Raw genomic sequence first — 144,179 nt, 5'->3', positions numbered from 1 at the left:
CGGCAGCCTATAACTCCGAAAGGAAGCATTTGTGCACCCAAGTTTGTCTATACTTTTCGTCTTATCTTGGTGTCAGGAATCACCTTCCAAACGTTGTCGGTGTTGGTTTGAAACACCCTGTATATGTGGTCTACGTATAATGAGTTATTAATGCTTTCACATTCTGAAACAGGATTTTCGGTTCGCCTTTAGTATGTAAAAAGTCCACCCCCCTCTGAAAATATCTTGCCGTCCCCAAGAGCAATTGCTGGGTACAGCCCTGTCGAAAGTTTTATGATGAAAATAAGCAAACGCGCTAAATGATGTACATAATTTTTAAATTTCGAGTATATTAATCAGCGTCTATCCTGTGTTCCGCCATTAGCCAAATTCTCGTGTAAAATTTGCTAAAATGCCGTCCATCTTAAGGATTTCTTTTTTATCCTTAATCGAATAATAATAATAATCGAACAAGGCGTTCAGTAACAATCGTATTCTATTCAGTCACTTATCTGGAGTGACTATGTAACGGACAACTTCTTGCAAGTGTGCAACTTTGTATGAACTTAATTTCTTCTACAAGTTCTGACTCCTAAATGAAAAAAAAACAAAACTTTGTTCAATAGAATATCTCAAAGATTATTTATAACAATAAGGAAAGTAAGTACACATTCTCTGTTTAATTATAAATGCTATGTTAATAACCAAAATTTTAAGAAAACGATCAATATTACAAATTTAGATATGTAATTATGTTTATGCATTATTAATCATATATCGTCATGGGCAGGACATTTACATTTTTGATGCTTGAAAGTTGTATATTTCTAAGAGTATAAGATAAATTCTGAAAATATACTATATATGAGCAGCACAGACTTAGGAGTATATGTAGCTGATGTTTTCAGTATTTTTTTCTATTTAGAGTAAAAAATATTAATTCCTAAACATCTGTCACGGGCGGTGAAAAAAAAGAGAGAGAAGTGACTTTCGACATACTATGTGATTTTTACAAAACACTATGAATTCTTAGCTCAAAATGTTTTTATTTAAAGGGAAATGTATAAATGATGAAATTTTGCAACAAAGTTCACACAAGAGACATTTTCGAAGTATTTATGTTAATAAAGAAACTAAATCTTATTGTGTCACCGGCAGGACACGTGATTGCCACGGGCGGTACGAGCTATGAATCAACACACAAAATCTCTATGATTTCTAAAAATAAACAAAATTGAAAATAAGACAATTTGTGCTATTCTATTGTACCATTGCACACAAATAATTCTAACTTACTTTACTGGAGGCTCGCTTTTATCACGCAAAAGTAATATTATGTAGTACACTTATTTCTCACCACCTACTATTTAGGAAATATTTTTGCTTGCACATTTACATCCACCTTGTAGGGAAATCCCTACAAAACACTGCATCTTATAGTATATAAAATATGTGCTGGTATCAAACAGATTATTTGATTGAAATGCACGTAAGACACATCTTCAACAGTCCTGAGAACTTCACCGCAATTGCTGACGGTCTTCATACAAATTGCCTTGAATTAGAAGTCTGCACGGGCCTAACTTTGTAAATATACTGTACAACGATATACATTGCACCATTCTCTCTGGAGAACTTTTAAAAACACAGCTGCAAAATTAAAACTTTTTGCTTGAATTATTAAGTTTCTGTAATTCGGGCTTATTTGATTATCACACGATCTCGTGCTTAAATGTTAAAACATCTTTCGGACTCGTGTCGGGCCCCACGTTGTAAATTCACGTTGTAAAAATTCCAGCCCAATCAGACTTCTACCTTGAATTCTTCGTCCACTTTCACTGGGGTTTGTGCGATGACTGCATGCCTGTACCTAGGTATATTCTCTTTTTTATCCTGCTAGAGAAAAATTTCACTAACAAAAATATTCAACAATTGGCCTAACACAAGCCTTGTTACAATCCAAATCTAAGTCGTCGCTGATTGTAGCATCATAGCTTTGGGAATCATCATTTCCAGAATCTAAAACATCTCTTAGGAATTTGAAGACTTTACGAGGATGAAACTCTGATTTAAAAGTTCGACCAAGGATCAAATTTTCGCTGTCAAATCACAGAAAAAAAGGTATTTTGATTGGACATTCAATTGCCAGATCACTTTTCCATCTTTTATTCAAAACTTTTTTGTTTTCTTTAATTTCTGCTGATGATAAAACGAATATATTTTGAAATGAAGAGCTTGAAGCTGCTACGAAATCACCAGCACATTCTACAATTATGTACTTTCCTTTGTTTCACAAAGTTCCATACTGCCCTTTTTTGTACGTACTCCAATCTCATCCACTGCTCCCTGAAGCCAACAAAAAGATGACGCAAATGATATTTATATGACACTTGTTTCCTGTTAAAACATCATACGGACAGTAATAGATCTGTTTAAGTAAGCTTAGAAATGTAATTTTAGTACACAGAGAATCATTTTCTATCCCGAATAACAAATGTACACAAACTTTCCAACACGTGACATGCCCACTGTCATGAGCAGAATAAATTTGGGAATAAATCGATATATATATATATATATATATATATATATATATATATATATATATGTATATGTATGTATGGATAGGGGCGGATCCAGGATATGTTCAAGGGAGGGGCTAAACCATATTTGGCCGTTTTATCCAGTGTAAAGCAGGATCGAAGTCCATTTTATCCAGTGTATACCTGAGCGTCAAGGGGAGAAGGGGGAAATATATATATATATATATATATATATATATATATATATATATATATATATATATATATATATATGTATGTATATATATATATACCGGCATTAATTCCAAATTTTGTAGATGTGAAATGCACGTGCAAATTGAAATTCTACTGTGTACGAAACACTCACAACCTTAGTAATTCAGTAGTTGACGTTCGTATCTTTAATGATATTATAAACAATATTTAGCCTGTATAAACTTTTTCAACTGCATGTCGCAGGAAAAAGAAGCATCTTGAACAGCTCAAAGTTCCTACAGTCAAACATGCACAACGTACAGTAAAATGTTGCCGATAACAAGAATAAAAAATTTCTTTAACCTGACATGTTGCAAATTCACAATATAGACTTAAAAGTTTACGTTAATTCTAAGCATAAATAAGTTTTTCTTTGTGAGGAAGTAAATTTGGTTTTATTTACTTCATATAAGGTAGGTGTGCGCAATTTCGCCATGTTTGCAATTCTGCCAGGTACCTGTATTTTCGAACATGTTGGCTTGCGTTGGTTGATGGGGCTAGTGTATAGGTAGATAGTCCATGGTGAACGTGTTTTGTCCCATTTCGGTGGATAGGAGCTAGGCGCAAAAGACAGGCAGTCAGTGTGTGTAATAGACATAGTGCTATTATAAGATCGAGAGCAACGAAGTATGGTCCATTGTTCCAGAAGGAAGGTTCGAAGCTTGGTTGTAAGTATTGCATTGTGAAGACGAATGCTTTTTGTCTACAATGATATGTGTAATGCTGTGTGGTATACATTGGGAGTCATATTGTCACTCCATTTGTGTAGTCTTTGGAAGTACTTGCAAATTCGCCATGCAGAACAAAGAGTGGCGAAATTGGAATCTATGCTATGTGCATGGAGTAATGGAGCAACGGTAGTGATATCTCCTATCTTTCGGTTTTGATATCTCCTTTTCTTCGATTTAGTTGCAGATAATGGCAGACAGACGAAATAAAGGAAAGTATTACAAGTGATCATCAATGGATTTAAAGAACGCTGTAATCAGCGTTAAACATCAACTACCTATCAACGCTGCAAGTAAACAATTCAGCATATCACGTCAAACATTAGGTGCCTATGTACCTGTACATTCACGAAAGGCACAACGTAAACTTCCTGGTAGAAAACCTGTCTTAAATGTACCAGAGGAAAAGGTCATAGTCCAGAGGATTGTAAGGCTAGTGAACGTAGGATTTCTTCTCACATCTCGACTGTTGAAAAAATATGTCTGCAAGTTTTGTACACAAAACAAAGTGTTACATCCTTTCAACAATATACAAGGTGCAGCAAATCGAACATAACTTCGTGGATTTTTGTTACGACACCCTAAAGTAGCAAAAAGAGAAGCTCAACATTTAAATGAAGCCAGAGCACAGAAGTAGATAAATATTTGATAATGATTATGTGTTATGTTTGTCATGATGTTCATGGGCTGAAAATATGTACTACAGTATTTATGTTGTCGAGAGGTTTGACTTGTCGCCTTTATTTACAGTAGGAGTGGCAAAATTATAGACAGGGTGTATGCAATTTCGGCATTGCACACTTTTTTCTTTTGTATTTGGAAGTACGTACCATACTATTAGTGTACGGATGTTATTTTTGCCTCACAGAGAACTTAAGCCGTATACCATCCATTTCCAGTACGGACGTACTCGCCATGCCTATCAGGAATTTGTAACAGTCGTTCAAAGCTTAGCGTGGCGAAATTGCGCACACCTACCTTATATGTAAAAATTCATTGGTTTCTACAGTTTTCAAAAATTTGGATTCAGGCTCACTTTCGGGTGGAATGGCCCTTATATGTTATTAGTTTAAGGTTGATACAAATACTGAACGAAAATGTACTAATTTAGAGTTTTCATTAACTAAATAGTGAAAACAAATAGATGTGTTAAACGGGAAACATTATACAGAAGGAAGGTAAAGATAGATTGCTTTGTACTAGTTTTTATAATTATTATTAGAATATATATTATAATATTCGGTTACTGGTTTTAATATTTGAAATCACTATAACTGAAATATAGTTTACAAGGAGTGTTTGTAATAATTTACGGTGCTGGTGTAGTTTCGGAGCACCACATTTTAATAGATTTACAAGTAAAATTGAATGCTTTGCATGAAAACACATAGTTTTAAGAGCCATTTTTCTGCAGTCGACAGAATTAAATACAAAGTAATACAGTTGAATTTTAAGTGTGTGATTACTAGTGTAAAATCGTTACAAGTACTGTACGACGGATAAAATAAGTAAGTGCATGTGAAAAATGACTCTATTAGATGCTATTTTCCACCACAATTGTGTTTCTGCAGATTGTACGGAAGCAGTATTTTATATTTACAAGTGGAGCGTTATTATTATGAATTTATGACAAGTGCTAATGAAACTGGTATCATTGCCAAAACCCAATTTTTTTCACTATTCTCGCCCATATGTGTATGCCTATACTACGTTCATCGCTAACAAGAATTCTCCCTTCGGATGGAATTCCGCGCTGTATCGCGGGCCAACCAGCTTGGCCCTGCCCTGATTCGATTGCATAGAGTTCGTGCTTTCAGTGGCCACTAGCACATGTTGATTTGTATTTTACACTGTTTTTTTTATACCATACATTTGGAAGCCGTATTTATACACAAATTGATAAAGAATTGTAAGTTTTCAACAAATACTTCTTCTAGCATCCTTGACGCCTACTGCAAATCTTTTAGAGAACAATAAGAAGGAAATTAGTGAAAGAATTATATTTTCTCAACAATTATTTGGAATGGAGCGCCAAAAGTAAACCTGCACGTAATTTACTTAGGCTGCAATTTATTCATCGCATATATACTTCTGTTACAGTAAATCAACTTTCTATATCCTAAACAATCATTTTCGGAGCCTGGATTTGTATTTCTCTGTGCAGATTCACTTTAGGAGGGCTTCAGTGTACGTACACAATAAGTCCTATTATGTAAAAGATACTCACCAACTTGTGGTAGATGGCCACTGAAAAGCACGAATACTATCTAACTGAGTCAGGGCAGAAGCGTAACAGTTGGTCACGAGCGGGGTCCGTCCATATGGAAAAGATGCCCGGCGAAGGTAGATTTACACATATACGCGGATAGTGCAAAATATTTTATACGACATAAAAATATATACCCTACGTCTTGGTATGTATTAATACAAGCTAGTTGTAGGTAATAACCCGTCCATTTGTGTTCAAAATAACATAACTCATTACTTGTAAATTTCACAAATATGAGAATCCCTTAACTCTCGGTCACTTCTATGGTTGCGTGTCATAACTTAGCACACTGACTTGGGATATTTCACTTCATTTCTCTTTGTATGTTGTAGTTAATGTCTGCCATATGAGCGAATCTTTATTTACAGATTAAACTTTCATTAATGTATTTCTACGTAGACACGCATCTCACACGTAAGAATGCAATATGTTTCGATTATTCACACGCTGATCTATTAAACTTCGATTGCAAATTTGTTCTTTACATTTTACAAACATTTCGTACAGTAAATCTGCCCTATTACTTAATCTCAATTACTATTTTACGTGGAGTTTTGGTACTTATGCTTATGTCAAATACCGAAATGTTTTAATCTTTTAAGTTGGTCCTTTTTCAAATCTTTGAGGAATCGTTGTTATAAACATTGTCTTCTTATTACAATGATGTTTGAACGTTCTAACATACATGAGGATTTACTATGGTTTGCTTTCAGTCCTTACGTTTAGACTGTGTGTGAAGAGGTCTATATTATTGTGTTGAAGTTCACGTCCAATGTAAAAATTGGTTCGCGGGACGGGTAAAATAACAACGGGCGTCTATATTTATATGAAGTTTAATTTGTGATGGTCTTCTAATAGCTTATTTTTATTTAAATTGACAATGCATCCTTTGTACTCTTGCACACACCCTTTGTACATAACGAAAATGTATTCGCTCTAATTTTATGCTGATTTTTTTCTATTGTTTACAATGAGAATTCGCGAGTCAAATATTCTCCAAGGTTAAATCTATGGGTATCCCGTTTTCGGTGATTATTCCTCAATGGTATCCCCAATCGGGACATGCTACCCTCTACAACACTCAGCGCGCGCTCTCGAATCACTAATGGTTCAAGCATCTTGGAGGAGTATCCGGATAAACGAACACTTAAGTAAAGAGGAACTTCACTCGTTACGCTCGCTTTGCTTTGAAAAATTGTGTTTACAGTACAAAACAAAAATAACTTCGCTGTATTTCTAATGCTAAAAATTCTATTTTCCAATATCTACAGTGAGAATTCACGCGTCAAATATTTCTCGAAGATAAAGGCAATGGGTATCCCGTTTTTCGGTGATTATTCTTCAATAGTATGTCCAATTGGGGCATGCGACCTTTACGACAGTCAGCGCACGCTCTCGAGTCACCATATAAAATTTGGTTAAGAACGGTTCAGGCATGTTGGAGGATTCCTTTAATCACTTCCGAGGCTACTGTGGGTAAAGGAGATATCCTTTAACCACCTACCATGAGACTGCTATGAGCAAAGGATGAATCCTTTAATCACCTCCCGAGGCTACTATGAGTAAAGGAGATATCGTTTAACCACCTACCATGAGACTGCTATAAGCGAAGGAGGACTCCTTTAATCACCTTCTCCCGAGGCTGCTATGGGTAAAAGAGATATCCTTCAACCACCTACCATGAGACTGCTATGAGCGAAGGAGGATTCCTTTAATCACCTTCCCCCGAGGCTGCTATAGGTAAAGGAGATATCCTTCAACCACCTACCATGAGACTGCTATGAGCGAAGGAGGATTCCTTTAATCACCTTCTCCCGAGGCTGCTATGAGTAAAGGAGATATCGTTTAACCATCTACCATGAGACTGCTATGAGCGAAGGAGGATTCCTTTAATCACCTTCCCCCGAGGCTGCTATAGGTAAAGGAGATATCCTTTAACCACCCACCATTAGGCTGCTATGAGCGAAGGAGGATTCCTTTAATCACATTCTCCCGAGGCTGCTATGAGTAAAAGAGATATCCTTCAACCACCTACCATAAGGCTGCTATGAGCGAAGGAGTTATCCTCGATGGCCATTACGAGCTAAAGACAATTGAACGTTTATTCCGAGACCACTTTCATGTGCCGAGGCTCTTTATTGAACTCTGAAAACATTTAAAGACTTACAAGAACTCCGTAAAAGCTTTTACAAGACTTTATAATAAACAGTGAAGGGTTTGTGTGGCATGCACGACTATTTAAGACCCAAGCGAACAGAACATTGAAATATTTTCAATGTTTTTAGATCATGAGAATCGGAGCCTTAAAGATTAAAATAGACTAAAGACGGTTCAACTGTAGTTCAATTTCATCTATGGATAAGAATACAAGTTTTTCAAAGAAAAGCAGATTTGTAGCTTTTCAAAACAGATTGAACATGTCACAAGTTGACATGACGCTGTAGTCAACTTGTGTTCCCTGGCTAACGTAATAATCCCTCCAAATTAATTGGCAAATGTTATTATTGTAGAAAGATGTTAAATAGAATAACTAACTCTATGGCCTGTGTAACCCGGATGTTCAATGCCGCGTTCACAAAAGCTCTCCACTGACTTCTATCCTTAGCTAACTGCATCCAGTTTCTACTTTCTATTCCAATCTCTGCGAGATCCATCTTAATATTGTCCTCCCATCTGCGCGTAGATCTTCCGAATGGTCGTTTTCCGATTGGTCTTCCAGTCAAGACTTTGAAAGCATTTCTACTTTCTTCCATTCTAGCTACATGACCTGCCCACGTAAGCCTCTTTCAATAGAATTATCGTTATTATTCTATTAGCCTTACCATTATTATTTCAAGCAAGAAAAGATACGAAGTTAACACTCAACTGTCCCCTACCCTGCAGTTTTGAAAAAAAAAAAACTATGGAAATCAAGTAACACAGCTTAGAAGAAAGGCTAGCACCACATATTATTCTGCAAAAGTTTTATTGTTGCCATTGCAAGTTTTAAAATTACTCACACTTTGTGCAAAACTAGCAGGATGTTACTTGAGTACATGAGTTAAAGATAAATTCAGAGAAAGTTCAAGGGGACTTTCTTTCCATATAAATATACATTTTGAATTTATTGTATGATAAAGCAATGGTATTTACGCTTACAGTACTCATACGTTCATATTTTATCCGATAGTTTCATTGCAACTCTACCAAAGGATTATATTTAGATAGTGATTCCAATAGAACGATGTATTTTAATCAAATTTTGCTCAAGTCAATCTCGCAATGCAGTTCTCTAATCCCGTAATCATTTTAAAAAATGAAGGAAATCTACTCCTAATTCCATGCTCCTCCACCAGAATAGTTCACGTTCTTCGTGAACAAATGAATTCTCTACAGGGTTAAACTGGAGACATGTATCAAACGATAAACCTATATGTAGAATATACAAACACAATCATTATAAAATTTCTTGAGCTTTATACAACATGCTTTAACCTTTACTTCATTGAAACTTATATTTACACGATATGAAGTTAAACTAATGACAATAATTAATCGTAATCATTGGCATCGTCATTTCTACCCTGTCAAGGTTTCTCCTATTTTAAACTACTTAACGGAATCGAATAACAGGTGCGGCAAAATGCTCTTATTGCTTCAGTAATAGTGAACTACTCTTGTATTCAATAAAGACTATTTAATATATCGGACTTTACCAACAAGGAACGTATGCTAACCATGAAAGCTAGGTATTTATGAAAATTGGTATTCTGACTAATTGTGAATCACTAATCACTGTGGTGATAGTCAGGGACGTACGCAGGCGGTGGGTCCTGGGGGTCTGGACCCCTGAAATTTCAACTTTTGTGTAAATTTAGCCTAATTTTAAGGCCAGTTTTAGGAATTTTAATATAAAATACCCTTATATTAAGTTTGGACCCTCCCCGAAATAAATTTCTGCATACGCTACTGGTGTAGTCACTCGGTGCAGAAATGCCTTGTTTACCCGCTACGTATAATACATATACCAAGCAGTGACCGGGTGAGGCTGTACCGAGTTGTACCTCAAAAATACCGGGAAAAGGCAGAAAATGAAAAATGTATGCAGGTAACCTGATACCTACGGGAGGGGGACACATGGCCAAGAACACGACAGTAGTGTCACACAAGCAGTGTTGCCATCCCAACACAAACTTATAGTTTTTTTTTTTTAATAGAACATATACATTTTATGGCATTAAAACAATTGTCATAAAACCTGAAAGAAAATAAACAAAAGGTTGGTTATCAGTATTTCCAAATAAGGTAGATATGATGCTGTAAATGAGAAATTATGGCGTCCACACGGAGAAACGAACAAATGTACAGCAAGAACAAGACTGCAGAAGGAAAAATGTACAGGAGGGGAAACTACAGCACACACAGTATCTAGTGACTAGCGGGCTTCTATAGAGGGAGTTTGGCTACGGGTATGTAATTTGAAGTACGCACCAACCACCTCTGAAAAAATTGTTGCGGAAGTACCGCAGGATTCTGAAACATGTATATTTGGATAGGGCGCATACCAATTCCTAAGTGAAGTCTTGACCGACCACGGTAGGCCCCATAGTATTGAGCTATGGACCTTGGAAGTTCATTTTTCCTGTTTCCGGCAGCCTATAACTCCGAAATAACGTATTTCTGCACCCAGGTTGGTCTATACCTTATGCCTTATCTTGGTGTCAGAAATCACCTCCCAAACGTTATCAGTGTTGTTTTGAAACACCCTGTATTAGTGGAGATTTTTTTCTCCCCCACCCAAGGCAATATCCGAAATGATGCTGCTAAGTTTTAATTAATTTAGTTGTTGGGCACTAAATATTTCATTAATAATTTTACTATATAACGTAGTATATGACATCTTTTCAAGTCATTTGTATGGTTAAGTTGAATTTATGAAAGCTTCTATCTGTGAAGGTTCTAATTGTTTGCACTCTCAGTATAATAGCTCGATAGTTCGACTCAACGAGCGACCATCAGTTAACGCACTCATTTTTATTTGGAAACATTAATTAAATTTTATACAGTATGCTTGTATAAACGAGGAAGGAATGAATGAAAAAAATAGAATTGATTAGTTAAAGTATTTGCATTTTATCCCTGTTCTGCACCGAGGTTACATAAGAGGTAAACCTACAGCTTGACGTAGGATCCGAACCATAATTGTTCCCTCTGGAAACCGAACTCGGGACTCCAGCATCACAGGGAGCGGTGCCGGGTTCGATTCCCAGTGTGGCCACTCGGTCGAAAAAGTGTAACAGCTTTTTCAGGCCAGCCACCTTGAATGAGGTTTTCCTGTGTTTTCCTCATTCACATCAGGCAAATGCCGGGTTGGTAGCTAATTTATAGGTTTCAGGCCGCTTCCTTCCTTCCCGAATCCTTTCTTTCTTCCCTTTCCCCGGATAGTGTGCTCGCCGAGGGACGTCATCCCTCAAACGTGACGGGCTAAATAGTCATAAGATGCCGAGAACCCAGAAATCTAAATCCTAAATCCCCTAAATCCCTAAATTCAGCATCATAGGCACATACGCTAGGCATATAGCATTGTTATGTAAATACAGTATAATGTTCTTCGTTAATCATAATTGCTCTTTGACAATACCTTTAATAATTTAGCAAAATATTGAATCCCAAGATGTTCAACTTCGTTAACCAGTGATTTCAGGGTGTGGCGTTAGCGCAAATTCTTATGTTTGGGATTTATTCGATCGTGTTAACCAGGGTTAATGTTTGCAGTACTACTTTCATCCTCTGTTTGTTCAAATTTCCCTTTCCATCCCGATGTGGGGAACGAATTTTCCAAAATTATCCCTGTCTCTAACGCTTGTAAATTGATATATTTCTGAACAAAACCGTTTCGGATCTATATCACTGTAATATTTATTCATAGTTTAGTAAGTACTATCAATTTTGAAATGTTCTGTACTTCATATACTCCTGTATATAAAGGAAAACTGTAGCTTTCAGCTATACTTCGTCCCATACTCCGTATTTGGTCCAGTACATTTCCGTATGCAGTATCACACTTCATATTTCAGCCATTGCTTCAATTCTTCGCACGACAAGAATACGCTTCTGATATTCTTCTTTGCTTAAAAAAAAATTAAATCTCTTTTAAGAAGGACGCCTTTTTGTTTCTTTACAGGGCGGCTATTTGAAGCGATCGCAACGCTTTTTTATTGCTCATGCGTATGCTTGGAATACGCTGACCATGTATTTAAATGTGGATGGCTAATCACAAACGCGAAAGCAACAAAAACGCGGAGAAAACATCAGCTCGTGCGTATTTGATGCGTTTCGGAACAATAGACTGCCTGTTGTTTAAAAGATGTCAAAAGGAAGGGGAAAAAGGAAAGACGTGTTGCCAGGCTAGGGGATTTTTAGCAAAAATCAGCTGCTTTGAAGATGCTTTGTAGAGAGTACTGGAACTCTGCTATTATAGATCTGGACTTTGCAAAAAAGACCTGGAAACCCTGACTGGCTCACGGTATGGTTTATAACTCTGACAAAAGTAAAGTTACCAAATAGCCACCTTGGTCGCGTACGCTCTAGGGGGTAACGCTTCGAAAACGCATTCTCAAATAGCCTCAGACTAATATACTTGTCAAGCGAGTGTTTCTTCCAGCTAGAGTTGGCTCTTGGTGTCCCGACAAAACGTACCAGCGACAAAACGTACCACTTGAATTTTTGCGACAAAACGTACCACTTTTGACGACCTGTCTTAAATGGCAACCTATCATGGATTAGTAAAAGCATTTCTGATATTTATTCCACGACAAGACGTACCACTTATATAAATTACAACCTGTCATGGACTAATTAAAACATTTCGGATATTTAATCCGCGACAAAACGTACTACTTCATGTTAAGAAACTGCTTCCTCATGAACAGGTAAAACAACGGCAGTATAAGCTTGAGAAGAACATACAGGTAATAATGTATCGAGTTGTCAAAGTGCAGAAACTCATTGGTAAAAGAGGGCTCATTTACAGAGGAAATGTAGCAGCCTATAAACTGAAAGACACAGCTAAAGATCATGGAAACTTTTTGGGTATTATTCCTTTCTTAAGCAAATTTGATCTTCCGCTTAAAAGTAATTTAGATAAGGTCACCGAGAAGAGTCGTATACTAGAAAGTAAGCAGGATAGTGGTCACATAACTTTTACTAAACACGGTGAATTATGTTTTGAATGCTATCAGCACACTTATCAGAGAAGATATTTCGAAAGAAGTCTCTCAAACTTCAATATTTTCTGTTCTATTAGACACTACTCAAGATATAGTAGTTTCAGGCCATTGCTCTGTTGTTTTATGGTATGTTGTTAAAATGGTTGTTAAACAAAGTATTGTTGTCATTAAAATGCATATCTACCACAGGACAGTCTCTTTGCGGTTTACTACTGGAAATTCTGCAGAAGTTGAACCTTGATATTAAGAAGTGTATTGGAAATTCAACCCATGGCTCAAATAGAGATGAAAGGGCTCGAAAAAAAACGGCTTAAAAAAACTCGTTTTTTTCTGCTTCGCTTTTTTGCTTGGGAAATTTTGGGCTTTTTTCAAAATGTTGTTTTAAATTGATAAAGCAGACTTTGTTTCGCTTCTCTACAGCACAAAACTCATTTAATTAGTGGTTGATGTAGGTTATAATTAGAGCAACCCACATTATGCTTTATTTTCTTCCAGATCATGCTTTATTATGCTTTATTGTTAAATTCAGTCATTGTTTCACATTAATCGTGTATAATATATAATATTTACTATACAATAAAAAGTCTAAATGTCTTGATCTATTTATTAATATTTAATGCAACCAGTTCCTTTCATATTTAATTAACTTTCTACTTAATGCACTGTAAAGAGATATGCTTTACTCGAATCAGTTTTTTAATCACGTGTGTGCGGCTTAGAGGTGCATATATACATAAAGGGAAAGTAAAACATGCCACCAAAGTACAGAAAGTGCTCAAGTTCAAGAGATACACAAGAAGTGGAGTTTGGAGTTTTTGTGCACTTTTTGTACATTTCAAATCACCATACATAACTGCGCAATTACACTTAGAAGAAAACTATTATTTATTCAAGTTTTCTCTTCTTTTCCTTTTTCTTTTCTGTACTTCAAAGGATTATACCGGAAAGTTTACACAAATAAAAATAAGTTTTTCATTATTGCATTGTTATACTGTATTCTCAATGATTTTGCATTGTAAATATTGGTTTAAAAAATATTAAACAGAATTTTCCAATAATTGTGATATATACTGTATTTAAAATTATGCTTTATGCTTTATTTTATAAAATTATGCTTTATTATGTGATTAGAATATAAAGCTGCTTCTATCCAATGACCAGGTACTGCAGTGAAGCATTCAACACAATATTGGACATGGTAGTTTTGAGTATTTCTTCAAGATTCAAGAAGCAATGTACTTTATGGATTATTTGGACCCTAGCCACTTCAACCAAGTAACAGAACTTCCAGACGTGCCTTTCGATAAACTTGAATATTTTCTGAAAAACTTCAGTTAAGAAGTTTCCAAGGATACTATAAATGTATTATCTTGGACTTTTGAAGGACGTGGATATCCTTGAAAGTCAGTCTTGATGACGAGCACAACCAAGGAAAAATGACTGTGCTGATGGTGCAAGTGATTCAGAATTAGGAGAAAATACATTTGTTTACAAGGAAAGCGAATGCAAAACGTGTTGCAAAATTGTCCAATGTGCTGCTTTTTAATTTTGCAGAATTGTAATTTGTGCAGTAATACTTATCCAGGTTTCCAGCATACAAATTTTTATTGACTTTGCCCGTAAATCAGGTAACATGTGAAAGAAATTTTTCAAAATTGAAATAAACTGAAATACATTAAAAATAGGCTAACGAGTACCATGTCTCAGGAGCATTTGAAAACATTTTGTTGATGTCTATTGAAAAAGATTTATTAAAAAAATATTTCGAATGCAAAAGTGATAGATACAGTAGCATCAAAAACTAGTACACTAAGACATCTGCTAATTTTGTAATATAGTATACGTTCTCCTTGAACTTCATATAATATTTTGAACAATTCAGAATAATATACTGGTGAAAGCATATCAGGTTTTAATTGTCAATTGTTAATACTATTGACTTATTGTAGAAAGAAAATTATGCAATTGATTTGTGACATTGAGATGCTGGTGGCCCTTGTGGGAGAAAGCGCCCTCGCCCCTCTAATAATTCCTATCCGTCCCTGGTCCAAAACCTGGATAAAGTGTAGTGGAAATCAGCAAATATTCAAATATTGCATATGCAAGATTCTTGCTGGTCTTGGTCTGGTGAGAATCTTGCAGATACATATGGTCTTGGTGTTGCGAGAATCTTGCAGGCATGGTCTTAGTCTTGGTCTTGCATCTGTACTTTTCTCAGCACCAATCTGTTCAACTTTTAACCTTATTTTGGCCGATATATATATATATATATATATATATATATATATATATATATATATATATATATATATATATATATATACTAATACACTGTCCTATCAAGTGGTACGTTTTGTCGCCTGACATTATTTGATGGCTGATTGAAAGACTCTTCGCAAGTAGCCCTCCAGGCAAGTGGTACGTTTTGTCGCTTGTCATTATTTAAAGTGTTTTTAGAAAACCCTTCACAAGCAGCCCTCAGGGTAAGTGGTACGTTTTGTCGGTGGTACGTTTTGTCGCTAGTATGTTTTTCGCGTATTCTTGGCTCTTACCTCTTTTTCGAGCTTGTATCTCAGATCTTATCTCGTCTTGCCCCAGGCGGTAAGACTGACACATTCCCATTTCAAGGGGACACCATGACGAACACATGATTGTCAGCAAGATCAAAATATGAAGCTTTCTTATAAAATACCCACCAAAGTGAATACTTTTTATAAACTTTACTTTTCGCATTTTCCCTTTAGACTTTATTCAGGTTTACAACTGACAATGTAATACTGAGCGCGAGAGATAGCATGTGCTATGAGAAGCGGGAGGTAGGAAGAACACTATCCGCTGCGTAGGTGACAGTGGAGAGAGAGGGAAGATTTTCTGGTTGTGTTTCTAACCCATGCCGATACTAACCTTCGACATAAGTAAAAACAATGGATAATAACTACTTAACGTAACTCATATATTATGATAGGCTTACCTGTAGCTTAAAATATTTATAAAGGCTCAATACCGTCCATACAATCCATCTCATTATCATCGTCACTGTTACTTTTATTTTCCTCGGCTAACTTTATGTAATGTTTTCAGTAAGAACGTCTAACTGAGGTTCTATTTGCAAATATTGTTCTTCATATCTTCATACTTTATCACTCCTTGCCTTTCCACTCTTCCGCCGTTATCATTGTAAATTTCTCTTCGGTAAGTTTCATCGCATCGTTAACGGAAAAAGTGGTATTGCTTGCTGCTACATATTCTTTGACTGCAGCCCACATCAACCCTATCGGGTTTAGATCAGGATGATACGGGGGGCAAACGAAGAACTGAATGTCCATATTCAGCAAGGAGCGAATCTACTTTAAATGTCCTAAAACGAGCTTTATTGGATTTGACTGAGTTATAAAGTTTTGGTTTGTACATATTTTCTTTAAAAGGAATATTGTGTCTTACAAGCCAATCGATCATTACATCTTTACGAGATGGTGATGTCGGTGAAGGATCTAAACAGACATTGTGATATGGTGCATTGTCTACCACAAGAACTGAATTACTTGGCAAGTTAGAAATTAGCCGCGACTTCAACCACTTTTCATAGTTTTCTTAATTCATGTCGTCGTGATAATCGCCAGATTTCATTCCAGATTTCAACATGACTAATGCGTTTGGAATAAAATAGTTTTCTCCGCCAGCATGCATGATTATTACGCGTTTTCCTTTAGAAATTGATGTGAGTAAACCTGTATTCTTCTTATTGCTCCACGCGCATTGTTTTGTGTGCGATGAATGCAAGTACGTCTCATCTATGTAAATTATGGGGCGGTTCTGCCTTCTGTAAGCTCGCAAATAAGCCAACCTCTTTGACTGAAATTCCTGTTTTTCAATAAGTAGTCGCCTAATGTTTTTAGCCTTAATCCATCTAAATCATAAGGAACGGATTATTTTCGTAAAGACCAAGTGCTTCCATTAAAAAATTAATCTTTTCTCGAAGTACTAGCAATAGTGATTTTACAGAAGGTCGGTGACCGTGAACAATATGAAATTCATTTATTATTCGACGAGTAACGCATTTGTCAAAAGCATCCACTGAGACTTATTCTTGGCTGTACTCGCTTCTTATTCGGAGTAGAAAAGCTCGTTCCCATGATTTTTTTCAGCTCACTCAAAACACGTTTTAGTGTACTTATTGAAACACCGGTTGCTTCAGATATCCGCTTTTGCACTTGTTTTACATTAATTGGATTTCCACTGTCAATCTCTCTCTTCATAAAATCTCTCAAAATCTCTCTGCTTTGGCTGTGGAAGAATCACTTTCTATCTTCCAAGTTTTTCGCTCTTGTTACCTTCCATTATGATAAAAAAGAGAGAGAGAGAGAACAAACCAGCACACAAAACAGACTAAACTGGCACAGAACTATACATAAAGAACCACACTTCACTGAACACAAGAACACTGTGTCCAGTTCTGCTTCATTCATGTGTCTCAAGACAGGCGGCGGTAATTTTGTCACCGGTAATTTCGTCGCCAAAATATTACCATATAAGTAAATTCGTCACCGAAAATTTTGTCACGATAATTTCGTCACCAATGTCTTTTAGAACACAATACAAGGACAATGAATGAATCGAAAAAGTTTTTTGAAATTGCTTTCTTTAATCTTCAACTGAAGCAAAACTTGCAGCACAATTGAATTATTATTATTATTATTATTATTATTATTATTATTATTATTATTATTATTATTATTATTATTATTATTATTATTATTATTATTATTATTATTATTATTATTATTATTATTATTAAATAAAGAGTTACATTGAGATAAGAGAAAATGTTTCCAATAATCCTACACAGAAATATTATCATATAGGAAATTTTGTCACGGTTATTTTTTCTCCTTTCTTGAATTAAACAGAGGCAAAGCAAATGACCAAAACAGTTTACGTTATTTTAATCAAACTTGGAAAACAATTCAGTTGGTGTTGAACTCTGCAAAATTGAAGTTTCGGGTACTCAACGCAGGAGCAAGCACCAGTAGAAGAAAATAGTGCCAGCTTCAGCAAATGTTAAAAGCACAGGCAACATGGAGAACTAATGGGTTTATATACGTATCACTATTTACAAATATAAAGTTTCGCCAATATCAAAATTTCAGAACAGAAAATAGCAAACAAATATGGGAAGATATGCCAACCCGTTCATTTTCCCGCAAACTAGACGAAAATTTGCATCGTTCTCGTACCGTTGTCTGAGCCCAAACTTTTGGATCTTCCGCCACGTTAACTGAGTCATGCGAATAGAGTAATTTTTTTAGGAGCTATTGAAAGAAGAATATTATATTTCAATTCTGAGTAAACATTGGCAAGTTGTTGGATATAGGCCCTATGTGTAGAAAACATTTATATAAAGGAAGAAAAACGTATAAATATTTCTGGAAGTTTCCTTTAAATATAGCCTTATGGAGCTATTGAGAAGTGAAACATGGATGGTGGACGAAACTTTTCAATGGTTCCTAAAAGAAATCACGTAGGCTATATGTTATTTGAGGTGAGACTTACTTTACTAGGTGTACGAAAGACACAAAATTCATATGAAAAAACTGTTTCGTGCAGTGGTGCATCAGTGCAGTGAATTTAGTGAATATTCGGACCCTGTAACTGTGGTTATGGATTTTGAGTTAGCGGAAATGCAGGCTGTATAAGGAACTTTTGGAAACTCAACTCGTGTACAACATTGCTTTTTTTCACCTGCCTCAATCAACGTAGAGTCCAAGGTCCAAGAGCTTGGATTCACAGAACAGTACAAAAGCAATGAAAATTTTCGTCAATTTTGCGAGAAAATGAACGGATTTTCTTTTCTTCCCGTAGCAGATGTGCATCAGAAATGCAAGAGGCTTCGGAGGAAGAGCTGGAACTTCTGGATTGTTTTGATAGTACTTAATTCAACAAGTTGAAGCAACGGTTTTAACTGTGCTACATCAAGATGCTGTGGGTCAACCACCAAAAAAGAAAACTAGAAGAGTGTTTCAAATTTTGCAGAAACGGTTCCAGTCGTTGTATATACATAACGTATAACACTGGAACTAAATGTTTGAAAAAAAGTTTTGCTTATTGTTTTCTATATTATTATGAATAGTAGGAAATGAACATGCAAAACACTTATTGCATTATAACAAGTTATATTTCGTTTTCTATTTTGTTCTGAAATTTTGATATTGGCAAAACTTAATATTTGTAAATAGTGATATAAAATCCATTAGCGGCCCATTTTGCCTGTGCTTTAACATTTGCTGAAGCTGACATTTGTTCTTTTACTGCTGTTTATTCTTGCGTTGAGTATCCGAAACTTCGATTTTCCAAAGCGAACACCAACTGAATTGTTTTCCAAGGTTGATTAAGATATGGTTAGCTATTTTGGTCGTTTACCTCGTCTCTATTTATTTCAATGACAAAATTTCCTACATCCTAATATTTTGGTGACAAAATTACTATGTCAAAATTTCTGGTGACGAAATAACATACATGTTAATATTTTGGTAACAAAATTACCGGTGACGAAATAACTGTGGCGAAAATTTCAGTGGCGAAATTTTCGGTGACGAAATTACCTAAGTTCGTCTCAAGACACCCCCATGTGTGTGAGAGAGGGTACCAATACGACCACTTTTTTTTTTTACCAGCGAAAACGACAAACTTGCCTGTATGAGAAGGGAAGTTGTTGACAGGTCTGTAACCACGATTTCCCTAAGGCTAGGACATGAGTCCCCAGAATGAATGGATTGCAAATATAGAGGGTGTTATGTGATGTAATTTTTACTTACTTTATGATCATCATGCATTTAAAAAGACACCAATAAACGAGTAAGGAAACTTTTAACGCACCGACTGCACTTTTACATCTTATTAAATAAATAGGCCACTTTATTGTCCAGATTTTTCTAAATCAAGATAAGAAAAGGAAGGCTGCAGATTGATTCAAAGTGTCTTTGTCATCCCTTCCCAGAAATGCTTCAAATCGCCAAATTCTAGTTCACCGTTGTGGCAGTTAGCAACACTGTTCCTTCCAAGTGTTTTGGTTGGGGATTTCAAGGTCATAGCTCATACTATCCCTCACGCCCTGTAATTATTTCTACATTGGCGTGGTTAAAAGCTGTGAATACTTATGAGTCACCTTCAGGGGCGCCCGAAGAAAATTTTCTTGAGGGGGGACATCTCCATGGTTGCTATATTACGCCTGGTATTTCTGGTATTTAATATACGTGGTTTACTATATTTCGTGAACCAGGGAAGGGCCCGGGCCCCACCTTGTCCTCCCCTTCGGGTGCCCATGGTCTCCTTGTTATACATAATTGTATGTGTACCGAATATACAATAGTTGCGGAGGAGTTGAATCTCCTTGTCAAATACTCATAGATGTATGAAAATTAGCTGGATAGTTTTCATTGTAATGATTTATTTCGTCTAGTTATTACCACAGTCAATGTTATTATCGGTAGAAAAGAAATACTCAATAGCACGATGAAAGTTCGGAAAGTTCTTTGTTCGTATGATACCTGCTGTGTCATACGTACTTACCGAGGAACGATTCTGTTTTATAATTATTCTCCTTCTTCCAGTTCACGCGGTCAAAAATTCACGTGTTTCTAGTACTTCCTGCGTGCATTTTGCGTTACCCCACCGCTATGATTATAATCGAGACAGTCTGGGTAGTAATACTGTTTTCAAACTATTGAATGTATTCAGACAGCTTCTTTCTAAGTGGACATTGGAAACTAGCCAAAAGATCGGAGACATAGGACGCACTGTTGAAATTAACGGTAGTGTTTCTTGCAAGCGAAAATATAATAGAGGCTGCATAACACAGAGATATTGACAGGGACACACGACAAATTTTCATGGTATTAGTTCAAAAAAGAGATGCTGTAACTTTATAGAATATAACACTGTTCAACAAATTTTGATCGAAAGTATGTAAATTCTTTGAAATTGCGATTTTTACATTCATTTAAGCATAATCTGAAAGGAAATGATAATAGAACAATTTTCTTAGCTCAGGTTGTGAAAAAACGCCCTTGTACAACAGTAGATGTATATATACAAATGTATTAATATTTATAGAACATTTAAGCAAAATCCTTGTAAAAACCTACATTTCACTTTTTTTTATCTATTTCACTGTGATGTGATAAACTGGGGAGTTAAGAAGTACCCTAACCTATAGCTTTCTATACCCTTGTACTTCCTTTTTCAAAATTGCGCAAATACCAGTTTCACAGCGATACAGAAAATAAAGTAACCGTGGTCAAGTTAAACATTAACAATTCCGTAATAAAAATCAGTATTAACATCAAAACATGAAAAATATGTACAAATACCTTTTTGTGCAAGAACTACACTGCAATGTAGACAAAATTTTCAAGTGATCCCTTGTACAGGATTATGTTTATTTTATTTTGAGCGTCTTCGCTTGGCTTGCCTTTTGTAGGTTACATCTGGAGCATCCCTTGCAATAGTCCAACAGTAGTCGGCCAATATGTTAGAACTCCACTTTCCCTCATATTTCTTCTCCATGGCTGCAATATCTTGATGGATACGCTCACCATGTTCGTCACTTACTGCTCCACAATCTTCGGGAAAGAAGTCTAGATGTGAATGAAGAAAGTGTAGTTTCAGAGACATATTGCAACCAAGATTTTCGTAGCACAATAACAACTTTGCTACCAGTTGTTTGTAATTTGTTGCTCGGTGTCTTCCCAAGAACTGTAAACAAACACTCTTCAAGCTTTCCCACGCAGCTTTCTCCTCACCTTGGAGAATTTCGTCGAACTTGTGATCTTTGAATAGTTGCCTAATCTGTGGCCCTATGAAAACACCCTCTTTAACTTTGGCATCACTTACTCGAGAGAATTGTCCTCTTAGGTACTTATAGGCCTCATCCTCTTGGTTCATGATCTTAACAAAACTTTTCATAGGACCTAATTTAATATAAAGAGGGGGAAGCAAAATTCGGTTACGATCTACCACTGGTTCATGCTGCACATTTTTCACTCCCGGCTGAAGAGTTTCTCTGGTACTCCAATCACTTTTGCGGTAATGAGATCCACGATCTCTACTGTCCCATTCACATATAAAGCAACAATACTTTGTATACCCTAACTGCATACCTAGCAACAGTGCTATTACTTTAAGGTCACCACAAATGAGCCACTGAAAATCGTAATATTTAATGGCTTGAAGTAAACGTTTCAAGTTTTCATAAGATTCCTTCATATGAACTGCGTAACCTACAGGAATTGAAGGAAGCTCATTTCCAATATGTAAAAGCACTGCCTTTAAACTCACCTTGGACGAATCTATAAAGAGCCTCCACTCCGTAGGTTTGTAATTAATTTTAAGTGCCCTCATGAGACCATTTACATCTGTACATGCCACAAGTGTGTCTTCCATAGTAAAAAATGAAGTGAACATCTTCTCCCTATTCCGATACACTGAAATATTTACTTTTTCCTGCAATAAATTCCATTGCTTTAAGCGTGACGCTAAAATTTCGGCTTTGCTTTTCGAGAGGTCCAAGTCTCTGATTAGATCACTTAGTTCCTCTTGAGTAAGTCTATGTGGTTCACATGGAGGTTCTTCTACAACAAACGTAGGGTCCTTCGAAGTACTTGATTCAGGAGCTTCAACTTCTTGATCATCATCAGAAAAAAGATCGTATTCTTTAGGTGGGTCAGAAACAGGTAGTCCTTCTCCATGTGGAACAGGGCGCATTGCAGAAGGAATGTTACGATAGATCAAGGCCCGCTTCTTCTTCGTGGAAATTCCCTTCTTGACGGAAGGAATCATACAAAAATAACAGGCTCTAATGTGGTCGCTTGGCTCCCTCCAAATCATGGGCACTGCAAAAGGCATTGAGCGCCCCTTCCCGTTAGTCCAATTTCTTAGTTTGCTGGCACAAGTGTTACACACAATGTGGGGTGCCCAAGATTTATCTTGGTCTCCAATTTTACAACCAAAGTAATATTGATAGGCTTTTCTTATTAGTGGTGTTATAGTCTGCTTTTGTGAGGAAAATGTCACTTCCCCACACACGTAGCAGAAGCTATCCGCACTGTTTACACAATTTCGCGGCAATTTTGTTTATTGAAATCCTCAAAATGTTACTTGAAATAGTTCCAACAACTATTTAAAAATATACATTCGAAATACCAATATTTTTGTGTACTTGTAGTTGTATTTTTATGTCCTGCACTACACAAACGTCACACCCAAAACGCTTATAACTGCACTAAACCTGTCTTTTCTAACAATAGCAGAACACTACTGAGATAAGGAACACAATGAAACCAAGCGTTCATATAGTTTCTCCAGTGTTGCCGGATCAGTGTAACATTTTACCCCAAACGAAGCGAATATATTTATTTTTAAATCGTTATTATTAGACATGCCCGTAAAACGAAAAGTAGAGCTAATATTCGAAAATAACTTTCAAATTTGTGATCACCACTACAAAATCAATAAGAATTAGCTGATAATACCAGGAACTATAAAACAAAAATGATTGCTGGCGAGGTTATAACAGCTTGGCATATTAGGATACATGCATGATATTGTTAACCACAGTTTATATTTTGTCAACAATAATAACACGACAATATACACAAGGAATATAGAAGGATATTGGTCTCGAGTAAAGCGTGACATGCCTTTAGCGAATTTGTAAAATGAGATTAACTTGCCCAAAAAGAAAGCTACTAGCCCACATCCCACAACGGAAATAATTTACTTACCTTCGGTAGTGATATTAAAAACTCACCCGCACCGATGAACCACTCACCCCGGGCGAGTGGTTATTTGCATCATTGCAATAAACACATGGTCAATTTATTGTCTCCTCCTCTGAAGTAGATGAATAAATTCAAGTATTTGAAAAAGAAATTATAGCACATGCAATTGCCGTATTGCCACAATCACGTCGTCAAACGGTGAGTGGGCTCTTATCAAAGTAGGAAGATGAATACCAGATTTGCTTTAGGGTATATATATATAAGCATTTTGTTTCCCAACACCCCGAATTGCAGTTTGTAAGTGCGTTGTTAAATTCCACGTGGGCTTGTAATATCTGAAAATCCATTACACATATGTAGTAATGCCTTTTGCCGGTATGCCATCTCTTTTTCAATCACATAATCCATACTACTTTCCACTTAAAATACTTTTTCTCAGGCTCACATCTGCTTTCCTTTGGTTCAAGGATGCAAATCATTGCACATAACGCTCATAACGCCGTTTTTTCTTTCTTAGAAGGCTGTGGATTTTTTTAAAGTCATATGATTGTATTGGAGTGGAGATGAGTAGTTATATGTCAATGTATACACTTGTATTTCCTTATACGGAATACCTACCCCATTTTTTTATGGCATGGTCATAAAAGAAGAAGGTGTCGGAAAAGTGGTACAATACAAAGGGTAAAGACATAATAGGTGTTATCATGAACTTTTATTACAACGCAAGTATTTATGAATGGTGTAGTGGAGATTGGAGTAGAAATGACATCTGTTTGCGAGAACATGCATTTTCCTTTGTCGGTATTGTATGCAGGAATGTGCTTAGATATATTTCGTATGGAGAATATTAGAAACGAGGAGGTATACAAAAGGAAAGAAAAGGTGACAGAGACCTTTTAATGTAGCAGAAACGTAATCAAATGTATTTCTTATGAAGGATAATTCTTATGGATAATAAAAATTATCTGATACTCCATAATTTTTTAATACTCATCTAACTTTATATCAATAATTATAATCGGAAATAAAAAATTTTCCACGATACAAATCTAGCAACATCCGAAATGCCAAATTCGCAATTGCTCTGGTGCTTGAGCACTTTCAGAATTTTTGTGGGATTGCTAATCACACTCACAAAAACAGAAAAGGAAATAAAAAAAGAAAAAGACAAACAAACTAACTAACCCTATGGCCTATGGAACCCGGAGGTTCAATGCCGCGTTCACAAAAGCTCTCCACTGACTTCTATCCTTAGCTAACTGGATCTAGTTTCTACTTTGTATTCCAATATCTGCGAGATCCATCTTAATATTGTCCTCCTATCTGCGCCTAGGCCTTCCTAATGGTGGTTTTCCGATTAGTCTTCCAGTCAAGACTTTGAAAGCGTTTCTACTTTCTTCCATTCTAGCTACATGACCCGCCCACCTAAGCCTCCTAGACTTGACGACTCTAACAATGTTGGGTAACCCATATAAATTATGTAGTTCCTCGTTATGAAGTTTCCGCCATTCTCCATTCTCGTTCCTCTTGGGACCGAAAAGACACAAAAAGAAAAGAAAGAAAAAAAGAAAGAAGAATGAAATTATTAATATTTCATAGCATTTCTTAAATGGCAAAAGAGCCCGATATTTTCATAGAGCGAAGAGGGGGGATTTAAAGTTTGGGCAGACTTGACAGGTTTAAAAAACTGTAAAATCTCACAATTGTGAGTTGAGAATTTTTCACGTGACAAATTTAACGAAGATTCTCGGTATTATTTTCAACTAAAGTTTTTCACACTTCTTATATGACAATCAGTAGCGTAGGAAGGGGGGAAGAGGGTCCTGCCCCCCCAAATAGGTCCGACAATGTACTTTGGTACACCGTACTTTGATGTTTGTAATTTTTTATATATTTTTATGTTTATATATTTTTGTTTGTAATTTTTCTATATGTACTCCCATGTTCAAAAAAAATTGCGCGTATACTGTAACTCACGATTTTTCGCAATTATTTCATTTTCCATATGTTTATGGGTAAAATTTAGTTATTAGTAAGTGGAGATAATAGAAAGCAATCCATCTAAGGAGATATTTCCAAAAAATATAATAAAATAATAAAAATATAAGCAAAAAACAAAATTATGTTCGGTTTTGTGTATACTGGCAATAATGTTTTCGAGGGAATTTTTGGAGCAGCACAGCACGATTGTAGAGGGAATTACAGAATTGGTAACAGAACAGGGGGACAGTTGAATCAAGGAACAGGATAGTGGAGTAAAATATTGCATTTATTGGCTTAAATCTAGGGTGTAAATTGTCTGCCAAATATAAATTAGCTTCTGTAAGCAAGATGTTATACGGAAATATATAAACAAAGAGAAAAACTGTTGTCTTAAGTTTGGAAGTGACATGCTCTATAGCCATGAGCATTTATTTCTTAAGAAAAAGATAGGCAACAAAAGAAAATCTGTGTGGTCAAGTGGGTAGAGTGACGGACTAGTAATTCTTATACTGTTTTGACACCAGATCGAATCCCATCCGGTCCTGTTCAATTTTTTTTCTTTACAAAACATTGTAGAAAGTGTATAATTTTTATGTTAATAAAACTGAAACAATACAATTAGGAAATAATTTTTTGTTTCCTCTGATGACGTATTTATTTAGAATTAGTGTACTATTAGTAATACCGATTGCTTTCAGTTTATGGTGTTGTATAGCTTCCTTTATCATCCTCTTTTCTTGAAAAAAAGATTGTCTCCAATAAAGTATGAAAAATATATATAGTCAGAAACAGACATCTTAGTATCAAACGTGATTTATCGTGATGAAATAAAGAAGTTTCCCGTTATTAAATAAGAAAACTATAGAAAATCATTGAATTTGGTCTTAAGGTTTTTATTATGCTATATATATTCTTTATAAGACTATACTTTATAAGGCAAGATGAGCGATCATACCCTCAAATTTAGCTAGTGAGTGAAAGATGTTTTCGGCACAAACATTTTACAGGTTTAGGTGCATGAAACACCAATACGCCATGGTCTTGACCTTCGTTTATTTCACATTATTATCCGACATATCATAGCAGGTAAAAAGCAGCATCAATCGGCAAGAAGAACTGCAAGTTGTGGTCTTAGTCTGTTTTTGATGCTCCGGACTCGATCGCCTAGCATGCTCGTCTATACCTTGACTCATACGTCTATCATTCAGTGCAGGCACATATCCAGGTTTTCTTTTCGGAGGGGACCCGACACGAATCCTCGTAAGCACGTAATAATAATGTTTCAAAAATATCAATAATAATAATAATAATAATAATAATAATAATAATAATAATAATAATAATAATAATAATAATGCAACAGTTCTGTATTTCTCTTAAACGTTTCTTACTTGGCATTTATGAACTGGTCAAACTTAATTCTAACTCACACGAAATCAAAAAATATTTTCTAGAGACATGTAAGGAAAACTGTCTGCTACGTATATCACATAACAAAAATAGCAAATGGCAATGAATGTATCGTTCTAATACAGTAATGTTATAAACAGACCGGAAACGAAATTGTAATCAGATTTAAAAGTGTTCTTTAATTCCACCTGGTATCAATGGCATTACGGTATATTCTTACAAGTAACACTTCCCAAGTGTAACACTCCGATTTTGATAAAATTTGACAGGCAGATACTACACATAAAATAAACGAATACATGTTTTTTTTATTTTCTGCGGAAAAACTGTTTTACGGGGGCAAAAGCACTCACCCAAGATTTTGAAAGTTGACGCCCGAAAGACAAAAACAAGTGGACCAAAGTGTACGAAATTGTGCACAGATATGTCAGACGTAAAATGAAGGAATACGTGTTTTGTATTTTCCTGGAAAAAACGGTTAGGTGGGACGCAGACCCCTCCAAACCTTTGATCATGAAATATCAAAAGTGCTAGTAACAATATGTCTGATGTGTGTAAAGGACGAAGAATTCCGATGACACTTTGTGTATGGACAATACGCAAAAACTAAACGAATGCCTGTTTTAGGGGACAAAATCCCCCATCCAAAATGATGAAAGTTGACGCCCGAAAGGCAAGAAGTGAACCGAAATGAATGAAATTGTGCACAGATATTGTAGACGAAAAATGAGGGAATATGGGTTCCGTATTTTCCTGAAAAAAAGAAAAACGTTTCGGTGGGACACAGACCCCTCCAAATTTTGATCGTGAAATATCAAAAGTGCTAATAACAGTATGTCAGAAGTGCTACAGGACATGAAGTATTGGAACGACACATTGTGTAGGGACAATACGCAAAAAAAAAATACGGGTTTATTTTCTGCGAAAAATTGGTTTTAGGGGGCAGAATTCCCCACCCAAAATTTTGAAATCGTGCACAGATATTCTAGACGTAAATTGAGGTAATTGTGTTTCGTATTTTCCTGGAAAAAAGCGATTGAGTTGGGCACGGGCCTTCTAAGCTGTTGATTAGGAAATATCAAAAGTGCAAATAAGTATGTATACGTCAGAAGTTCCTAAAGAGTATGGAGAATTGCAACGAAACTTCGTATAGGGACAATTTGCAAAACAATAAATGAAATGCATTTTAATTTGTATGAAGAAACAGTGTTGGGGCCTAGAGCCCCTCCAAAAAAAAAAAAGTTAATATTACCGTAAAATGCAGGAAGGATTGGACCGAAGCAAATGAAATTGTGTGTAGATATTGCATAGACTGTATGTAAAATAAGGACTTTCGTGTTTTAAAAATGTCCCTATCAATTTTGGCACATCAACAGCAAACAGGAAATTAATCGGCACGTGTTTTTGTTTATGCGGAAAAACATTGTAAGGGTTAAAGTTGCCTCGTGAAATACTACAAAATACGCTATACTGTTTGTGCTTGTTGTTGATCTGCCAAATTTAAAGAAATCTGATGGAGACACTTGTGAAACACGAGAGGTTTTATTTTTCATATCCAATATCTACAGACAATTTCATTCGCTTCGGTCCCATCCTTCCGACACTCAACGCCTCGGTCCACTCAAAAGGTTTTTTTCTCTTTTCAGGAAAATACGAAGCACGTATTTCCTCATCTTACCTCTACAATATTTGTGAACAATTTCATTCAGTTCAGTACATTTTTTCTTGCCTTTCTTGCGTCAAATTTCAAAATTCATGGGGGGGACCTTTTGTCCTCTAAAACCGTTTTTTTCGCAGGAAATAAAAAAGCCGAATTTGTTTATTTTTTGCTTATTGTCCTAACACAAAGTTTTGTTCCAATTCTTCATGTAAATTTAGGCACTTCTGACATACTGTTACTGGCACTTTTGATATTTCATGATCAAAGGTTTGGAGGGATCTGTGCCCCACCTAACCGTTATTTCCAGGAAAATACAAAACACGTATTCCCTAATTTTATGTCCGCAATATCTGTTCACAATTTCGTTCACTTTGATTCACTTGTTTTTGCCTTTCGAGCGTCAACTTTCAAATTTTGGGTGAGGGCTTTTGCCCCCTAAAACCGTTTTTCAGCAAAAAAAATAAAAAAGCACTTATTTGTTTATTTTATGTATAGTATCTACCTGCCAAATTTTATCAAAATCGGAGTGTTACACTTGGGAAGTGTTACTTGTTAGAATTATAACAACAACGCATTGGACACTGACTCAAACTAATCTGACATAAAAAAACCCTCAAAAGGGAAAAAGTAGGTTTATTAAACAGTGCTTGAGGTTTGGTAAGGGACAGCTTCCAGGACCTCATGCTGGATACGTCACTGAGTCAATGCATTATATTTGTTTCTTGCAAAGATGATAATTAGATGCGTAATGTGTAAAATTATATCATAGTTTGACTTCTTATAGGTCTTTCCTTAACACATCCATATTATCCGGCGTTCTGCCTGCCTGTTTTATGTCGGATAAGCGAAACTCTACTGTATTTTCAGATAGCATATACACAGGAGCTAGAGGTCTGCAAGGGCTGGAATTTTTAGAACGGACCCGGCCCGTCCCCTTTAATTTATAATCTATAGGCATTAGCGGATTAAGGGCGGAGCCAATGGAGCTCAGGGCCCCCAGCTCAGGGGGCTCTTTAAAATCCCTCTGTTTAATACTTACGCTCGCGGTATCGCTAGATTTAAGTTTTTGCATCAGCAGCATTTACCTGTTAATAATGAATGCAATTATTTAATTGTTAATAATGAATTTAACTAAACTAATTATTGTAAACTTGGAGCACATTCAAATATTACATCATAGTTCTCGCTAGTTCCATAAGTAATTTCAGAGACCACGGTGTTTCAGTGGTAGAGCGTTCACCTTTGGTGCATGGAGTCCTTGGTTCGATCTATGCTCGCGCCAAGTGAACCTTGTGCTGGACAAACACTGTGTGCGTGGGTTTTCTCGAGGTTCTCCCGTTTTATCCCACTTTTTTCATTCCACCATTTCATTCATTTCTTATCATCACTGTCTCCTTTAGCCCATCCGGCATAATCGTGGGACGTAAAACTTAAAAATTTCATTTCAAATCATTTCAATCAAAAAACAGTTGCAGGAAGTATGTAATTTCGAATAAAACAAACTACTATATACAATTCTGAGTATATTATTCTTTTATGAAATTCTCGCGAACCTTATTTCTAAATTGAAGGGTAAGAAGACTAAATTCATTCTCTTATTATTATAGATCCATTTCAATTGAAGCAGTTGGAATAGTTGGAAAGAAATTAAAAAAAAAACATACCCTATATTCCAGTGTGCCACAATCGGTATAACGCGCCACACTGGTGTGTCCAGCAAAGTGAACAGTGTGACACAAACTTTTTCCTATTATTTGCAAGAATATTTGTCGAGTTCCTGTTATTTATTATTATTATTATTATTATTATTATTATTATTATTATTATTATTATTATTATTATTATTATTATTATTATTATTATTATTATTATTATTAACGATTTTTCCATGGATCAGCTGTCTGTATACGGTTAAGCAACCACAAGTATCACATTGAAGGAATGAGTGTAATTATTTACTTTAATGGTAATACAAAAGTCTATTTGCTTGTATATTCTACCGGTAATAACTGCATCCGTCTAGAAAGCTAGGACTAACAACAAAGGGATACCAAGTTGTGACCACACACCGCCCCAAATCGTGGGTGCCACAAGTTCTCTTCTACGCCTTAGAACAATAAGGGCTGTAGCGTTCAGGGAGAGAGAGAAACAACTTAATTCCATTGCAGTTATATGCTTATTAAATGTTAACTTATATTTATAAATTATGTAAGTGATCGTATCGTTTTCTGTTTATTATTATTATTATTATTATTATTATTATTATTATTATTATTATTATTATTATTATTATTATTATTATTATTATTATTATACATTTCTTAATACTTTGATTGCCATGTGTATGGAATTCCATACACACGGCTGTCCTGTACAGTAGAGCGTGATTATTTTCCATACGCAAACAATGTAGATATTCCAAGTTTGTTGTGTTCGTTCTATAGGTGTGTATGTAATTAGATACATATGGCGTAGAAATCAAAATTTAATGTCCATGCCACGTATATGCAAAACCATACACAAAGAAATTTATGAACAAAGACATTGAGTTTGAGTTTGTCTCGTTCAGCAACGAAGCTATATGAGACGTCGGCCTACTGATTAACGTGGACTCCGAACCACCTGAGCTCTCGCCGGGAATCGAAGGCGGGTCTTCCACGCCAAAGGCGCGTACGCTAACCACTAAGGAGCTTATGAACAGAGACATTTATGAGCTAAAACAAAGGCGAAAACAAAGATGTGTGATGTGATTTTGAGTTTATCGTCCCTTTCAGCAGCGAGGCTATATGAGACGTGAACCTACTGATTAACGTGAAATCCGAACCACATGAGCTCCCGCCGGACGAAAACTAAGACCTTTGGAATTGACAATTGTTTGGACATTCCAGTCGAACCTACCTAATATTAACAACGTTTCTACGATAATTTCGTAACATTGTATTATTTCTTTTGTTGATTAGCTTGGTTAGGCTTATTTAAACACTTTCTTCTTTGCACCGACGTGTCACATCTCTTGGATGAAGATACACTAGCTCTCACTGGAAATCTAATCCAGAACTAATGCACTTGAACCATTTGACCACAACAAGGCACATTTAAAAAGAAGTTTCGATTTTGTTCGGAAAATTGTGATTAGGTAACATTTAAAAATATATTTAAGAAAGGGTACGGAGTAAACGCACTGTACTTTCTCGCTCGGATTTTTTACACTGACTTATGTTAGGCTGCAACTGTTATTGAAACATTTATTTGGGAAATTGCGAATAAAATAATGTTTTTGAAAACTTTGCTGGAAGAAACTTCAGGCCCAAAAGTAAAGTACCCATTGGTCATATTTCCGTTAGAAATAACTTGATCCATATATTAGAATTATAAAGGATATAATTGTATGTGAACTATAAGCAAAAGCGTCTGAGTAATTTCTGAGAAAATTATGAAAAAAGTCACCCCCAAGAATAAATTATCCCTTGTGGATCTTTTCAGTACAAACGAGCTATGCTATATTGTTAGTGTTTTCATAAAACATTTATTTATGAAATACAAACACAATCGCCTGAGTCGTTCTTGAGAAAATCGCAGGGTAAAACTTATTGTCAAAAGTAATATACCATTTCTAGATTTTCCGGATGAGGGAATTATACCATATAGCTAGGTTATTTATGTAACACGTATTTATAAAATATGAACAACAAACATCTCCTGAGTTGTTTTTAGGAAGGTCATCGGGAAAAGCTTACCCCCAAAGGTAAACTCTTCTATCTGTAATTTTGACAGTACATCGAGTAATTTTTAAGCAAATCGTCGGGAAAAATTTCACTGTCAAAGTAAACTATCTCTTTTGGATTTTTCTTTTCGGAACAAGCGAGTTATACCATATTGTAAGATTATTACAGAACATATTTTTACTGAAATTAGAACAAATTTGTCTGTTATTACTGAGACAATTGTCCAAAAAAAATCAACCCTTGAGAAAACCACTTCTTCTGTATGTTATCGGAATAAACTATTTATGCTCTATGTTAGTTTATTAATGAAATATTTCTTTACGAAATATGAACAAACTTGCCTGAGGCGTTAATGGGAAAACCATCGGGGGAAAGCTCATCCTAAGATTAAGCTACTCCTTCGAACGAGCTGTCATATTGTTAGGTAATTAATGATACGTTTATTTATGAAATGTGGTTGAGAAAATTGTGCAAAAAGAACGCATACCATACAGTAAAATACACCATATATATTTTTTCAGAAAAAAATATTCATATGTGGTGGAGATTTGTTAATAAAATATATATTTATCAAAAGTAAATAAAATCCTCACAGCTTTTTTTTTATTTGAGAAAATTGAATTATTTTAAATTTTAATCCTTCAGTAAATTATCCTTGCTTTTAGGTGTCGAAGGACATAAAATTCGAAAGATATTATGTTATAACGTTATGTCTAGAATTCGGTGCAGATACGTTGAACAGTATGGCCTCTATTTGAGTGCGTGTAAAAGCGTGACGAACCGAGAGACAAATAGATGGACAGACATCCAAAAATCATATTTTTCGATATGTAGGAGCCGTGTAACTTGAATTTATTGAAATCTGGTATTCGGTTTTTATAACTATCACCACACTTTCTTCTTTCGTCGCTCGAATGTGAAAACGAATAGGCCTATACCGACACGTAATGTGATAATTTGTAATCCCAAAAATTTAATTTGTTATGTTTAATGTGTGATTACTCTAGAAAAAAAAAGCTTATGCATGTTACATCATTTTATTATCAGTTTTTCACGCTACTGTATAATTCGGTACGATTATAGTTAATATTCATGGCATCTTTTGGAAGCATTCGCGTTCCTCACAAAGAGAGCTGTAAAATTTAGTTTTGTTTAAAGAAAGCACTCTTGATTTTTTTTCCACACAGACTTGCATTTATTGCACTTGTGGATATGAAACAAAAGGAGAGAGAGAGTCAATACTTTAAAAAGAAACACACACACAGAAACACTAGAACAGTTTTTTTTTCTTCATGACAACGAGCTATCGCTGTGACTGTGTTCCTCACGCTGTGTGTAAAGCTGCAGGTTGCTCTTGTTTTGTTTTTTCCTGTTCCTGACTCACAGACACTCGCAGTGAGTTGAAGCTGTGTAAAAACGGAGAGGGAACGGTTAAGCATACCATACCATAAACTAAAAATAATCGCTATTAGTAATAAATAGTAAGCTAATTCTGAATAAATACGTCATCAGAAAAACAAAAAGTTATTTCATTATTATATTATTTCGTTTCTTATTAACATAAAAATTATACACTTTCTACAATGTTTTGTAAAGAAAAAAAATTGAACAGGACCGGATGGGATTCGATCTGGTGTCAAAACAGTATAAGAATTACTAGTCCGTCACTCTACCCACTTGACCACACAGATTTTCTTTTGCTGTCTGTCTTTTTCTTAAGAAATAAATGCTCATGGCTATAGAGCATGTCACTTCCAAACTTAAGACAACAGTTTTTCTCTTTGTTTATATATTTCCGTATAACATCTTGCTTACAGAAGCTAATTTATATTTGGCAGACAATTTACACCCTAGATTTAAGCCAATAAATGCAATATTTTGCTCCAATTTCTAGTTCCTTGGTTCAGCTCTTCTCCTACTAATCTTGTTATTCCCTCTGCAATCGTGCTGTGCTACTCCAAAAATTCCCTCGAAAACATTATTGCCAGTATACACAAAACCGAACATAATTTTGTTTTTTGCTTATATTTTTATTATTTTATTATATTTTTTGGAAATATCTCCTTAGATGGATTGCTTTCTATTATCTCCACGTACTAATAACTGAATTTTACCAATAAACATATGGAAAATGGAATAATTGCGAAAAATTGTGAGTTACAGTATACGCGCAATATTTTTTGCGCATGGAAGTACCTATAACAGCACTTGCCCCCCCCCAAACACACATCCTGGCTACGCTACTGATCACAATAATTGACATTCAGAATGTTTTGACGAGAACTTAGATCGGGAGCTAGAAACTTAAACCCTAGAATCACCCGCTTATGGAGCCATACTCTAATTCAGTTACATATTTTCCACTGTGAAAATAGAGATGATTAATAGGAAAGCAAACAAAAAAATCCATTTTCATTCAAAAATGCCTAAAAACAGTATTTTCAGGAGGATAATTTTTTTAAAAATTTTCCAAGGTAGGACCCTCGAATCGGTTGCTAAGTCTGAGCGGTATTGTATATACCAAGATCTCCTGATCATAAACTGAGAGAGTACTCCTAAAATTTTCAAAACGTGGCACCTTTGAGGAACATTCTTTCAAATGCTTATATTAATTTTTTGGCTACAAATATTCTCCAAAATCAAAATATAAACTCTTTATTAACATCAAGTAAATTTCAAAGTATTTTGATATCTTTTTTTTTTTTGGCATGAAAAGGATTATCATTATAATGTCAGAAGATGATAAGATTAAGAGCTAAGTGAATATTAAAAAGTTCTGGAACATGAGATAAATTAGTTATTATATCAAAATAGCTTAGCTAAGTTAACAACACTTTAGAAACCGAATATTCTGCTATTAAAATATCAATTGAGGCTTGCCTGAGTAAGTTTATTTCATTACAAATTATCTTATATACAGTTTATAAAGGTTATATACAGAGCATTCCTAAACAGATTTAAAATTAGAATAAAAATTGTTACAAAATTCAGCATTTTTTTTTGCATGTATTGTCATGGACAAAACAGAAAAATTTATTTCAATACAGAGAGAAGATAATAATATTTACTTTTAAGCAATTTTGTTCTAAACTGTCCTCGCAATCCCTTAATATTTCAGTAATTTACAGTGCATGTCGTGATTTTTCTGCAATATGTGCATCTCTATTGAAGGGACATGTTTGCTTTAGTCTCTTTCATCATTTTCACGCTTGCGCTTAATTCGTCTATAATAGTACATCAGGAAGTTGATACTATACCCAATGAGCACTGAAAAATAATAGTAATTGACATTTTTACACTTATCACTGCATTACTGTTACGAGTATTTATGTTACTATTACGAGTATATATGTCATTCTTAGGAGTATGTGTCACTGTTACGAATTTGTGTGTCAATGTTAGGAGTTCTATGTATTACTGATATGAGTACATGTGTCACTGTTAGGAGTATGTGTCACTATTAGAATTGTGTATGTGACTGTTCGGAATGTGTGTGTCAGTTTTAAAAGTATATGTATCACTGTTAGGAGTATGTCACTGTTACAAGTATGTGTGTCACTGTTACAAGTATGTGTGTCACTGTTACAAATATGTGTGTCACTGTTAGGACAATGTGTCACTGTTAAAAGTATGTGTCACTGAGAAGTATACAGGGTGGCCCATTTTAATGTTTCCACAGAAATATCTCGAAAACGGTTGAACATAAATGAATCAAACAAAAACTAAAATAGCAAATACCATGGGGCAAATTGAATAGTGATGTCGTGGTGCCACCTAGGGCCGCCTTTCAAGGGGGCTCAGGGCTCAACTTTCAAATTTTAAATAGAAAGAAGGGGCGAGTGATACTTCATTCGATAGATCTTTACAAATTAAAAAGCGTTGTGACAAAAGATTTTTCATATCGGTCACCGTATTTAAGATGGGCGCCAAAACATGTTGCCTGTACCAGACAAAACGTCCAGTACCACTAATATGAAAACGGTTGAACATGAATGAACCAAACAAAAACTCAATTAGGAAATGTCATGGGGCACACCGAATGATGTTGTCGCGGTGCCTCTCAGGGCTGCCCTTCATGGGGCCCAGAGTCCAACTTTAAATTTTAAATAGAAACATCGGACGAGTGACCTTGTTCAATAGATTTTTAAAAACTAAAAAGTGTTGTGCCAAAAGATTTTTCATATCGGTCACCGTATTCAAGATGGCCGCCAAGACATGTCTGTATCAGATAAAACGTTCAGTACCAATAATATGAAAACAGTTGAAGATAAATGAACAGAATAAAACTCGTATAGGAAATCACAGAGATTATTTATCATTCCACGGCTCGAGAATAATGCAATAGAGAAAGATTATTAAAGTATAAGTGACATAATGCTAAAGAGAAAATGCAATTCTTAGAAAATGATCTTTCCGATCTCTCTCCGTAAGTGGGTGAAGCGGGAATGAATGGGAAAATATCATATGGGAACCCCACTTTTACTTGCAGTAGGTATGGTTTATCTGAAACACTTATGCGTACAAGTGACTGGTACTGTAATGAATAAAAATAAGGTAAAGTTCAACACCCATTTGCATTGCGAAGTGTGATTGGATAGAAAAAAAAAAGAGCAACTGAAATGAGAAGCAAAGGTTTCAATAATACAGTTTTTGGGAACTTGCAAACATTTTACCCGCCCCTGATAAACGCAATGTGTGAGAGATGTTTGGGAGGCATCTGCATCAGTACGTACCGTTTCGTTACTGAGGATCACAACTGAGGTTACCGCTGAAAATTATTCTGAATGTAACTGTGGACAACATTTCAGTAAAGCTCATATTCTATCACAAGAAGACATAGAAGAGAAATAATCGAACAAATATCGTGCAGGTGACTGTTGAACAAAACCAACGTTTGTACATTGTTTGACAAATTTGTTTCGCATTTCAGTTGATTCATTTTTGCATCAAATCATTGCCTCGAATCAAAATGGAAGGTACCATTTAACAAGAATTTTACACACTTTATCTCATTACAGAGACATCTATTTCTTATTTTTTTAAAAAAATCAGATAACTTTGTTTCGTAGATACAATTTTCAGAAACTAAGGTTCTCATTTGCAATTTCACCGTTCCTTCCCGCTTCACCCAGTTACGGAGGGAAGTTGGAACGATAATTTTCTAGGAATTAGATTTCCTCCTTTGTATTATGGCACTTTCACTCTAAACATCTTTTCCTCTGTTGCAATAGTCGTGGAACGATAAATACCCTCTGTAATTTCCTATTCGAATATTTGTTTTGGTGTTTTCATATTAGTGGTACTGGACGTTTTATCTGATACAGGTACCATGTCTTGTGGTAATATTAAAAACGGTGACTCATATTAACAATCTTTTCCTCAACGCTTTTTAGGTTTTAAAGATCTATCAAACGAGGTATCACTCGCCCCATGTTTCCATTTAAAATTTTAAAGTTGGGCTCTGGGCCCCCATGAAGGGCGGTACTGGGTGGCACCGCGACATCACCATTCGATTTGCTACATGGTATTTCCTATTTTAGTTTTTGTTTGATTCATTTATGTTCAACCGTTTTCGAGATATTCCCGTGAAAATATTAAAATGGGCCACCCTGTATATACCACTCTGCGGAGTATGTGTGTTACTTTTAGAAGTATATATATATCACTGTTAGGAATATATGTGTCACTATTAGGAGTGTGTGTGTCACTGGTATATGTTTTGTGTCAGTGTTAGAACTATATGTGTCAGTGCTAGAAAATGTCAAACAACAAATGAAATAATCTGCTACTAAGATTTTTACATATAGTACAAAAATAAATATGAACAGCATATTCCATCAAAATGAAAATTATGAACAGCATATAAATGGAAAACAAAGAGATACTTTTAATGCCATAAAAATATTTTATTTTCTCAAAAACTACGCATGAGAATTTGACTTCAAGCATGTCATTGTGTTCAGCTTGAATGTAATCTGCTAATTAACGTACGAAGGGCAGTCAAGAAGTTCGAAATTCTGTTGTAGCTCTTTATTACCGCAATATAAGTACACTCATGTCCAAAATGATTGTCGCATATCTATAACTGTTTTCTTGTAAGAATATAGTTTGATCATGATTTTTCAGGGCACTTTTAATACTGTTGCAACGTGTATAATCAGGAAATGTATATTTGTGGTAAATTTAATAGGAAAAGAATTATAAATACGCAAATTAGAATGAGTAAAACAAAATGTTGCTAAATGGATAAGAAAGTTTTATTTTCGTTTTATTGTTCTTATTTACTACTCTTTTAACATGAAATTTTCCAGATACATGTCTTTGCCATTTATACACATAATAACATTATAAGAAATACCGGGCGAATTCATTATCAAATTATATCCCTACAATAACATATTTATAGACATGCGACAATAATTTTGGACATGAGTGTACATATCTACGTAATGGCCAACAAAGTTGGCACCTTCGGAACACACACAGACTTGTTCCACCGTTCCTGCAATTGGTAGAAACACGGACAAAAGTCTTCTTCTGATATCTTCCGAAGTTCAGACGTCGCGTTGGTTTTAATCTGTTCTGCGTTGGTAGGGGCCGCGGTGGCTCAGTGGTAGAGCGTTCACCTCTGGTGCTTGGGATCCCGTGTTCGATCCCAGCCCCCGCCAAGTGAACTTTGTGGTGGACAAACACCGTGTGCGTGGGTTTTCTCGGGGTTCTCCCGTTTCCTCCCACTTTCTTCATTCCACCATTTCATTCATTACTCATCATCACCGTCTCCTTTAGCCTAAGCTGCATAACCGTGGGACGTAAAACTCAAAGATTTCATTTCATTTTTCCTCTGGGTTGGTGAAACGGAAAAGGTACATCTTTAGCTTTGGGGAAAGCCAAACATCCGATGGTGCTAAACCAGGGATGCAAATAAGCACTCGCCTACTCGCCCGGAGCCAGTGGTTCAACGGTACGAGGAAGTATTTAATATCATATCGAAGGTAAGTAAATGATTTTTATCATGGGATGTGGGCCAGTAGCTCTTTTCTTGGGCTAGTAAAATGTTGTTGTTTATTTGCATCCCTCTGCTAAACTGTTTTTTTAAGACTATCAAAGTCTCTGAAGCAGCTTTTCCCCAATTTGCACATGAACTTGCTGTTTCCGTGGTTGCTCGATCTGTGAAATTATGGCAACTGATCACCACAAATTCCTTGGTTCAGCTTCGCACGGCTCCTACCATGCCTGTTTTGACGTGTTAGTACTTGTCAAATTTATAATTAGGCAACTAAGGCTCCCCGTACGTTATTTTACATGTATTATAATTAAACTGACGTTAAATAATGAATCATAATTTTGGGCTATATTTAATTAACCATACTGTCTATTGTCGGCTTTCCAATGTCAGGGACATACACAGGGGCTATGTCGCCTTGAAATCCGAACTTTTCTGTAAATTTAGGGCAATTTTTGAAGTGCTTTTACAAATTTTAATATAATTTGTCCTTATATTGAATTTGAAGCTTCCTACAGCTTTAGACTTCTCACGAAATAAATTCTTAGGTACGTTCTAACTAGTGTCATAGCAAGAAGTGTGGATGAAGGTATACTTCAAGATCTGTTTAATAATAATAGGCACAGTGGTTTTCGTACAGCATGCTTTAAGTTTAAGAAAATACTTTTTTTTTTCAATTTTCTCAAAAACTACACATGAAAATTTTCATTACATATATCATTTTGTTGAGATCAATGACATCTATCGATTGGTGTGTATATTGTTTCCCGTGAAACGATAACTTATAATGCAGACTTGATAGTTATCCAACATACGACAATAAAGGAAATTATATTTTAAACCCATTTTGGGATTCCTAGTAGCAAGAAAGCTTTCTCCCAGTTGGCACGTGCTTGGCTTTTGGCTTACGTTTGCACTTGAAATACATGCTTTCATACAATTTGCCTTTTGTTGTACTTGCAAGCGATGCTTTAGACCCTTCTCAGAGCGTCATAGCATCACTGGACGTTCATTGGTTATTGACTTGACTTCACCTATAAAACGCTTGCGTCAAGCTTGAATAGAACACTGAATGCAAGCTTGCCCCCATGTAACTTCGTTACTAGAATCCAGCTTGTGCCATGCTTGCACGTTTTCCAATCAAGCTGAATGTAAGCTTGGCCGACTTGCAATTCAAGCTCACAACAAGCGGTTTTCAATTTGTTTCTGCTACTAGGAATATTTTCCCAAAATGGTTCACGTACTTTTTTCCCGCAGAAATACTGTAATTGTAAACTGTAATACTGTAATTATTTCACCCCTATTAATCCTAATTTCTTTACTGGCTTACCACTTCAATTGGTTCATTTTTTTCATTCTCTTCAATATACAAATTTGAAGAATTCAAGTATAATATTTCAAAAATCTCTTAACAAGTCTTTTCAACTACATCAAACGAAATACCTCTCAGGCAAGTGATAACTGATACGCGTACTGTAGGTCAGTGATCCCTACAAAATACACTATTGTAGTAGTAAGAGCGTGAGTACGTTCTTTCTATTCAGCTCAAACTGGCAATCTATTCACGGATCGTTCCTTGGCCCTTCGTGTTTTCGTCTTGTTTCAAACAGAAAACGTGTTCACAGCTGTGAAATGGAGCTGTTGTAAACAACTTTTCCTTGCAACATAATTAAGACGAAAAACACCTTACGGGAATTGAGACGAGATTAAAGAAATATGAGAGGCTATATTAAAGACAAAACGAGATTCCCTACAACATCTACAAAACGAGACGAGAAAGCCGTACTTTTGGTCTCATGAGGAAATTCATGACACTTTCATAAGTATTTCCTTTTACTGGATCAGATTCTGATACAGTAAAAACTAGTTAATCCGCACGCAAGATACTCCAAATGCCTTGCTACTCCGAACGGCCTTCAGTTGTCGTCTGCACATACGTACTGTACTTTTAGATTTTCATGTCACAATAATACAAATGTAAACAAATATAAACAAAGCTGTCGAGATTAGTCCGTTCAGTCCATTTTCAGGGGTGTACAGTATGTAGAACAATAAGCACTGTAGTTGCGTGCAGTCGGGCGTGCGTTGACAAGATATCGTCAAAAAGGGAACATGTTACTCTAACTTCAAAAGACAAATGAAAGATTATCAAGCGACTGGACAATGGAGAAAGTTCAGGAAAACTTGCTTCAGAATACGGTGTTGTTGGAAAATCGACAGTGTTTGACATTAAAAATAAGAGAGATAAGATAATCTCTCACTGTTCTTGTACGGAATGTGGCCTGGGAAAGCGACAAACTTTGAGAACAGCTGAAAATGTGGATGTTGAAGAAGCACTTTACACATGAATAGTGCAGCAGAGAACCAAAAATAACATGTTAAGTGGCGACATTATCGCAGAGTCTATACAGCTTTTTACAAAGAAATGATGGGAAGTGATAATTACTGTCAGTAAATTTGTGTACGTATTTTAAGCTTGTTTCGGGCGATTTTTTAGCATTCCTTGGTAATCCTATCTTTTTGATCATCCAAACAGCTCGAGCAAACAAATATTCGGATTAAAGAGGTTAAACTGTATTTCATTTCCAGTTTTGAATATTTCCCATCACTTTTCGGCCGGCTTAATTCGAGCACATGTTTACTGACCAATGGACTACAATACACCCTAGTAGCAAGAAAGCTTTCGGTTGGCGAGTGCTCGGCTTTTGGCTTTCTATGCTTGCACATGAGAGACATGCTTTCATACAATCTGCCTTTTGTTGTACTTGTAAGCGATGCTTTAGACCCTTCGCAGAGGGTCATAGCATCACTGGCCGATTATTGGCTATTGACTTGACTTAACTTGTAAGACACTTGCATCAAACTTGAATGGAACGCTGAATGCAAGGTTGCCTACATGTAACTTTGTTAATGGAATCTAGCTTCCGGCATGCTTGCAAGTTTTCCAATCAAGCTGAATGCAAGCTTGACCGAATTGTAATTCAAGCTTACAGCAAGCGGTTTGCAAGTTGTTTCTGCTATTAGGGCAGATTCCTTGTTTATTGATTATCGAACATTCCTATCAATGTTTGCCACGATTATTGTTCCCATCTAATCTATAGCGCATGCTTTCGCAGGACCATACTTATTCCTTAATTCAGGTAATGAATATCTTTCTACTCCAAATAACTTTACTCCTTACAATGGACAATTCTCGTCGAATTTTCTTGTATCAAATGTACGAATTATTCATTTCTTTCGGGGCTACCTTTGTACCGTCCCCGCTTCCAATCAATTTGTATAATAATGAAATCTCATCTGACATTTCATTCTCGATTTATAGTCATTTTGTTCCCTTGCGACAAATTATAATCAATAATTATTGATGACCTCTATTTCCGGAACGACTGACTTCCGGACACTTGTTGTTATTCTTAAATTGTTACTTTTGTCACCTTCAATCATCACTCTAAGTTTGTCCCAAGGTCAGGGAAACGCCCTATACACAAAATTTATGCACTTATGGTCCAGCATAACTTTTGGATACTTGAAGCAATTTTAACCAAACTTGATACTTCTATGACTTAATATCTAAACGAAACTACTGTGAGAGTAAGACTCCGTAGTGCTCCTTGCAGGAGTGAGTAGACAAGCGTACAAATAATCAAAAACGACCCATATTAGTGTAGAATCCATAGTTTTCGGGGGGTCGCTGAGATAAGTAGTCACACTCTTATCGTTAATATCGAGTGCAGTCCCATCGTCCTAAGGGTGAGAAGGAATCAAAAATAAATATCAAAAATGTCAAAGATTTCTGTGAAGTCCACAATTTTGAAAGTCGTAAAGCTGATACGTGACATCTCGAAGACATTTAAGCTCAAGTTTCGACAAGAATAGGCACGTCAGATGGCTTGATAATGAACAGAGCAATGTCGAAGGGGTGTACATCGACATCTATCTACACACACACACACACACACATATATATATATATATATATATATATATATATATATATATATATATATATATATATATATATATATATATATATATATATATAGGGTGTTTCAAAACAACACCGACAACGTTAGGGAGGTGGTTCCTGCCACCAAGATAAGACAAAAAAGTATAGACCAACCTGGGTGCACAAATGCTTCCTTTCGAAGTTATAGGCTCCGAAAACAGAAAAAAAAACTTTAAAGTTGCGGCACTGAATTTGGATTTAAACGGCATCGGAAGTGTCACTGTTCATCTCAGCGATAGCGAAAACTAAGTATTATATACTAATATCGATCATTTTTAAATATCTACCCCCTCTCCTTCCAAAAGTCGTACCGCTAAAGTGAAATGATAAAAGCACTCCCAGGCCTGAACCTAATCTACATTCAAACCTTGATCGAGCTCGGTCGGGTGGTTCAAGAGTTATATATTCTCCTCCCCTACGTTGAACCGTCATAGTAAAATGATAACAACCATTCCAGGCCCTGACGAAGTGACTATCATAGTTATTTTCATTCATTTATATATATATATATATATATATATATATATATATATATATATATATATATATATATATATATATGTGTGTGTGTGTGTGTGTGTGTGTGTGTTTGTTTGTAGGGATGCACGCGAGACGAGACGAGACGAGAAATGGAAAAGTCTCGTCTCGTCTCGCAGCCTCAAATGTTGGTCTCGTCTCGCTTCTCGTCTCGTCTCGCAAATGTAAAGTCTCGTCTCGCGTCTCGCATAAAAGTTTGGGTCTCGTCTCGCGTCTCGCGCGAGACTTTCTCGCATGGTCTCGCAGTCTCGCATATATTCTGGTCAAAATTTTGCAATGTGTTATTCTATGGCTGTTAATGAATGATGATGTGATATTCTCTCCGAAGGCAGGTATTTAACCTAAAAGTCCCTTGGCAAGCTGAATCCTTGGTGGTTTGCCATTGATTTCCATGGGATGAATGTTCATAGCATCCTAAGGAGACGGAACCTAAAGTTCAACATGGTATCCGAACTTGTGTCCCCTCCGCTCCAAATTAAAAGAAAAGTTGTGCTGGAATTTGATTCCTGGACCATTAATTTTCGTCAAATTAACCCTTTCCGGTACCTGGCTTTTTGGGCTATTTTTTAGACTTTCAGTCAAGCAGCTACTGCATCGTCACTATTTACCCTACGATCATGGTTCATACCTCATTCTCTTCAGAATGAAGCTGGCTTTCAAATGGTACCACTTACATGCTCATGCCATATACCAGGAGCGGGAAAAATGATGTCAAAGGGAAAATTACGGAGGGAATTTTTTCTCGCACTTTGGGCCCCTCTGGAGCGGCCCTGTGTGAACGTACCCATCTAAAAAAATCTGATAAATAGTACTTGGTATACTAAATGTGTGTGCCAAATTTCAAGTTTCTATCTTGAATAGTAAGGGCGGAAGAAATTTTATCAGGAATTCCCACCACGCCCCAAATTACCGTAAAACACCATGATCTAAGGTAAAAAAATTCCTGAGACATCCGTAATTACCCTAGGGTCATGTTTCGCCCATCATTCTCTTCAACTTAGAACTGCCTTTCAGGCGGTATTACTCACATGTCTCCATCATGTATCTAAGGCGAGAAAATCCCGAAAAAAGGGATTTTTTGGGTCTAAATATCCTTTTTTCAACTTTTAGCCCCTCTGGACCCCCATGTTTTAACGCAGAGTTCTGAAAAAAATCTGATAAATACTACTAGGTGGGCTGAATGTTTATGCACAATTCCAATTTTCCAGGTGCAAAAGTAAGCCCGCAAAAAAAAAAAAATGAAAATGAAATCTTTAAATTTTACGTCCCACGATTATGCCGGTTAGGCTAAAGGAGACGGTGATTATGAGAGATAAGTGAAATGGTGGAATGAAGAAAGTGGGAGGAAACGGAAGAACCCCGAGAAAACCCACGAGCACGGTGTTTGTCCACCACAAAGTCCACATGCCACGAGCTGGGATCGAACCAGCGACCCCAAGCACCGGAGGTGAACGCCCTACCACTGAGCCACCGAGCCCCCCGCCAAAAAAAATATATATATACCGACAATGTCCCATATTCCCGTATACAGAGGGAAATTGTTAAACATTCCCTGAGACATCCCTAATTACCCTAGGATCATGGTTTGCACATCATTCTCTTCAGAATAGAACTGCCTTTCAGGCGGTACCATTCACTTGTCTCCATCATGTATCTAAGGCGAGAAAATCCCGTGAAAGGGATTTTTTTGGTAAAAATTTCCCTTTCTCCACGTTTAGCCCCTTTGTACGCCCATGTTTTAACACAGAAGTACGAAAAAATCTCGTAAATACTCCTCGGTGGACTGAATGTTTGTGCACAATTTCAATCTTCTAGGTGCAAAAATAAGCCCGCACAAAATAATACCGAAAATGTCCAAAATTCCCCTATACAGAAGTATATTTTCATAAAAATTCCCTGACAATTCCCTAATTACCCTAGGGTCATGTGTCGCACATCATTCTCTTCAGAATAGAACTGCCTTTCAGGCGGCCACTCACTTGTCTCCATCATGTATCTAAGGCGGGAAAATGAGGAAAAACGGGACTTTGGGATAAAATATCCCTTTTCTCAACTTTTTGACCCTCTGGATCCCCCCCCCCCTGTTTTAACGCAGAAATCTAAAAAAAATCTGGTAAATATTACTCGGAATGTTTGTGCAAAATGTCAATCTTCTACGTGTAAAAATAAGCCCGCCAAAAAATAATGAACATAGACCGGCCCCGCAATATTAAAAGAAAATATATATTTTAGAATTATGACGTCATCACCTCCTATGTCTCGACGCAGGAAGATGTGAAACCATACGTAAGGTCTTCTACAATGCATCTGGACTTGAAAAAAAAAACCCGGACGAAAAAGCTCAAATAGGAGAGTTATAACGCAATGTACCATGAAACACCCCGTATGGTACAGATTGTACCATGGGATCCCCAAAGGGTTAATAGCATAATTTACAGCAAAACCAGCATAAATTGTTGCTGGATCCAACATTGTTTTCCAGCTTAGAGGTCTGCAGCAATATTTGGCTCTTCTAAAATATCGTCGCCACTATCAACACTTACACGTTTTGGTCGTTTCCTTGAGGGGTGATTTTCCATTATAAAGATGTTTTTATACCACCAAAAGAGCTTGTAGACAACAAAAGAACTTCCCACAACACAATACGACCCAATTCTTTCGGTTCGTTCCAGGGGCGTCATTTCAGACTTTGCTTGGGGGAGGCAAGAGCACCACCGACATAAGAATTTCACGTTTTTTACTAGTATATTAGTATGCACCGACTAAAGTATATGCATTTTTCAAACTCTTGCGGGGGGCAATTGCCCCCTCCTGCCCTCCCTAAATGACGCCCCTGGTTCGTTCGCGCTTGTAGCAATGTTGCATTATCGCATTTTATCAACTTTCGCTTTCAACTTATATGTGTTGCCAGATCTAAAAAATAAAATTACTTACAGATATAAGGCCATTCCTACCATGTCGCATCAAACCTATAGGGCCATCCTACCAAACCAGTGTTTGAATTAAACTTCCGAACTAGAGGGGGATGTTTTTGATAAATATATAGAAAGAAAATACTTATTCCATGTAAAAATATCATGTTATTTCTGCGAGCCGGACCCGGGATAAACTTTGACGAGAGGGGACTTCCCCGCCATCCCCCAACATAAATCGCTAGTAGTAATGCGAAAAAGACAGAAACAACAGAAATATCACAGTTTGCAGCAATAGGGAGACTTATTCGCTTTTCAGACCAAAAAACAGAAGTTCATGTATTCGTGCTCGCCCGCGTGTATGTGTTTGTGTCGCAAAATAAAGTCCTAAATCCATGTTGTAATAAATTTCCAATTTACAAAGCTTTTCTTTTTTAATGATGTTTTGAAACTAAAGAAGGCTTTAATTCTGAAAATCAACCTTGAATAATAATAAATCTCATAAAATGTCTATTGCCCCAATCACTTTTTTGTTCCTGGAGGCATTAACGCTCAACTTAGAATATTCAATAAATGTAAAATCACTAAATATGTAATTACATGTAATTCATAAATGTTGCGAGACTGCGAGAAGTCTCGCGAGACTTCTCGTGCGAGACTTAACTGAGTCTCGTCTCGCGTCTCGTCTCGCATGGTTTAGTCTCGTCTCGCGTCTCGCATAAAATTTTCAGTCTCGTCTCGTGTCTCGTCTCGCAAATGCGAGACGAGACGCGAGACGAGACGAGACTTCTCGCGTCTCGCGTGCATCCCTATTTGTTTGTTTGTTTGTGTTTGAATGTAAGTGTGGGAGTAAAGGAAGTAAGAGTGGGGAAGGAGAGGACATGTAAAAATATTACACGTCTAATATTACTGTGTAATCCATAGTTTTCGGAGTCTCTCCCAAGCGTTTTAAGAACAAGTTCACCTTCATCGGCACAGGGGCGGGAAGGAGTAGGAAATTAAAGGTTCAAAATAACCAGATTAGTATCAATTCCATAGTGTACGGGATAGAAATCGACTTGCCCTTTTTTTTTTTTAAAAAAAAAAAAAAAAACGTTCCGAACATAGTTCCAACCTCAAACTTTCTTTATCATGCCATTTTGATTGAAGGGCATATACTAGAGGGGTAGAACTTTCAAAATCTAAGCCAAAAGTAGAGCATCTTCAGAGTTTTTTTTTTCAGTACACTTTCATTGAAATAGTAAACTCTAATATTTCCCATATACAGGGTGTTTCAAAACAACACCGACAACGTTTGGGAGGTTATTCCTGACACCAAGATAAGACAAAAAGTATAGACCATCCTGGGTACACAAATGATTCCTTTCGGAGTTAGAGGCTGCCGACAACATGCAAAAATAAATTTTAAAGGTCCACAGCTTCAAAACTATGGGACCTACCATAGTCGGGTCAAGACTTCAGTTAGGAACTAAAATGTGCCCTATCGAAATATCTATGTTTCAGTATCCTAAGGTACCGTACTCACGTAACAATTTTTATAGAGGGAGTTTGGCTACGGACATATAATTTGAAGTACTCACCAACTCCTCTATAAAAATTGTTGGGAGGTACCACAGAATTCTGAATCATGGATATTTGGATAGGGCACATATTAGTTCCTCAGTGAAGTCTTGACCCGACTACGGTATGTACCATAGTTTTGTAACTATGGATCTTTAAAGTTCATTTTTTCTCATGTTTTCGGCAGCCTACAACTCCGAAAGGAAGCATTTGTGCACCCAGGTTGATCTGTACTTCTTGTCTTATCTTAGTGTCAGAATTCATCTCCCAAACGGTGTCGGTGTTGTTTTGAAATACCCTGTATATATTTTCCTCGTACGAAGGACAGACACTTCTGCTAGTCAATCTTATACAGGCCCGTAACCAGAGGGGGGCCTGACCTCCCTAAACTTTTCGTGGCCCCTCTAGACCTTAACACAAAATGCTATTATTAATACAAAAAACACAATTTAGCTATTGGTAAGAGAATGTATAATGACTTGGCCCCCCCAAACCTCTGTGGCTGGTTGCGAGCCTGATCTTATAAATTAATATCTTACGTTAATAGTATTTACCTTCCAACAGAATGACTTGAAGAACATACATATAATCGATATCGGGAAGTTTTTGAATAACTTTGCGTGCAGAGAATGCTGCAGAAGCAATGACAGTAACTGCTTTCGATGCTACTAAAGGCAGAATTAGCTTTTCATTTTCCTGGAAAAGGAAAAGCAAACACATAACACAGTATAACACAGTTTAAATGTTTGATAATACATATTACTATAATAATACTATGTGCTAATTTCTTAATAGGGCCCATACACGGTCCACAGTTTGTGCAAACAAGGCTGTTTGTACAAACAGTTTGACTGTGTGTGGCGCTGTATGAACTGTTTGCACAAACGTTTGTGCAAACATTTTCCACATCGAACTCGTTCGAAAATTGTTTACACAAACATGATGTTTGCGCAAACACGTCGACCGTGTATGGGCATGTTTGTGCAAACACGAGCTTTATTTCCGAGTAGGAAGCCTAGGGTACAGACGCTTATTTCTTGCGCTATGGCGTCAATGAATAGGAATCAAGAACTCTGGCGAGAATTTATTGACCTTTATCGAAATTTACCTGAACTGTGGAAGGTAAAGAGTGATTATAAAAACAGGAATTTGAAAAATGCGGCATATGAGAAGTTAGTGAATAAAATGAACGAAATAGATCGTTTCTTGAACCACTCTTTCATCCACACCCTCTTCTTTCTTTTTGGTTTCATGGGTATTTCCGCTTCCAAAGCACAAGCAATTACTATCGCTAAACAAGCTGCTTCAGTGGACATGCTTACGCGATTAAACTCAAAATTGAACTGAAGTTTGTGCAAATAGTTGAATCGTGTATGGCCGAGTGTTTGCGCAAACACGATGTTTGCACAAACATGCTGTTTGCACAAACCGTGGATCGTCTATGGGCCCTGTTAGAAGTATACATTGGCGTCTGTGATGGGAGATAGAAAAACACATCCCCTCCAGAAATTTCACAGAAGAGATAAAATAGATCAGTGTTTATGTAGAAGCAAAGAAGTAGAAAGAACAAATGAATGTAACATACTCGTATGTTGTTAAGTAGCAATTGTTGAGTTGAGCAATGAAAGTTTATGTTTTAAATAAATTTAAAACTCTATTTCTTTAGAAATATGATGTTGTATAGTATTATTATACCCTTAATATATTTAAAATATGTAACTCCTACGTAACTAATAACGCAACATATACTGTTACCTAACTACTGAGGCAATATTTGTTCTCCAATATTCGTGTTATTCTCACTTATATACTCTTTTAATCTATGTGAGTACTTCCGGAACATCTCTAACATCCTGGAACTAAGAATTAATTTAATCAGAGGAAAAAATACAAGAAAATAGAAGCGGGTTGTAGAAATAATTTTAATAAATATAGATAGAAAGGGGTTGTAGAAATAATTTTAATAAATGATAGTAATTCTTTTGTTTAGAAAGAGTTACTTTTACATATGCGTGGGTCAGTCGGAAAGTTAGTTGCACTCCTTCGTAAATATTTTCGGTCAAAGGCTATTTTGATGAAACTGTGTGGCAACACTGCAAACATGTAGCTGTATCGTGTGACGTAGCGCTTTCACGGTGCAAGTGGAGGTGTTCTGATAATCAGTCGTAAACATGTCTCGAAAGCTGCAAGTAGTGTCCAAATTGGAAATGCGTGCAGTGATTCGTTTTTTTTTTTTTTGTTTCTTTTTTGTGAGGGAAAAGGTGTAACTGCATTGGAATTTATCAGCAGTTACATGAAGTGTATGGTGAAAATGTAATGTCATGTCAAGCTATCGCGAAGTGGTGCAACCTGTTTGAGAACGGACGTACAGATATTGACGATGCTGAGCTCAAGAGAAGACCATCACCCTCCTTATAGTACAGACCTTTCACCGTGTGGCTCTCATGTCTTTGGTCTCATGAAAGGCGAACTTTCAAAGCGACGATACCACTCGGATGACAAGGTAAAATCTGCAGCCCAAGTATAGTTATCGGACATTGAACGGGATTTCTTTGCAGAAGGCATAGAAAAATTTGTACGTTGTCTCCACAAATGCTTAACTGATGGAGGTAATTACGTTGAAAAATAGACTGTGAATGGAACTTTACGATAAAACAAAATTATTGTAAAATTTCTATCGTGTTTTATTTTCTTAAACAGTGCAACTAACTTTCTGACTGACCCTTGTATATATAAGAGAAGTCCTAACTAACTGACTGACTGACTAATCAACACGTATGTCAAATTATTTAAGCTAGAAACTTGATATTTGGACAATGGATAGGATTTGTGACTTAAAATGCCGCTAAAAATGATTTTTTGTAAAGTAGATGAGGAAGAGGGAGATAGAAGTGGCAGTTATTATAATAACATGTTTATATAACAGAATTTCTTAAGGTTGGAAAAAATTAAACTTCATGTTTAGATTTATCATGTAAAATAATTAAACATACGTCTCAGCATTTTTTAAAAATATTTGACCAGGAAGAGAAGAGAAAGGAGCGTAAGCGAGTTTTAATCACTTCACTTCGGTAGCTAGCACGTCACGACGTTTGACAATTGTCCAAAAATTGTTTTACTAAATGCAGTTTATCTTCGTTGTTTCCTGGTTCAGATTCGCTTTCTCGTGACTGAGGAAATAGTCACTGAGACTGAAGAAACTATGTAAAGAATGCACTTCTTGAAAAAAAAAATGGAAGTTTCAAAAGTAACAATCTTGCATGCGATTAACGTTACTTCGAAGAATCTAGATAATGTATCACTAAATGTACTTTTGGTTATCAGTATATGAGAGAAACGTGAAATATTGTACTTAAACATGATGCAACTTACATTAAACTCTACTTACTTGCAAAGCTCCAAGGAGTGCCATGGTAGACGCTCCAAGATGAGTATACGAATATCCTTCTATAAAAGAACAAGAATGCATAACATGTAAGATTAAATATGTATATTGTCTAACATGATGAAAAATTTAATACTCTTGAATAAATATAAATATATACTTGAATCGTTCAAAAATGATTGGTCGTACATTTTTTTGTGTGTGTCCACAGGAACCATTTACTATGCAAACGAATACAAATTATATTACAGGTATTCCTCTCCAATGTCTGTGTACTTTTGCCATAATTCTGGCAGTCTCCGTATTTCCGTAGCAAGCCATTCTTTGGGGCTATCCCGGCGCCACTGGTAGATAACTGCATGAAGTTATTCTTGGTGGTAAATTTCTTACCCTACATGACCTTTTTCATACCGTCAAATAGGGCATAGTCTCTCGCAGCAGATTCGGTGAATATGGATGATTTGGCAGAACAGTAAACCTTAGTTCACGCACAATGGCAATAGTTGGTGACTGGCATGTGGTGTGCATTGTCGTGTTCAAGCAGAACACCACGGCTCCACTTTCCGTAGCGGCGTTATTGAATGCGTCGGCGGAGTTTGTGCAGTGAGCTACAGTATCGATCATTCTTGAGTGTTGTATTTTGAGGGAGCCAATCCACCAACAATATCCCTTCCTGATCCCAGAACCCAGTCGCCATTTGTTTCTGAACGAATAGTCACAGTCGTGACTTGTTGGGATGAGGTCTCCCAGTATGTTTCCACTCCATATACTGGCGTTTCTTTTCTGGAGTCTCGTGGAAGAACCATGACTCGTCGACGGTGACCAGAAGCTCAGAGAACTCTGCTGCACCTGCACTGTACTGTTTCACCAACTGTTGACATACCTCCACACGCTTCTGTTTCCGCGAAATGGTGAAAATTGGGGCACCTATTGTGCACACACCTTCTTCATCTTTAAATCCTCATGGATGATGACGTGGAGGGTTTCCCGTGATAGACCTGCTGCCTTCTCTGCCTTGTTTCGCCTGTACCCCATTATCAAGTCATTGACACGCTGGCAATTGGTTTGCGAGCAGTTGCTGGATGCCCAGTGTTTGTGTGTTTTCTAGCACAATCCCTGCCATCTTTGAACTCTGATACCCAAAGAAACACGGATCTGCGACTTGATCCTGTTTCCCCACCTATGGATACTAACCTCTTGTGGATGTGTGAAACAGTTTCTTTTCCTCCAGATAAACCACACTATCCAGCGTTACCCATGCTCCTGTACTTCCCTGTTGCCTTATCGCTGTCACTGGCATACTCGCAAGCCAAAACAAGTGCTCCTGCAATGCGCCACCTATAGGACGCAGTAACACCATCTCGTGGCGGTACACAATACTATAGTCTCTTCCCGCATACATTACACACATTTCAAACTGCTACTTTGCAAGAGTTATAGGAAGAGTACCACTCAATATTGAATGAGCGAAATAATCTGTTGAGTCATATAAATTCGTTAATTTGTTTGTTACTTTGGATAGACGAAAATAATTTATTCTGATTTTTGCATATAAGTGCCTAGATCCTTTGAATAAATATTAAAAAGTATTAAATAATGTTCGTATTCATTTGAAATCCGTCGTATCATGATCATAGTCAGTGGCGGATCTAGGTCGGGACCGGGTGCCCAGGACCCTCCAGTTTTTTGAGTGATGAAAATAATTGAAGCTATTATTTGTGTATTTTTGTAAGCTAATAGTAAACTCGTGATATACAGTGGACTCTTTTTAATTCGAAGTCCAAAGGGACACGAAAAATTTCGAATTATCCAAAATTCTAATTATCCAACAACATGTTCACATATATAACTACAAACAAACCAAAGTACTGTGCATCAAAAATATATTCATATGGTGTAGACTTTACCTTTAAAGCAGCTTATTATTTGCGTGATCGAATACCGCAAACTAACAAACGACATTGACTCCACATAATTCAAACTACGTGTACAATGGAAAATATATTTGCGTACAACACTACAACATACATTGAATAGCCCAAACAATTAAACACCAGAAACAATTTGAATATTCTGTTCTCAATTTTAAAAAGTCGTAAACCTCATTTGCTTAAATTTGATTGTTTTGTACGGTCAATAAATCTTGAATTTCATGTATTGCGTGGAATACGATATTAATAACACTTGGTTGACTTTATCGATAATTCATCTTAAATTTTCAACCAATTCTGAAACAAGATGAGATTGGCACACATTCTCTATCTTTACTTCTTCCCCAACTCACCTTCATCTTTATCATTACATAGATTTTCTATTTATCTTTTGTATTACTCTTCCCTATGGCTGCATCTGGATAACTGAAAACACGTTAAAACTGTATTTCTCTGTTTACATCTGTACAACATTAAAACTTTTCAACTGTATTTACTTCGAATTATCCAAAACATAGGTTCAAAAGTTCGATTTATCCACGATTTTTTACTATCTTTTCAGTGCAGTTTTCAAGGGGAAAGGACTTCTGTTCGAATTATCCAATATTTCGAATTATCCAAGTTCGAATTAACGAGACTCCGCTGTTCCTATCATAGTCAGGGGTCTCGCTATCCCCCTTCCAGTTTTTATCTTCTTGATCCGCCACTAATGATAGTATTATAGTATTTTGAATATGTATTTTCTTTCCATCTCACTTGCAGTTTTACTGTTGTGGGGACACCAAAAGTTTGATGTTTGTGAAAGCAGATTTTGAAAAACTTTACCGAAATCTATTAGCTGTGGACTGGGGGATGCTGCAGAATATTAAGGATGTCAATCAAGTTGTGGATCTATTTTATGAAGTATTGTATCAAATATTTGATGATTGCATTCCCCGTAAAAGTGCAACTAATAAAATCTACCCTACATGGTTTACTCCGAATATTATTAATAAAATTAAACGTAAAACGTATCATCGTAAAAAAGAAAAAAAGTCTCAGTGTAGGCAACACGAAGTACCATGAAGAGCAATTCCGTCAACTGCGTAGGGTAATTAACGCAGAAATAACTGCTGCTTATAAAGAGTTTTTAAGCAGCACAGAAGATAAATTAAAGAATGATCCGAAATTATTATGGTCCTTCATTAAAAATAAATCGCGTCACTTGTCTTCTGATCTCATACAGTACGATGGTCACGACCTTACTGATGATAGGGACATAGCTAAAGCATTCGGGCAACATTTTAGTTCAGTCTATGGCTCTTTAAGAGCGGACTATGACGTATCGAGCATGTCTCTAAATGATCGTTCCAGTGCTCTTCTTGATACCGTATATTTTCACTGCTTCTCATATCCGTAAAACAAATAAAAGAAGCAATAAGTAAGTTGAAATCGAAAACAGCAAGTGACCCAGATAGGATCCCAACGTACATTGTGAAAGGCTGTTCAGATATATTCTTACAACCGCTGAATATTATATTTATCTATAAAAACATGTACCTTTCCTGAAAAATGGAAGGAGTCAGTTGTGTGTCCAATACCCAAAACAGACTCAGCTAGTAACATTGAACAGTTCCGACCAATTTCTATCTTATCTGCGATTGCCAAGGTGTATGAATATATATAGCAATATATCACGGTTTCGGTCATTCTTACTGAAATCCAGAATATCGTAATCTTCGACTGTTTTCAAAAAAAGTAGAACTGTAGTCGCCAAACGGTCAGTGATTTTTGGTTGTGCCCATTGAGACTTTTTCTCAGGTACACAATATCTACAACATATCACGATTTTAAGCAATTCCACCGAAATCTAATTTCCGTAAAGATTGTGCGGGTCATTTGTCATTTCAAAGGGAGCCATTGCCCCCTTAAACTCTTTCCTCGCAAAAACGACAAAACCCGTATTTCCTACTTTGAAGTCATCTTTGCGTCGGCAGAGTTTCGTTCCTTTAATGTGGTCCTTTTAATAAAGAGGGACCATTTTTGAAAAGGGGTTCTTAGCCCCCTTAACCTATTTTCCGAAAGAATTAAAATATTACGTGTCGATTTATTTTATAGGTGTCGGTTTACTATATAGGTGTCAAGTTTGAAGAAAATCGGATGAGTGGAAACCGTTGTGAAGCTACTTCCTTTACATTTTCATTTTTTGGACTTAACCTGTTTTTGCCCCAAAGTCTTCATATGTTGGGCTCATTTTTAATTTAATATTTGTAACAATGAATTTCGCTTGTGGAGTATTTTATTTTTAAAACTTCGAGTGTCTTTTACTTGCTATTTAAATGCAAAATTTATACTTCGATTTCATTATATACTGTATAAGATATGATACTTATTTGCCTGATTACAGCTTACATATAGGGTTGTTTTCCAATTAAGCATTATAGTCGTTAGTTGTTATAATTAATCTTATACATCTATATGTTATCATATAACTAACAAAATAATAACTTTCTTTCTAGCAATAATTCTAACAGCCTTTCAAAATACTTGTAAATCATGAATATTATTGTACCTTAATGGTAACTTGTTATACAACTTTATAAGTTTTACAAAAAAAATTACATAATTTGTTGAATAACGTACATATTGCCATGTGGTTGAGAATTATATAAATTAACAGTATTCGTTAAAACTAATAATTGTTTATATTCAACGTTGGCTAAGGACAGGAGTCAATAGAGACCTTTAGTGAACGCGGCATTGAACCTCCAGTGTCCATAGGGCATAGTGTTAGTTAGTTATATGTATAAAGTAGGTCATATTAGCAATTTATATTTCTTAAACACGTTTATACATGAAGATCGCTTAGACATTTTACACACTATTTTAATTATTTTTTTTCTGCATTCTGAACGTACTAATACTCATTTTTGAGTTACTCCAGTTTGCAATTATACAACTAAGTATCGAATATTTTTTTTACTACAATATCGTACTATGTGTGCCTTATATGCGTATAGTATACCAGGGTATAACAAAAGAAGGTACGGCAAAATTTCAGGGATGGATTCCTTATGGGTAGACAAGCGAAAAAGTTCATATGACCATGTGTCGGTAAATGCATTGTTACAGAGTTACGGCCATTGAGCCATCTGATGGTGTGAAATAGTCACATTCTGGTCGTTCCTTAATGTGACTCAATTTATACCTCAAAAACTCGGCCTCTAATTAAGCTAGAAAGATAATTTTGATATCTATATATTCCTGAAGGACGACGCTTTCCGCTAATATGTATTTTATGTATGTGGGGGATACCACGGTGGACGGGAGACTTTTTTTGTTGTTGTTGTTGTTTTTTCGATCAGTATTTTGGGGATGGCATTCCTTCCCTCTTGGGGGTACACTCATATAATGCATATCGGCGGAAAGCTTCATCATTCAGGAACACATTGTTACCAAAATTATCTTTCTAGCTTAATTCGAGGCTGAGTTATTGAGGTTTAAATTAAGTAACATTAAGGAGCGAACAAAGTGTGACTATTTCACACCATCAGGCGGCTTAATGGTCGTAACTGTGTAACGATGCATTTCCCGACATATGAACTTTTTTTTGTTTGTCTACCCGTAAAGAATCCACTCCTCAAATTTTCCGTACCTTTTTGTTACACCCTGTATATATATATATATATATATATATATATATATATATATATATATATATATATATATATATCTTGTTGAGGGGAAGGATAAAAATCCCTAATCTCTCCTATACGTATGCCACTGTTGTGACATTATAGGACATGAAAGATTCTGACGGGCTAAAAATTGTTTGTTGAAGTATAGTCACTGCATCGACACTTGCACCGCTATTTCTGGCTTGGATCGAAATTCATTACCTCTTAACCAAGACACATTCAAATTTAGCTCAGTTTCAACGTTTTTAGTCAACTGTTAATTACTTCACTTTCGAAATAGAATCTGAAAATTTTAATAGTGAAGGAAACGAGAGCAGGTGAAAAGAAATATCTTCTGAGAACAGACAAAGGAAAACTGATACTGAAGGGAAAGCAAGATCAAAATAACTTACGGGGAAAGCAATGGAGAAGAAGAAAAATACGAAAAGGATGCTTATGGAATGAAGAGCATTGATGAAACTATATTGGAAAGACAGAATAAAGAGCCACGGAAAATGAGATGACAAACTATTTAAGATAGCAATAGAACAGAGAGAAGGGAATTATTAATATACAAAGAAATTAGAAATTTATTATAAATATATGAAGACATGTTCAGAGAATGTAAGATAATATAATAGGGTAAACAAGGAAACGTCTTGAGGGGGGAAAACCACATAAACATGATATCATGTTAAGAAGGGAGACTGTGTAAAATAAAACCATAACAGAGAGACGGGATGCTCAAACTAGAACACTAGAACAAGAATATAGAAACACTAGAACAAGAATCAAAGGCTGACGAACAAATGATTTTAAAAGAAATAAGAAGAAGGAAAGAAATCATTCAAATGTTTGAAGGATATTACAGTAAGCAGGAAAAAGGATTATGCGTAAGAAACGGAGTGGAAAGAAATTCTGGAGAGAGTAACAGAAGCAAAAAAAGAAAATGGAGAAAAAGAAAACTGTGGAACGAAGAAAAAAGTGCCAACAAAACAAAGGAAGGGTCAGAAAGAGAATTTAAAAAAAAAAAAGCAAAGACAGCTACACACGAATAAATGAGCAGAAGGTAATTCAGATCTCTAAATAGTCCTTTTATGTATATATAAGCTAAAAATCTATGGAAGACTAATGGTGATACTGTGCTTAGTTTGCGTCCATGATTTCTGCCAGAATTGAGGTCTATTTTTCCGAGTGGACCGTTTTCGAAATACTTAATCCACTATTAGTAAGTATGATAATATTTGAATAAATTCTAGCATTTACCCAGGTAGACATCAGTCAAGACTATGCGCAGATTAATTGATTGTGAATTTGTAAAAAAAATAAATAAATAAATAAAAAAGTTTTTGCAGCACCATGGTTATATGAGACACACAGGAATATGTGTAACTTTTACAATAACAAATTAATGGAAACTTAGAAAGGAATTTTATCGATAAAAAACTTGAATATTCTTGTGCAAGTACATTCTCGTAACAGGGATATATTTAGTGGAAAGTATGCTAACATGCTCAACAATACTTCGGAAGTCTCTTTTTAAATCAAATTCAGATTTTTAAATAGTTCTTGCACTCTCAAGCTTTCGGCTGCTCCTTGGATCCTTTTCACAAAGGATTAGCTAAATGCTAAGAAGAGTAAAAGAGATGGAAACATCAAGGAAATATAAACAAGTGAAGCAAGCTACATCATCAAGGGAATACAAAGAAGTGGGTTTAGCGGAACAGAAAAGTGAAGTGAAAATACACATTGTTTAATCTGTTGCTGCGATTGCTAACGAAATGATGGTGTGGCTTACTATAAAATGGTAAAAATAAAATTGTGTATTCCTTTGTTTGGAAAGAAGGTTACCAACCCATGTTATTGTTAAACATTAGTGGATCTACCTGTGTACCACAGAGAATATCCTATTATTCTTGTTTTAATTCGTTCAACACTGTGATCTTGATCACTAAATATTCCCTTTTATAAACCTGATTTTACTATAATTAGTTATTATTGACGTTCTTACCTTGTAAAATAAATACGAACAGAGTGAAAGTATCATTTGCTGCTGCTGCAATTTTCACATTATCAACACACTCACTTTGCTTGCTATATGTCCTATAAAATACAACGTAGTGTATGTACCTTGTTACGATTTTTTGAATGCTCATAGATTAAATTCTCTTGAATTTTTTTTCCTGATTATAAACTATTTTAGCATTTCATTGCAAATTTTCCTTCATGACATGTGGAAACACTTTCATTTTAAATAATAAATTAGACATATTATTAACAACATCAATAATTACTAATTAAAATCAGGTTTATTAAAGTGGATGTGATGTTAACCAAGATTACAGCACTGCTCGAAATAATAAACAGAAAAAGAATGTCCTCTGTATTATAAACGTAAGTCTAGTGATATTTGTGTATTTTTTATCTTGTAGTTTCAATCAGTAAATATTCATGTTGGTGTGTTTTACTACTACTACTACTCGTATTATTATTATTATTATTATTATTATTATTATTATTATTATTATTATTATTATTATTATTATTATTATTATTATTATTATTATTATTATTATTATTATACCAATATTTAAAATATACCGAGTACTTAGAGAGGTGACGGCTACAATTGACTGCTAAAACTCATATGTAACTGCACTAGCACCGCAGTAATGAGTCCCCAAAATAATTATTCACTTCTTTACTATCTGTATTTGATATTGATATTATATTTAAACCATATATATTATCGTGATCATCATATGTATTCTGCCATTACTGGCAGGTTACTTGCCACAGCTGAGAAGCTTCCATGCTCTACGGTCTTCCGCTAATCTCTTCGTCTTTATGTATGATTTTTCTGTTTTTATATCATCCATTAATTATAGTTTCCTTCGCCCCCCCTCGCTTTCTTGCCACCATACCCTCTAGCATGTCCATCATGATATACTTCATCCTTTGGCAATGTCCAAACCAGTTTCTCTTCCTCTTCTTAATAATGTCTGAAATTGTTCCTTTCTCCCCTACCATTTTAAAATCCATCTCATTCGTTTCCTGCTCGATCCAGCTAATTATCTCAATTCTTCTCCACACCCACATTTCGAAAACTTCAAGTTGCTTTTCATCATTTTTTTAACGTAATGTCCATGTTTCTGACCCTTAGAGTACAATACTGCATACGAAGTAGTTTATAAGGCTCTTCCTCAACTCTTTATTTATTCAAGGTCCCACAAAATAGTATTTTCTTAATTCTAGAGGCTTCTTTCGCTATTCCTATCCTTACTTTTATTTCACCTTCACACTTCATACCATTACTAATAATACAATCCAGGTATCGATTTTAAGACTTATTTTTGGTTTCCATTTTAAAGACTAACGTAACATGCTCTTTTTCCTCTGAACCTTGAACTAATTTTATCTCATTCTATTCTGAACAATGATTTACTTTACGTATATTTTGAGTATCATATTGTATTTTGGCAGATTAAGGTCATCGAATACTCCCTAAATTCCACATAATGAGTAAAGCTCAGAATTTGTGAGAAAATCGGTTGCTCAAACTAGCAAGTAAAATCAAAAAGTAAAAAAAAAAATGCATATAAAAAGCAGGGGCATCATTTAGGGGAGGCAGGGGGGGCAATTGCCTCCTCTGAGTTTGAGTTGTTGAGTTGAGTTGATTTTATTTTAACGTCCCGTTCAGCAGCGAGGCTATATGAGACGTAGATCTACTGATTAAAGAGGAATCCGAACCACATGAGCTCCCGCCGGGAATCGAACCCTGAGTTTGATATGTATATAGATTTTATTAATAGAATAGTAGTAAATCAGTGAAAAATACGAAAGTTTACTTATATCAAGGAGTCTTGCCCCTCCCAAGCAAAATCTGAAATGACACTTCTGATAAAAAGGTATAATTAAAAAACGTAAAATGTTATAAAATTCTATAATTTTTAAACTCGGAAAAACGAAAATTAGCAAGTATGATATAAGTGTTTAGCTTGTGTAAATATTAAGTAAGCAAGGGCATCGATCCTGGGTGGGCCAAGGGGCCCGGGCCCCCCAAAGCTCATGTGGGCCCCCCTATTGTATTTATGAATATACAATATTTGACATAATTTGAATGCAATTTGTTTTAAAATCCTTATATATATATATATATATATATATATATATATATATATATATATATATATATATATATATATATATATATATATATATATATAGGATATACCTTCTGCATCTGAATACTCCATCCCCCCCCCCAAATTTACAGAGAAATCGGCGCCCTTGTAAGTAAGTTACAATTAAATCTACAGTTATAAGTTGTATCTACTATATATGTATATTGTATTAAAAATAATCATTTCCATGTAGATTACAAACCAGAAATCCTTATGTTCCATAGGAACTCAAAAAATTCTCAATGTTCTGCTGTAAGTTAAGACCTACTTGTACACAGTTTACTCAGGTCCAAATATCTGTTATTTGTACTACAACAATTGTGGAATAACTCACACTATTACAAATTTCAGTTAAAGCTTATTTCGTTTTTCAACATAAAGATTTATTTCTCAATTCATAAACACCAATAACACATGTTGTGATTAATTGGTCATTTTAATAGTTATAAATATCGCTTTGATATCATTGATCACACCACAGTGAAGAACTTTGAACGATATTTTTTAAATTCCAGATTATAGGCTAGTTCATGTTTAACATTTTCACTAGGTAAGGAAAGAGGAAAAACAAATAAGTCCAGCTGATAGCTTGACAATAATGAACTTTCATTTTTCTTACAAATAATTAGAAAATTAGCGAAATATATTATTTAAAGTTGTTTGACACAAGTTGCAAGCTTTGATAACGAGCAATATTTAATTAGAATTTCGTGAATAATCAGCCTAATTTGTTGTAAGAACTGCAAGAAACTTACTTTTGTAGGGACATCTGTCTCCGATATCAGTTACAAGGAGCCCAACGCTTGCCATCTGTAAATAATAAGAGAATTAAAAATATAGGTAAACCATATGCTCTTCTTCGATTTTAAATATAGCGTTATTCTAATTTCCTACTTCAAGGATTACATTTAGATCTGTTAAACAACGAAAATATAAATTGAACAAAATCACCTAATTCTTATTAATTTTGGGGCCGCCGTGGCTCAGTGGTAGAGCGTTCACCTCTGGTGCTTGGGGTCCCGGGTTCGATCCCAGCCTCCGCCAAATGAACTTTGTGGTGGACAAATACCGTGTGCGTGGGTTTTCTCGGGGTTCTCCCGTTTCCTCCCACTTTCTTCATTCCACCATTTCATTCATCACTCATCATCACCGTCTCCTTTAGCCTAACTAGCATAACCGTGGGACGTAAAACTCAAAAATTTCATTTAATTTCTTATTCATTTTCTGGTACTGTAAACGAATTGGAAAACGAAAATCGAAAATTAGCTCTCGTGTTTGTTTTACAGCCGTGTCTGATAATAATGTTACAATACTGAACATATTCACCAAATTTGGAGTAAAATTTCACACTGATGTGGCAACACTGAAAGAGCCATAGAAATTCTCAGTTTCTTTTCGTTCCTTATCTCAGGTGCATTCTCCTAGTGTGCGAAATGACAACATTTATCAGAGTTGTCAATGTGTTTTATGCAAAAGTGCTGCAGATAAAAATTTACGTACATTTTTCAGCAGTTCCTAAAAATTCTTCCAAAAGTTTTTTTTTTTTTTTCGTTTTGTTCAATAGACAAAAATGCCGCAACATTGTGTAAACAGTGCGGACACCTTCTGCTATGTGTGTGAGGAAGTGGCATTTTCTTCACAAAAACAGTGTAACAACATTATCCGTGGCTTTGAATTGAATATTGTAACAAAGGAAACACTGACCAAAAACTCCAACACACACTATATTTTAAATATAGGTCTAACTTGACACAGTTTCGGATATCTAACATATACTTCATCAGACAGTATAGAACATATATATGGAGTAAGGGAGCCTAAAGTGGAATACCATTTTGTTTTTTGAGCACTGTACTAAGAATACAAGGAGGAAAAAAGTAATTAAATGCCAATATAAATTAGGACAATTGTTATCTTAAACCATATATTCAATTTGGAAATACAACAAACGTTGAAAGAATAACTGTAAAAAAAAAAAAAAAAAAAAAAAAAAAAAAAAACTACAAGAAGTCGAAGTTCGACGAATGAAAAATGGTTCCTAAAGTGGAATACCATGCATTTACCTCCGTAGATGAACACAAAGCGCAGTGAAAAACATGGCACACTATCTCTGTAACAAAAAGTTACACACAAAAGTCACAAATGTAAATTTTTTATTTCTCTTCAGCACTAGAACAACCAATATGACACCACGAATTGCATTTCACACACTTGATCCATTGTTCACTGTGCGTATCATCCGTAAAAAGACCTCCACGAAACATACATTCAACACTTTCATTACCAGTAGTGTGCTCTTGTTCTTCAGAAAGAGAAAATGATGAATCGCTATCATTCATTAAACTATGAAAATACAAGCAGACGATGAATCTGTATTTTAGGCAGAATCCTTACTAGTACGTCTATGCCTTTTCTCCGCAACCATTTGCTTCCTTTTTGCAGGTGAAGAACATTTCCTTCCTACACATGTTGACTTTACTCCACCGAAAGTCGGAATGTTCTGTTAATCACATGACTTCAGAGACGGGTTCTTTATGATTCACCAGACTGATTGGTCCAATTGTTTCTTATATGGAGCTGCTGTTATCATTGAAACGTATCCTACAGAAGTTTTCCTCGACGATTGTGGCAACACTTTGGGATCAAGGGAAATGTGTTCAGAGTCAGTGAAAGTAGATCTACCGTCTTGAATAGTAAACATTTAGGCATCTTCAATATTTGCATTGAGAAACGTACTTTCGTTAAATACATTACGATTAAGACCAGCTCCCAAAAGTAATACCGGATAGTCCACTTTAGGTACACAGCCATATTTAATTTCATTCTCAAGTCACTGCTTAAAACCAGAACAACGATAATAGAAATTAGCTTATTTTAGAATAGTGAATCACAACTACTCCCAGCCATAATTATAACTAAATTTCAATATCAAAATCCTTAATTGTGCTGTATAATACACTTACTTCCAAAAAAACTCGATTTTGATGAAAATGAACTATTCCCTCCTGATAGTTTTCTAAGCAAGCAACCACTTCAACACTATACCTCAAACGATGGGGGTGTATATCGTCACATATTGCAATGTTGGAGTCAGCGTTGCCAACCTGCATTGTACAAATATCATGGTATTCCGTTTTAGGAATATTCCACTTTAGGTTCCCTTACTATATATATATAGGGTGGTCACGCATCAATGTCGAAAAATTTGAGAGATGAATCTACAGGTAAATGTAAGCAATAAATGTCTTATGAACATTGGGTGATTGCGGCTTCGTTTGGACGCCAGAGACATCTGAAATGTCGCCTTCCGAGGCGGCAATTTGCAATATCACAAGAACGGAGAGAAATACGAATATCGGGTCAAAAGATATAAAAGGAAACCCCATTCGAAAAATCCAATTATTCATAAGTGATGGCGAAGCAGTGGCGGCGCCAGAGGGGGGGCACAAAGAAAGTGAATGAAACGCGGAGAAAAGTTAACAATTTACACTGAAAAACTGTAGAAGGGGATGTGACATGGAACGTGCAACAACAAATGTTAATGAACACAGGCAGAAATGGCTACGTTGTAAGGACACTATGAGAGGCGGAATGTAGGAATACAGTATCTGTGTAACGGAGAGAAATAGGAATGTCGGGTAAGAAAACATCAAAAGAAACCCCATCCGAAGAATCCAATTATGCGTAAGTGATGGCGATGCAGTAGCGGTGCAAGGGGACACAAAAAATGAATGCAACGCGGAATGAATGCAACGTATTCCTACATTCCGCCTCCCATAGTGTCCCTACAGCGTAGCCATTGTTGCCTTTGTTCATTAACATTTGTTGTTGCATTTCTAAGAACAAAACTCGGCCATCTTCTGTTGCGTCATGACAATGCAAGTGCCCACAGTGCTGCAAGAACTGTAGACTTTTTGAACCAGGAAGGACTCAGAGTACTGCCACATCCACCCTATTCGCCGGACTTGGCCTTGTGCGATTTTTTTTTTTTTTTCCAAAGTGAAGAAACACTTGCGTGGACGTCACTGTTCATCAATTGGTGCTTATTTGGAGTCTGTGGACAATATAGACGAAAGTGTGTGGAATGAAAAGTTTTCTAAATGGTTTACAAGGATCCAAAAGTGTATTCATGTCCGTGGACAGTACTTTGAAAAACTGTAAATGTTTTGTTCCAGTTCGATGCTTCTTGTGGTCAGAGCTAAAACTTTTGGCATGGCTCTCGTGTCTGATGAAGGATATTTTAGATATCTGAAACTGTTATAGTTAAAAATACAACGTGTTGAAGCTTTGGTCAGCGTTTCTTTTGTTACAACAGTATGTAACACCATTAGTCAAAAAGAAACTATTATTGTTATTTTGGGTGTAAAATTGGAGATCAAGAAAGTTCGGGCACCTCAAGTTGTTTGCAATACTTGTGCCAGAAATCTAAGAAATTGAATAAATGGTAACTGACTTTTAATGTCTTTTGCAGTGTCCATTAATTACAGGAAGCCAAGGGACCATATCAATGACTGCTACTTTTGAATATTCCCTATACATTATAGTACATATTATGAAATAACTAGTAGAAGTACCCGTTCCTCGTGCGGGAAGAATAATGTCAACGCAAAATCTTTGAAAGTATATGTGAAATATGAGGCGTTGCTAAAACATTCGTAACCCAGCCCAGAGAGAATAAAGCTAGAATGATAAAACTGTAGAGTTTAAAAAAAAAAACATAGTTCTGTATATACACACACATTCAAATTTTGATATTTACAACAAAATTGTTATTGTGTTTTTCAGGCCCCTGAATTGATCATGTATGCCCAACCAGCGAATTTCACGATCATCAAGATCAGAGCTGTTTTCAAAATTTTCGTTCCCCACAAGGAAATTCACCGAAGCAAATTCATGAGGAAATCAGTGAAATACTACGGGACTGCCTTCCGTCATATGTAGCGGTGAAGTTGGTTGTGCAGTTTAAATTTGCGCTTTCTCAACAGATGATGCTACACGTGCAGGAAGATCAAAATCAGTGACTGTCTCCAAAACCGTTGATGAAATTCATGACATTATTCTTGAAAATCGCAGAATTTCAGCAAAACATCTGGGAGAGATTATGAACATTTCTCGGAAACGCGTCGGTAGCATAACCCACAATGACTTCAGGATGCGCAAGCTCTCGGCAAAATGGAATCCCAAAAATCTGTCAGTAGATCATAAGCGTTAAAGAGTTGAAGCATCAAGGGAAGTTATCTCCTATTTTGATCTCAATGCCGATCTGTTTCTGATTGACGAAACATTGTTGTAGCACTACGATCCTGAAATGAAACAATAGTCAATGAAGTGGCGGCATACAGGTTACCCTTGCCAGAAGAAGTTCAAGGGACAGTGTGGGAAAGTGTTAGCAACATTCTTCTGGGATACCGTAAGGATGGAGTCGTATTCATAGACCACATGACCAAGGGTCTGACATTTAATACAGAATATCACTCTACATTACTCACAAAAAACTGAAAGTGAAACGCTGCGGAAAATTGAACAAAGGATTGCTGTTCATTCAGTACAACGCCAATGTCCGAAGAGCACTGCAAACACAACTGACATGGCATTAGCTAGGGGGTCAATGTCTAGATCACCCTCCTTATTCCCTATATCTAGCTCCAACAGACTATTATTAATTCTCCATACTTAAAGAAAACTAAAAAGGAAAGCATTTTAAATCTAATGAATAGTTGATCAGTGCTACGGTACAGTGGTGCAAAGAACAGTCTTCAGTTTTTTAAAGTGGTTTGCAAAAATTGGAGCACCGTGCGAGATGGTGCATTTAACTTCGGGGGGACAATAACTGCAAAAATTTCGTCATCTACCTGCAGTCTTTCTGAGTTGAACTACGAACTTTTCAGCACTTCCTCGTATACAACAAAATTTCCTCTCCCAAGGCATTCGTTCAATCGATTCTTGGATTATGCAACTTGCAATACAGTATAGCAATGCGGGTTGCCTTCCTCACTGGAAAACAGTTCACAATACATGTACGTACTATAATATTGACTCCTGCCAATCCCTCGAAAAAATCGAAAAAAAAACTACTTCGTATGCGCTTAGATCTGGTGAAAATCAATCTGCATACAAAATGTGGCGGCTCGAAATGACTCCATTCTATGTGAAGATCTGACACAGACAAACACGTTATTAAAATAATATATTAGTATAGATATATTGACTAACTAATTTTAACTTTTCAAGGCACTGTCGGTCGGTGAGAAATTTATCATAGGCAAGAAATGAACCAACAACAGTCATTACTTCCAAAATTCTTATTTTATACTTTAACTAAGATAAGGGCTGGCACATTTTCATTAAAATTAAAAATCTCTAACCCTTTTCATGTGTACTTATCGGATGGCAGATTCCAAGATTTTTAAAAAATATTATTTGTACAGTCAGCGACAAATGTTCTTTCCATTTGATGAAATTAGTTTCGTAAATTACTTCATACTGAAAGGACAATTTGAGTACAATAAATTAAAAAGAACGTAATTTTCTGTACGTTTCAGATATACCATGATTGTATACCACCGTTATTTTCAAAATCAATTTTAATAAACGGAAAAAACTTTTGTCGCTGACTGTACATTTTTCTGGGCATTACCAGGATCGATGACCTTAAGCGCGTCACATGTGAGGAATGACGTCACTCGGCGAGCACACTATACAGGGAAGGGAGAAGAAAAGAAGCAGCTTGGGACTTGTTGGGTATGTTGGGTACTATTCCGGCATTTACGTGGGGAGAATGAGGGAAAACCCTCCAGGCAAAATCTAATTCAGGATGATTGGTATGAATTAGTTGTTCCTACATTTTCAACCGTGTGTTCAAGATTTATTGTAAATATTAACATGGCACAAAACATTTTTATTAGTACTATTTATAAAATCAAGATGGCTCAGTTTGTGAGCCACATTCATAATAGTAATCACTAGCTGCGTTTGCCTCCTACCTCCCACCAACAGATGTCGGTAGCGTGCGGATGATCCGAAGGCTTGGGGAAAATAACTAGTTAAATTAATTAATTATCTTAAATTATGCGACTACCAAGGGCGCTCATCAGGGAGGCAAGGTGGGGCGCTTACCACCCTAAGAGGAAATTGTACTCGGGAATATCGAAAACCTAATAGAATTTTTACATTAGTTACAGCAAAATTTGAAACGTTGCTTATACTTGCTCCCCCTTGGAAACCACAACATGGGCGCCCTTCGTGACTACCCTATAGTACTTTGACCGGTTAAACTATGCGCATAATAAAATAACACTACCATCCATTTCTAATCATCAGAATTCAGAAGGCAATAAATTTTTACTTAGTTTTGATATAATATAGCTTACCACACCCAGCAAAGAAATGATTACAGCCTCAACTTTCGGAGGCATTCCGATAGCACGTGAAATTGTGAACACCATGCTGTAATAAAATTTTGTAGCCTGAATAAAGTTGAGAGGACAGTTTTTAGCCTAAAATGATCCTGCAAAAGAAAAATGAAATGCATTACATATTGCACAACTGCAGTAGAATACTACTAGCTTCAATAAAGGGAAATCACTTAATAATATCAGGTACAAACAACATCAAGATAATATTTTAATCTAAGTACCTTATTCTGGTTAATTCATCATCAAATTGTCAAGTAGAAAAATAGTATCAGCTATTAGCAATACACCTTTCAATATATCATGGTTATTTCCTTGGTCTGAAATGAAATTTGTTAGTTTACGTCCCACAATTATGTTTAGGCTAAAGAAAACGATGAATGAACGCAAAAAAGCAAAATATGAAAACAATTACTTGAAAAAAATATTATGAAATGGTGGAATGGTAGTGTAGGAGGAAACGGGATAACCTCGAGAAAACTTAAGAACACGATGTTGTCCATCGCGAATTCACATTATCTGGAATCAAACCACAGATACCTTGCACTAGAGGTGAACGATCTACCATTAAGCCAAGTTTAACTATTTAAATACTGCTCATTATTATTCATGATATTGTTTCTTGTTCTGCTTGTATCATAATAACTTTAAAAAGTCCCCCTGCGATCCCTCCTGTGAGCCCCCTTACGACTGAAACTGTCAGTTGTTAATTAGTATGTATGTGTGATTGTAAGATGAAAAGTCAGCCCCACCAAATATGATCTCGACCCCCCTTTTTCTGAATTCTAGCTACGGGACTGCAAAGACCTCTCTCACATTGTGATCCCGACACATTTTCCTATGATTTTGTTCGAGTAAACAACAAAGAACGCGCTGCAAAACAGCAGAACGTTCGTGAAATCTGCAGATTTCATTGAATTTCATTTCATTTATTTGCCTGCTTCATTAGCTTACAAAGCATGAGAAATTCTCATGTAAACATTACAGTTGTCACAAAGAAAGAAAAAAAAACATACAATATTGTCAAGTACCAGACGTATACATCATGCAATCTTTCTAAAATACAAAACCACATAATAGGACATATTAAGTATAAAAACATGACAATTTACATCTAATTAGGTAACTGTTGTACCACACCAGGCATGTACTCACGGGTAAGTATCTGTTTCCAACTCTTCAGTTAATGAGTCATTTAAATATTCTTTAATTGTGTAACAGCACTTTTCAGAGAGTATATTATATAAAGTCTTACCAAGAATGGAAACATTGGTCATATTTTTCAAGTACAGAGGAAGTTTATTATACAATCTGACACAATTCATGTACACGGTTTTGCTTAGATTAGCATATTTTTGATGCATCACAAATATGTCACTACCTTGTCTTGTATTATGGCTATGAACATTTTTGTTAAAGATAAAAAGATGCTTGTTTTTCACAGTAAAAAGAATAGTTTTATAGATGTATAAGCTGGGGAGTGTTAAAATTTTTGCTTCTATGAAAACCTTTTTACATGTCGATTTTGTGGGTAACCCAAAAATTATTCTAATCGCTTTCTTTTGCAATCGGAAAGTGCTTAAACTATTTTCAGCAGATTCCCAGTGTATTATGCCGAAGTTAATTAATGAATTAAACTTGGCGTAGTAAAAGCTAAGAAGTGCTTCTCTCGATACAGTACCTTGAAGTTTGTATAAGGCAAAACACACGCTACTTAGTTTCTTGTTTAAAGTGGAGATATGAGCAGACCATGAAAGATCTTCACTTATGATTACACCTAAAAGCTTTGTTATGCAAGAATATTAAAGTAAGTTAGAAGATATTTTTATTCTAGGTGATATACGCGGTTTTCCTGGAAAATGAAAATGTAAGAGAATTGATTTATCATGATTTATAATTAACCTATTCGCTGTTAACCATTTTACTAATTTGTCCGTAAAAATGTCAGATTTCGTCTCAACTTCTTCTATTGATTTTCCTGATATTATCATACTGATGTCATCAGCATATAGAATACATTTCGCTGGATGCATAAATTCTAACAAGTCATTTATATATATCAGGAAGAGAATAGGACCCAAAATGGAACCTTGAGGAACCCCTCTAATTACAGCTGATAAAGACGAACAAGTTGTTTGAAACCCATTTGCAGCTAATTTTGATATTTGTACTGCTTGTTGCCTACTGGATAAATAAGAGAGAAACCAGCTGTGAGCTACTCCTCTAATACCATAAGCATACAACTTGCTTAAAAGAATAGCATGATTAGTTGTATCAAAAGCTTTGGATAAGTCGATGAATAGGCCAACAACATATTTACTGTTTTTTAATTCAAGAGCTATATTGGACATGTAATCAAACAAGGCTGTTTCAATACTTTTCTTATTTTGGAAGCCATGTTGTGATGGTGATAGTAAATTACATGACTTCAAAAAATTGCAGAGTCGTGACTTCATCACATATTCAAAAATTTTTGAAAACGTGGAAAGAATGGAGACTGGGCGATAATTTCTTACATCATGCATACTCCCCTTTTTATGGAGAGGAATTACTTTTTCCACTTTTAACACTGATGGAAAATATCCTTTCTCAAGAGATAGGTTTACTAAATAACAGAGGTGATTTACAATGAAAGGAAAACAAAATTTAATAACAGTCACTGGAACTTCATCAAAACCTGAAGATCCCGAATTAGACATCTTACTCAATATTTTCCATAACTCCTCTACTGTTGCTGGAATTAAAAAAATCGTATGTAAATGCATTGGAAATTTCATTGAGTCGTCATAACTCGCTTGTATGGGGTCAGGTAATGGTACACTATCTAGAAAATAATCATAAGACATCTGCAATCTACTTATTTTCTTTAATAATTTCGTCCACAACTTTAACATACTCAAAGTAGCTCTTTTCGTTGTTTGTTTCACCATTTAAGATTTTCCACATAGTTTTAGCTTTATTAGTAGAATTAAGTATTGTGGAGCTATTTGATAGTAATTTAGCTGGTTTAATTACTCTTCTGTATATGTTCCTGTATAGATTGTAACCAGGTCTTTGAAGTAAAACAGGTAATGAGTTGGATTATTTAACGATAAATGTTTAGGTTACAAAATAATCATGTGAGGGCTATCGTGAATGCTGCATAAATGATAATTATCTATCAATCTCTGTTTGTATTGTATATTGAAGTACACAAAAATAAACATTAAAACATCAAAAATATATCCTATTTTTCATTATTCATTGTCAAAAACTCGCTCTTAGCTTCAAGGTGGCGTCAGTGTAGCAGCTCAACGAAGCATTTGCGCATCGAGTGACTATTTCTACGTTGCTTAGTAACTCGAACTGAATCTTGTCACTAATATTCATCAAAGTCCAACTCTCACGCTTTTATGGACCTTCCTTGTAAGACTTGTGAGAGATACGGTTACTTATCGTGAGTGGGCTCTGAACTTGTGATTTGTGCAGCTTCAGTCTCCAAACTGTTCAATGTTTGCACGACACTGGGTTCCTGAAGGCATATAGTGTATGTGTATGTGCTGTAAGTGCTTTATTTTCATTTCCGACTCTGGGTTTTGCGAATGTTGTATACCCTCTTGTAACGCTAACAGTATATTCTTATGTGTGTTTTGAAGTAAACATTTCTCGCTATGCCCGTTTGATCGCTATGTCATATTTTTGCCGGAACATGTCACTAATAAACAGAACAACATTTGAAAGATGGGCTTCAAGTGACCTAAGAAATCGATCTGCGGAAGTATGTTCATTACTATGGTCGGTATTTGGGTTGAACAATTGCTCAGAAGATGTTGATCGCGCACTAAACAAATACAGTTAGCTATTATGCGTGAACATAAACAAAAAGTAGCGAAGATGCAACAGAACGTATAGTCAAATTCAGAAGGAATATGAAAAGTGGCTTGATTCGCTGTGCTCGTTGTCGGACTACGTAACTAATTTAATTAATCCGCCGACGACAACTGCTAGTGCTGCTAGTAGTGTTCGTGGAAAGCCACAAAACCCATTCGACAAAGTGTTCGGTAAAAACGAAGAAAAGGCTCATGGAAGAGCTGATCGCAAACAAATCCCCGAAGAACTCTGTTTTTCTGCAGCGGAAGTAGAGGCGAAGGTGTCAACATCGAATGCATAACAACAGCAAAAATGCTTGTCATCGACTCAGGCGCTAGCGTTATACTATAACCTTGACCTTTCAGAAGCTAAACACAATGTACTTCGAACTGGCGTAAATTCAGTGCACGAAGATTGTTTCCCGAGCATGTACGAATTAAAAAAGACGGGAAATAAACTTTTGCCCGATCGTATCTCAGTAACTGATGTGTCAGTTAGTGTCAGTATTCAAGACGTTCTTAATAAGACTGTGGACAGTATTTCTCAATCTCTCACGCTACGAAAAACACACGCAGGCCAAATTGGTTTGTAAGTGGGGATTAGAAGGAAGTGCAGGCCACAGCGCGTACAAACAAATATTTGCCTATAATGTAAGTATGCCTATACATGTTTTTGTTTGCTTTTGCTCCTTTGAAATTAACTGATTTAGATTTAAATGAAACACTGTGAAAATAATCGTACCTCATCCACACTCTATTTCAAACCATTTAATTTTTTTTTTAAGAGGAAACTCCAGAACTCGACTTACGTGAAGAATCTGCAGTGAAGTCCCACATTAGAGATCTTGCGCCATATTTCTTGTGAATGGCTACGATCTCCAAGTGACTTTTGACTTACACTTAACCATGGTTGACAGTGCTCTGTGCGATATTTTAATGAAAACAGATGTATCTTCGAAATGCTTTGTGGTGCAACCCCTAAAGAAATGAACACTCCGAAGGTATATGAGAAACCCCCAAATGAAGGTCACTTTAACTTTGATCTGTCTTCATTAAATAGTTGGATAAGAACGTTCGAATGTTTAGTGCACATTGCTTATAGACTACCTTTTAAAACATGGCAAGTGCGAGGAAAAGAAAAGCAGGAACTTCTGAAAAGAGAACAAGAGCGTATTCAGTTGCGAATTTAAAGTTAAGATGGGTTTATTGAAAGATGCAGTAAAGCAAGGCTTCGGGTCATCCAATGATGCCAATACAGCTCGACGCCTTTTTGCCAATTTGGAACTGAGCTCCGAAATAACTGACATCCATGAGAGAGTAATGAAACATTTTTCGCCAATTTTGAGACTGGTTGCAAGTGGCAAAGAAATTCAATTTAAAAACGTTTAAAACCCTCCTTGTTGAGACAAAGGATTTGTATTTGGAGTTTTATGGCTGATATTATATGCCAAGCAGCGTATAAAAATTACTCATTGACGGTATTGATATCATCAAGTCTTTTAAAATACCGATCGGTCAATTTTCTGAAGAAGCTTTAGAAGCAATGCATAGACTATTCTGCTATACAGGTTTGCATCATACGCGAAAGTCATCTAGATCCACTATGTGTCATGACTTGATGAAACATTTATTACTGATGTCTGATGTCTGTTATATCTTCCAAAAGAAGAACAGCCAAAAAACACAATTCTTGTGATGTTGATGTCAAAGAATATCTCCTAGATACACAGAGTTTGTGTTCAAGGTTTGAAACTTCTGTTGCAGCAACAAATAGTGATTGTCATTGAGTTTGTTCATGCTTATTTGTCATTTCTGTAGGTTTCATTTAGCAGAGATAGTTCTTTATTAATTTGTTTTGGTATAGCTGTCTAACAGGGACATATTGAGTGGAAGTCACACTTTAATTTATTTTTGTATAGATGGTATGTATAGCAGTCTAACAGAGACAAATACCACATTACAGTATTTCTTTCTTTTGTGTGTTTTTATGTTTTGTGTTCTTCCTTAGCAACAGCATACAGCCTTCTCGATAAAGGCCAGTATGTAAGAGAGAGTTTCTCTTTTTTCAGATTGCTTTTTTTTAGATTCGACATTTTCCTTTCTGAATGAATAGTGCACTTGAATTATTATACCCATAACTGTATATTAATTGCGTTGTTTCTCTCAGTTATGGCAGTGGAGGTCATTTCTTTCTATTTGAAGTTATAAAATACCCTCCACGGAAAACTGGAGTACAGGGTTGATTTTTGTCCCAAATCCGCCTTCTTCGACGCACTGTGCGGCTCATGGAATTCGCCAATTGAGCTTTGTCAAAATATGACCGAGATCCGCATTTCCCAGCCAGCGTTCTCTTCACAGACGAGGCAAACTTTTATTTGACTGGAGAAGTGAATCGCCAGACCATGCGATATTGGTCGGATGCAAACCCACATGCGATCAATCCCTGCAAGAGGATTACCTCAGTTCATATCATGGTGTGGTGTGGCATATGGAACACGTCGATCATAGGACCCTTATTCATTCTGGTATCCTAAATGGTGTCCGATATCTAGACATGTTACAGGAGTTGATGTTTCCGTTGCTTCTCCGCCCTGATGCCACCTTGCCACGATATTCTCAGCAAGATGGTGTCCCACCGCACTATGCGCTGCCTGTGCGGGAATGCTTGGATCTAGATTTTCCTGGACGTTGGATCGGTCGCCGAGACCGTGTGGAGTGGCCACCCCGGTCGTCGGACCTCACTCTCTTGGATTTTTTATGGGGACACTTAAAACACCTGGTGTATCAGAAGAAGATTCGGGATGTCGCACAGCTACAGGGACGTGTGTAGGACGCCTGGGATAGCATCACCCCCGATGTGTTGTTACGGGTTCAGGAGGACTGGATTAAGAGACTCCGGTTTGTGTTGCAGTGGACGGCAACATGTGGAGCACATCCTGTAGGTGGTACTTTGGGGCGTCATAACTTTGGAACGGGACATAATAACGCATTTCTGCTTGCGGGATTGCATTCCCCTGCAAAATAGTGTTAATTGATGTGCCATATATCTACCTTCCTATTTGAAAAAAATGACCTGGGTCCAAGATGGCGGCCATCAAAATGAACGCCATTCACCACGTAGCATCAATCGGTAGCTCCTTTAACCCAATCCGCCCTCCGCTAGTCAGATTTGCTTTAATCATGTTTGTCTCCAAAATAATCCGCTGTACTAAGACTTATGAACCACCCTGTACTCTACCTACACTACAATATGTCATGTCTGGGGGAGCAGTCGGGGAGATGACAATTCTACTGGGGGTGAGGCAACTCTCTTTGTCCGATTTAGCGTCGTTACTATCTCTGATCTTAGTTGAATTTCATCTTTTTCACTAGTATATTATTATACATGGTGCCCCTCCAGTTTCAAAACTACAAAAAAAAAAAAAAAAAAAAAACACTTGAAACAAAAATTGATAGGTTAGGTTACGTTAATTTCTAAAACACGACTACCATGCTCCTGAAGCACCAAAACCTTCCACGAAAGCTTCTGCGTCTTGCAAATAGCACCAGCTTCTACATATACCGGTAATTTTTCGTATTAAACATAACGCGTACACACCTAAAGATCACATAAGAACTCCCAATCACCATTTCTCACCTCTTTTCTACTGCACATTTTCCAAATTTTTAGTAAAAACGGAGGGACCCTACTCAGGTTAACTCTTATACAGTATTATTGGCTTAAGTTTAGAGGTGCCCCTCCTGTTTCACACCTACATAAAAGCATTAAAAATTGTTAGGTTAGGTAGGTTAGGTTAGTTTAGGTTAAATTACCCAGTAAGCCTTTAGTTAGACTAGAACAGTGGCTGGAATATGTTCTCATAGAAGCTCCAATTATCACTTAAATTCAGTAATTCGTGGTTCTCATAAAAATTTAATGGATTTTCTTCATTATTCTTATATTATTCTGTAAAAGTCAATGCATAAATATCACATTCAACGCACGGATTCGCCATCCTATATGACTACCATGCCGCTGAATCATCGAAACGTTCCGCGTTTAGCAAATAGTACTCAATTCTACATATCTTTTCTCGTATTAAATATAATTTTACTGCCAAACTTACACACCTAAACACCCAGTTTCGAACCTACAGAAAAACACTTGAAACATTAGAAATTGTAAGATTAGGTTACGTTATCTTTTAAAACATGAGTACCATGCTCCTGAGAAAAACCGAAAGCTTCTACGAAAACCTCCACGTCTTGCAAATAGTACGAACTTCTACATATAATTTCTCAAATTAAACATAACTTTATTCTCAAGCGTACACACCTAAAGATCACATAAGAACTCCAAATCAACACTTCTTACCTCATTTCTCGTGGAAATTTGGGGTATGTTTAGTACTAGGGGTCCAGAAGCACGTAAAAAACACAAAATTTACAGGAGAAATGAGTGATGTATTTAGACGTAACATAACGTAACCAAATCTAACCTAACCTAACATAAACTAACGTAAGCTAACCTGAACTAACCTAAACTAACGTAATATTAGTAGAAATAAGCAAAATTCTACCATTTTTTGGAAAATTATGCGGGACTCCTACGCTAATATAACATAAACTAAAGTGACCTAACGTAATCTAAACTAACCTAACTTAAACTAACCAAACCTACCCTCAACTAACCGAATGTGAACAGAAATTATCAAAATTGTAACATTTTTAGAGAAAAGAGCTGGACCCCATCTGCTAAACATAGGCCGGAAATTTTCCTAATTTTTATAAAAAAAAAAAAAACGGAGGGGCAACTCTAAACTTAACCCTTATTATTAAAATGTTTACGGATCTCAAACCCAGGGGTTGCCCCCATGAAGGTTCAAAAGACGCCACGGGTGTAAAGCTCTACAATAAGACACGTATAATATTGTGTGAGAAACAGACACTTAAAAACTCACACAAAAAAGCCTATATGGATGCGTGAGTAACAAGAAGTTTGTTAATGTTGTTTAACATATGTTTGAAAACTTATTTTCACAATAAAATTGCATTTACAATTACCATCAATGGTGCATTATAATTACGCAAAAGTAATATAATCTATATTGCAATTTAATTAGAAAAATAACTCACCAATCCATAAGAGTGAAGAAGCAAAATACCGTTAGTTGCTATAGAACATCGTTAAAATTTCAAACAAAAGAGTACCGTTAACAACCAAAGAGCTATTATTTAAAATAGAGTATCATGGTATTATTGGAGAAAAATATCTCATGATACGTTAATTTACTTTTATACCTCATTATGATAAAGCCTTCCAAAACATATTACTAGTTATTGTATTAACAAGGCTTTGTAAGCTCAAAAAATAAAACAAATGTGCAGATTTAAAATATGGCCACCACTTCCGGGTTAACTGCTGGAGTTCTCAGCTGGGCGCAACTTCGATGTGTGTGTTCTGGTTCCATTCCCGGTGGGAAAAGTCCTATCTGGATTTAGAAGTAGCGAACTCCGGTTGAGAAAGTCAGATAAACACAGTGTACGTGAGTTTTCTCCCGTGTCCTCCCATTTTCTTCGCTCCATTACTTCGTTCATTATCATTATCACCGTTTCTCTTAGTCCCGGAGCATTTTCGTGGTACGTTAGACTTCAAGACAACTGATCCACAATGAAAAGCTGTAACATATATATTCTAGCAGAATACCCATTCTTCGTACGGGAAGAATAGTTTCATTTGGACCTAAATGGCTGAATTTCGCTTTAAACTGCATCAAAAGTGTCACTGTTCGTCTCAGCGAACTAACTATGAATTCGATATAAATATCGGGCATTTTCGATTATTTTTTATTATCTACTCCTGTCCGTGAATGGCGAAGTGTACTATGAGGCTCAGAGCCCGGGTCTACCCTGTTTTCTACCGTATATTTTCTTTATCTTTGGTTTCTACAAAATAAAATCAATACCTCAACATTTCGTTTCTTCGGTAACAAAATAGTAGGTTGGAAACACTCGGAGGCCCCTCCGTCTGAGCCTCACCAGCTCGCTAGACAGGCTTACTAGTGCAGTCAAAATAAGATTTGAAGTAGACATTTAGAATAAAAAGATGGGACCTCCTGAAATTTGTTCGTGATCTCTTCCACATTAACCTCCAGAAAATCCAAAAAAATCCAGTTGCGGGTTTTCCACCGTTTTGAGTAAATAGTCAGCTATCTTGGATTTCTCACATGCACTTAGTTTATGCGACATAACTTCTAAACTGATTAACGTAGAAGGATCATTCTTTCTTTATTATACTTCTAATATTATAGGCAATGTAACAAGTTGTTATCACTTTTCTTCGAATAACCATTTTTGCATAACTTTAGGATAAAGTGAAATATTGTGATCTGTATTAGTGGACCATATTCTTTTTATTGCCTCATACAACTTAACAGAGAAGAAATATGAAAAAAGTGTTCGAATAAAAGTTGTTGGAAATTTCATAAGCTTTAAAATGATATATACATTGTCACTATATACAATGACAGAGATGCGCAATGAAGCTTTAAACGTCATCAGACTGCTCACAATTTCTGTAGAAACATATGAATGAATCATTTAAAATGAAGAAAAATATATTTAGTGACTTGAGACGGCTTTTTATTGCAATTTCCGGTAAGTATCAACAATTTTAGAAGTCCGTCTAGTTTAATAAATTGTTTGTAAACAGTGGCGTCGCTAGGAGGTGCGCAAGAACACTGAAAGAAGACTTTCGCACAGCTTCCTGCATGTAGCATTTCTGGTTTTGAAGGAGGGGGTGCGAACACCCCCGGACCTCCTCCCATTGGCTAAATGCCTGCGCATTACCAAACATTCAATGTACCTTAAAATTTTATCTATTAGTGCTTGAAAATAAAAATGGTGATTTAAACAAGGAATTAATTATTAAAATTGAAGGAAAATATACTTACTGGAATTATTTCAGATTAATTTTGTATCCGATTTACAGCAAATACTATCATATTCTGTTTCATGATTTTCACTATTTCACTATAGTACTAGCTTTTATAATTGTGCTTAGATTCTTCTGGGTATCTCCTCAACAATTACGCGTATTCATGGTTTCTTTGTTCATGTCCAGTGTTCTGTATATCCTTTACGCTAGGTTCACTATCATAAACATCAAACACAATACATTATTTAATATAGTGTTTTGTAATAAACCTCACATATTGCTCATATAATTAATTGACCACAAAAATTATGGAAAACCAAAAACTAGAATTTTGGGACTGTTTTAGTATAATATTAACACACATGACATATTCTAACAGGTTTAATCGTTTTTTCAAAAAATCTTTAACTTTGATCGATTTTTGTCGTAATTGCACTGGGCTAGAGTTATTTATTCAAAAAGGCGGAAACCCCGCAACTGGATCCTTTTGCGCGATAACAAAGTCAGTAAAATATATTTCAATATATTTCATCTTATTTTTAAAACGTTTATCTCAAACATTAATTTCAATGGACACATAGGCCTACATACAGGAAGAGTGCGAAAGTCTTTCAGGGTTCTTACGCACCCCCTGGCGACTCCACTGTTTACGAACTATTTATTAAACTAGCCGGACTTCCAAACTTGTTGATACCGGAAATTGCAATGAAAAACCGTCTCAAATCACTAAATATATTTTTCTTCTTTTTAAATGATTCATTCATATGTTTCTACAGAAATTGTGAGCAGTCTGATGACGTTTGAAGCTTCATTGTGCATCTCTGACATTGTATATAGTGCCAATATATACATCGTTTTAAAGTTTATGAAATTACCAACAACTTTCATTCGAGCACGTTTTCATATTTCTTCTCTGTTAAGTTGCATGAGGCAATGAAAAGAATATGGTCCTCTAATACAGATCACAATATTTCACTTTATCCTAAAGTTATGCAAAAACGATTACTCGGAGAAAAGAGATAGTAACTTGTTATATTGCCTATAATATTAGACGTATAATAAATAAAGAATGATCCTTCTACATTAATGAGTTTAGAAGTTATGTGGCATACACTAAGTACATGTGAGAAATCTAAGATGGCAGACTATTTATTCAAAATGGCGGAAAACCCACAACTGGCCATTTTTTTATTTTCTGGAGGTTAATGAGGAAGAGATCACGAACAAATTCCAGAAGGTCCCATCTTTTTATTTTAAATGTCTATGTTTGGCCCGTTTGTGATGTAATTTGACTGGACTATACGGGCTGTGTTGCTCAGAGAGCGAAGCTATTATCGCTGGGAATTGCACACATTGTTGGGAAGATGCGAAGGGACGCCTCTGGGAATTTAATTTTAACGTTGAAGGCATCTTTCAAAGCTAATATGTTATAAAATGATTTCCTTAAACACAAAGTAAGAAGTTTCCGTGTAGAATTATATATTTCTATTAGTAATAACTTGTTTGTCTCATACATACTCTCAGCAGTTATTTAGAGTAGCTGTTTTCCTCCCTACATGGGGCTGGTCCATAATAGCTTGTAGAATACGCGTATAAGTCTGATACATGAAACATATTTATACATATGTATAAATTTACCAAACGTTACCGTGCAGGATAAAATAATTATATTTGTGTGTAATTTTAGTTCAGTTTTCCATTTTATGGAATCAGTGGGTTTTGCTTGTTAGAAGGGGCTTTGCTTGCTTCGGGAGGAGCTTTGGTAACTTTGTTCTTGAAAATATGAAGATTCTGCAATATACGGTATATAAAACAATAAAAAGTTGCGATAAAATTTCGGTGAGTGCTTAAGCTCTGAAGCCAGCCCTTTAATTATGCCACTGCATAGAATACAATATTAAATATCTTGCGTTGATTCAAATGAAGTTCCTTCTGAGCGAGCATTAACATTTCTAGTGAAGTCATTATCACGTGATGCATTAATTAAATGTAGTATTGCACTTACTTTAAACTGGGAGATGCTAGTACCGAACGCTTATCCAAGAAATTTGACAGCTAACTGTAAGAACGTACTTTCTTTTTCTCTCCCTCCATTTTCAAATAAGCAGGAAATGAAAACAGCAAGTGAGCAGAAAATTCCCCTCATCCTCCCTGCAAATCCCAGACAGAAGAAAATATGAACTCCACTTCAAAATATTTGTAGTGGAGCTAAATGGGAATATTTTATTAATACATACAGCGTGTGTTCCTCAAGCAGACTAAATATTTGTTTAATAATAATAATAATAATAATAATAATAATAATAATAATAATAATAATAATCACTGGTGCCCACCCCCCCTTATGTCCATGACGCACCCCCCTCCCTAACTGTCTACCCGTAGGTGTTCTTCCATGAAAAAAATCTTTTTTCGATTAATTCTTACACTCCCTCAAACATATTTATACAGATTTTCACCCCCCCCAAATATTTCAATGACGCACTTTGCGTCATAGCCCCCCCTTGTGGGCACCCCTGATAATAATAATAATATACTTTCCGTCTACTTTTGCTTATATAATTATTCATTCTTTCTTGTTAAATTAAACAACAACAGAAAAACTACTATGTACACACGTATATAAATTTAACCAGGATTAAAAGTGTGGGGTTAACGCGGGGGATGCCGTCTCCCCGCTTTCAGGAAATATCCTAGGCGTTCCCCCACTTTCTAACAAAATTACAATGGACAAAGATAGGCACGGGAAATGATGTGACGTCATGTGTCCCCCTACCTTTTCAGATCCACTTTTACTCCTGAATTTAACTCTAAACAGCGTTAGAACTAGAGCTAAGAAAGCTCTTTCAAATAAATAGATTTGGTAGTTTCCTTTGTTTAACTCAATAAGGAATATATAATTCTGACTATAATTCTAAACAATTTATTATACATTAAATGTTATTTGTGTTATTAGATTATCGGGCCTTCCCTACATGTAAGATTACGCTTCGCCACTGTTTTCTGTCTCCCCCGTGCACCTTCAAAGTGAAATGATAAAAATCATGCCAAGCCTGAACCTCATCTACGTGGCAAATTTGATCGCGATCGGTCGCATTGTTCAAGAGTTATTAAGTCTTATTTACTTTTACATATATACCTCCCCAGTGGTGCCCCCCCATGTCCATGACTCACCCCCCTCAATTGTCTATCCGTAGGTGTTCTATGAAAAAAATCTTTTCGATTAATTTTTACACCCCCTCAAACATATTTATATAGATTTTTAACCCCCCCAAATATTTCAATGACGCAGTTTGCGTCATAGCCCCCCTTTGTGGGCACCCCTGTACCTCCCCCATCTCCAACGTTGTACAGTCATCCCAGGTTGAAACCCCATCTATATTGAAAATTTGATCGAGATCGGTCGGATGGTTCAAGAGGTACGAAGTCACAAACTTAAAGACATTAATTTATTTATTTTTATTTAGGGGAATGCACCGGTGCATATGCACTCCCCATTCGTTGTAAATATCTAAAATGAGAAGCTAACAGTCAAAGTTGCAACACTTTCCGAAAATTTCTGCGTCATGTTTCCGCTTCGGGCTTAAGAGAAAGCGGAGTTTTGCAAAAGCCATAGTTTAAGTCGATTTTCCGAAGCTTAAAGGAAAAGGATTCACCAAGCAAAACAATATTCCTCATTCATGCTTCAAATGCCTGAAGGTATTGAAAGAATTTAAATGTAATTAAAATGCAGTGGGTTGTTGGTGCACGCGCCGTCAGAAAATCCTGGATATAGCCTTCCCTGTCTCTCTCTCTCTCTCTCTCTCTCTCTCTCTCTCTATATATATATATATATATATATATATATATATATATATATATATATATATATATATATATATGTGTGTGTGTGTGTGTGTGTGTGTGTGTGTGTGTGTTTTGTGTGTCGAGAGAGAGAGAGAGAGAGAGGAAATGTACCAAAAGTATAATACGCACCTAAAGTGAAATTCCACTATAATTTTGCAGTAAGGACTGGACATCCTGTACAAAGGAAGCTGTTGTGTAAGTTTGATTTTTCGTCTAATGGTGTTTCCTAGAGGTGACATTATCCGTAGTGATTATATGCTTAATTGCAAGCAACCGAGAGAAAACAGATCTGATTCCCTCTTGTACTGCACACTTTTCTTTCTACATAAAATGAATAGACAAATGATTGTGATAAGTCTTCAGACACGAATTTTGCAATTAGTTTAATGATGAAAGAAACTGTTAATTTAAATAATGCCCTAATATGTTCTAAAGTATTATTTTTTATGCAAATAACTGGGTATAGATTGATAATATGCTGGCAAAATATTGTGTCATGAAAATGATTATTCATGAAAAAAACACGCACCAATGTATGGTAAGATACGGTAGAGTACGCTGGGGTTGCTTAGTAGAATAAAATAGGTAAGTTAGGGTACGATGTGTTTTATTATGTCAGTAGAGTAAAAATGTAATCTTTCAGTTTAACGTCCCATGATTATGCCCTTTAGGCGAAGGAAAACGGATGATTAATGGAATTCAAGGAATGACGATGGAAGAATTGATGGAATCAGAATGTGGGAGGAAACGGAAACACATTAAGAAAACTCACTAACACGATGTTGTCCACCACAAACTTATTTGGCCGGGGATCGAAACAGTGACCTCACGTACCAGAAGCAAGCGCTCTAGCACTGAGCCACCGTGTCCACCTGTGTTGCTAGTAGAGTAGGGCATGTTACGTTAGTACATTTGGGTAGGTTAGCTTAGGTTTGGTTAGAAAATGTAGGGTAGATTGGGTTAGGACACGGTAGGTTGTCATGTTAGTAGTTTAGATTATGATAGGTTATTAGCAGCGTATTGTAATTAAGTTAGGTTAGTGCTTGTATGTTACATTTACAAGCACCTTAATGTGGATTGGTAGTATTACGAGTGCGTTGTAATGATTTCACACTAGTAATGCTGCTTATAAATACAAAATACAGCTTTGTATATTATGCAGAAACATGGTACTGGTGGTAGGTAATATCTAATGAAGTCCACTTTCATATTCACCAACCTATTTTAACCGTCGTATAGCACTTATAATGGTTTGAGGCTAGTAACCCTACACTTGTAAAGGAGTACGATTGCTCAGTGGTAAAGCTTTTCTGGTGCATGAGGTTCCTGGTTCGATCCCAGCTCGCGCCACGTTGGCTTTGTGGTGAACAAACACCGTTCTCGTGTCTCTTCTCTGGATTTTCCCGTTTCTTACCACTTTATTCATTCCACCGTTGCATTCATTTCCCTCTCCTTTAGTCTAGCCGGTATAAGCGTGGAGCGTAAAACTGAAAGGTTTCCAATATTTGTGAATATAAAATACAAGGTTAATATATGAGTTATAGATTGATCGCCAACATACATAAGTTCCCTAAAATTCATTCACCCTTTGTGAATTAACACATTCTAACTATAAATTTTCCTGACTATGTCCCCATATTTCCTACCTACAACGAATTTTAGAATGTATTCGTTCTATGGAAGTAAAAATGTTTGCTTCTAATGACGGAGAGAAATATCGTTATATTAATTTCAGATGTAAACATGTCATAGCATCATCTTCAATTGTATTTTGTTTTCTCTGATTATTCACATACAAATTCTGTATTCTTTTCTTTATATATCTATGCAATTATATATAGTGTTTGGTGGAAGTTCTGTTAATACCCACCGTCATAGCGATCAGACATAGGACTTCGTAACATATGGATAATATATTTATCATTTCAAAATCCTCCTTAAGAGACATACATAAAGCAATTTGACATTTGTAGCCTACATGAGTGTATGTCAGAGGTACACCTTGTCTAACCGTTATTGGTTTTGGAGAATTTAATGGAAAATAACTGGAAAGGAATTCGAAGCATGATTCGACTACTTCTTAATGGCATAATCTTATAAAATAATAATAATAATAATAATAATAATAATAATAATAATAATAATAATAATAATAATAATAATAATAATAATAATAATAATAATAATAATAAATAAAAGAAATAAACTATCTAGGAAAAATATAAGTAGGAGTATTAATTTTAATTTTTAAAAAGCTTATGTTAAATACTGTTGAAGAAGATAACACGTAAGGTTGAAAATCCTATGAAAACGTCTAAGTGTGTTACCCGATATATTCCTTCACCTGCAGAAGAAGATTGAAATCTAAATGGAAACAATTGTTTGAGAATGCCTAACAAACTTAACACTTATAGCCAGTGGCGTATTTACGATTTTGTTTCGGGAAAGGCTTTGCTAACTTTCGGGGGGGCTTTGCCTGAAAATGTGAAAATTCTGCAAGATATTTCATATACTTTACTATAGTAAGTAAGATTTTGGGGGGATTAAGCCCGGAAGCCCCTTCTTAAATACGCCATTGCTTATAGCCTATTAAGACTATAAGTCGGAGGCACACCCTTTAACACCGTTAATAGTGATGAGGGAAGAAGAGGAAGTTCCGTTGAAGATATATGAAATATAAATGTAATACCGTTTTGGATTTTGGTTGACATATTACAAATGAAGATTTTTTAAGGTAATTTGGAATGTAACGTAATTTCATTGAATATTCTAAAAATACTGCTATTTTTTTAATCAATCAATTATGGTATGCTGAAACCTGTGAAACTTATATATATCCTAAGTACAGACAGAACTTTGTTTTTTTGAATTCTAAGAATTAACGTTTCCTTTTAGAAAGAACTACCACGTCTTTAAGTAAATAGTATTCAGTATAGCCCGCTCCCCCCCCCCCCAGTGATTTTTAACGAATCATAGTGATTCTAACGATTCATATTAGTTCATAATGAATCGGAATCGCATGTTATAAAGATTTAAGATGTAAATCTTGTAGTAAGGAAGCTTTAGTATAAAGAGTAGTAGTAGTAGTAGTAGTAGTAGTAGTAGTAGTAGTAGTAGTTAGTAGCAATAGTAGTAGTACTAGTACTAATAGTAGTAGTAGTAGGAACGGGTTAGAAGCCCCGCAGGGGTTGGTTGGGTTCTGTTCTCGGTATAAGTAGTGGTAGTAGTAGCAGCAGCAGTAGTAGTAGTAGTAGCAGCCTTAGTACCAGCAGTTACAGTAGTGGTAGTAGTAGTAGTAGTAGTAGGTAGTAGTAGTAGTAGTAGTAGTAGTAGTAGCAGTAGTAGTACTAGTGACTCTTCCAGTTCCGGTGGCAAAGAACTGTGGGTAGCGGGCTATACACAAGCCAGTAAATACAATAAAAATGTGCTTAGTTTGAGTTTAAATGTACTACCATATGATTATTAGTATTATTGAAATTTCATAACTAATGGAGTGCTAACGCAGCAATTGGTTTTACATATACATATTTTTAATTCCTGGATAATCGGTGTCACTTGTAAATTTTCGACAATTGTGATCTACAGTAAACTAAGTCTGGACCACAAAATAAAAATGCAAAATTTAGTAAAAAGAAAAAAATTAAACATAAGGCTGAATTAGTGAAGGACCCAATATTTTTTTAAGATGTGGCTTTTGCTATAGACTTGTAGCATCGTTTCAGAAAGGAACAACTATTGGAATCTATAGCTGATACTAAGGTGTAGTTTCTTCGTGTAGGAATGCAGATACTTCTGTTACAGGGCAGGATTTAGGGGGTGCAAAGTTGCACGTCAGCCACCTTCGATGTAAATATACACTATCTAAAATGAGAAGCTAGCATGAAAATAGCAACACTTTCCGAAGCTTTTGAGGCTTAAAAGAAAGCAGAGCTTTGCAAAAGCAATAGTTTAAGTAGATTTTCTAAAGGTTGAAGGAAAAAGATACACCAACCAAAGCAATGTAACATTTGCCAAGTAAGGAAGAAAACAGGTGCCAGGAGCATATTTTCGAAATACACTCAGCCCTAGCCAGAAGGCATTAGGTTTGGCAACATCGCACGGAAACGAATGCTCAATTGCATTCTAACCAGTTCCTTCTATTATTATTATTATTATTACTACTACTTTTACTATGGATCTGTATAAGTACAAGGGCAAACTTATTTTAAGGAAAGAAGTTTAATGAAAATTTTTAAAAATAATCGTTAAATCACTTTTTCAATATTATTTTAATCTTATTTTAACGAAAGAAGTATTATAAAAAAAATTTTTAAAGTAGTAAAAAAAACTTTCCTAAAGCAGGACTCGAACCCACGCCAACAACGATTTTCCTTACTAGTATGTTGCGCTAACCCACTCGGCTACCAGGACCGACATCAGCTTGCGTTTACTTTGTAGTATATGTAGGTCATGACTCGTGATCGCGATATAAACGTCATTCATTTTTCCTACATTGTTGCCAAGCGTAACCCCGTTCACAATGCCTTCTGGCTAGAGTTCAGTGTATTTCGAAAATATGCGTGCCAGGAGGAGAGAACATTTTTTTTTTCCTGCATAACATTTGCAATCCTCTAAAATACATTCCTTCGTTCTATGCATTAGTGTTGTCAGGGGTAAAAAAACATTGTCACATGTCATTTTTGAAAGTTTCAGTGTGATTGGTTATTTTGGTACCGGTAGCTATTGATGCACCCCTAAGATAATCCTGGATCCGGCCCTGTATATATATGTATTCAAGGTTGGTTCTATTTCTATTCAAGGTTGGTTCCAATATTATTATAACCTTCACACAGTCAATTTAGACATCGCGTATGATCTTTCAAGTCACACAAACCGGTATTGAATATATCATCATCAAACAACTTTTCAAAACTATTATTCAAATTTTCTATTCACCCCACCTTAATGAGACTCTACATCCAAATTGTTGTTGGGCACAAATTTGACATAATATAAATTCATCTTTTTGTATAAACTGAAATGAGGTCATTATGGTATAGAATAGTACACAACAGTAAGTACGCCAGAAATTTTTACTTGGGGGGGTGTTCAAAATAAAAGGGGGGGTGTTCTCAGAATAGTGATATAATTTTTAAACAAACTCAAACAAGAAAACAGTATATTTTGTTACGCAACTATTGCAACACTACTACTACTACTTCTACTTCTACTACTACTACTACTACTACTAACAATAATAATAATAATAATATTATTAATAATAATAATAATAATAATAATAATAATAATAATAATAATAATAATATCAGCTCTTCGCACTGGTAGGTTCAATAAAGTAAGTTCACACATTTCAGCATTTATTATTATTATGAAACTAAGTAATACAGTGAAACCTCTCAAAATGGACATCGGTGGAACACCATTATTTGCCCGTAAATGAGGGGTGTCCCTAAAAGGAAGGGTTCTCTTTTCACCCCAGCAAGTTTTAGTGGGTGATTTTTTTTCAAAAATATTAATTAGGAAAAATTCCCTCGTCCCATGATGAAATCACATTCGTTTAGTAATTTATACCGTACATAGTTCCAATTTCATTATTTTAATATTCTAACGCTGTTGTTAACGTTAATTGTTGTAATATTATTTGATCTCTTAATGTCCGTTCCTGCCCCTTCCTGGCTGCGTTATTGGCTCTGAATATCTTTCATAGGAAAATTATTCATTGATTTAGTTGTTTTCCAGAAATCCAGTTTTTCAATTTACAAATATTTTGTATCTTTCTGTTTTGTCTTCTTTAATATACCCTAATTTTAAAAATCCCAAGGCTCATAGTGGTCTGGTCTCTTGTAAATACTTGAAAAGTGACCAAAAATGGGCAAAGCACACGAAAAAGTGATTAAAATTTCATCATGCCCCTTTTTTGTTTTGTCAATTTCTCCATCACCTCTCTCTCTTTGTTTGTTTTGTTTCTTCTTTCCTTCTTCTTTTTGAGCTTCCTCCTTTCTTAGGTTTTCAGAGTAAGCTTTGTAGTTATGTGGTAAGCAGACTTAGCACATGTAAAAAGCTCCTGAGTAAGTGGAACCAGTTCTGGCCTATTTCCGAATTTCTTCGTCTCAGACATTATCGTTCCTCTCAAAAAAGTATCTTTTAGTGACAAATTTGAAAAAAAGTAACTTTTAGTGACCAACTTCAAAAAAAAGTAAATTTTAGTTAAAAAAGTGACTCGTTATGAGCTCTGTTCCACTCAATCAATTTACGTGAACAAAAATATACTTTACAAAAATTAAGCTAGCGCCAAATGCGTTCCTGCATAACACTAGACTCAGTCTAAAATATATATATATAATTCTTAATTCGATCGATCTCCTCATTTCTAAAAACGTTTTGGCTACACCCTTCTAACGTCCGTCCGTTGATACACCACTTACAGAGCAGGCTCAAAACCAGCCTCCAGAGCTTTGGGGAGCCACGAATATGTTAGGAGGGGCCAAGTCATTAAAAATGTTATTTTCAAATATCTAAATTGTGCATGTTGTATTGAGGTCTGGAGGGGACATGAAAAATTAAGGGAGAGCCGGGCCCTCCATAGCCCCCTCTGGTTGCGAGCCTGTTACAGAGTAGTACTTACCAACTGAATCTGGTATAGGCTTATTACTATATTGTCACATTTTTCCTTGTTGAGGAGGAGGTAGGTGAATGACCTCTCAAGACGTTGCCAATTTCAGTCATCTGCATCTGTACATCAATCTCTTTTCTCGGAAATGACCGCGGAGCCCAGGAGGGTAGGTATAAAGCGAGTCTGTTTTGTCAATTGTTTTGATCGAAACACCGCCCGAAACAATGAGGTCATGTGGTTCTTGAAGCCCGTACATGAGAACGAGGTCGTTTCATATTTTGAAGTGAAATAAATAAATAAGAATATTGCCTTCTTTCCTAAACGCTAAACCTTTTTTAACTTGATGTAATAAATAACCTATATGATACTGATTGATACAATTGGATTTGGGGGAGTATTCCTTTTCCATCCAGGGGTGTGTGTAAAGAAATTTGGAGGGGTGTTAGGGGGGTGTTGGGGGGGTGTAGATTACTCCCTGGTACACAATGTATTTCTTACCAACTATAGTGTATGGGAAACCGGTGTTTGGTCCGATTCTCAATAAGACCGATGGAGACAAGCTGATATGCTCACCCAGATTACAAACCTATCCATGCACACAGCAGCTGTATACACAAATTATAGCACTTTACTTCATGTTGCCCCACAATGTAGGTATTAATAGTGAGATGCTTTGTTTTTTACCTATTAATATTTTACACGCCCTGAACATTATAGCATTGTGTGGTTAAGTATTCTCATAGCGATTATATGGAAGATGAACTGGTGACACAAGAAATGAACATATTTATAGGTTAAAGTGCTCCTTTCAAACTAGGTCACCAGATTAGCACTCCAATCATTTCGCTCACTACCCAACAACTATTTATTGACGCGGAGTTCTTTCTTGTTACTCCATGTGATCGGTTTTCTATTATATTGTACTTGTGCTTCTAGTGTTTTATGATCACTCCTTTTCTGATTGTTCATTGTACTCATATGTGTAATATATTTCTAAACATACATTTCTGGTGTATTTCTTAAAATAAGCGTTACCCCGCGCATCTTTGGTCTTCCTTTGGAACTTATTTAGTGCACGTAGAATGTACTAAATTAGAACTGTCTATAGAAGATCACAGGGAGTACAATTCTATGAAGTTACAAGGTAAGAACGTCAGTGTTTGAATTACTCCGCCTTATGCAGAGTCGTTTTGACGTACGATTAGCGTCATACTAAAGGTTTGACTACTGCAGGAAACATGTTAGTCGAACACTTTAGAGTGGCACTAATCACGCATCAGAACCACTCTGCATAAGGCCTACTATGTCCATCACTTGATTTATTTACGATACCTTATTATTGAGTTCTCTAAATCCTGCGAAAAATCATTGTATACCTAAGACAGCAAGTAAACTAAAAGTAAACTGACAAAACATTATAGTAAAGTTCTTCCGCAACTAAAGCGAAATGTAGTGTTGAAGTTTGTCAATTCTGTACACTATCCTATCATACTTCTGAAGGTGAACAATGTTACATAAAAAAAAAAATCGTTACTATTCACGCATTAAGACAGACAATGATACATGTAGTTTTTATTACCCCTTAGATCTAAAATTACCTAGTGTAAAATTCAGCTACGAAAACTGTTAAGTTTTCTTAAAAGTAATAGTGGCAAACTATTCCAAGCAAAATCAAGACCAAAGCGAAGACTGAGTGTGCAGAACAAGACCAAGAGTTTCAGTGCATGACCAAGGTCAAGGCCAAGACCACTGGTCATGCATTTTCTCAAGATTTATGACTCAAGAATTTTTCTATCATAATGGATTGCTTTAAAAATACTCATAAGACTCTTGCAAGACTTATGACTCAAGACCTTCTGTGCAAAATGAGGGAATAAGTGTTTCGTATTTTCCTGAAAAAAAAAAGTGGGATGGGGCACAGACTTCCAAACGGTTGATTACGAAATATCAAAAGTGAAAATAAGTATACTCAGAAGTTCCTAAAGGATATGGAGAATTGCAACAAAACTTCGTGCAAGGATAATTCGCAAAAATAAATAAATAAATAAAAGAACACGTGTTTTTAGTTTGTGCGAGATAAGTGTTGAGGTCAAGGTCTCCTCCGAAAAAAAGGAAATAATACCGTAGTAGCGCAAGAAGGAGTGAACCGAAGCGAATGAAATTGTGTGTAGATATTGTATATGTAAAATAAGGCCTTTCGTGTTTCCAAAGTGTACCCCAAAGTTTCTTCAATAGTAAGCACATCAATAGTAAGCACAAACAGTATAGCGTATTTATAGTATTTCGGAAGGCGAATTTAACCCTTACAATGTTTTTCTGTAAAAACAAAAACAAGTGTCGATTTATTTTCTGTTTACTGTTGATGTGTCAAATTTCAAACAAATTGGATGGGGAGACTTATGAAACATGTATTTCCTTATTTTACATATACAATTTCTATGCATAATTACATTCGCTTCGGTCCACTCCTTCCTGTGCTTCTACTAGTCCAATCAATATATTCATTAACCCGAAAAAAATCATAACAAGCTGACATTTTGTACTTACCTCTGGGAAGGTGTATATAACAACATACTAAGAGTCCGGAAATATCCGGTGAAGGGTTTGGAAGCCATATTGAAAAATGGCTGACAAAGTGTAGTTTTTAAAAAGTAATAACTGATTCTCACTTTAATAGCTATAACTCACGTTATATTACCATTATTGGTGTTATTTTTATTTCTTTCGAATAACAAAGGACTACCATTACAGACCATGCATCACACTTACCAGTTTAATATACATGCGGGATGTAATGGGGGGATTTCTTTTTTAAAAAATCCCCAAAATTTCCCTTCTTCCGATAAAGTTTCTTATACATTGACTCAGAAAAAAAATCATAACAAGCTAAAACTTTGTACATTCCTTTCAGAAGGTATATATAACAACATACTAAAAGTCCTGAAGTATCTGATGACGGGTTTGGCAGCCATATTGGACAATGGCCGACAAAGTGTGGTTTCTCAACGTAATGACTGATTCTCACTTTAATAGCTATAACTCATGCTGTATTTGCTCTATGATGTTATTTTTACATAATTCGAATAACAAGGACTATTTTTACAGATCACGAATTACACTTAACAGCTTACCTCATAAGCGGGAAGTAACGGAGGGATTTCCTTTTAAAAATAAAAAAAATCCCTTCTTCCAAATAGTTTTCTTATGTACTAGCCCAGAAAAAAACATAACAAGCTGAAATTTTACACATACCTTAGAGAACGTGTATATAACCACATACTAAAAGTCCTGAAGTATCTGATGACGGGTTTGGACATCATATTGGAAAATGGCAGCCGAATAGTGGTTTTTAAAGATAATAACTGTTTCTGACTTTGATAACTATAACTCACGTAATATTTGCATTATTGATGTTATTTTCACTTCATTCGAATAACAAAGGACTACCCTCACAGACCACCTATTACACTTACCAGTTTACTCAACATGCGGGACGTAACGGAGGGTTTTCTTTTAAAAAATACCAAAATTTCCCTTCTGAACATTAGTTTTCTTATACATTAACCCAGAAAAAAATCATAAAGTGAAATTTTGCGCAACAAAGTGTGTATAACAACATACTGAAATTCTTAAAATATCCAGTAACAGGTTTCGCCACCACATTAGAAAGTGGCCGCAAATAGTGTTTTTTAAAGGTAATAATAGGTTCTCACTTTAATAGCTATAACTCACATTGTATTTGCACTATTGATGTTACTTTTAGTTCATTCGAATAACAAAGGACTATTCTTACAGATCAAGTAATATATTTACCAGCTTACTTCATAAGCGCGACGTAACTGAGGGATTTCCTTTTAAAAATCCCCAAAATTTTCGTTCTCAGAGACACTTACCAGTCTACTACACACATGAGGGAAGTTACGGAGGATTTGTTTTTTAAAAATCCTTAAATTTTTCTTCTTTAGATTCCTTCTTCTTAATCAGTTAAGAATCTCGTCCTCTGAGAGTAGCAATTAATCTTACATTAAATACACCATAATACACACAATATAACATACAAGTCTCATTCAAATCATAGTGATAGAATCGGAATAACAAATAGAACTTCGTTAAGTACTACTCCTTGACTACGCAGAGAGCGAATAAGGTATTCTGTCAAGCTACATTCCCCAACTGTTTATGTTTACTTCTTCAACGCTAGTTGTCACATCTCCAGAGAAGTTCTTTGTGAATCTGAAGAGCAAATCTAGATTTATTAAAATACTTTCTAATCATCTCATGGCTGCTGGCACCAGTGTTATTCAAGCCTCTGGAGATGCACATACCCACATTTGCGTACAGCAATAGAACCCCTTCTCAAACATCCATATCCAGTGTTAATTATTGGGGAAGATACTGATCTGCTTGTACTTTGTACTGATCTGCTTGTACTGAACAGTGCAGCGGTGGTTTAACAAATTTAAAGACGGTGACGAAGCACTCAAAGATGCACCACGTGCCGGAATACCAACACATGTACAAAATGATCTTCAGGCAGCAATTGAGGCGAACAGTGGCCAAATATGTGAGGAACTGAAACTACAATTCAGCGTGAGTGGAGAAACCATTCGGCAGAACCGCCAACAACTTGGGATGCACTACAAGTTGAGTCGATAGGTCCCACATGATTTGACTCCGAGCCAGAAAACAACGCGAAAAGACACCTGTGTTTCTTTGCTGTCTCGTCTAAGGAAGGAGCCATTTCTGGACAGGTGTTAACATATGATGAGAAGTGGGTCCTGTACGAAGCTCCACCACGGCGTCATCATTGGTTAGAATCCCATGAACCGGTTCCGGAACAGCCGAAGTGAACACTGCACCAGAAGAAGGTCTTTCGGTGTATTTGGTGGACTACTCGCGGCATCGTGCATCGGGAACTACTATCGGCTGTTCAGAACATCAATACAACTGTGTACTGTCAGCAGTTTAGCCTTGTTCAAGGAAAACTCAAAACTCTGGAGCCAGCACATCTGAATCGCAAAGGGGTCCTATTGTTAAAGGACAACGCTAAGTCCCACATGACGGGGATGTCGCGGGACACCATTCTACGCCTTAGATGGGAAACACTATTGCATCCGCCATACTTCGTGGACATTACACCGACCCATTACTCCTTGGTTAATCACCTTACAGAACACCAGTTCAAATCCCAAGTAGAGGTGCAAAATGCACTTGATACCTTCTTCGCTTCACGACCCAAGTTCTATCCAAGTGTTGTAATCCATGGCCTTCCATAACGTTGACAGAAGGTCGTCAATGTTGATGGGGGCTATTTTTGATCTTCCAAGTACGTCTCAGGTGACATATCGATGTTCGATGATGGTGGGTGAAAAAGTGACAGAACTTTCTTGGTTATTTTTATATTTCCTCACTTGCTAATGAGGCCAAAAGTAGAAGCAGATCAATATCTTCCCCAATAGTTGATACTGGATGTGGCTGTTTGAGAAAGAGTTCTATTGCTGTACGCAAATCAGAATATGTGCATCTCCAGAGGCTTGAATAACACTGGTGCTAGCAGCCATGAGATGATTAGAAAGTATTTTAATAAATTTAGGTTTGCTCTTCAGATTCACAAAGAACTTCTCTGGAGATGTGACAAGTAGCGTTGAGGAAGTAAACATAACAGTTGGGAAATGTAGCTTGTCAGAATGCCTTATTCGCTCTATGCGTAGTCAATTAGTAGTACTTAACGAAGTTCTATTTGTTATTCCGATTCTATCACTATGATTTGAATGAGACTTGTATGTTATATTGTGTGTATTATGGTGTATTTAATGTAAGATTAATTGCTTCTCTCAGAGGACGAGATTCTTAACTGATTAAGAAGAAGGAATCTCAAGAAGAAAAGTTTAAGGGTTTTTAAAAAATCCTCCGTAACTTCCCTCATGTGTGTACTAGAATGGTAAGTAAGTGCCTGTAACCGTAGTCCTTTGATATTCGAAAGAAATAAAAGTAACATCAATTGTGCAAATAGAATGTGATTTATAGCTATTAAAGTGAAAAGTTATTGTTACCTACAAAAAACACTATTTGGCGGCCATTTTCTAATATGGCGGCCAAACTCATTACCGGATATTTTAGGAATTTTAGTATGTTGTTCTACACACCTTCCCAAAGGTATGTGCAAAATTTCAGCTTATGATTTTTTCTGGGTTAATGTATAAGAAAACTAATGTTCAGAAGAAAAAATTTTGGCGATTTTTAAAAGAAAACCCTCCGTTACTTCAAGCATGTCGAGTAAACTGGTAAGTGTAATACTTGATCTGTAAAAATCGTCCTTTGTTAAAACAAAAATAACATCAATAGTGCAAATAAAGTGAGTTATAGCTATTAAAGTGAGAATCAGTCATTACGTTGAGAAACCACACTTTGTCGGCCATTCTCCAATATGGCTGCCAAACCCGTCACCCGATATTTCCAGACTTTTAGTATGTTATTATATACACCTTCTGAAAGGAATGTACAAAGTTTTAGCTTGTTATGATTTTTTTCTGAGTCAATGTACAAGAAAACTTACCGGATGAAGGGAAATTTTGGGGATTTTTTAAAAAGAAATCCCTCCATCACTTACCGCATGTATAGTAAACTGGTAAGTGTGATGCATGGTCTGTAACAGTAGTCCTTTGTTATTCGAAAGAAGTAAAAATAACACCAATAGTGGTAATAGAACGTGAATTATAGCTATTAAAGTGAGAATCAGTTATTACGTTTTAAAAAACACACTTTGTCGGCCATTTTTCAATATGACGTCCAACGGATACCTCCGGACTCTTAGTATGTTGTTATATACACCTTCCCAGAGGTATGTACAAAATTTCAGCTTGTTATGATTTTTTCCGGGTTTAGTCTTTTTTTTTTTTTTTTTTTTTTGTCTAATTTGACTGGACTATATGGTAATATTTATTTCTTAGTAGTCTACTAGCTTAGCAGCATAAAAGGGCCGAATTGTGCAAAATGTGATACCAACATGCCACTTCCAGGGATGATAGGCCTATTAATAAGAAGTAAATCCTGATATAGAACCAGCTCGGTGGGGGTCTTGTTTTAGGTATATGACGTCATCAATATGGCCGCCAACGAATTTTGACTTAACTGAGTTTAAAAATGTATAACTCCATTACCATTCAAAGTAGAAACTTCGTCTCTGCTTTATTTTGCAGATAATCCATTGTACCTCTATTGTCATTATAAATACTTGCCTTATATTGCCACTATTTTTAAATACGGTGTCCCAAACTGGAAAAAATGTTTATTTTCAAAACGATTTTCTATGTTTTATAGCAAATAACTTTGAAACTGCTATGATTATGGAAAAATACTTTGAAACAATCGTCAAAGGTCATTTCAATAGCTTTCGAACGCGATCAGAATCATTGATGTATCTTAACAAATAACTGAGATAATCAATTTTTTGTAGGACTAAATGTCGAACTTTCGTGAATAATGTTCGAATGTATCCGTAGATGTAGTTATATGGCATTTGTAGTTCCATTGGCCCTTTGATAATAGGAACATAGTACCGCTACCAGTATGTCCCTTTTAACGTGGAGAATAGCAAATCATAAGTGTTTATCTTCTGTCGGTGCTGAAAACTCTTTATAACGTCATAAATCCAAGATGGCCGCCGCGGTTTATCTCCGGTACGAGAAGTGGGAATTTCTCGCCACAGAAAAATAATAGAAACATGCAATAACCGTCAATCTATTTCTTTGGATGTGAAGAATCTTGACATAACATGTGATTGGCTCCCCTTTGTGTCTAGAAGCCAGTATAAACACAGTATGGCGCCATAGCTTACATACGGATTAAGAAAATTATTTATTTCTCGCATTAGAGAAACGATAGAAACGTGCAACAACCACCAATGTCTTTTTTATGTATAGAATCATAAAGTAATATAAGTTATTGTCTTTTCTTTGAGGCGAAAGGCGAGTATATGACGTCTTAAACCCAAGATTGTCGTCGACTCTTAAATATGCATGAAGAAAACTATGCCTTTCTCACTTAACAAAGGTGATAGATACGTGCAAAATCACTATTTTTACTCCTTAAATAAGTTGGATCATGAAGTAACACAAAGGTGTATCGTGTCTCCGCCCAAAGGTTAGTATTTGTCTTGTTTAAGTGTATGACATCGTTATACAAAGTAGCCGCTGTAGGTATTTTGAATATTATATTATGCATTAAACTGGAAAACTAACAAAGCTGAAATTTTGCATTATTCGAAAATAAATTTGAAATATATTCTCTTTAATACTAATTGTCCGCAAGTGAATAGTTTTCATGTTATTAAACAAAGTATTATGCGCTATACGAAAGTATAAGGCTTGCACTAGTATTTGCGCTATATGAAAATTCCAAGGAATATGGGAGCTGTGCATTTCGAAAGACATATTTTACATTTAAAACATTTTTAATCAGTCCATTGAGAATGTAATTGTCTGAAAATTATGCTTTTCATATTATTTTACAAAATAGCTCGAGGCACAAGGCGTCATATTTTCAAACCACCGCCCAGCTGAATTTGATAATTTTGGAGTTTGTATTAAAATGTTTATGAAACAGACTCAATGTATAAATTTAACAGTATATCAGCGAAAGAGAAATTTACAACGCAATAAACAGTTATATAATTAAATATGTTATGAATTTAGAAGATAAAATATTAGTGATATAGTATGACTATTAACTTAACATCTGAAACGTACTTCAGAGAACTAGGGGAAGTAATTTTTGTTAATCACATTTCTTATTTAAACAAGATCAACTCACAATAAAATGATCTTCTCGATCACACTGTCCATCGCAGGTACACAATAAAGTGCACACTTATCCCAAGTTTTGACACTTGCAAGAATGTTGACAAAGAGTCTTGCAACCACAGCGAATAAGTTCTCTACAGTGCGCAGAAACTTCTGGAAGTAAGGACCTCAGAGGATAATAACCACGATCCTCCTTCTTCCAACCCCTTTACAAATTTCGGGTATTATGGGCACTTTCTGGAGAGCTTAAGACCAGTAATGCCCGGCCTGTGGGGCAGCTCGCAGGCAGTGTTGAAATAAGGCTGCCTCTGTAGGTGGGATCATTCGTAAGAACTATTTTTTCATCATCAATCTTTGTAGACAGCCGTCAACATTTAGTAAAGAACTAGAGCGATCGTACAGGAGTATGGTGAAGCATTGGAGAGCTGCAAAGTCCTGAGCTGAAATTTCAGCAGGAGCAACTGAAAGTTTGATGAATGTGTCCGTTATTTCAGGGAATGCTTGACACACCTGCCAAGCTGTCTTCTTGCCATGACCACCAAAAGCGGACACTGTGTCACACAATGTAAAGGCGTCTGGCATTCGATGAGCCGTTTCCGAACAAATGTTTTCTACTGTTGCCTTCCCAATTCTTCTGCTTTGAAGACAGACTCGTCTGCTTTCTCATCCGTAACAGCATATGTGGCAACGCATATTAGGGCACCATTTTCTTCAGCAAATGGATTTCTGTCATCATTTTCACATGCATTTATTAAAGCTTTTCACATGTTTTTTGAACCTAGAGGAAAAAGTGTCTGTATCTTCATGATGACTGTGATAATCTGAATCGCCACTTATTCCTGCATCTTTCTCAAATTCGGTTAGTAATTCTGCAATCACTGGTCCCGAAACCATCCAACTCAGAATAGCACTTTCATAATCAAAGAGACCAATAGCACCTCCTTCACATCTTAGATCCTTATTACATTGTTCATGTAACTGGTCGTGGGACATGTACGAATATTTACTGTTTGTCTTTCTTCCCACAAAATTACCTTTCTGAAATTCATCATATACAGTACTTGTGGGTTTCGTACATTCAATTCTCCCAAAGACTTTAAGAATACTGACATCTAACAGGCATAATTGATATGATCCAGGGCGAACATCCAGGGACAAATCTGATCCAATGCACTACAATAGGAGGAAAATTTGGCCGATCGAATACTGTCCAGCAAATAAAAAAGACGTGATTCAAGGTTCATGGCCGTGTACCAAAATTTGAATTGGGCCGAGAAAAATAAATCATATAATATTATGCATAACACATATTTAAGAGTCGACGACAATCTTGGGTTTATGACTTCATATACTCGCCTTTCACCTCAAAGAAAAGACAATAACTTATATTACTTTATGATTCTACACATAAAAAAGACATTGGTGGTTGTTGCACGTTTCTATCGTTTCTCTAATGCGAGAAATAAATAATTTTCTTAATCCGTATGTAAGCTATGGCGCCATACTGTGTTTATACTGGCTTCTAGACACAAAGGGGAGCCAATCACATGTTATGTCAAGATTCTTCACATCCAAAGAAATAGATTGACGGTTATTGCATGTTTCTATTATTTTTCTGTGGCGAGAAATTCCCACTTCTCGTACCGGAGATAAACCGCGGCGGCCATCTTGGATTTATGACGTTATAAAGAGTTTTCAGCACCGACAGAAGATAAACACTTATGATTTGCTATTCTCCACGTTAAAAGGGACATACTGGTAGCGGTACTATGTTCCTATTATCAAAGGGCCAATGGAACTACAAATGCCATATAACTACATCTACGGATACATTCGAAAATTATTCACGAAAGTTCGACATTTAGTCCTACAAAAAATTGATTGTCTCAGTTATTTGTTAAGATACATCAATGATTCTGATCGCGTTCGAAAGCTATTGAAATGACCTTTGACGATTGTTTCAAAGTATTTTTCCATAATCATAGCAGTTTCAAAGTTATTTGCTATAAAACATAGAAAATCGTTTTGAAAATAAACATTTTTTCCAGTTTGGGACACCATATTTAAAAATGGTGGCAATATAAGGCAAGTATTTATAATGACAATAGAGGTACAATGGATTATCTGCAAAATAAAGCAGAAACGAAGTTTCTACTTTGAATGGTAATGGAGTTATACATTCTTAAACTCAGTTAAGCCAAAATTCGTTGGCGGCCATATTGATGACGTCATATACCTAAAACAAGACCCCCACCGAGCTGGTTCTATATCAGGATTTACTTCTTATTAATAGGCCTATCATCCCTGGAAGTGGCATGTTGGTATCACATTTTGCATGATCCAGTCGCTAAGCTACTACACTATTAGGGGGATTCCTTGGCTCCAATACAATTTTCCCGCACAAAAAACGTATCTTAGCTTATTTTTTGTGCATTGTCTCTAAACAATTTCGCTGCCATTCTCCATGTGATTTAGGCACTTCTGACATATACTTTTGATATTTCGTAATGAAAGGTTTGGAAGGGTCTATGCCCCACCCAACTGTTTTTACTTTTTTTTAATGAAAATACGAAACACGTATTCCCTCATTTTACGTCTACAATATCTGTGCACAGTTTCATTCACTCAGGTTCACTTCTTGCCTTTCAGGCGTCAACTTTCAAACTTTTTGGTAGGTGCTTTTGTTCACTAAAACCGTCTTTCCGCAGAAAATTGAAAACACATATTCGTTAATTTTTTTCGTATTGTCACTACTCAAAGTTTCGTTGCAATTCTTCATGTCTTTTGGCACTTCTGGCGTACTTCTAGTAGCACTTTTGATACTTCGTGATCAAAGGTTTAGAGGAGTTCGTGCCTCATCCAACCGTTTTTTTATGGGCAAATACGAAACACATATTCCCCCATTTTACGTCTACAATATCTGCGCTTAATTTTATTCACCTTGGTCCATTTCCTCTTGCTTTTCGGATGTCAACTTTGAAAATTTGGGGGGTATGATTTTGCCCCATAAGAAAGTTTTTCCGCAGAAAATATGCTTAAAAAACACGTATTCGTTTATTTTATGTGTAGTATCTACCAGCGTAATTTTATCAAAATTGGAGTGTTACACTTGGGAAGTGTTATTAAATACATGTAAGAATTAAATCATGATTATTTTATGATGTCATAACTTCACAACTAGAAAGTAGACTATAGTCATTTTATGATGTCATAACGTTACAACTAAGAATTTTTCCATAATCATTTTATGAGGTCATAACGTTACAACTAAGAAGTAGATCATTATCATTTTATGACATAACGTCATAACGATACAACGATAGGATATTTTCAAACCGATTATAGGGAACGAAAGTCTGCATAAGGAAAGTAATGACAACAGTATTAGACTCGTGAACTTTGGAACATCCAAAAACATAATCGTGAAGAGTACAAAATTCCCACATCGCGACGTTCATAAATACACTTGTACATCACCAGACGGGAAAACACATAATCAAATTGATCACGTTTTAGTAGATAGAACAAGGCAATCTAGCATAGTTGATGTCCGGTCGTTTCCAGGGACTGATTGTGACACTGATCACTACCTGGTAGCAGCTATAATACGAGAGAGATTGTCGTTGAATAAAGGCAATATTCAATGTCCGAAAACGGAGAGATTTAATTTAAAGAAATTAGAAGAGAGCCCAGTAAGAGAGGAATACCAGATTGAAGTTCCGAATGGATTCTCGGTTTTAGAAGATTAAGAGTGCACTAGTGTTGAGGATACTTGGATTGAAATTACAGATAGCGTTAAAAGTTCAACAAAAGAAAAATTGGGACACGCAGAAATACGTAGGAAAAAACCATGGTTCGACCAGGAATGCATTAAACTAGTAGAGAAGAGAAAACAGGCAAAATTACGGTGGCTACAAAATCCGAATGAAATAACTACACAAAATTTCTCAGATATCATGCGGCAAACTTCCAAAATTTTTAGAACAAAGAAACTCGATTTTTTGAAAGCTAAAAATAAGGAACTTGAAGATAATAGTAAAAATAAAAATATTCGGGATATGTATAAGGGGATCAGCGAATTTAAGAAAGGCTATCAACCTCGTGCTTACATATTAAAGAAAGCTGGCGGAACAGTTCTCACTGATACCGATAGCATCTTAAATAGATGGAAAAATTTCTTTGACGATTTGCTGAACACGCAGCCAAAAACTGATGTGCGTGGAGAAAAGGAGATACACACCGCAGTACCGTATATTCTTGAACCTAACCGAATAGAAGTGGAAACCGCTATAAAGAAATTAAAGAAATCTACAGATCTCCGGGTGTAGATGAAATTTCGATTGAGTTAATTTTAGCTGGAGGCGAAAAACTGTGGAACAAGATACACAAACTCATTCTCCGTATCTGCAGCAAGGAAGAACTGCCACAAGAGTGGAAAGAATCAATCATTGTTCCAATTCACAAGAAAGGCGACAAAACTGACTGTAATAATTATCGAGGCATTTCTCTTCTGTCAACATCCTATAATATCCTTTCAAATATTCAATTAGCAAGACTGACTCCATACGCAGATGAAATTATTGGAGATTATCAGTACGGATTTAGACGAAATCGATCGACTATCGACCAAATATTTACCATTCGCCAAATACTCGATAAAAAGTGGCAATACCCCGGTACATAAACTATTTATTGATTTTAGAAAGGCGTACGACTCGGTTAGGAGAGAAGCATTATACAATGTTCTTACCGAACTTGGAATGCCGAGAAAGCTAATTAGATTAATTAACATATGTTTAAATGAATCCAAAAGTAAAGTCCGGGTAGGAAAATTTTTGTCCACGAGCTTTCACGTCGAACATGGCCTTAAACAAAAAGATGCGTTGTCGCCATTATTATTTAACTTTGTGCTAGAATACGCTATAAGGAAAATCAAAGATAGCAACAAGGGTCTAGAGTTGAACGATATTCACCAGGTTATGGCATATGCTGGTGATGTAAATTTAATAGGGGATGATAGGAGAACAATAGAAAGAAATGCAGAGATCTTATCAAACACTGTCAGGGACATGAGTTTAGAAGTAAATACAGGGAAAACTAAATACATGGAAGTGCGTTGGGACCGTAATACGGCAAATTATGAATACGTTAAAATATTAAATAATATTTTTGATAAAATGGATATTTTCAAATATTTAGAATCAATATTAACAGACGAAAATGATATTCACGAAGAAATTAAATGTCGACTAAAAGCAGGGAATTCGTGTCACTATTCGGTTCAAAATCTCTTGTCGTCACGAATTCTGTCGAGGAATTTGAAGCTCAAAATATATAAAACGATAATCATGCCTGTTGTTCTGTATGGTTGCCAAGCATGGTCGCTTACTCTGAGGGAAGAACATAGACTGAAAGTATTTGAAAACAAGATCCTGAGACGAATATTCGGACCCAAGAGGAACGGGATTAGAGAATGGCGGAAACTTCATAACGAGGAACTACATAATTTATACGGTTTACCCAAGTAGATCATGATCATGTTATGATGTCGTAACGTTGCAACTAAGAAGTAAATCATGATCATGTTATGATGTCATAATGTTACAACTAAGAAGTAGATCATGATCATATGATGTCATAACGTTACAACTAAGAAGTAGATTGTGATAATTTTATAATGATATAATGTTACAAAAATAAGTAGATCATGATCATGTTATGATGTCGTAACGTTACAATTAAGAAGTAGATCATGATCATGTTATGATGTCATAATGTTACAACTAAGAAGTAGATCATCATCATTTTATGATGTCATAACGTTACAACTAAGAAGTAGATTATGATAATTTTATAATGATATAATGTTACAAAAATAAGTAGATCATGATCATGTTATGATGTCGTAACGTTACAATTAAGAAGTAGATCATGATCATGTTATGATGTCATAATGTTACAACTAAGAAGTAGATCATGATCATTTTATGATGTCATAACGTTACAACTAAGAAGTAGATTATGATAATTTTATAATGATATAATGTTACAAAAAATAAGTAGATCATGATCATGTTATGATGTCGTAACGTTACAATTAAGAAGTAGATCATGATCATGTTATGATGTCATAATGTTACAACTAAGAAGTAGATCATGATCATTTTATGATATAATAACGTTACAACTAAAATGTAGATCATCATCACTTTATGATGTCCCAATTGCAACTGGTAAATACATCGTAATCATATCTTGATAGCATAACGTTACAATTAACAAATACATAATGATATGTACTAACATCGCAACGTTATACTGTAAAGGTAACAAAAAAAGTTCTGTCGCTTTCTTACCCACTATCTTCAAACATCGATATGTCACCTAAGACATACCTGAAAGATCAAAAATTGTCCCCATCAGCTTCAACGACCAACATTCAAAACGCCATGGATTCCATCGCGGTAGAACTTGGTGGGCCGTGAAGCGAAGAAAGTATGTCAAGTGCATTTTGCACCTCTTCTGGGGATTTTCAACTGGCGTTCTCTAAGGTGATTGTCCAAGGTACGGAACAGGAAATAATCGGATGGTGCAATGTTCTAGGAGTATGGTGGATGCAATAGTGTTTCCCATCCAAAACGTAGAGTGGTGTCCCGCGCCATCCTAACCACGTGGGGCTTAGCGTTATCCTCTAACAGGAGGATCCCTTTGCGATTCAGATGTGCTGGCTCCAGAGTTTTGAGTTTTTCTTGAACACGGCTAAACTGTTAATAGTACACAGTTATATTGATGCTCTGACCAGCTGGTAACAGTTCCCGCTGGACGATGCTGCGAGCAGTCCAACAAACACACCGGAGGTCCTCCTTCTGATGCAGTGCTAGTTTTGGCTGTTTGGAACCGGTTAATGGGATGCTAACCAATGATGACGCCGTGGTGGAGTTTCATACAGGACCCACTTCTCATCACATGTCAACAGTCTGTCCAGAAATGGGCTCCTTCCTCAGACGAGACAGCAAAGAAACACAGGTGTCTTTTCGTGTTGCTTTTTGGCCCAGAGTCAAATCATGTGGGGCCCTCGAACCAACTTGTAATGCTTTCCAAGTTGATGGAGGTGCTGCCAAATGGTTTCTCCACTCACACTGAATTGTAGTCCCAATCAAGGCTAAAAGTGGATCTGAAAAGGTAATGGGACGATAGGTAGCAGCATTACGTCACGCCGTTACTGTCTATCTCTGTCCACTGAAATTTTTAGGAACGGGGAACGCCGTACATATTTTTTGGATGTAAGGGGACAGCATCCTCTGTGTTCCCGCTCACTTTTACCCCTGATCCCAGTTTCTTACATGTCTGGCCACTTCTCAATTTCTGCCTGAAGATCTTCATTTTGTACATGTCTTGGTCTTCTGAAACGTGACGCGTCTTCGAGTGTTTCGTCACCGTCCTTAAACTTGTTTAAACCACCTTTGTACTGTCCGCGTAGTCACGACACCATCACCAAAGGCCTGGTATATCTTCTGCCCCGATACAACGGCGTTTGATTCCAGTTTGGAGTCGTACAGCATACACGCCCTTACGTCACTCTGTGGAGGTCCCATGTTTACTGTCCTTACGCAAGTTCACGGTGTAACTGAACTGTCACAACCAGGTAGTATGTTGGATATTCCCTCACCAACAACTGACCTTCGCCTTATCTCCATTCGCATTCAACTCACGGTGTGAGGGCCATTGAACACAGACCTCCACAAAAAGCGATAGAACTTTCTTGGTTACCTTTGTAGCTTGTTTTTAAGCTGAACACAAGAACTAAGAAAAAGTCCATTTGATTTAATAAGGAAGAACTCTTAATCAGTAACTACTGACTCATTATAATATTATAGAAATACAACTATGCTATTTTTATGTGTTTTATTAACATATTTTTGCCATATTTCTGTTTATAGATTCTTGCGATCCAATGGAAGTAAAAGAAAATAATATTAAACATGTAAGAAAAGAAAAAAATAATAGGAATCTAGAGGAAGAAGGTGAAGTGGAAAGCAGATGTTGGAAAAGAATAGAGAGAGTACTAAAAAAGGATAGGGCAAGGCAGGAACAAGAGATAGTTAATCAATATTTGATAGAAGATGGGAAATTAATTTTTAAAAGAAAGAACATTTGAAGGATATATTTCTAAAATTAACACCTACAGAGACACAATAGAATAACTTGATGACTGTTTTTTTAATATATATAACATTTTTTCTTAAGTTCGGAAAGTGTATAAAAAACAGTTGTATTAATGGAGGACCAAGAAACGCTTGAGGGAGAAGAACAACAAAATACTGAAGGAGAAATTGAACCAAGGGAGGGTGAAGAATCTGTTGATGATGATTTTAACCGAGAATTTAAAAGAAGATTTTATGGATATTATGAAGATGAAGATGAAGATGAAATTGAAAGTGGAAGACATGTTTTTGTCAAAGAACCTAGACAACTATCCTTAGGAAGTGATGTAGTTGATAATGATAAATCTGCTGATCTACCTGTGAGCAAAAGGAAGTACAATGCGAAAGCACAAGTTATACGAAGTATATTTGAATGGATGCGAGCAAACAGAAAACTTTTATCTTTTAAGCGAGACTCACTTAGTAAAACAGCAAGAAAACAAATAAAGAAAACTGTCGAAATTACGAAAGAAGAGGTCAAAGCATATGGATACGAAGTAGACAAAAGTTTTATCACGCTTCTAGAGGTAATCCTGTCAGATTACGTCACAAACTATGAAGAAATCATTAAACAAGCAGAAGAGGAACTGGAAATAATAGGCAAGAAGGAATTAGGCGCTTCAGAACCAGAAGGAATGGATGAAACGTTACCAACAATAGTCGAGTGTGAATCCGATAAAGTGAATGATAAATCTACAGAGGTTGATGCGGGAAGTCCACTAATAACAGAGACCATTGAATCTACAGAAAATGGCATGGAAAGTCCGTTAATCATAGAACCTAGTTCAAAAGATCTATTGCCAGATGCAACAAAGGAATTAAGTATTTCTACATTACGTGACAATGAAAGTGATACGGTACCTAAATTGACAAACCTTGAAACAAACAAAACATCATCTAATTCTGGTAGCGAAAGTAAAGACAAGGAATTATCGAAAGAACAAGACGATGAAGATAAAATATCGAGTAAAACCAGCCAAGAGCTTAGAATGACCGAAGAACTAATATGTAGAACAATTGCGATGATGTTCGATGATGGGAACGGTTTTAATGTATTTAAACCATTTTTTAAAAGATTTAAGATCGAAAATATGGAAGAGTTACCTCAGTTTGTGCCCAGCAAAGAATGCCCTTGTGACCTATTAGATTTGCCTGTAAGTGATGATATAGAAGACTCAATGCGAAGAATCAGAGCTCTTTGTGAAAGAGGATTTATCAGTGTAGAAGAGGCACTTAACTATAAAGAATTCGTTCCTTTGTATAACTTACCTGTAATAGGAAAACCGACTTCCCCTCTTGCGCATACTTATGTGAAGCCCGTAGAACCAGACATCCAGTCTACTTATGGTCCTAGATGGTGGTGTGAGGACCCGAATTGTATTTGTGAAGAATGGACAGAGAATGAAGAAGAAAGAGAAGATTTTCTCCATTTGGAACTTCTTTGCAATGCAAGGGTTCAAGTTTTTAATATAACCGAACTTATCACTAACGCTATTTCTCAGTTTGCTATCACTGACAATGAAGATGTGTCTTCTAGAATCGAGTTTCCAGATATCTGCAAATACTGCAAAGAAATCGTGAAAAGAAGCTATGCAAAAAAGGTGAGAAATTTTCAAGTACAATAGCTTTTCGAGTAGAGATTATTTTCAGATCCTTGAAAGCATTTGTGCGTCGAATGAATACTAAATTAAAGTTGTTTCAAGTAATATTTGATATATTTGTATTATCAACTAAAGCCTCCTACTAGCCTGACAGTATTAGCTATATTTTTTTCATCATAGATATCAATTTCCCATTAATTGCCCCATTGCACTTTTTTATGAATTAAGTTGCCAGTTATCCTAGTAATAGATATCGTCACATGAGAGCCAGACGAACGTAACCCAAAAATGCAGTTTTCGTTTTCTTCATGTTTGGACATAATTTTCAAAGCCCCGCTTGGTGTAAATGAAACGTAACGCCATCTGTTCTCCTTGCCGATCATCTGTTGTAATGTAGCTCAATTACCACCTTATTAATAACACATCTTTCTAAGAAAATAATAGTTTTGTCCACTAGCCTGTAAACCTACGAAAATGGAGTTACGTTCCTGTGGTTCTCATGCGACGATATGTAAGGCGACCGCATGAGCTTCTTATCAAGAAAAAATTACATACATTTGTATATGTTCCTGGCAGACAACATTACGATGTTAAACATTGAACTTTCGTATATGTGAAAATCGCTATTTATACAAAATGCAGTATCAAATAAACGAAGATCAATACAGATACAAAACAATCACCTTGCTACCGATAATACAGATTTTAAGCAATATTGCAAATATAAATACATATCTACCTCAATATCAAGTGCCTTAAAAAACACTTCAAAATTATGGATTAGTTTCAGCGACAACACCATGTTTAAATAAACGAAATCTTTCAGTTTAACGTCCCACGATTCCCCATCTGGAAGTCGCGGTCGGAAAGAGAGATTGCCGCTGGAGGCAGCCGGCACCCGTCCGCGGCGGCACGGCAATCTACTTGTTCAAAGTTGCCGATCTTTTGCCGAGGCGACAAGTGGTCGAAAATCGTAAAATAAAATGGCCTTGCCGACTGTTGCCGACCGCCAGAGCCCCCGTTTCCTCCCACTTTCTTCATTCCACAACTTCATTCATTTCTCATAATCACCGTCTCCTTTAGCCTAACCGGCATAATCGTGGGACGGAAAACTCAAAAAAATATTTTCTTCACATGCAAAGTTCTACACTTTAACCGAAACATGGGTCTCTGAGACCCAGTGGTAAATTTTAAAACGCAATGGTGGCAACTCTGGTTGCTCGTGCAAGTTTAAATTTATTTGGCCCTTTTATTATAAAAAATCTTAAATACATTTGAAAGTAAATATATACAAAATTGACTAATGGATCTCTGAGACCTTGTGTTTCTCATAACGTTTCTAAAACTCGTGTTTCGGTTAAAGCGTTAACTTCTTTACTTGACTTAATTTTGTAAAACATCGGTGATGTTTCTCGAGAAAAATCATATTAACAAAATAAAAACGCAATTTTTATCGTTACAACCCAAGCGAGATAGGATTTTTCAACTTCAGAAACATATATGGAAGTATTAACACATTAGACAAGCTTTCTTTCCGTAAATGAAATGAATTCTTTAAGTTTTACGTTCCACGGTTATGCCGACTAGGCTAAAGGAGACGGTGAAGACGAGAAATGAATGAGATGGTAAAATGAAGAAAGTGGGACGAAACGGGAGAACACTAGAAAAACCACGCACACTGTTTGCCCACCACAAATCTCACTTGGCGCTTTTTTTCGCTATTTTGTTGCGATCAAATTTACATTTCACTCAAGAATTATTACTGGAAAATATTAATTTAAAATGACTATATGAATATCAATATTTTGATTGAAAATTGGCAAATTCGACAGTTTCAATATGTACTGAAAGTTATCAAGAATAGTTGTTTTCAACTCCCGGCGTAAGCATATGGGATCTTATGGGTTTCACTCTAGGTGGCTCTTTCCGTAGCGGTTTGCGACAACGCAAAGCAAAATTTGCGTTGTGCTTTGCGATAAAAGGTATAGCATTTATAACTGTTCTAGTACTCTTTTGCATTACGATACGCAAAAATTTTCGAAAACCGATACGGAATAAGCCCAAAACTGTATTTTGTGTGTGTATGTATATATATCTAGTACTTTCTTTCTTAGCAGTTATTTACCAAATATAAATCAATTTTTCTAGGCAAGTACCCATCGTCTAAAGCAGTGTTATTCAACCGGGGGTACGCGAAGATGTTTCTAAAGGTGTACTGCAAATGTCTGTTGACAGTTCACTGCAAATGAAATTCAATAAGTTGTCAATTTGTGAGTTTTGTATTTATGCTCGAAAAGAGTGCAATGAAATTAGTGACAGTACTATTTCACAACTTGTTCCATTTTTATCAACATATTTGTGTGAACAAGGTTTCTCTGCATTAACATTAATAAAAATGAAGCACAGAAATTCCTTGAATCCAGAATCAGCTCTGATTCTCACACTCTTGAAGATTCGACCAAGAATCGAGGAGTTGGCATCATCGAAACAAGTTCAGTCATCTTATTCACAGATTAGTTCCACAGTTGCGTTTAATTTTTGAATTTTTAACATTGTCCTCAGTGTACGAATTATCAGGGAGGATGAGGAGAAACTCCTCCTCAGAACAACTAGATATTTCGCATACGTTTTGAAATTTCCTATGCTAATTTTATCGGATGTGCACTTTATCTCTCTGTAAATAGGTTTTTGATTGGCACACTGATTGTGCTTTTGTTGGGTCTCTATTTGCCCCCTTTTTAATCAACAGAAAATGTGTATTAAATTTAATAAGTTAATTTTGATTTAATTTCTTTTAAACAGCTTCAGGGGTACACAATTGGATGGCGAATTATGTCTAGGGGTACGCGAGAAAAAATGGTTCAATAGCACTGGTCTAAAGAATAAAGATTGCTGTATTTGGTGGTCTTAACTCGGCCAGAAACAGGCTCGGATCGGCAACTCAGGCTGTGTTTCACAGCTTCATACACCGGAAGCTTTTGAGTTCTATACACTGACTGTGTTCCGCTTGACATGGTTGGAGATTACTTAATGCTAAGCAAGAGTGAGCTGAAGCTTTCACCTATAGTTTCATTATTATCTCATAAATGTCTGTCTACACTTGGTTTCTTAATCTACATTAAAGTATATGTTTTCACTTTAACCCTTTTGGAATTTTTGGTAACTTTTGTTACCATGGCGTAGTATTGTCTTTGATTGCTTACTTAGGTTCTGTAACAGGAATTTAAACCGAGTTTATTTTTATTAGTCAAGTCAAGGATGGACCAAAGAACACTCCAGATGTGTTTTGGAACCGGATGGTCAAATTGGCGGCTTCAAGTGGGAGCGGAGAGGCGTGACTTCTATTTTTTTTTTTTTTTCTTAAGACAAATTTCAAAAAATTTTCACGCATTTAGTTTTCAAGATATCAGATTGAAACTTTGCATACAGATTGTGTGTACCTTTTGGTATTTCTCTATTTTTTTTGAGACCCTACCCAAAACCGGGACCGGGCCCGAGGGGCGCAAGTATTCCGAGGAGGTGATTTTTCAGAAAGATTTCCTGTTTTTCCTTATTTTCCTGTTCAGGTGTATGATATGGACATGTGAATGATACTGTTGGAAAGCACTTGTTATACTAAAGAAAAGAACGTTTGAACCATGACTCTAGACCAATTAGTAATAACGCAGTAAATTTTTATAATATGTATATAGGGCATAGATTCAGACTTTCAACAATTTTTTCCGCCCTTTGTATTCAATATACAAGATTGAAACTTTGCACATCTCGTCGACAGCGTCACAAACTGTCGTATCTCAGTTTTCTAAACTTTTCAGGAGAGCGATTTTTAGGTTTTCACACAACTTTGAACAGCCATAACTCAAAATCTATTTTACCGAAAGGAGAGAAAATTTACTAAATTATAACTTAAATCATAAGAAATCGGTGTAGAAAGTTTTATGGAATTTGCCTGTAAAAGCTTGTGGAAAATTTGGCGGGAAAAAGATACGACAGTTTGTGACGATGGTAATCCTCTCTTGTATGAAAGATACGACGCATATTTTTTTTACTGAGAACTACATTAATAGATGAACAACCGGAATATATTGCTCTTTTATTGAAAAACTTCGTGTTTATTACACAAAATAATTTAACAAATGCTTCCTGAAATTCTTGAGATTGCAAAGTAATTTGTAAATTGCATGCTTTGATATTGCACTTGAGAAGGATGGCTAATGTGGTAAGTTTCTGTAAAATTGAACATGTTCAGGGTTTCGAATCATTGGAGTGGGGCCCGGACACAATGATAACTAGTCCCCATAGGCGTGGGAGACCCGGGTTCGATTCCCGGCGGGAGCTCATGTGGTTCGGATGCCATGTTAATCAGTAGATTCACGTCTCATATAGCCTCGCTGCTGAAAGGGACGTTAAAAATCAATCAATCAAAACGAGTCCTCGTACTTCTCTGGATAATTTTTGACAAGTCTGCAAAGTAGGAACTTCTATCTGGTGGATTCAATCTGCGTTCTTTTCAGGGAAAGAGTTATGTAAGTGTCCTCAAAATGACTTGTCTTAAACTGAATGCAGTTTGGATAATCTTTGTTCACTTTCACTTCGCGCATTTCCGTCCAATTGATTGGATCTCCATTTTCGTTACGTCTAACTGACAGAATATAAAGACATTGGGACAGAGATCTAGTCTCATACATCGCTTCTGTCAACACAATGAACGGTATATGGGTTCTTTTTTCTTGCCAGTTTAACAATCGGTTCAAGTTGCGAGGGTACAAAATTACTGCCACAGTGCTTACTAGATGTGCTTATAGCACTGTGGATTGAATCTCCTTCGTTTTGTCCATGCCTAGATTCAAATAATCGGAGAGAAATTTATCTGATGATCTTACGTGTTTGTACCGCATACCCCATCATAGCAACCAACATGAACTCCTACTAGGTCCATCCTGTATTTCTCTAACTCATTCGTTACGGATTTTAACGCGCCTCCCTATAAAGAATTCTAATATTCCATGTTCCAAATCTCATGTCCATTTTCTTTTGCTGATGTCGTGCCAAGTTATCAGTCTTGGTCCGAGGTTTCTGTGATTGTTTCTGAAAAAGTGTCTTTTTTTTCTATTACAGGATGATTTTGTTAGGCTCACCCAAACCCCCAAGCTGGAGGGCCACTCCTTGTCTGCCTGCGACTGCTTATTCAGTATCTTCGCAGCTAACCTCTGTATCTAAAACCTTCTCCTCGACCCGCAACCTGGGGCCGCGGTGTTCACCTCTGGTTCATAGAGTCGCGGGTTCCAACCCTGCTCCCGTTAAGTGAACTTTGTGGTGGACAAACAACGTGTGTGTGGGTTTCCTCGGGGTTCTCCCGCTTCCTCTCACTTTCTTCATTCCATCATTTCATTCATTTCTCATAATCACCGTCTCCTTTCCTATATGTATACAGCCCCACATTGATCAAGCATAACATTATAGCTTATAAGTTTATTTGCTTCAGCTGTTCCGAGCTTAAGATATAAGTAAACATACATTAGGAACAAATAATAAAGAAACTAAGTCTACCTGATGGATAACAACAAGAAATGATATAAAAAGCAATGAGTTTATCAGTATGGGACTATATACCTACGTTTGGGCCACTTTGTATATATATAAACAAATTGCTTTTAATATAAGGCGTATCTGTCCAGTTGCGAAAGATCTGTTGCTCACAAACTGTCGTAACTCAAGATACGACTGTTTGTGAAAGTGGTTTATATGCTTCATCTTAAGATACGACACAGTGACGTCATCACCACCGTCAAAACAACGCACATTACAGATGTGTCGTTTTGGGAAATTGTAGAAGTCAGTGTATGCAACTACATAGTAAAATATCTCAATTTTCGATTTTTTTGAGATACGACACTTTGTGACGCTGTCGACGATCTATCATGTACATAACAATGTATTTTTTGTAAAAAAAAAAAAAAAAAAAATCAGATCCCTAAGTGAACACAGGCCCAGGCCAGAGGGGCAAAGTGTTTGGAAGGGATTTTCAAAAAAATTCCGGGTTTTCCCGATTTTTCCGGTTCAGGCGTATGATACCGTTGGAAAGGAATCGTTATACTGAAGAAAACGACATTTGAACCATGAATCTAGGTCTAATAGTAATGAGCAGTACATTTTTGAAGTATATATATATATGAAAAGAAATGGGTCATCTTCAGACTTTCAAAAATTTCTCCCGATTTCAGTTTTCAAGATACAAGATTGACATTTTGCATACGTATTATGTACATAACAGCGTTTTCTTTTTTAAAATTCAGATCCCTACGTGAACCTAGCCTCGGGCCAGAAGGGCGCAAAAATTTCGATTTTTGGCGAAAAATCTCCCAGTTTTACCAGATTTTCCCGTTTCTGGTGAATATACGGACAAGGGAGTGGTACCATTGGAAACTATACTCTATTTTTTAAAAAACGAGGTATGAACCATGATTTTATGATAAATAGTAAGGAAGCAGTAGTTGTTTGAATGAAAGTCTAAAATTTACCTCAAAAAGTGAAAATTCTAAAAGGGTTAAACATTACAGTCTTTTGTCACAGATAGTTTTACATTGTTCTTAAATCTGTGCGGATTGCATTTTCAAGTGCAAGTGCAAGTGCAATACGCAATTTTCAAATGGAAATCAGTTTCAGTTAGACTCATATTTATGGATGATGCCTTTTCTGTAAACCTATTCCATCCAGATAACATTGCCTAGAAGTCTAAAGTATGGGTCTGGCGATGGCAAGATATGCCTCGCATAATGTCTTCTATGTAAGTCTGTTCTGACCAGTTAGCATGGCCTACAGCTTTAAGGCATGAGACTGGTGATCGCAAGATATGCCTTGACTAATTTCTTCTCTGTAAGTCTATTTTAGACAGCAAGTATGGCGTATTGGTCTAAGGCATGGGACTATCGTTTGAAATAAATGGCCCACATGATGTATCCTCTGTAATCATATTCTAACCAACTGGCATGCTCTAAAAGTCTAATGAATTAGTCCAGGGGTGTAGCCAAGGGGGGCCCATCGGGACCAGGACCCCCCAAATGGTTTCCTGCCCTCCCCAAATGACCAGCTTTTAAAACATCATAGTAAAATTATTTCGCTTCATTCATTTAAAAGTAGCAAAGTTTATTGACAATTAATAACTTATGGTAAAATAGTATGGAGAAATATTGTTTTTCCATACCGATCGAAAAATAGAATAGTATCTCTTCCTTACACCAATCGAAAAATAGGATACTTTTTTGTGACAGCAGATTACACAATTACTGCGATTTATATTTGACAGTTTGAAGACAAACGTTTTAACAAGGTACTACAAATACAGCCATAAAACAAAGGTACTAAACTGATTTGTAAGTACAGTATATTTTTGTATGCTTTAACAAGAGTTTTAAAAGGCATAGAGGATGGAAAATTTGGTGAGAAACAATGTTTTTATTCAATTTGGATTTCATTCGCTCTCTCTTTTATTTCTACTCAGCGTAATAAAATAATTATGTTTTTTTTAGTCACGAATAATAAATAAATATTTTTGTCAGGAAACCGTAAAGAAATTAAGTGAAATTTCAAAGAAAATCAGTCTTGTGTAGATAGGTTCTGTATACAAGGTCTTAAATTTAAATATAAAGGTAAGCAAGAAAAGTTTTGTTGCGTTTTCATCCACTACCTTCGATATGTCACCTATCCTGGAACATCGATATGTCACCTAACCTGGAAGATCAAAAATAGTCCCCATCAGCATCGACGACCTTCTGAAAACGTTCTGGAAGGCCATGGAATCCAATGCGGTAGAACTTGGTGGGCCGTGAAACGAAGAAAGGATCAGGTGCATTTTGGACTTTTACTACGGATTTGAACTGGCGTCCTCTAAGGTGATTGTCCAAAGAATGGAACAGGTGATAATCGGACGGTGCAATACCCGGGGAATATAGTGGTTGCAATATTGTTTCCCATCCAAGGCGGAAAATGGTGGCCTGAGTCATCTTAACCACGTGGGACTTAGCGTTGTCCTGTAAACGAGGACCCATTTGCAATTCAGAAGTGATGGCTCCAGAGTTTTGAGTTTTTGTTGAGCACAGCTCAACTGCTGACACTACACAGTTGCATTGATACTCTGACCAGCTGATAGCAGTTCCCCATGCACGATGCTCCAAACACACAGAAGGACCTTCTTCTGGTACAGTGCTGTTTCGGCTGTTTTGAAATCGGTCCATGGGATGCTAACCAATGATGACGGCGCGTTGAGTTTCGTATAGGACCCACTTTTTATCACATGTCAACGCCCTATCCAGAAATGGCTCCGAAACAGTAAATAAACACAGGCGACTGCCGCGTTGCCTTCTGGCCCGGAGTCAAAATATGAGAGACCCATCGACCCAACTTGTAGTGCTTTACAAATTGATGGATGTGCTGCCGAATAGTTTCTCCACACTGAATTGTAGTCCCAGTTCCTCTTTGTACATGTGTTGGTCTTCTGGCACGTGGTGTTTTCGGGTGTTTCGTCATCGTCCTTAAACTTGTTAAACCATCGCGTCAATGTCTGCGTCGTCACGACACCCTCATCAAAGGCCTGGCACATCTTCTGTCCCGCTACAGCGGCGTTTGACCTCCATTTGAACTCGTTCAGCATACATGCTCTTATGACCTCTGTGGATGCCCCATGTTCCCTCTGTCTTTACGCAAGTTCACGGTGTGTCTGAATTGCCACAACCAGGTAGTATTGCCACAACCAGTTGGCCACACCAACAACTGACGTTCGCCTTATCTCTATTCGCATTCAACTCACGGTGTGAGGTCCAATTGAACACAGACCTCCACGAAAAGTGACAGAACTTTCTTGGTTACCTTTATAATTATGCACAAAAGTATAGCGTTTGGTCCCGGGTAGTAGTTCTTGATTAAGCATGATAAAAAATATCTTGAATATAATTTATAGATAATAATAATAATAATAATAATAATAATAATAATAATAATAATAATAATAATAACAATAATAATAATAATAATAACAAGAAGAAGAAGAAGAAGAAGAAGCTAAAATAGTTTTTAGTTTTCCAGAAGGAAACCAAAATTTTCCTTTCTTTCAGGCCTCAAAAACACTAGCAGCAATACATTTTTTTTGGCTTTGCACATTGTAGCTGGTCTCCCCTCAAAAACGGCAGGCCCCCCTACACAAACCTGCTGGCTACACCCCTGAATTAGTCTGACATTCGCAAGATCTGTCGGTCGCTGGTTCGCATCCAATTCCAGACGTGAATGTTGTGTACTGTTCTTGAATCATTCATTTCATTACATTGATTCATCTCTTTTTTGCCTAAAGGTGAGAACTGTCGGAAGAAAAATTCATAAGTGCAGGTTGAACACTTTAGTAGGCTAAAGTTTGAAAATTTATTTAAAGTTGAGATTCCAAACATATTTTACGTTTCTATTTTTAGGTGAAAATTTGCTGCAATAAATTTCGTTCACTACGTCTGTTGCTAAAGTTTTGGCTGAAAGCTTGTAAAGGAAGGTGGAGTCCAGGAATATGGGTTAGTATAATCAATCTAAATGCTCAACAAAATCAGTATTTTAAAATGTTAAAAATTGATTTGGATTTTAAACAAGATCCTGAAGAAAGTGTTATCAGGATAGATGTGTGTAATCCATACTCTACTTACCTACTATCTAGCTTACTCTAACGTAAAATACAAGTAATAATGACACACCGGCCATTTTGGGAGTAAAGTTGAAAAATGTTCTGTACTTTGTTCTGAAATGAATCAATATTCCTTTTGGGTCTATTCATATGAAGTGGTCCAGAGCAGGTTGCTCGACCATTTCCAAAAATTGTAAAAATTTGCGTGTGACGAACCTTGTGTATGAGAAGGCCAGTAACACTATTCACGTTGTCGCATGTACAAGTGTTCCTGAATGGCGGCCATCTTCGTTGCCGGTGCAGTGCCATTTTTTGCATTTGCAAGCGTTTACGAAACTACAATTGCTTAGGACGTATGAATGAGACGAACGCCAAACAAAAACGAATGTTTACAGGAGAGACTGAGGTACACGGTGAATATATACTCTTGCTTCTAAATTAATATGCAGGGTTGCAAACCAATACATGAAATCACCAGAAAAAGTACAGAAAATTACACTTTTAAAGAGGCTGTATTTTGGAATGGCTTGGAGTGAGGGATTCATAAGTTTTGTGCTGAATACAATTCTATGTAAAAAGTCTGCAGAAATATCCACACCTATGATACAGGCCCGTAGCCAGCCCAAAAATGTAGGGGGGCCGGCTGAAGTTAGGGGGGCCGATCCAACCATATTGTAGTTAATTTGCAAACATACCGTGAAAATTTTAGGGGGGTCAATAAAAATTTAGGGTTGCTGGCCCCCTAGACCCCTCTGCATACGGGCCTGCTATGATACAACTGCCACCGTAGATTTATGGGGGCCCGAAAGTTGATTTTTTTTTATTTTGATTCCATTTTTGGGGTGTAATATCTCAGGAGGGCAAAATGCTAAAAAATTGCTGCTTAGGCCACAAATTAATTTTGTATGTTAATAAACTATTGCAAAAAAATCATGACTGATATTACATGGAGAAAAAGTGAGGTCATAGTAAAAACGCTAAGAAAGCACGTGCGTGACGATGATCACAGCCCGGAAAATTTTAATTTTTGGATATGTTTCATGCTAGATTTCAAAAATTACGCATGGTTCAGCAATTAGGTTCTCATTCCTTTGTGTTCAGTTGTGCAAAAGCTTGCGAGTAGCGTTTGTTTCATCTTCCTAGCTTCATAATTATTGCCACGTGTATATTGTGACGGGTTAGCTTCCCCCTTGCACCCACGACACCCATCGTCGAACTGGACCGTGGTAGTAGGCCTAAGGCAGTTAATGTATCAGCAAAGTGTCATTGAAATCCAATCCCAGTTACGGAAGTTAATGTATTTACAAGGTTGCGTTATATAGGATAGGTAGATGTAATGCAACCTTGTGACTCTCACCATATATACGTGTCAATGATCACGCAGCTAGAAAGATGGAACAAACGCCACTCGCAAGCTTTTCCACAACTGAACACAACAAAAAGCTGGCCGAATTGCTGAACCATGCGTAGTTTTTGACATCTAGCATGAAACATATCAAAATATTTAAATTTTTCCGAGCTATGACCATCGTGACGCGCGTGCTTTTTTTTTTTTTCGCGTTTTTACCATGTAGTCACTTTTTTCTCCATGTAATATCAGTCATTATTTTTTTGCAGTAGTTTATTCACATACAGAATTACTTTGTGGCCAAAGCAGCATTTTTTAGCACCTTGACTTCCTGAGATAGTACGCCCCAAACATGGCATAAAAATCATAAACTTCAGCTTTCGGACCAACATAATTCTACGATGCCACTAGTATCATAGGTGTGGATATTTCTACAGACTCTTTACATGCAATAGTATTCAGCACAAAACTTATGAATCCCTCACTCTATGCCATTCCAAAATACAACTCCTTTAAAAGTGTAATTTTCTGTACTTTTTTCTGGTGATTTCATGTATTGGTTTGCAACCCTGCATTTTGTGTGTGTGTGTGTGTGTGTGTTCATCTGATTCATACGTCTTGAGCAACTGCAGTTTACGTAAATGCTTGCAAATGCAAAAATTGGCACTCCACCGACAACAAAGATGGCGACCATTCTGGAACATTTTTTTACATACGACGACGGGAATAGTGTTATAGGCCTTCTCATACAAAATGTTCGTTACACTTAAATTTTTATAACTTTCGGAGATGGTCGAGCAACCATTTTCATCGTCTTTGGGCCACTTCAGATGAATTGACCCTTTTTTTCTAATTTGCTCGCCTTACTGGTCTGCTGCTAGCACTCGCCTTTAGTGTGGGGGGTTCCTTTTTCTATTCCCAGTGCTAGGAGAACTTTGAAATTTGAATCATTAAAGTGGTTAGGGTTTCACCTTAAATTGTAAGGCGTCTCATGTAATCTTGGTTCTAAAAAAAGTAGGCTTAACACCAACTAATCAACCTCTTTTAGTTAGCTATAGTGATTAATTTCTTACCTTACCATAAGTTAGACTTTTAGATGCAAGAAATTTCAGTGTATCAAGCTACGATAAATGAGTAAATACAGTAAAACTAATACTTTCTTGATTGCTTCGTTATTTCTTAATGACTTACTTTAAAAATCCTATTCTTTATTAACTTATTAATTGCTGCATGTTGTTAATTACTTGTTGGTTGTTAATATTAATCTTAAGTCGAAGATTATTATATTCAATTATGGTTCAAATTTCGACAATATAGGAATGAACCAGTAGTAATAGCAGCTTTCACGGAAAAACAGATGCTGAATAGTAATTATTGTAACACAAAGAACAGATGTGCATCTTTTATTTATAGTAAAACCTGTCTTTAGCCAAATCAAACAGCCATTGCAAATATTTGCGTTGAAGATAGGTTTCCAGTTACAAAATGAAGACCTATGTAAATTTAAAAAAAAAAAAAACGACAAAAAAGTGCAAGTATATAATGGACATACTGACATAAAATAAGATGTATATTACTGTATTTACTACAGTCAATTTACAGTATTTATTTCTAACTTACTACGAATTAATACACACAAAACTTACAATGAACGGAAAAAACTGTACACTGTACAAACGTCTACTTTTTTTTAATAGTCAAGGAGTATTTTCTATACATATTACTGCTTGCTTCCTCTGCTTTCAACAAAATTTAAGCCTGGGAAACCAAACTAAGTATACAAGTGCCATTTTGACTTATGACAAATTGTTGCAATAATTTAAACTTTTAACAGAATCTTGATAGGTATTTTCGTATACACTCTTCTCCCAACTGAATGCCATATATTCCTCCTTCTCCTCCACTTCTTCTCTTTTTAGACCTTCCGCATGATTCTCAATTAAGGCAACTACATCCGTGTGTCTGTTACTGTATGCACTTCACTGTTTGTGTTGCTGACAACACTGAAAAGAACCAAGTCCAGATTTAAGGAGAAAACGAGGGTAATATGCTTTCTGTAGAAACACCAATGACAAGACTGTGGTGTCAATCGTAATACTGGATGAAACACCTTTTTATTTCGTGTGGCGGCGTACGTAAGAGCGGTGCTTACTGTTTTCAAAGGAATAATTGGTGCTCTCACTTACTGACGTACGTCGCCACAGGAAGTAAGAGTGTTTCACCCAGTATTACGATTGACACCACCATCTTATCATGATGTTCCCAACAGAAAGCATATTATCCTCGTTTTCTCCTTAAATCTAGACCGTTTTTTCCAGTCAATGTAGGGTACTGTATATACAACATTCTTACAGAAATTGGAATGCCGAAAAAGCTAGTTAGATAAATTAAGATATGTTTAAATGAATCCTAAAGTAAAATCCGAGTAGGGAAATTTTTGTCCACGAGCTTTCATGTCGAGAATAGTCTGAAACAAGGAGATGCTATACGCTTGTTCTGGGGTACGCTATAAGGAAAATCAAAGACAGCTATCAGAGCCTAGAGCTGAATGATATTCACCAGGTTATGATGTACAGATGGTGATCAGAAAAATGGAAACACCTGTAGTTGGCAACACGTCAGTTGTATGGATTGGCAGTGGTGTCGTGGCGCCCGCAGCGTCGATTTAGGTCGGTCTCCATACTACGTCAGGCGCAGTGGAACAGCAGTGTCCAGTGGCTGCAGCAGACGGAGGTAGTGTAAAATGGGAGACCTCTCAGAGTTTCAAAGAGGGCAAATTGTTGGTGCGCGGTTATGTGGAGTGAGTGTGACGGCAATAGGTACTGTGTTAGGTGTGTCGCGTGGGACAGTGTCGAAGGTGATGACGGCCTACACAACATGCGGGAAAACCACATTGGGGAAGCGGAACAGTGGGCGGAAGAAAATCACGAGTGATAGGTCACGCCGGGTATTAAATCGCATTGTCACGCAGAACCGTCGTGCCACTGCAGAGCAAGTGACGGAGGAACTCAATCAGCATCTCCCCCACCCTGTTTCGACAATCACAGTCCGCCGCGAATTACATGACATGAACTTTACGGGGTCGTGTTGCACGGACCAAACCACTCATCAGGGACCATAACGCTTTCGCACGCCGCAAATGGTGCCATGACCATGCAACTTGAACCGTTGAGGACTGGAAACCTGTGATATGGTCGGATGAGTCATCCGTCACCCTATTCCCAACCACGGGCCGTGTTTATGTGTGGAGAACGCCCAAAGAAGCTTATGATCTGCAGTGTCTCCGCCCAACTGTGAAACATGGCAGCGGCTCGATGATGCTGTGGGCCGCCATATCATGGTTTTCATTGGGTCCTGTGGTCACACTTAGCAGACGAATCACTGCCAACGATTACGTCGCAATTTTAGGAGATCACTTGCATCCTATGGTCCGGATGTTGTTCCCGGACAATGACGCCATCTTCCAGGATGATAATGCACCCATTCACACAGCTGGCGTTGTTGCAGCGTTGTTTGAGGAACATCGGGATGAAGTTCAACACCTGCCCTGGCCCGCCCAATCCCCAGTTCTCAACATAATTGAATATCTGTGGTCCGTCTTGGAAACACGACTCCGGCGACGATTTCCACCTCCATCCTCTCTCACAGAACTGGCCGATGCCCTGCACAAGGAATGGTGTAAAATTCCACTTGCTACCATTCACGACCTCTATGCCTCCATTCCACGTTGCATCAAGGCTGTTCTGAAGGCGAAAGGTGGCCCGACACTATATTAATCTGGTAAGTTGCAATTTCGTTCAGGTGTTTCCATTTTTCTGATCACCATCTGTATGCTGATGATGTGAATCTGAAAGAGGATGATAGAAGAACAATAGAAAGAAATGCAGAGGTCTTACTAAACACTTGCAAGGACATGGGTTTAGAAGTAATTGCAGAAAGAAACTAAATAGTACATGGAATTTGTCGGGATCGTAATGCTGCAAATTGTGGACACGTTAAGAAATCAAATAATACTTATACTTTCAAATAACTAGGATCAATATTAACAGATTGAAACCATATCCACGAAGAAATTTCGCATAAATGTCGACTAAAAGCAAGGAATTCGTGATATTATTCAATTCAAAATTTTTGTCGTCTCGAGTTTTGCCGAGGTATTTGAAGTTTAAAATATATAAAACTATAATCATGCCTGTTGTCTTGTATGGTTGTGACGCATGGTTTAGGAAGAACGTGGTTGAAAACAAGATTCTGAACCGAATATTCGGACCCAAGAGGAACGGGAATGGGAAGTGGCAGAAACTTTACGAGGAACTGCATAATTTATAACATTTATCAAACATTGTTAGGGTCATCAAATCTAGGACGCTCATGATGGGCAGGTCATGTAGCTAGAGTGGAAGAAAGTAGAAACGCTCTCAAAGTTTTAACTGAAAGTCCAATTGGAAAACGACTCAGGAAAGCTTATACAAAGGTAAAAGGATAATGTTAAGCTGGATCTCACAGAAATAGGAGAACAAATAGAAACTGAATCCAATTGGTTAAGAACACAAGTCCATGGAGAGCTTTTGTGGACGTGGCATTAAACCTTCGGGTTCCATAGGCCATAGATTAGTTCGTACTCTTTCTTTTAAAAACAATCTAGTTTTATCGTTTTCTGAGGACATAGATGGTAATACTTAACAATTATTTATAGTGTTTCCGATTGCAGAATAACACCAATTCCATACTACATAGACGTAGTGTTTTGTAGGGGGCGCCAACTCCGTATGTGTTCCATTGCGTGAACAGTCCTTAGAATTTTTGTGGGGGTACTCAGCACCTACATAAAAGTGAAAGAAAAAATAAGAAAAGAAAGTAAAATTAAAAATTGTAATCCTTTTGCGTTTTCGTACATGAAAATAAGTCTCGATTTTTTTTCATAAAGCAGAGATGGGTGACAAAAATAAGACTAATTTATGAACTAAAGACAAACATTTCATTTGCTGCATTGTATACCGGTACGTTATCATTATACCAAATAAGCACTTTAGTTTAGAACTATTTAACTTCATTTAATTTCCTCCCTTATAATATCAGTAAATCCAAAGGTTAGCGTTCAAAATGGCGTGACAAGTTCTAAGTAAGGAGGTCTTACCTTATAAGCATCTTTGTTATGCCGTCATACACTCATTCATAAATATTTTCCACTGTAAAAATAAACACTTAATTTTCACTTTTAAAAAATACCTCAAACTATAGTTTCAGAAAAGGCAATTTTCAAAAAATTCTGGAGCAAGATTCCCTAATCCTTGCTGACTCTAGGAGTACCCCAAAACCCCGGTTGTTCACTATCTATTGGAGCACGCCTATACTTAGGCGCCCATAGTGTCTTGTACTATTGTGCCCCCCCCCCCAAAGAATTTTGAGTCCTCTCAACGTAAATTTCTGGATACACGCCTGATCATGATTGATCGAAACTGTGATATGATCTAGACGGCCGGCGTCAAGATTGGATCAGAGATGCCAACCCCTGAGAAAATTCTCATTTTGAGGGATTTTTATATTTTAATTTGTCGAATAGGGATAAAGGAAAATATCGTAGAAATGGACAGCATGTATGGGATTTTTAAAAATATATTTACTTAATGAATTCAACAAAATTCTCTCTAGGCAGGTAGTAAGCTAATGAGTCTTTAGTAATTATGAAATCAGTGCTAATTGTAAAACTTTGTGAGTGGAAAATCATGCTAATGTATATACAAGTAATGTATGCTATGACTTTGTAAAGCTAGGGGAGAAAAAAGCACCAAGCAACATAAACACCACGCAGGTATACAAAGAACTAACGGAAGAAAGTAAAATACGAAATGAGAGACCGTCAACTTCCAGAACGTTTCACATGAAATAAATGGAGGCTGAAGCTTGTCTAGTTTCGTTATGTTCAATGGAACATTACAGCACAAAAGTGTGATGAAAAAGACTAAATTTTGACATCAAAAGTACTGTTTTTGTCAACATTTTCAATTGTCTCTCTTTGAATTAAGGAAGATTATTTTTCATAAACTACTTTATAAACGTAGAAGATCGGAATTTACGGTTACTTTATTCATATGTTGAAGAAAGTGAGTGATACACAGTAGTTTTTCTTTTCATATTTTAGAACTTTCGGTAATTAGTATAGTGTGTGAAATTCAAAAGCAAAATGGGGATTTCTGCCTCTCGAGAAGGGATTTTATAAAGTTTCAGGTTGACATCGCTGGTTGGAATGACAGTTAGATAGAAGATAAGAATTCTTTCTGAATACTCAGTTACATCGCTGGGTTGCAGTATTGATAATGTGTGTAGAAATCAGCTCCTCTAATTAAAAAGAAAAGAAGAGTTCGCACTAACTTGCAAAACCGTTTTAAAAGTGCCTAGATCTGTTTTTTTTTAAAATGAAATTTATTAAAACAACGGGAAGAAACAGTTTCAGCAGAAGAATAAAACCTCATACGTAAAACTCTCCAGGGAAACGTAAAGCTTGGTGTAAAATGTTCCGGGGAAAACATAAGATCTGGCAATAAGATTTGGAACTGAACATAAAATTCTTGAAATATTGCACTTAAGCTGCCAGTGGAAGCAGCAGCACTAATTTCTATAAAAGTTTCGGAGGGAGGGAAACGGAAGTTCATGCATGAGTGTTTCGTTATCAGATATCGAAGTAAAGATATCTAGATACAAGGAGGAACAAGAAAACTTTGAGGAAGGCCTTCTCGGCTTCCCAGGAAGAGACCATGGCTGGAAGTGACGAAATAACTTGGCTTAAGCATTGTGAGAATAAGGCTTTTTAAAGAGGGATGGATTACCGTGATTTTTTCAACAAAACTGGACAGCTATTCACAGGGCCGGATTTCCCAATAGGCCCGGTAGGCCCGGGCCTATGGGCGCAAGGTCCCAGGGGGCGCAACGTCGAGAGAAAAAATTTAAAAAAATATCTAGAAATAAAAATAAATAGCCATAACTTAACATTTGGCCTTATATATTTTTTTTAATAAAGGTTTTTAGGAAAGTAGCTTTAACCAGACTAGGGGGCGGAAAAATTATTGGGCCTAGGGGCGCCAAAATGCTAAATCCGGCCCTGGCTATTCATGACCTTTACTAATCACAATGAAGGGATTGAGGTTAAGTTCCTTTTATGAAACTGATGACCAGTATCCACTAGTATATTATGAACTAGATGAAATGCCTCTTGTTCGCATAAGGAGAATAAGTTTGTGAAAAGCATTTGAAGCACGAAGAAATCCGAATAATTTTGTGTGAAAGCACGAAGAAATCCGAACAACTCCTCCACAGGTTCTCCCTCCAAATGATGGCTATAAAAGAGGACGTTGAACAAAGAAATCATCAATGCCTTGTACTGGTCATTAACTTACAATACCTTCGCCCGAGACTGCTATGGGCTACGGAGGCGCCTATCCTATCTGAGACCGCTTTGGGCTATGACAATCCAATATTTTATCTATCCAAGACAACATCGTATACGGAAGGGGATTATTCATACACTTCACTGAAAACATTTATTTAGAATATGTATAAATTTAGGGAAAGAAATATACAAACTTTGTACGATCCTTATATACGACATTTTTATTATAAAAATGTGGAGGGCTAATGACTCCCGTTTACATTATGGCATCTACCTACAGAATATATAATATGAATTGGACACTGATATCGATCGTTTTCGATTATTTTTACGTGTCACCTTCTTCTCACTCTTCTTCCATACCGTTTAGGGGATTAATTTGGACTTAAATTGCATTGGTAGAGTCACTATTCATATCAATGACCCCAAAAACTATGGATTGGACATTAATGTCGATCGTTTTCGATTATTTTTTTTTTCATGTCACCACTTCCCACCCTCTCCCCTAATGTGTGAAAAAATTGTCAATGTAATAGTCTATTATAAAATCGTTGTGAGCCCAGAGGCTGATAATTGTACGAAGTTTCATTTCGATTACTTCAGCCGATTTCCGGTGATTCGATCATACACAAACTCATATTCTCTGCTGTTTTTTTTTAACATAGAGATAGTTTTGATAAGAATTTTTCTATATGTATATAACCTGAAATTACTCAAAGGTTTATTTCTCGAACAGAGTGATGAATACTTAGAAGAGATCACTCAAAGAGTCAAGCGAAGAATGTGGGAAAGAGATATTTATAAAACAGGAGATATTCTTGAAAGAAGATTCGGCGAAGAGTTTGCAGCAAAATACGAGAGAAGAGCGATGAATGCAATAGATGCAGAAGAAGAACCAGAGGAACCAGAACAAGGAGAAGAAGAGATGGAGGAAGAAGAAGAAGAGGAAGATTAGTAAGAAAGAAAAAAAAAGAATTTAAAGGATTATTTAGTGACCAATAAGGTAGTGCGTGTATGAAAGAGTGCATGATGATTGCAAGGCAGATTATTACAAGGGATATGGGTATTAAAAATATATTATCGTAGTGAAAATGACACAGCACAATATTTTTAAAATTGGTCTCAAAGGATGTTTGTCTTAAACAGATACTAAAAGTTTTTCTTTAGATTATAAAATACTTGTTTTGTTTCTTCTTTTTTATTGTAAGCAAATAACAAAAGAAAAATAAAACATTACTAACAGACTTATAAATAAAATATCTTCAGCTTATTTTGTATTTCAACATTGCATGATCTACACAAGGCATGTGAAACTGACGGACCTTCTTCACTCATGTTTCTACGACTCTCGATTCGCCTCAAGAAAATAGCAAAATACATATCGCTTGTTTATTTCAAGAATGACGTGCCTCAAAAATCACCCTTATGGACTTATGGGCAGAAAATGAAAGCTAATGCTGATGTCTATCTGATAAAAAAAAAAAAATCACAGATGTACTTCCAAAACTGGGCGCTAGAGAGCACTTGTGTTGTTCTTGCGCCTTTTCAGTGGTTTCGAAACTATCAAACGCCTTTCCTGAAAAGATAAGAATTTTGAGTTATGTCACTGTTGAAATAAACAGGCGATATAATGTAGAACTATTTATTTACAAAATTCGGTAATTGCTTAGAAATGGGGAGCCAAAATTAGTGAAAAACAGGATGATTTACAGGAGAAATGAGTTCATAGTGTTTAGAAAATATCGTACACATTTTTTTTTTTAAATTCAGTAGGTAAAGATATATGGAAGTGATTGCCCATTTTCTGTCGAGAACAGAACCCAACGAACCCCTGCGGGGCTTCTAACCCGTTCCTACTATTACTACTACTTATACTATGGATTCTAATTTAACATATGACACCATAAAACGACCGAATCGGAATACAATATCCCCAAAAGGTATTTGAAAAAGCTGGCCCTCCAAAGCTAAACAAGTCCAAAATTATATCGACGAAGAGAGAGTACCAACCTGTTTACAGAGGGGATTAACGAAAATTCAGTGCAACTCAATTCTTACAGCAAACATTCAGTGTTGTGGATATCCCCGAATTTTACAAACACGTGCCTGTATTCAGGTGTGGATCTAAGGGAAGGGCTATAGCTCCCCTTGATGCTCAAGTATACACTGAATACAATGGGCTTCAATCCTACTTTCTTCACACTGGATAAACTATGGTTTAGGCCCTCCCATGATTATATTCTGGATTCGCGGCTGCCTGTATTGTCTCCTTATTTAAAGGAGCAATTCGACTTAGAAATGCATTTTTTACAATTTATTTCCATTTGTAGAGTTGAAAATTCTAAAAGGAATGGTGTTTGTTTGATCGCGATACGTTCAGTCGTTAGCGAGTAACAGAGGAAGAAAGATTTTGTGATGACGTCATAGGTGGTCAAAGAGCGAGAGCAGCTTACATACTACACAGTGCCAAGCATTTCGTTTGTGAGAGGTGCGGTGGCACGTTCTAAGTGCGGTTTCCTTTTCGAGAACTGATTGCTAATACTTACAAATATCATCTGCATGTAGAAAATGATATCTGATGGTTGGCTGTACAAACTTTTTTATAATATTATAAAACGTATCCTATAAAGCATAAGTTCAGCGTTTCAAAAAAAAAAGAAAGAAAGAAACTAATATGTAAATAGATGGCGGACGAGATTGCTGCAACACCTAAGTACCTTTTCTTTTATCATTCTTCCGATTCCCAAACATAAGTATGTTCATTTTCACGTTTTGTTGCAATTTTTAACGCTGACCCTATAATTTTGTGCTTCAAGGTATGTACAGAAGCGCAACATATGAGGCAAAAATGAAATAACATCTGTAAAGTTTGCCAGAATACGAAAAACACTTCACCGATTAAATTTCTTTTATTCATATAGCTGTCCGCGGAACAACTTTCATCACCCGTTTCATCATCATTGTCACATGATACAGAGAAATTAAATGATGAATCAATGTCTTGAGGAACAGTCATCGTCACTGATTCCTTCTACAAGCCGATATATTTCACTCCCTAATTCACATTGTAAAGCTTATTTCTAAAGCAGTATCTTCAGAATCATGAGTGACATCGTCTGTATTACCCTCTAATGACTCGTCTTGACTACAACCGTCAATTGCGTCTTGTACGATATTTGTACGTTGGTAACTGGACATAGATCGGTGCTTGTTTAATGGCTCGGATTTTAAACCTTTCAATAATATACTTGGAACAGCATTCTTTCTCAGTTTGCGTGTAAATAATTCTCCTGACATTAGCCAGAAGTGGATCTAGACGGTAAAAACTCAGGGGGGGGATCAGAACCCAGACTATGATAGGTATATTATGTTTACTAAAAACTTTCAAAAATATTCAAATAATAGCTTAAATCAATTTTGTCTCTCCAAAACTGGGGGGCCTAGGCCCCCGGCCCCAGCCTAGTTCCACCAGTGGCATTAACTTTTCTTTCAGTAAACTTGACTTCTCGAAGGCAGGCTCTTCAAGATGTTTGAAACACGAGTGATTTTATTTGGTACATTTTTTCCCATTGATTTTCTTGAGCTATAATTTATATCGATCTGGTGATTTCTCACGACTTAGAAACGCAAGGAAAGATACTTTCTGTCCTCAGCTTTTATTGCACAAAAATTACAACCGAAAACACAGCAGGTATTAGGCATTTCTACTTCACTTCATAGACACAGCACGCGCTGTACTAACACGTGTTTTTTAGTTCACACTAGTGTTTCTTTCAGAAAAAAATCCCGGGGGTGGACACTTAGTATTCGGAGAGGCACATTATTTTTACACAGTACTATTATATTTATTATATTATAGATGTATTATTTTGGTTTCCTCCGGGGGAATCTCTCAGAGCTTCGGGAGACAGTGCCACCCTAAAAACATGTCTGGAAGAAACACTGTTTCGCACAACAAACGTAATTACTGTTCTCTCTCTACTCTTTTTTATACTAATGCTATAGGAAAAACAACTAACAAAAACTTCCCTCAAGAATTCAACACAGAGCAAGACTGCTAACAAATCCAAAACACAATCTATTAAATCCAATGCACTATTAAAGGCTTATCAGCTGCGTACAAGGCAGTGGTTCCTGACTCACATTGAGTTTCTCGCGTATCCCACCCATGACGTCACCATTTACGATTCATCAAAAACAAATGCCTGTAGAAGCTGAACGAGACGGCCTATCAAGATATAAAAAAATACGGGTCTCTTATTTTTTGTTACTCTTTCTATTGCACCAAACTTCTTTTTAACTCGAACTGCTCCTTTAAGAAAACGAACAAATCCGTGAGAGATCCAGGTTTTTCATCTCACCTTTATTCTGCAAATTGCTAGTGCGAGCAACATGTCTAGGTATCTAAAGCTGGTTGCCGGAAAACGATGTCAGGTGTTGGGTAAGAAACAATAGGTTGTGACCTACTATTCAGATTTCCGTCCTTATGTACCTTGTACATTTACCAAAAAAAAAAAAAAAACTGCGGTATTAGGTAAAACTTTATGTATTTACCTACTCTTTAAATATATCATTAATCTGAGCATGTCTTTTCATTGCCGCCCGCGCTATTATTGACTGGTGATTATTTGGCCCACTTACGATATTGAGTTTGACGTACCTGTTCTACACTATGAATTCCCTACACATGTAGCGTATAGTCATTTCTAGAACGGCTTAGCAGTGGAACATAGATACCTTCAAATATAAAAACTACCAAAATTACACTAACTAGGTTTTTGGAGTAATTATTTTTAAAATCTCTTTTACTGTATCTTTACTTTCAACATGCTCTGACAGAAACTATTTTACACACACGGCAAGGGTGTAAGTCACTTAGCACAAGCAGTTCAGTTCTTAATTGACAAAAATAACAGTAGCTGATAGGTGCAAGTTATTCTGTGAAACAAATTGTGATGCAGCCTCAGGCTAGTTTTAGACGGAAGCATTTATCGTAGCAAAAATCGTATCATCGATATCCTACCGTGTGAAGTAGCAAATGCGATAGCATTTCCCATGCCATGGCATATCCTATGGCAGTTCTTGTCGATAGAACCTGTTCTATTCCATAGCATTTTCCCCAGCATTTCTGGTCCGATTGCAGCGTCGTGGTGTGTTAAAAGGAAGCGAAATGGTGTATGCCAAATATCCATGCTCTTTATTTTGTGTGGAAAATTGAATTGTGCTCTTTATTTTGTGTGGAAAATTGAATTGTGCTCTTTATTTTGTGTGGAAAATTGAATTATAGTAAAGAAAAATGAGTTGGAGTAGGGATGCTATTATTATGCTGATTGAAAAATATGAAGTGCATCCTTGTTTGCACAAAATTAAAAGTCCTTTGTATCATAATAAGCATAGGCGACAAAGGGCTTTAGAAGAAATAGCGACTGAAATCTCTGTTTTTGGTTTCGGAGTCATAATTGCGCTCTTCTCCAGTGATTTGTTTGCTACATTTGGACAAGATGCTTATCAAAATGCTACCGTGTAAAAGCACCATATACTTTAGATGCAATTGAATATTATACGAGATTTATGGTACAGCACATATGCTACGAAAAATGCTACGATAAATGTTTTCGTCTAAAACTAGCCTTAATCATAAAGCAACAATTACAGCGTACCTAAGCAGTTTAGATACTCATAAGAAATAACCGAGTGGTTTGAGTGTTTAATCTGTTAATTAAATGTCCATGTGCTAAAATTATTTACGAAGTTCGTTTTTTCCTTCATTCGTACGCATGAAGTTCTGTTTTTCATTGAATTTTCGTGCCAAATATCAAAACCTCAATACTCATCCCCCATATACACTCCCACCTGAAATTTTACAACTAGGCATAGTTGACCAGTCTCTAAATTGTATCAACTTTTGGTCAAATTCCCAAGGAGCACCATCTGACCATTTTCTTGTAAGTATTAAATATGTTAGTATTAAATATGTATTCATTTCAAATGGTTCACCAGTTTTCCCGTGATAATCAGACAGATAACATCGATCTCACTTTATATATTGACAAAAATATTTGAAACTTGCCTCTTTTCTCTTTAAAAGCGGATATTTTGAAGCCAATGGAACATGTGCTCATGTTTTATTTTTAAGTACATATAGTGTTCATATATGAAGTTTCACTTCTCTAACATAAGAGGTTTGCGAGATACTCTATTGTTTTGACAAACTTTAAAACCACTCTTCCACTTTATGATAAACATGATAACGAGTATAACATGATAAAAACCCGACTGGAGCCAAATGCTAAATACTCCATTAAAAACAAAAGAGAGACAGAGAAACTATCCTTTTTGCTGTAATGACGAGATACACAACCTTGATGTAATTCATTAAATATTGAAAAACAGTTAGTGAAATTGTCCCTAGCCTGAGATATTGTAGTTTTGGCATATATTTTCAACTCCTTCTCCTGCCTTTCAATATGTATTTTAATAATTTTATTAATGTGGTTTTCATTGTTTAACTGTATGTACTGTTTAAATTGCCTAGAAAAACTTTCGATATTAAAGTATTCTTTTTGTAGAAATGAGTTATTTATTTTATTCTACCCTCAGCATAGGAAGATCACTCTATTTAATGGTTAACATTGGTTTGTGCTAATTCTACATCTTAATAAGTATTATATTTGATAATTCAAAACTAAAAACGTATAAATACAGAAAAAGGATAGTAAGATTTAAAAAAAATAGTAAGATAGTAAGATAAAAAAAGCAGATGAATATTAAATCTACACAAAATAAATGACAAAATATAAGTATAAAAGTAAAAGGATACAGATATAGGGAAAAAAAGATAGTAAGATAAAGAAGACGAACATTTAATTAGGGATAGCGGTTTCTAGAAAAACCGAAATCCGAAAACTGACATTTCGATTTTCTCCAAAACGGTTCGTTTTTTCCACCAAAACCGGTTTCTGTTTTCTGCAAAACCGGTTTCGGTTTTCTGCAAACTAGTTTCGGTGAAAACTTTTGGAAAAAACATAAAACTATTTCTGTGGAAACGAAATCGGTTTCCGGAGAAAAACAAAACCCTATTCTGGGCAGAAATAGAACCAATTTTGGAAAAAACGGAACCAGTTTTGAAGAAAGTCGAAACCAATCCGGTGAAAAAACGAACCGGTTTTGGAGAAAACCGAAACCGGTTTCGGTGAAAAACTGGTTTCTCGAAAAGTTTCTTACCGAAAGACCGGTTTTTGTACCCAGCACTATATGTAATCTACAATCCACATAAAATAAATGACGAAATATAAAACTAAAAGGGTACAGATACAGGAAAAAAGATACGAGTATGATAAGGAAGATGAATATTATATCTACACACAATAAATGACAAAATATAAAACTAAAAGCGTACAGATACAGGAAAAAAGATAATATGATAATGAAGACGAATATTATATCTACACAAAAAAATGACAAAATATAAGTATAAAACTAAAAACGTATAAATACAGAAAAAATAGTAAGATAAAGAAAGCAGATAAAGATTAAATCTACACAAAATAAATGACAAAATGTAAGTATAAAACTAAAAGCGTACAAATACAGGAAAAGAGATAGTATGATAAAGAAGATGAATATTAAATCAACACAAAATAAACACATAAGTAAAATATAGGTATGTATTTAAATCTTATATTATATATTATATCTTAACTATATATAAAACTACATGAGCTGACATAAATTATTGAGAACTTCCTGTAGTGCTACAATCACCGTCAGGAAAATTGCCAAAAGTGAATATTTTTAATTTTTAAGGGATCTAAAGAGGGGATGAAAAATTTCCCCTTGTTATTTAAAAGGACTATAATCTCATGTTTTAGGTACTTAAAATTGAAATAAAAACTTGAAGTTCGGTATGCTTGTACGTTTTCGTTAGCACTATCTAAGTAGATCAATAAAAATTAAAAAAATCCAACTTTAGAGTGGTTTTATGGGGAACTGAAAAATCTTTCCCATGTTATTTATATGGGACACCTTTTACACCCCAAATTATTGAGCACTTCCTGTAGGGCTACAATGATTAAATTTGACATGATAGTAGGTTTTCGGGACAAACCCTCAGGAAAATTGCCAAAAGTGAATATTTGTAATTTTTAGAGGATCTAAAGAGAGGATGAATAATTTCCCCATGTTATTTCAATGGGCATTTTTTTGGACATACAATCTCATATTTTAGGTACTTATAATTGGAATAAAAACTTGAAATTCGGTATGTGTGCATGTTTTCGTTAGCGTTACCTGACTGAATCATTAGAAATAAAAATTTCCAACCGTAGTTGTTTTATGGAGAACTGAAAAATCTTTCCTATGTTATTTATATGGGACGTCTTCTACACCCCAAAATGTTTAGGCACTTCCGGCAGGATTAGAATGATGAAGTTTCGCATGATTATAGCCTTCCAGGACTAACCGACAGGAGAATTGCCAAAAGTGAACATTTTTAATTTTTAGGGGGTCTAAAGGGGGATGAAGAATTTCCCTATGTTCTTTAAATGGGCGTTTTCTTGGGATACAAAATATTATCTTTTATACAGTTGAAATAGGAAAAGAAACGATAGAAGTGTGAGAACGAAACCCCCGGATGGGCTATTCAAAAAATATGAAGAGCAAGTTGAAGAAATTCTCTGTTGATTCAAATGCCGATAGATAAGAAATGCAAGGCCGTAGGCCGAACAAACCCGGAGGTCTGGGGGCGGAGCCCCCAGCTAGCCGAAGGCTAGTAACTATGGGCCTTATGCAGAGTCGTTCTGACGAGTGATTAGTGCCATACTAAAGAGTTCGACTAACATATGTTTCCTGCAGTAGTCAGACTTTTAGTATGACGCTAATCATACGTCAAAACGACTCTGCATAATGCGGTATATATATATAACTACATGAGCTGACATAAATTATTGAGCACATCCTGTAGGGCTACAATGATTAAATTTGGCATGATTGTAGCTTTCCGAGAATAACCAACAGGAAATTTGCCAAAAGTTAATATCTTTAATTCTTAGAGAGTCTAAATTTGGAATGAAGAATTTCCCCATGTTATTTAAATGTCTGTTTTTTAGACCTATACTCTCATGTTTTAGGTACTTGGAATTGGAATAAAAACTTGAAATTCGGTATGCTTGTACGTTTTCGATAGCGTTAACTAAGTAAATAAGTAAAAATAAAAATTTCTAACTGTAGAGTGGTTTTATGGGGAACTGAAAAATCTTTCCCATGTTATTTATATGGAACACCTTTTACACCCCCAAATTATTGGGCACTTCCTGTAGGGCTACAATGATTAAATTTGACATGATTGTAGCTTTTTGGAACTAACCGGCAGACAAATTGCCAAAAATGAATATTTTTAATTTTTAGGGGGTCTAAAGGGGAGATGAAGAAATTCCCAAGTCATTTAAATGGGCCTTTTTATGGACCTAAAATCTCATATTTTAGGTACTTGAAATTGGAATAAAAACTTCAAATTCGGTATGCTTATATGTTTTCGTTAGTGTTAACTGACTAAATACGTAAAATTAAAAATTTCCAAATGTAGAGTGGTTTTTTGGGGAACTGAAAAATATTTCCCATGTTAATTATATGGGATCTTCTACACCCTAAAATGTTTAGGCACTTCCGGCACGATTAAAATGATGGAATTTGGCATGATTGTAGCTTTCCGGGTCAAACCTACTGGAAAATTACCAAAAGTGAATATTTTTTGTTTTCAAGGAGTCTATAGGAGAGATGAAGAAATTCCCATATTATTTCAATGGGCGTTTTCTTAGGATACAAAATCTTATATTTTAGATAGTTGAAATAGGAAAAAACTTGAAATTTGATAGAATTGTCGATTTAAGAGGTGCGAGGCCGTAGGACGAGTAAATGTGAGGGCCAGGGGGCTAAGCCTCCAGCTGTGACAAATTCAGGAAATGTAATTAAAGAGCAAATTCACTTTTGATGCAAAGGCCGATAGATAAGAAATGGGAGGCCATAGGCCGAGCAAACCGGGGGGTCTGGGGGCGGAGCCCCCAGCTAGCCAAAGGCTAGTATAAGTATAAAACTCAAAGCATACAGATATAGGAAAAGAAGATAGTAAGATAAAGGAGGCAGATGACTGGTTATAAGTACATGACAATACATGACTGGTAATATATATATAATACACGGAGTATACTGTATTTGAGTACTCATTTAATCCGTAGTAGTACAATCATAACTGGAGAATTCCCATTAGACTTTCAATTGAAATATGAATATTAGTTTTCTGAAATTTCTCTTCCTTATAGCATATACCCAAATCCAAATTCATATGTGTCTCTATATTAATAACGTCATCAAAAATATAATTGATATCTCGGATTATTATATTGGAAACTGACATGGAAATTTCACTGTTGAACATAATTCTGAATATACTCTTTATGCTGCCTGAAAATTAAACTGAACTTATGCTTTTGTATAAATTATACTGGGTACTCACATAATCTACAGCGGTAGGATCATAATCAAATGCAGAATTCACACCAGATCCTAAGTTCAGGTACCTATATTAGTTTTCTGAAATTTTGTTTTATGGCATAGACTCAAATATCCACATCTATAAGGGTTTCAATACATATGACGTCAGTAGGGAGGGGTCACTTGGGCTATTTTTTCCTACTGCGCATGCGCAAACCCTTGACGCTGATTGGCTGGCGCAGGTCACGTGACCCCGCTCCCGGCCACGCCCCCTTGAGGCTGATTGGCTGGCGCAGGTCACGTGACTCCACCCACGACCACGCCCCCTTAACGCGGATTGGCTGGCCCCGCCCCCGGCCACGCCCCTTGACGGTGATTGGCTGGCGCCGGATCCCGCCCACTGGACTCACGTACTGCGCACATGCCACATTGCAGTGGAGACTACGAACACATACCATAGCAGATAATACATAAGATTCGTTCCCTTTTATGAGCACTTAGCAGAAATTACATAGAGATTACCAACACATTCTCCATCCACCTATTTAACATAGCACATATTACATAAGACTATATAACATAGCAGGGGTGTACTCATTCCCTTTTATGAGCACTTTTAACATAGCAAAAATTTCACAGAGACTATGAACATAGCAGAGCTAATAAAAGAGCATGGCTTATTATCAAGTGGAGACTACGAACACATAGTAGAGCAGATAATCTTTAAGCCAGCCCTGGCCACGGCGAGCAGATAGTGGAAACTCTCCTCGTGAGCGCTCACGAGCACTCTATGTGCAAATACCATTGTTCGTGCTTCGTGAATCTTCGGGTTTCGTTCTTCGAGGAGCGGAAGTGTTGTCAACCTTGGCGGTAATCACTAGCCCACCAAATAAAAAAAAGTATGTATGGTAACTGATTGCCATTTAGTGTAAAGTGTTTTTTACAATGTGGTAACCGTTAACTATAGGCAACACAAACTTGTAACAGCAATCAAATGATAAACTATGTACGTTCCTTTTCTTCTTTTTTCTTTCCTTTTGTTAAAGAAGGATGTGGTGGAATCAAACCAACGCTTACATTTATAAAAATTTGCTAGTTTGCCCAATGGAAAACCGGTTTTCAAGATATATATATATATATATATATATATATATATATATATATATATATATATATATATATATATATATATATATAATCAAGTTCTTAATCCGAGTGTGGGTTTGTTATATTATGTTGTTTCGCTTTTTGGGAAAAGAGAGAATCTGTTGATACAAAAAAAATAATACTGTAGCACTTGTTTATAATTATCTAAGTATTATCTCCAGAAAATTAGCTTATAAATGTATGTGTGTACGAATAGGCTTAGCAAGGGGTTGGTTGTGGAGATTAGAAGCCACTATTACACCATCAATAGGAAGAATAATATTTCTTACTCCACTTTTAAAGTTACTTTGATCGCAAAGAATCAAACAAAATTAATTTTTAAGAGTGTCCATTAGTGACTACCATTAGTGTTTTTTTAACAAGGAGTGTCTTTTTAATAATGAAAAACATATTGTGCCTGGCTGGTTGCTTGCCGGTGGCTTGTTAAAAGTGAAAAAGAATGTTAAATCATATCAACGACTGAAGCTACACGCTTGTCTTTCTTCGATAGATACTGATTGATTTTGAAAGTCACAATGTTGTAGGGCTACTGTAACAGCGTAAAATCGGAAGGAAACGTTCCAACTGAATGATACGAACAATTATTCCCAATATCTTGAACATGAAACGTGGGTTGCACGGACAACGCTTAAAGTGGGCTGGACTGCACTGGAATTTCCTTCCGGCAAATTAGTGTTTGGTCGGAACTCAGTTCTTCTGTGTAATTGTCTCTTAACAACATTTGAACATTTCTTTTAGATAATAATAACTAACTAACTAACTAACTATATGCCCTATGGAACCCGAAGGTTCAATGCCGCGTTTACAAAATATTTCCACTAACTTCTGTCCTTAGCCAACTGGATCCAGTTTCTACTCTGTACTCTTATTTTTGCAAGATCCATCTTAATATTGTCTTTCCATCTACGCCTAGGTCTTCCTAGTGGTCTTCTTCCAATTGGGTTTTCAGTTAAAATTATGAAAGCGTTTCTAATTTCTTCCATTCTGGCTACATGGCCTGCCCACCTGAGCCTTCTACACCTAATGACCCTAACAATGTTAGGTGAGCGGTATAAACTATGCAATTCCTCATTATGAATTTCCTCCAATCCCCATTTTCATCCCTCTTTGGTCCGAATACTACTACTACTACTACTACTACTACTAATAATAATAATAATAATAATAATAATAATAATAATAATAATAATAATAATAATAATAATAATTGTGTAAGCAAGCTAAAAAGGTCTGAAACAATTCGTTTCCGATTTTTGCAGTCGTTTTTACGTCTGTAAGCTGACATGTTTAATATTAGTTTCTTTCTTTCTTGTTCATCTGTTAGTTACTTCAACGCTAACTGTAACCTCTATCATGCGTCTTCCTCGACCAAAAAACGTACCAATTTTATTTCCTGCAGTGTTTTCGCGTCACTGCTTTCGAAATAGGGAGGGGGAGGGGGAGAGCACACTTGCACATTTCACGCTTGCATCTGCTCAATGCTTCAACATCGTGCGAATTTCTGACCAGGCTTGGCCGTAGGTTTTTCGCCATCATGTGTGGTTGGCAACACTTATCGGATGCAGTGGAAGGGGCGAAGCAACCACCATCTGTGTTCACCTGCTCTTTTCTCCGCTCGTGCTCGCTCGCGCTTCGGCTCCGGGAGCCAATTCATGGACAGGCCTGCAAGTGATGTATTCATTCCCTTTTATGAGCACTTTTAACATACCAGAACGATAACACATTTTCCATCCACCTATTTAAGGCTTATTTTTCAACCCCTGTTTGCGCATAGCAAAAATATAAGGGCGTGTACTCGTAACATAGCATTTGTCAATTACTAACCATCGTGGTAAACGAATCCACATATTGAGGTACTGTTTCCACCCTCGGAGCAGACTACGTGCAATGAGTAGGTCGTAAAAGACTATGACCTATTTTTCATCCCCTAAATAGCATAGTATACACACTTGGTTGCGTATGCCAAATCCGATTTAGTAGAAATAACACGCATGCGCAGAAACATTTACATTTCCGACTTGATACGTCCTTTGAACCGATTTGGTTGAAACTCGGCATATGGGGGTTGTCGACCATGCTGATTACGAATATCATATTTATTTCTACCTGGGTCTTATAGTTTATGTGGGATACGCCCTTTGTATGACAGTTAAAACCCAATCACTCGTAAACGAAGCAACATATTGAGGTGGTGTTTCCACATTTAGCAATTGGTCATCAACCATTGCAAGATCCAAAATAATGACCATCGAGGTCAAAGGTCAAAATACTTAAAACCTAATAACTCGAAAACTGAGCCAAATATTGAGATGGTGTTTCCACATTTAGTAATAATTCATCAACTACTACAAGATCCAAAAATAATGACCATTGAGGTCAAAGGTCAAAATACTTAAAACCTAATAACTCGAAAACGGAGCCAAATATTGAGGTGCTGTTTCCATATTTAGTAATTGGTCATCAACCACTGCAAGTTCCAAAATAATGACCATCGAGGTCAAAGGTCAAAATAGTTAAAACCTAATAACTCGAAAACTGAGCAAAATATTGAGGTCGTGTTTTCACATTTAGCAATAGTTCATCAACCACTACAAGTTCCAAAATACTGACCATCGAGGTCAAAAGGTCAAACTCGTAAACGAACTCTGGTTTTCATGAACATATTCAACAGAACGTATATTTAAAAAATAATCAGTCTTCGGTGAAGTTATGAGGAACATTTAAAAATCACCCCCTTGAATTTTGACGAAGTCCAGAAATACTTAAATTTTTAAAAATCAATATTTCAGTTATTTTTAACGGCAGCGAACTCTGGTTTCTCATTTAGTAACAGATCATCAACTACATGTACGAAAATATTGACTATTGAGGTCAAAAGGTCAAATAACTCGTAACAGAGCAACGGATAAATTTGTGATCTATTCAATTTTGTACCAAGCAGAAAAAAGTGAAGAAGGAATAAATTTGAGTGGCTTATTTACTTTTGCATTAATGAGAAAGAAATCAAAGAAACACAATTTTAACTAGCTCAGAATTTCTGTACCTTTTTGGGCTATTCAAATAAACGCAAAAATTAATTTGGATGTACTAACGAGAAAGAAAGGAAAGATATGCCATTTTAACTAGCTGAGAATTTTAAATCATCTTGTACTATTTAAACAGACGAAAGGATAAATTTGAATGACCTATTCAATTTTGTACCAACGAGAAATGCCATTTTATCTAACTCAGAATTTTATATCATTTTGTACTACTCAAATAAACAAAAACTGAAGGAGGATCATTTTAACTAACTCAGACTCTTATACCATTTTGTACTACTCCAATAAACGAAGGAATAGAATATTTAGTTTTGTTTTATACCACTCGTTTTTTCAATCCTTCACACAGGTATAAAATTCTGAGCTAGTTAAAATGTATCATCTTCACTTTTCTTCTGATTGTTACAAAAATGAAATAGACCACACAAATTTATTAGAGTAATACAAAATGGTATAAATCTCTAAGCTTCTTATAATGGGCCTTCTTCCCTTTTTTGTTGGTACAAAACTAAAAGGGGCTATAAAAGTGAATGGGTTTATTCCTTCGTTTATTTTATTAGTACGAAAGGATATAAAATTATCCTTCTTCGTTCCTTCGTTTATTTGAATAGAACAAAAGGTATAGAAATTCTGAGCTTATTCCTTCGTTTGTTTGAGTAGCAGAATATGGTCTTTCTTTGTTTTTCTTTGCTTGGTACAGAAAGTAGAATTTGAGTTGTACAAAATGTACATAAATACTGAACTATTTAAAAATAGACCTTCTCTGCTTTTTTAATCGCAAACCAAATTTATTCATTCTTCAATTTTTCTACTTGGTACAAAATAGAATAGGTCACTCAAATTTAACCCTTCGTTTATTTTAATACCACAAAAAGGTACAAATTGACCTTCTATGCTTAAGCCACTCAAATGTATTCCTTCGCTTATTAGATTAGTACAAAACGTTAGTTCTTTTCTTTTTCTGCTTGCTACAAAACTAAATAGGCCACAGATTTATTCCTTCGTCCATTTGAGTATTACAAAAGGATATGAAATTTTGAGTCTGGTTAGTACAAATTTATTCCTTTGTTTGTTTAAATAGTAAAACGACCTGGAAATGAGATTTCTCGTTGGTACAAAATTCAATAGGCCACTCAAATGGTATATCAAGCTGAGCTTGGCATGTTTGTGGTTATTACAAATTTATTCCTTACTTTATTTGTGTAGCTTTTTTCTGTTTGGTACAAATATTACAAAAAAGGCATAAAAATCTAAGCCTGTTATAAATGGTTAGGACACCCATATTTATTTATTCCTTTCCTTGTAGGCATGGTAACATTAGGTATGAAAAAGCTGAGCTACTTAAAATGGTTCTTCGAATGAGTACAAAAACTTAGACTCCTCAAGTTATCCTCAATAGTAAAATTATATAAAATAGTCCTTCCTCGCCTTTTTTAAACCACTTTAATTTATCCTCCATTTGCTTAACTATTACCAACGGTATAAAATTCTGAGCCAGTTAAAATGGCATTTCTTATTGGTACAAAATCGAATAGGTCACTTATATTTATTCTTTCGTATATTCAGCTTTTTCATTTTTTCTCGTTGGTATAAAAAGTAGAACATCGAAATTATTCTTTCGTTACAGAAACTATGAACTTGTTAAAATGGCTCTTCTTCGTTTTTTCTGACTGAAACAAAAATAGAACATTACAGTAGTTCAAAAGTTACATAAATTCTGAGCTAGTTAAAATAGCCAATTTTCGTTTCTTTAAACAGTACATAATGAGCTAGTTAAAGTAGCTCTTCTTCTCTTTTCCAGTTAGTACAAAAGAAAATAAATTTTATTCATCCTTCACTTCTTTTTTTCTAGTTCGTACAAAACTAAATATTCTATTCCTTCGTTTATTGGAGTAGTACAAAATGGTATAAGAGTCTGAGTTAGTTAAAATGATCCTCCTTCAGTTTTTGTTTATTTGAGTAGTACAAAATGATATAAAATTCTGAGTTAGATAAAATGGCATTTCTCGTTGGTACAAAATTGAATAGGTCATTCAAATTTATCCTTTCGTCTGTTTAAATAGTACAAGATGATTTAAAATTCTCAGCTAGTTAAAATGGCATATCTTTCCTTTCTTTCTCGTTAGTACATCCAAATTAA

At 36.1% G+C, this 144,179-nt stretch overlaps 2 protein-coding genes across 4 annotated transcripts; one reads left to right on the top strand and one right to left on the bottom strand.

Moving 5' to 3' along the window:
* Positions 1-35,404: 35,404 nt before the first annotated feature.
* Positions 35,405-80,030, bottom strand: LOC145663752 (uncharacterized). Of its 2 annotated transcripts, none has more exons than XM_081729843.1 (6): positions 79,902-80,030; positions 69,080-69,216; positions 62,465-62,519; positions 51,942-52,000; positions 49,108-49,249; positions 35,405-35,802 (listed from the first exon to the last, which is right to left on the bottom strand). In XM_081729843.1, the coding sequence occupies exons 2-6, from the start codon at positions 69,152-69,154 to the stop codon at positions 35,720-35,722; spliced, it is 414 nt and encodes a 137-aa protein (XP_081585969.1). In that variant the 5' UTR covers positions 69,155-69,216; positions 79,902-80,030; the 3' UTR covers positions 35,405-35,719. The 2 variants fall into 2 exon arrangements, with proteins under 2 accessions (XP_081585969.1, XP_081585968.1); XM_081729842.1 differs by lacking the exon at positions 79,902-80,030 and adding an exon at positions 78,085-78,218.
* A 6,334-nt stretch (positions 80,031-86,364) lies between these two features.
* Positions 86,365-128,589, top strand: LOC145664767 (uncharacterized). 2 transcript variants are annotated; one of them, XM_081731710.1, is made up of 4 exons: positions 86,365-86,465; positions 107,086-108,950; positions 118,409-118,501; positions 128,080-128,589. In XM_081731710.1, exons 2-4 carry the CDS (start codon positions 107,424-107,426, stop codon positions 128,296-128,298), a joined length of 1,839 nt encoding a protein of 612 aa, XP_081587836.1. In that variant the 5' UTR covers positions 86,365-86,465; positions 107,086-107,423; the 3' UTR covers positions 128,299-128,589. The 2 variants fall into 2 exon arrangements, with proteins under 2 accessions (XP_081587836.1, XP_081587838.1); XM_081731712.1 differs by lacking the exon at positions 86,365-86,465 and adding an exon at positions 91,343-91,488.
* The last annotated feature ends 15,590 nt before the right edge of the window (positions 128,590-144,179 follow it).

The sequence above is a fragment of the Thermobia domestica genome, chromosome 11, assembly GCF_964235325.1.
Source record: "Thermobia domestica chromosome 11, izTheDome1.hap1.1, whole genome shotgun sequence".
Taxonomy (NCBI): Eukaryota; Metazoa; Arthropoda; class Insecta; order Zygentoma; family Lepismatidae; genus Thermobia; species Thermobia domestica.
Note: the sequence above shows the minus strand (reverse complement) of the source record. Positions and strands in the feature narration are given on the sequence as shown.

Coding starts and splice junctions, on each gene's coding strand:
- LOC145663752 (XM_081729843.1), bottom strand. CDS start 69,154: ATGGTGTTCACAATTTCACGTGCTATCGGAATGCCTCCGAAAGTTGAG. Junction 62,520..69,079: donor TCATTTCTTTGCTGGGTGTG/GTAAGCTATATT, acceptor TATTATTTACAG/ATGGCAAGCGTTGGGCTCCT. Junction 49,250..51,941: donor CACTCCTTGGAGCTTTGCAA/GTAAGTAGAGTT, acceptor TTCCTTTTCCAG/GAAAATGAAAAGCTAATTCT.
- LOC145664767 (XM_081731710.1), top strand. CDS start 107,424: ATGGAGGACCAAGAAACGCTTGAGGGAGAAGAACAACAAAATACTGAA. Junction 108,951..118,408: donor AAAGAAGCTATGCAAAAAAG/GTGAGAAATTTT, acceptor TTCTATTTTTAG/GTGAAAATTTGCTGCAATAA. Junction 118,502..128,079: donor GGTGGAGTCCAGGAATATGG/GTTAGTATAATC, acceptor TTTCTCGAACAG/AGTGATGAATACTTAGAAGA.